At 45.2% G+C, this 144,179-nt stretch overlaps 2 protein-coding genes across 3 annotated transcripts; both read left to right on the top strand.

The window, feature by feature from the left end:
• Positions 1–45,115: 45,115 nt before the first annotated feature.
• On the top strand, positions 45,116–66,866 carry LOC140725813 (eukaryotic translation initiation factor 5A-1-like). 2 transcript variants are annotated; one of them, XM_073041790.1, is made up of 5 exons: positions 45,116–45,266; positions 50,820–51,008; positions 55,066–55,170; positions 63,869–64,000; positions 66,558–66,866. In XM_073041790.1, the coding sequence occupies exons 2-5, from the start codon at positions 50,844–50,846 to the stop codon at positions 66,621–66,623; spliced, it is 468 nt and encodes a 155-aa protein (XP_072897891.1). In that variant the 5' UTR covers positions 45,116–45,266; positions 50,820–50,843; the 3' UTR covers positions 66,624–66,866. The 2 variants fall into 2 exon arrangements, with proteins under 2 accessions (XP_072897891.1, XP_072897892.1); XM_073041791.1 differs by lacking the exon at positions 45,116–45,266 and adding an exon at positions 45,386–45,408.
• A 6,765-nt stretch (positions 66,867–73,631) lies between these two features.
• On the top strand, positions 73,632–82,287 carry LOC140725812 (ribosomal protein eL22-like). Its single transcript, XM_073041789.1, has 4 exons — positions 73,632–73,744; positions 75,151–75,252; positions 79,616–79,737; positions 82,056–82,287. The coding sequence occupies exons 1-4, from the start codon at positions 73,736–73,738 to the stop codon at positions 82,198–82,200; spliced, it is 378 nt and encodes a 125-aa protein (XP_072897890.1). The 5' UTR covers positions 73,632–73,735; the 3' UTR covers positions 82,201–82,287.
• Positions 82,288–144,179: the final 61,892 nt, after the last annotated feature.

The following is a 144,179-nucleotide window of genomic DNA, read 5'->3' as shown; positions in this document are numbered from 1 at the left end:
TGCATCTCCTTTGAACTTTCCCTCCCTCTCCAATCTATCCCCCTTCAGGAAGGCCCTCTACAATTCTTTAGGGATAACATAACTAACCAAATCCCCTCCAGCACCACCCTCCTCCCTCTGACAGAACTGGCTCTCACACGCAACAATCTCTCCATAGGCTCCTCCAATCCTGAAGAAGGGTCTCAGCCCGAAACAGTCTCCATCAACTGTTTATTCCCCTCCATAGACACTTCTTTGACCTGCTGAGCTCCTCCAGCATTTTGTGCACGTTGCTCAAGATTTCCACCATCTGCAGAGTCTCTGTGTCTGCCAGTTTTTGAAGATTGCCAACACCCAAAATGCTGGAAGAATTCAACAGGTCAGGCAGCATCTATGGAGGGAAATGGACAGTCACTGTTTTGGACTGAGACCCTTCCTTTGGACGGGAAACAAAGAAGAGAGGTGGCCAGAATGAAGAGGAGGGGTGGAATGGACCAAGAACTGGCAGATGATTGGTGGAGCCAAATGTTGAAAGGCCAGGATTGAGTGGATGTGGAGAGGATGTTTCCTGTAGTGCAGAATTCTAGGTCCAGAGGGCCAAGCCTAATAACAGAGGGACGTCCATTTAGAACAGAGATAAGGAGGACTTTCTGTAGCCGGAGGGTGGTGAATCTGCGGAATTCATTGCCACAGACGGCTCTGGAGGCCGAGTCAATGGGTCTATTTAAAGTGGAGGGTGATAGTTTCTTGATTAGTCAAGGTGTCAAGGGTTACAGGGAGAAGACAGAGGAATGGAGTTGAGAGGGATAATGGACCAGTAGAGCAGACCCGATGGGCTGAATAGCCTGATTCTGCTCCTATGTCTCATGGTGTTGTGGAAATTGAACAAGGCTGTCATTTTTGTTACCTGTGTGCTATAGCAGATCTCTCGTCACTCACCCCGATCACTCTTCCACTGAAAATGACAACACATTCTGGGTGAATCTCTCTGCTCAGATGCCGATTCCGATTTATTAATCGTGTGTACATTGAAACGTAGAGAGAAACGCGTTGGTTTTGGTAATAACCAACACAACCTAAGCATGTGCTGGGGCAGCTCACAAGTGTCACCACACATTCCGATGCCTACAGTGCTCAGCAGAACAACACAATCAACAACAGCAGCAAGACAAGTCCCGTTCCTCAGACCATTACTCAATCAACATGTAGGGACCAACGACATGGGTAGGATGAGTGAGGGGGTCCTGCGTAGTGAGTTCAAGGAGTTAGGTGTGAAGCTGAAGGGCAGGACCTCCAGGGTAACAATCTCAGGATTGCTACCTGTGCCACGTGCGAGTGAGGCAAGGAACAGAAGGATTATACAGATTAATAAGTGGCTGAGAGGATGGTGCAGGAGGGACGGCTTCAGGTTTTTAGATAATTGGGCTTTGTTCCAGGGAAGGTGGGATCTGTTCCGACGGGACGGTTTACACCTGAACTGGAGCGATACTAACATTCTTGCAGGAAAGTTTGCTAGTGCTTCTTGGGGGGGGGGGGGTTTAAACTAAATTTGCAGGGGGCAGGGATCCAGAATGTGAGAGAGGATAGCGAGATGAAGAATAAAGGACAGGTGGGGACTACACGGTTCCGGAATATTAAGTGTGTAGTAGAGAAAGGTGAGGCGGAACAAGTGATAAGGAGGACACATGTACAGAGGGATGGTCTGACAGAACATGGAGTTAAATGTGCAGAAAGAATAAGTAAATTTAGGAAGGACAACAAAATTCAAGGGGCGTATAGCCCGATGGGAGTTCGGGGAGCTGGGTTAAGCACAATATGCAGTGATTTAAACAGAGAGAGGAGAAATGGGCTAAAAATTCTATATCTGAATGCACGAAGTGTCAGAAATAAGGCGGATGAGCTTGAAGCTCAGGTGCGAATGGGTAATTATGATGTTGTTGGGATAATGGAGACATGGCTGCGGGAGATCAGACCTGGGGAAATGAATGTACAAGGGTATACGTGCTATCGTAGGGACAGAAATGTGGGCAGAGGGGGTGGGGTGGCCCTGTTGGTGAGGAATGAGATTCAGTCCTTTGCAAGGGGGGGACATAGGATCAGGAGAAGTAGAGTCTGTGTGGATAGAACTGAGGAACAGTAAGGGCAAAAAGACCCTAATGGGTGTTGTCTACAGGCCACCAAACAGTAGCATGGATATTGGGTGCAAGTTGAATAGGGAGTTAACATTGGCATGTGGCAAAGGTAATGTCGCAGTAGTTATGGGGGATTTCAACATGCAGGTGAACTGGGAGAATCAAGTTGGTGCTGGACCCCAGGATAGGGAGTTTGTAGAGTGCCTACGGGATGCATTCTTGGAACAGCTTGTACGAGAGCTGACCAGGGACAAGGCTATTCTGGATTTAGTGTTATGTAATGAACAGGATTTGATAAGCAATCTTGAAGTAAAGGAGCCATTAGGAGGTAGTGATCATAATATGATAAGTTTTTATCTGCAATTTGAGAAGGATAAGGGCAGATCGGAGGTGTCAGTGTTGCAGTTGAACAGGGGAAACTATGGAGCCATGAGGGAGGAGCTGGCCAAAGTTGACTGGACGGATAGCCTAGCAGAAAAGACAGTGGAACAGCAATGGCAGGTATTCTTGGGAATAATGCACAAGGTGCAAAATCAGTTCATCCCCCGGAGAAGGAAGGATTCAAAGGGGGGAAAGGGGCCACAGTGGCTGACAAAGGAAGTCAGAGATTGCATAGCATTTCAAAAAAGGAAATATGACAGAGCTAAGGTGAGTGGGAGGACAGATGATTGGGAAATTTTTAAGGAACAACAGAACTTAACTAAAAAGGCAATACGGGGAGAAAAAATGAGGTACGAATGCAAGCTAGCCAGGAATATAAAAGAGGATAGCAAAAGCTTTTTTAGGTATGTGAAGAGAAAGAAGATAGTTAAGAACAATGTTGGGCCCTTGAAGAATGAATTGGGCGAAATTGTTATGGGAAACAGAGAAATGGCAGAAGAATTTAATAAGTACTTTAGATCTGTCTTCACTAGGGAAGACACAAGCAATCTCCCAGATGTATGGATGGGCCAAGGACATAGGGTAACAGAGGAAATGAAATAGATTGACATTAGGAAGGAAACGGTGATGAGTAGACTGATGGGACTGAAGGCTGAGAAATCCCCAGGTCCAGATGGTCTGCATCCTAGGGTACTAAAGGAGGTGGCCCTGGAAATTGTGGATGCATTGGTAATCATTTTCCAATGTTCCTTAGATTCAGGATCAGTTCCTGAGGATTGGAGAATGGCTAATGTTATCCCACTTTTTAAGAAAGGAGGGAGGGAGAAAACAGAGAACTATCGTCCTGTCAGCCTAACATCAGTAGTGGGGAAGATGCTAGAGTCCATTATTAAAGATGAAATAGTGGCATATCTAGATAGCAGTGATAGGATTGGGCCGAGCCAGCATGGATTTACCAAGGGCAAATCATGCTTGACTAATCTATTGGAGTTTTTCGAGGATGTAACCAGGAAGTTAGACAAGGGAGATCCAGTGGATGTAGTGTACCTCGATTTTCAGAAGGTATTTGATAAGGTCCCACATAGGAGATTGGTGGGTAAAATCAGAGCTCATGGCATTGGGGGGAAGATATTGACATGGATAGAAAACTGGTTGGCAGATAGAAAGCAAAGGGTAATGGTGAATGGGTGTTTCTTGGAATGGCAGGTGGTGTCTAGTGGGGTGCCACAGGGCTCGGTATTGGGACCACAGCTGTTTACGATTTACATCAACGATTTAGATGAAGGCATTGAGAATAACATCAGCAAGTTTGCTGATGATGCTAAGCTGGGTGGCAGTGTGACATGTGATGAGGATGTTAGGAGAATTCAGGGTGACTTGGATAGGCTGAGTGAGTGGGCAGATACTTGGCAGATGACGTTTAATGTGAATAAGTGTGAGGTTATCCCCTTTGGGAGTAAGAACAGGAAGGCAGATTATTATCTGAACGGTGTAGTGTTAGGTAAGGGAGAAATACAAAGAGATCTAGGAGTCCTTGTTCATCAGTCACTGAAGGTGAATGAGCAAGTGCAGCAGGCAGTGAAGAAGGCTAATGGAATGTTGGCCTTTATTACAAAGGGAATTGAGTACAAGAGCAAGGAAATCCTTCTGCATTTGTACAGGGCCCTGGTGAGACCACACCTGGAGTATTGTGTACAGTTTTGGTCTCCAGGGTTAAGGAAGGACATCCTGGCTGTAGAGGAAGTGCAGCGTAGATTCACAAGGTTAATTCCTGGGATGTCAGGACTGTCTTACGCAGAGAGGATAGAGAGACTGGGCTTGTACTCGCTGGAATTAAGGAGATTGAGAGGGGATCTGATTGCAACATATAAGATTATTAAGGGATTGGACAAGATAGAGGCAGAAAATATGTTCCAGATGCTGGGAGAGTCCAGTACCAGAGGGCATGTTTTGAGAATAAGGGGTAGGTCATTTAGGGCAGAGTTAAGGAAAAACTTCTTCTCCCAGAGAGTTGTGGGGGTCTGGAATGCACTGCCTCAGAAGGCAGTGGAGGCCAATTCTCTGGATGCTTTCAAGAAGGAGCTAGATAGGTATCTTATGGATAGGGGAATCAAGGGATATGGGGACAAGGCAGGAACCGGGTATTGATAGTAGATGATCAGCCTTGATCTCAGAATGGCGGTGCAGGCTCAAAGGGCTGAATGGTCTACTTCTGCACCTATTGTCTATTAGTTATTTGGTCCTCAAGGTTGTTACAGCTGGGGATGGTAATGAGGACAGACTCCCACTATCCATTAAATGCTCCCAATGGAGTGCACCTCAAATAGCCTCTGACAACCAAGTCCAGCTCCTGGCTTCACGTACCGCTCAGCTACTAAGCCTAGTGGAACCGTTTCTACTGACAGAAGGGGCAAAGGTGGGTTACTGATACCTTCAAACTGGTCACTTTGGGCAAATGGGGTCTGTCAGCCGTTTCAAACCTCCGCTCATCATCTCATCATTTCAAACCTCCGCTGCCTTGCAGCTATACCCACTCATGGGGAAGGCTTTGGGAGTAAATCCTGAGGGAAAATCCAGAGCTGGAGACCCTCAGGCAATTCGACATTGAGTTAAACTCTGTCTAGCAACTCCTGCGACACCGCTGTATCGGCTTTGCCGCGCACCCTCCGCCAGAAAAAGCGGGATCCAGTGGCCACCCACTTCCTATTCCCTTTCTGGAATGTCAGTCCACGGCCTCTTCTACTACTACGATGAGGCTACTCTCGGGTTGTAGGAACAACGCCTCATATTCTGTCTGGGTAGCCTCCAACTTGATGGCATGAATATCGATTTCTCAAAATGCTGGAGGAACGCAGCAGGTCAGGCTGCATCCTGCCAAGACTCTTCGGCAGGATTGGAAAGATGAGGACTCGGAGTATGGAAGTGTGGAGAGGGGAGGAAGAGACAAGGTGGAAACAAATCAGGAGGGGTGAAGAAAAGAGCTGGGGAGTTGATTCCGTCCAAAATGTCGACTGTAACTTTTTCATAGATGCCGCCTAGCTTACTGAGTTTTGTGCGTGTTGCTTGGATTTCCCACATCTGCAGACTTTCTCTTGTTTATGATCGGCCACTGCCGTTCCTTGGGATTCATTTGCTACGTGGAGAGGGGGTGCCTGCTACACGGGCAACAACTTGTACTGTCCGGACCAACAGCAGGCCTCATTTATTTATTTGGGTAATTGATACATGTTAATGCCTGTCCGCTGCATTGTTGCCAATTTGACAACAGTCAATGATTTAAAAAACCTGATCCTGGTGCCAGGCTGCCCTCTGCTGCTTGGTCAGGGTACTGCACACCGCAGAGCGCCGGAGCCGGATGCACACTTATTTATCACAACGGTATAGCGCCAAGTGGCCCCGTCCAGCCCTTCAACCCCTGACAAACCCATTTAACCCTAACCTAACCACCGGGCAGTTGACAATGACCAACTAACCTACCCAGCAGGTCTTTGGACTGTGGGAGGAAACCGGAGCAACCAGAGAATACGCACACATTCCACGGGGAGGACATACGGAGACTCCTTACGGAACTCTGGAGCGCCTCAAGCTGTAATAGCGCCGTGCTAACTTCTACTCAACACACGGTGACAGCATGGGCAATGTGCGGAAACCTGGAGGCAGATAACACAATTCCGATGACCATCCGATCTGTGCCTCTTATTATTCAAAAAGGGAAGCAGGGATAATCCTGAAAACTGGACTGGAGTCTTTCGCCAGTGGTAGGGAAGTTACTGGAGAGAATTCTTAGCGATAGGATCTATGAGCCTTTGGAAAGGCATAGCTTGATTAGAGAGAGCTACCACGCTTCGTGTCGGGCAAGTCATGTCTTTAAGATTCAAGACTGTTTAACTATTTTCTGGACACGAGTGTAAGGAGAACAAAATAATTGGAGAAAGTAACTACTTTGAGTCCTGGCATGGATGCTACGTAGCCTCCTCCTTGAAGGGAGTGGGACAAACAGTCCACGAGCAGGGTGGGTGGGATCCTTCATGATGTTACTGGCCCTTTTCCGTCACCTCTCTGTATGTATGTCCTTGATGGTGGGTCGGCTGGTGCTGATGATGTGTGGGGCTGGGCACTGCAGTGCAGTTTCCGTACCCTCAGTGAATCAGCTTGTTTTGATGCTCTCTACTGTGCATCTGTGGTCCGAAGTGAGGACATAGACCAGCTCCGTTCAGCCCGCTCAGAAAGTTGGTGAGCTTTCCTGACTGTGCAGGTGCTGGCCCGGGAGGCTCGTGTGAGATGTGTGACATAGACCAGCTCGGTTCAGCCTCCTTAGAAAGCTGAGATGTTGGTGAGCATTCCTGACTGTGCAGGCGCTGTCCCGGACCGAGAGAGACTGAGTGTGATGCGCTGTCCCGGGACCGAGAGAGACTGAGTGTGATGCGCTGTCCCGGGACCGAGAGAGACTGAGTGTGATGCGCTGTCCCGGGACCGAGAGAGACTGAGTGTGATGCGCTGTCCCGGGACCGAGAGAGACTGAGTGTGATGCGCTGTCCCGGGAGGCTCGTGTGAGATGTGCGCTCCCAGGAGTTTGAAACTGCTGGCAGTTTCTACAACGGTGCCACTGAGGGGTGCAGGAGCTCTGAGTTCGCCTGAAGTCTCCTTTGTCTTGTTGACATTAAGGAAGGGATTGCATGAAACGTGATAGAGTATTCTGACGAGGTGACGAGGGTGAGCTGTGGATATTATCTACGCGGATTTTAGTCAAGCGCTGGACATGGGCGGCTCATCTAGGAGAGGAAGATGCGTGGGGTACATGGTGACTTGGAACAGGCTGCCACAGAAGGCAGGCAGAGCTGGTCAAAAGTACTCGTGGTATTTAGTGGTGTTCCACAGGGTTTGTGATGTATATAAATGATCTGGATGAAAATGTAGATGGGTGGGTTAGTAAGTTTGCAGATGATGTGATGGTTGGTGCATAGCGAAGGTAAAGATGGCAGTGGGATATAGATCCCTTACAAATCTGGGTGGAGAAGTGGCAGATGGAGATTAACCCGGTCAGATGTGAAGGGCTGCACCTCGGTAGGTCAATTGCAAAGAGACAGTGCACTATTAAGAGCGAGATCCTTAACAGTGTTGATAAGGAGAGGACTCTTGGAGTCAAAGTTCATAGCACCCTGAAAGTGGTTACACAGGCTGATCGGGTGGTTAAGAAGGCTTATGGAATGCTTGCTTGTATTAGTCAAGGAATTGAGTTCAAAAGTCAGAAAGTTATGTTACAACTGTATAAAACCCTGGTTAGGCCTCATTGGGAGTATTGGATACAGTTCTGGTCGCCCCGTTACAGGAGGATGTTGAGAGTGTACAGAACAGGTTTGCCAGGATGCTGCCTGGATTAGAGACCTTGAGCTATAATGAGAGGTTGGACAAACTTGGGTTGTTTTCTCTGGAGTGGCAGAGGCTGAGACGAGATCTGATCGAGGTTTATAACATTATTAGAAGTATAGATAGAGTGAGACAATATCTTTTTTCCCAGCATTGAAATGTCTAAATCTAGAGGGCATGTATTTCAGGTGGGGGGGTAATTTCAAAGGAGATATGAGGGGCATTTTTCACACAGAGAGGGGTGGGTGCCTGGAATGTGCTGTCTAGGGTGGTGCTGGAGGCAGATACATTAGAGACTTTTAAGAGATGTTTAGATAGACTCATGATTGTGAAGGAAATGGAAGGATATGGACATTGTGTAGGGAGAAGAGATTAGTTTAGTTGGCCATTTGATGATGATTGAATTACAACAGGATCCTGCCACCAAACACATCTTTCCAATGACATAGGTAGGGAAAGGGAAGAGGTCCTGAAAAAAGACTACAGGGAGTTAGGAAGGAAGTTGAGAAGCAGGACCTCAAAGGTAGTAATTTTGGGATTACTGCCTGTGCCACGCAACATTGAGAATAGGACTAGGATGAGGTGGAGGATAAATGTGTGGCTGAGGGATTGGAGCAAGATGTAGGGATTCAGATTTCTGGATCATTGGGACCTCTTTTGGGGCTGGTGTGACCTGTACAAAAAGGACGGATTGCACTTGGATCCCGGGGGACCAATATCCTGGCGGGAAGGTTTGCTAAGGCTACTGGGGAGAGTTTAAACTACAGTTGTTGAGGGGGGGGGGGTGGGAACCAAGAGACTGAAGAGGAGATTCAGATGAAGAGACTGGGGAAGAGGAGATTGGCTCACAAATAGAGAAAGCTTGTAGACAGTGCGAGAGGGAGGATAGGCAGGTGATAGAGAGGGGATGCGATCAGACCGAAGGTTTGGGATGTGTGTATTTTAACGTAAGGAATGTTGTGAACAAAGCGGATGAGCTTAGAGTGTGGATCAATACTTGGTGATATGATGTGGTGGCCATTACAGAGGCTTGGATGGGTAAGGGACAGGAATGGTTACTTCAAGTGCCAGGTTTTAGATGTTTCAGAAAGGACAGGGAGGGAGGCAAAATAGGTGGGGGCGTGGCACTGAATTGAATTGAATTGAATTTTGATTTATTGTCATTTGGAAACCACAACTGCAATGCAGTTAAAAAATGAGACAACGTTCCTCCAGAATGATATCACAAAAGCACACGACAAAACAGACTACACCAGAAAATCCGCATAACGTTTGGTAATCCCCAAATCCAGAGTCCGGAGAGGCTGCTGCTTATTAATATCGCGCTACTATATAACCATATAACGATTACAGCACAGAAACAGGCCATCTTGGCCCTTCTAGTCTGTGCCAAACGCTTACTCTCACCTAGTCCCACTGACCCGCACTCAACCCATAACCCTCCATTCCTTTCCTGTCCAAATACCTATCCAATTTTACTTTAAATGACAATACCAAACCTGTCTCTACCACTTCTACTGGAAGCTCGTTCTACACAGCTACCACTCTCTGAGTAAAGAAATTCCCCCTCGTGTTACCCTTAAACTTTTGCCCCCTAACTCTCAAATCATGTCTTGTTTGGATCTCCCCTACTCTCAATGGAAAAAGCCTATCCACGTCAACTCTATCTATCCCCCTCATAATTTTAAATACCTCTATCAAGTCCCCCCTCAACCTTCTATGCTCCAAAGAATAAAGACCTAACTTGTTCAACATTTCCATGTAACTTACATGCTGAAACCCAGGTAACATTCTAGTAAATCTTCTCTGTACTCTCTCTACTTTGTTGACATCTTTCCTGTAATTCGGTGACTAGAACTGTACACAATACTCCAAATTCGGCCTTACCAATGCCTTGTACAATTGTAACATTACATCCCAACTCCTATACTCAATGCTCTGATTTATAAAGGCCAGCATACCAAAAGCTTTCTTCGCCACCCTATCCACATGAGATTCCACCTTCAGGGAATCCATTATTCCTAGATCATCTTAGCGCGTTCCCTGGAAAGGAGCTCCAAACCCATCAGGCAAGACTACCTAGACACACCAAGTTAGGAGACCAACTCTACCACCCAGCAAACCAAAAACTAAAGCTACAAGACCTACACAAAATCACATAGTTACAACAGTGCAAACAATACCATAATTGATTTAAAAAAAACAGACAATGGGCAGAGTAAAAATAGTCCAAAGATGTTAAAAGACTATGTTCGAAAGAAACCACCACACAGTTTCCACAAGTCCCCAGGGTCCCGACAGACTCGCCATCCCACGCAGGCGGCAGAAGGGAATACCCCCGCTATGGACTTCCACGGTGCCACCGGACTCAGCCTCGCAGACACAGCACACAATGAAAGCTCCGTTGAACCCAGTCTCGCAGACGCAGCACACAGTGAAAGCTCCGTTGAACCCAGTCTCGCAGACGCAGCACACACCAAAAGTGACCTGACCGCAGCAGGCTCCGAGTCTGTTGAACCTCCGAGCCTCCGACCATCCCCTCTGGCACAGCCTCTTGGAGCACCATCCTCTGCCGAGCGCACTATGACGTCCCCGCCAACGGCCACCGGTAACACGACCCCGAGGACTGGGGGCCTGTTCTTCTCAGCAGAGACCCGGACCTCACAGCAGCAGCAGCAACAAAGAAGGCCTTCCTGGAGATTTCCAGATGTTCCTCCGTGCACCCACGTCCGTTTTTCATCAGATTAGGATTGTGCATGGCACCCCGCTTAACAAATAGCAGATATCAACTCTGGAGAGGTCACTGCAGACTGCATCACGCTGCCATCTTGATGCTTCCCCTCTGTTGATCAGAGATCGTGTCACGGCTGCAGAAGAGGTGGACACCATGGAGGGATTGTCTACAGAGTCTCTGTGGGTGGAGGTTAGCAACTGGAAGGGGTCAATAACTTTACTGGGTGTTTTTTATAGGCTGCCCAATAGTAACAGGGATATCGTGGAGCAGATAGGGAACCAGATCCTGGAAAGGTTTAATAAAAATAGAGTTGTCATGGTGGGAGATTTAAATTTCCCATATATGGATTGGCATTTCCCTGGAGCAAGGGGTTTGGATGGTGTAGAGTTTGTTAGGTGTATTCAGGAAGGTTTCTTGACACGATATGTAGATTAGTCTACAAGAGGAGAAGCTGTACTTGATCTGGAATTGGGAAATGAACCTGGTCAGGTGTCAGATCTCTCGGTGGGAGAGCATGTTGGAGACAGTGATCATAATTCTGTCTCCTTTACAATAGCATTGGAGAGCTATAGCAAGCGGTTAATTGGAGTAAGGGGAATTATGAGGCTATCAGGCAGGAAATTGAAGGCTTAAATTGGAAACAGATGTTCTCAGGAAAAAGTACGGAAGAATTGTGGCAAATATTTTTGTGGCGTTCTGTATAAGTACGTTCCAATGAGACAGGGAAGTTATGGTAGGGTTCAGGAACTGTGGTGTACAAAGGCTGTAATAAATCTAGTCAAGAAGAGAAGAAAAGCTTACAAAAGGTTCAGAGAGCTAGGTAATGTTAGAGATCTAGAAGATTATAAGGCTAATAGGAAGGAGCTTAAGAAGGAAATTAGGAGAGCCAGAAGGGGCCATGAGAAGGCCTTGGCGGACAGGATTAAGGAAAACCCCAAGGCATTCTACAAGTATGTGAAGAGCAAGAGGATAAGATGTGAAAGAATAGGACCTATCAAGTGTGACAGTGGGAAAGTGTGTATGGAACCGGAGGAAATAGCAGAGGTACCTAATGAATACTTTACTTCAGGAATCATTATGGAAAAGGATCTTGGTGATTGTAGTGATGACTTTTAGCAGGCTGAAAATCTTGAGCATGTAGATATTAAGTAAGAGGACGTGCTGGAACTTTTGGAAAGCATCAAGTTGGATAAGTTGCCGGGACCAGATGAGATGTACCCCAGGCTACTGTGGGAGGCGAGGGAGGAGATTGCTGAGCCTCAGACGATGATCTTTGCATCATCAATGGGGACGGGAGAGGTTCCAGAGGATTGGAGGGTTGCGAATGTTGTTCTTTTATTCAAGAAAGGGAAAAGAGATAGCCCAGGAAATTATAGACTAGAGAGTCTTACCTCAGTGGTTGGTAAGTTGATGGAGAAGATCCTGAGAGGCAGGATTTCTGAACATTTGGAGAGGTATACTATGATTAGGAGTAGTCAGCATGGCTTTGTCAGGGGCAGATTGTGCCTTACAAGCCTGATTGAATTTTTTGAGGATGTGACTAAACACATTGATGAAGGAAGAGCAGTAGATGTAGTGTATATGGATTTCAGCAAGGCATTTGATAAGGTACCCCATGCAAGGCTTATTGAGAAAGTAAAGAGGCATGGGATCCAAGGGGACATTGCTTTGTGGATTCAGAACTGGATTGCCCACAGAAGGCAAAGAGTGGTTGTAGATGGGTCATTTTCTGCATGGAGGTTGGTGACCAGTGGTGTGTCTCAGGGATCTGTTCTGGGACCCCTACTCCTTGTGATTTTTATAAATGAGCTGGATGAGGAAGTGGAGGGATGGGTTAGTAAGTTTGCTGATGACACAAAGATTGGAGGTGTTGTGGATAGTGTGGAGGGCTGTCAGAGGTTACAACGGGACAAGGATAGGATGCAGAATTGGGCTGAGAAGTGGCAGATGGAGTTCAACCCAGATAAGTGTGGTGGGTCATTTTAGTTGGTCAAATATGATGGCAGAATATAGTCAGACCCCACTTGGAGAACTGTGCTCAGTTCTGGTCGCCTCACTACAGGAAGGATGTGGAAGCCATAGAAAGGGTGCAGAGGAGATTTACAAGGATGTTGCCTGGATTGGGGAGCATGCCTTATGAGGATAGGTTGAGTGAACTTGGCCTTTTCTCCTTGGAGCAAAGGAGGATGAGAGGTGACCTGATAGAGGTGTACAAGATGATGAGAGGTATTGATCACTGCAAGGGGGGCTCTGTGGGGGCGTTGAGGAGGTCACTGAATGCACAACGGACTATATTAATTTTTGTGTGGATGCCGTTGTTCCTGTTAGAACTGTTCGCTGCTATCCCAATAATAAGCCCTGGATCACTAGTCACATCAAAGGCCTCCTAAACCAGAAGAAGAGGGCCTTTAAAGATGGTGATCGGTTGGAGCTTAAAAGAGTTCAGAAGGAACTCAGAGTACAGATAAGGGGGGCAAAGGAGCAGTATAGGAGGAAGCTAGAACAAAAGCTGCAGAAAAAAAGCATGAAGGAGGTGTGGGATGGGATGAAGATCATCACCGGATGTGGTGCAAAGCAGGGGGCAAACATAAGTGGAGATGTGGAGAAAGCGAACCAGCTGAACAACTTCTTCAATAGGTTCGACAGCACAATCTCATCCTCACCGCAGAACTCCACACCAGGCTTACTTCCCTCACAGGAAAATAGCCACTCACAGGAGACCTGGCCCACGCCCAGGTTTACGGCTGCACAGGTGGAAGGTCAACTGAGGAAGATCTGTACCAGCAAGGCGGCTGGACCGGATGGAGTTTCCCCACGATTACTGAGGGTCTGTGCGACTGAACTGGGAGAACCACTACAGCGCATCTTCAACATGAGTTTAGATCAGAGAAGAGTACCCAGACAGTGGAAAACATCTTGTATTGTCCCGGTACCGAAGAAACCACAACCAAAGGAGTTGAATGACTTCAGACCTGTTGCCTTGACGTCGCACGTGATGAAGACCATGGAGCGGCTGATAATACAGAATCTGAGGCCACAAACCAGGCACGCCCGGGATCCGCTTCAGTTTGCGTATAAGGAGAAGGTGGGAGTGGAGGATGCTATCACGTATTTGCTGCACAAATCACTCTCTCACCTAGATGTGCTGTGAGGATTACATTCCTTGACTTCTCTAGTGCCTTTAACACCATCCAGCCCAAGATCTTAAAGCACAAACTAACGGAGATGGGAGTAGACTCTCACATGGTGGATTGGATAGTGGACTACTTGACAGATAGACCTCAGTATGTGCGGTTGGGAGACTGTAGGTCTGACACAGTGGTCAGCAGCACAGGAGCGCCACAGGGAACCGTACTCTCTCTGGTCCTGTTCACCCTGTACACATCTGACTTCCAATATAACTCGGAGTCCTGCCATGTGCAGAAGTTCGCTGATGACACGGCCATAGTGGGGTGTGTCAGGAATGGACAGGAGGAGGAGTATAGGAAACTGATACAGGACTTTGTGATATGGTGCAACTCAAACTACCTGCGTCTCAATGTCACCAAGACCAAGGAGATGGTGGTGGACTTTAGGAGATCTAGGCCTCATATGGAGCCAGTGATCATTAATGGAGAATGTGTGGAGCAGGTTAAGACCTACAAGTATCTGGGAGTACAGTTGGACGAGAAGCTAGACTGGACTGCTAACACAGATGCCTTGTGCAGGAAGGCACAGAGTCGACTGTACTTCCTTAGAAGGTTGGCGTCATTCAATGTCTGCAGTGAGATGCTGAAGATGTTCTATAGGTCAGTTGTTGAGAGCGCCCTCTTCTTTGTGGTGGCGTGTTGGGGAGGAAGCATTAAGAAGAAGGACGCCTCACGTCTTAATAAGCTGATAAGGAAGGCGGGCTCTGTCGTGGGCAAAGTACTGGAGAGTTTAACATCGGTAGCTGAGCGAAGGGCGCTGAGTAGGCTACGGTCAATTATGGAAAACCCTGAACATCCTCTACATAGCACCATCCAGAGACAGAGAAGCAGTTTCAGCGACAGGTTACTGTCGATGCAATGCTCCTCAGACAGGATGAAGAGGTCAATACTCCCCAATGCCATTAGGCTTTACAATTCAACTGCCAGGACTTAAGAACTTTTTTAAAGCTATTATTAATGCTTTTTGAGTTAGTGATTTAGATGCATATCATATTATTACTGAGTTAAGTATTGTATGTAATGAGTTTTTGTTACAACAAGTGTATGGGACATTGGAAAAAATGTTGAATTTCCCCATGGGGATGAATAAAGTATCTATCTATCTATCTATCTATCTATCTTGATTGTGTGGCTAGTCAGAGGCCTTTTCCCAGGGCTGAAATGGTTACCACAAGAGGACACAGGTTTAAGTTGCTGGGGAGTAGGTACAGAGGAGATATCAGGGGTAAGTTTTTTACTCAGAGAGTGGTGAGTGCGTGGAATGGGCTGCCGGCAACGGTGGTGGGGGTAGATACGATAGGGTCTTTTTAGAGGCTTTTAGATCGGTACATGGAGCTTAGAAAAATAGAGGGCTATAGGTAAGCCTAGTAATTTCTGAGGTAGGGACATGTTCAGCACAGCTTTGTGGGACGAAGGGCCTGTACTGTGCTGTAGGTTTTCTATGTTTCCTCCCACCGCCCCACTCCGCACTCCACAGGGTTCACTCCATCTGTGATTCCCTCATCACTCCCCTCTAATCTTCCTCCTGCGAGCGAGAGAAATACTACACCTGCCCATTCACCTACTCCCTCACCTCCATTCAGAGCCCCAACCAGTCCTTTCAGGTGCGGCAACACTTCACCTGTGAATTTGCTGGGGTCATCTACTGTGTTCTGTGCTTCAAGGCGGCCTCCTCTACCTTGGTGAGACTCGAACACATCTGGTGGCTCGGAACCACCTCATGTCCCATCTAGGTAGCCTGCACCTGGTGGTGTGAGCATCGATTTCTCCTTTGGATAATTCTTTCCCCCTCCCCCTTCCCTCTTATTCTATTCCTCACTCTGGCCTCTTACATCTTCTCCACACCTGACTATCACCTCTCCCTATCCCTATCTCATATGGTCCACAGTCCTGTCTTGTCTGATTCCTTCTTCTCCAGCCCTTTAACTTTTCCAGGCACCTGGCTTCACCTATCACCTTCTAGCCAGTCCTCCTTCCCCTTTTCCCACCTTTTTATTCTGACATCTTCCCCCTTTTCATTTGAGTCCTGATGAAGGGTCTTGGCCTGAAATGTTGGCAGTTAATTCATTTCCATTGATGCTACCTGGCCTGCAGAGTTCCTTCAACATTTTGTGTGTATTGCTCTGGATTTCCAGCAACTGCAGAATCTGTTCTGTTTGTAATCTACAGAATCTCTTGTGTTTATGGTATTGCACTGAGCCAGGATCAATGTGGTGGACCAAATACCCTCCACCTACAATGAAATTCTCTCCCTGACTTACCATGGGGGTGGGGGTGTGCGGGGTGCATACTCAAAGTCTTGGACATCCCAGCCAGGCCTTCCAACACAAGAGTATCAGACATAGAGCAGTATTAGGCTGGTCTATTCTGAGGCTTTGCCATCTGGTCCTAGACTCTCCCATCCTCTCCATGTCCACTCTGTCTAGGCCTTTCAACATTCGGTAGGAAGTTCTAATGTTCATTCGGGTCTGCTGATCGAGCAAGTGAAACAGAAAGCACTCTCTGCAAGTAGGTATGCTAATCATTTATTTACAAACAGTGAAAATTAATCTAAGCATTCAGGTCCCCCAAGTTACAGACTCTACTCCACAAACCTACGAACATTCAACAAACACACGTGGTTAAACGTGTGTACAGAGCTTGCCTCCCCAATGGCCATATGAGGAGAGTGGAATGGAGGGGAGACAGAACCTCCCACATGTGCTCCCTATATACCCGGGATATTTGAAACTGGACACCAGACAACCATCCAGTGTGAAAAGCAGCTGTAGTTTCTAAATTAACCAATCACAACAAAGCAACTTTCAACAGTTAGCAGGTCATGCAGCTTCTGTAGAGGGAAATGGACAGCTGACCAATTGAGGGTCTCGATCCAAAGCTTTGACTGTTCACTTCCTCCTTGGCTGTACATCATCATTATGTGCCGTGTTGTATGAAGTGAGTGATCATGGTCTAGGACCACAATTGTTCTTGGCAACTTTTTTGTTCGGAAGTGGTTTGCCATTGCCTTCATCTGGACAGTGTCTTTATAAGATGAGTGACCTCAGCCATGATCAATACTCTTCAGAGATTGTCTGCCTGGTGTCAGTGGTCACATCACCAGGACTTGTGATATACACCAGCTGCTCCCATGGCTTCACGTGACCCCGATCAGGTGCTACACCTTGCCCAAGGCAGAGGGAAGATATCTCCACGCCGCTACCCAAGTTTGTAAACCAATTTACCAGTTTCACTGATGAGAAGTACAGGTGTGGAGCTCCCTCTGCTGGAACTGTGGTCCTTGACAAGACACAGAACGCACAAGGGCCTTTAAACTGCTCAGTGTCAGAGCGTAACACACACAAAATGCTGGTGGAATGCAGCAGGCCAGGCAGCATCTATAGGGAGAAGCACTGTTGACGTTTCAGGCTGAGACCCTTCATCAGTCCTGAAACTTCGACAGTGCTTCTCCCTATAGGTGCTGCCTGGCCTGCTGCGTTCCACCAGCATTTTGTGTGTGTTGCTTGAATTTCCAGCGTCTGCAGATTTCCTCGTGTTTGCGGTGTGAGTGTGTGATTGCTGTCCAATGGAACGCAGGTCCTGAGAAGGTGCTGACGGTGTGGGCAAGGGTCTCTCTTCACAAGACACAGACACAGGAAGGTTCTGGCTTCTTCACTCCCACGGTAATCCAAAGGGTTCCTTTCCCTGCTGTAAGTCCAAGTGGGAAATAGGCATGGAAATGGTGTGGAAGTGGAGAGAAAACTGGGAAGAGAGACTGAAAGAGAAGGACGGGAGAGAAGGCAGTGTAGTGGTTAGCGCAATGCTGTCACAGGTCAGAATTTCAGTTCAATGCTGACACTGTCTCTAAGGGGGCTGTGTGTTCTCCTCAAAATAAAATAAAATCAAGTACATGTTCAAGTTTAATTGTCATTCAACCATACCCATGAATACAGCCAAATAAATAGCAATACTCCTTAGACTCAGAGTCATAGAACACTACAGCACAGCAACAGGCCCTTTGGCCCATCTAGTCCATGCTGAACCATTACTCCGCCTAGTCCCATCAAGCTGCACAGCCCTCCATACCCCTCCCATCCATGTACCTATCCAAACTTCTGCTAAATGTTGAAATCGAACTCCACCACTTGTGCTGGCTCCTCGTTCCACACTCTCACCACCCTCTGAGTGAAGAAATTCCCTTACAGGTTCACCTGAAACTTTTCACTTTTCACCCTTAACCCATGACCTCTAGTTCTAGTCTCACCCAACCTCAGTGGAAAAAGCCTGCCTGCATTTACACTATCTATAAGATATTAAGGGGCCAGGGCACTGCAAATCCAGGCCAACACACACAAAATGCTGGAGGAACTCAACAGGTCAGGCAGCATCTACGGAGGTGAAAAAACAGTTCGTCTCTCGGGCAGCAGGATACTGATTTCACAATATGTGTCAGCCATTCTGATTCTGAAAGTCGCAGAGCAAGAAAACAATAAAGTGCAAGATCAGAACGAGGTAGATTGAGAGGTGAAAATCATACTAGGGAACTATTCAGCAGTCTGATAACATCAGGGTGGGAGCTGTCCTTGAGCATGGTGGTATGTGCTTCAGGCTTTTGTTTCTTCTACCCAATGGGAAAGGGGCGAAGAGAGAATGTCTGGAGTGGGTGGGGACTTTGATAACGTTCAGAAGTTCAAAGTAAATTTATTATCAAAATACTTACAGAGTTAGTTACACCCAAGGTGCAGGACACAGGAGACTGGGTGGCAATCAGAAAGGGGAAAGAGCCAGTGCAGAGTACCCCTGTGGCCACCCCCCTCAACAACAGGTATATCACTTTGGATACTGTCGGGGGGATGACCTGGCAGAGGTCAGGTCTCTGACACTGAGTCTGGCTCTGTGGCTCAGAAGGGGAGGGGGGAGAAGAGGTGAGCTGTGTTGATAGGGGAGTCATTAGTTAGGTGAGCTAAAAGAAGATTCTGTGGACGAGAACGAGATACCCAGATAGTATGTTGGCTCCCAGGTGCCAGGGTCTGTGACATCTCCATTGTTGCTAAGGATTTGGCGTAGGAGGGAGGGCATAAGACTTCTGGATCATTGGGCCCTCTTCCAGGGAAGGTGGGACCTGTACAGAAGGGACGGTTTGCATCTGAACTGGAGGGGGAATAATATCCTAGCAGGAAGGTTTGCTAGTGCTGCACAGTGGGGTTGAAACTCAGGTTTCAGGGGGATGGGAACCAGAGTGCCAGAGCAGTTAGTGGAGAGGTTGTGGAGGCAGATGTTGGGAAGACCTCAGACAAAGCCAGGAGCATGGTGGGAATGAAGTTCTGAGCTGCGTATATTTTGATGCAAGAGGCATCGTAGGAAAGGCAGATGAGCTCAGGGCATGGATCATCACACGGAATTATGATATTGTAGCCATTAGTGAGACGTGGTTGCAAGAGGGGCAGGACTGGCAGCTCAGTATTCTGGGGTTCCTTTGTTTTAGGCATGATAGAGCGGGAGGGATTAGAGGGAGAGGGGTGGAGTTACTAGTCAGGGAAAATGTCATGGCAGAGCTCCATTGGGACACACTGGACAACTCATCTAGTGAGGTGTTATGGGTGAAAGTGAGGAATAAGAAAGGTATTACCACATTAATGGTCCTCTGGTAATCCGTGTGTAGAGCCAAATGAGATGGGGAAGATCTAGAGAGGATTCTTTGCATCTCTGTTTACTCGGATGATGGCACGGAATCTATAGAAGTGAAGCAAAACAGCAGTGAGGTCATGGCCTTTTACAGATTACAGAGGAGAGGGGTGCTTGCTGTTTTACGTGGACATATCCCCAGGGCCTGACAAGCTGTTCCCTCAGACCCTGTGGGAAGGAGGTGCAGAAATTGCAGGGGCCCTAGCAGAGATACTTAAATTATCCTGAGCCACACGTGAGGTAACTACTGGAAGTTTGTAGAATAGCTAATGTTGTTCTGCTGTTTAAGAAAGGCTCTAAAATAAACCAGGAGATTATAGGCCGGCGAGCCTGACATCAGTAGTGGGAAAGTTACTGGAAGGTATTCTAAGGGATCAGATATTTGAGTATTTGGGTAGATATGGACTGATTGAGGATAGTCAGCATGGCTTTGTGCATGGGAGGTCACGTCTAGCCAATCTTCTTTCTTTTTCCAATCTTTTTATTATTATTATTATTAATATCAACATAATAAGATTAATACATAGATAATGGGATTACAAACATACACATTTAAACTGAACATGAAAGGATCCATAAGCAATAGTTACAATATAAATGAGTCTTCCCAAATCATGGACGATACAAGTAACATATAAACAAAGCAAACCTAGGTATATCATATGTCTAGCCAATCTTATAGAGATTTTAGAGGAAATTACCAGGAAAGTGGATGAAGGAAAGGCAGTGAATGTTGTCTACATGGACTTTAACAAGGCATTTGACAAGGTCCCTCATGGGAAGTTGGTCGAGAAGGTTCAGTCGCTCAGCATTCAGGATGAGGTCGTAAATTGGATTAGACATCGGCTTTGCAGGAATAGGCAGAGAGTGATATTAGATAGCTGCCTCGGTATGGATGACTATTAGAGAGGCCCAAGGATTAGTGCTGAGTCCTTTATTGTTTGTCATCTATATCAATGACCCGGGTGATAATGTGGTTAACTGGATCAGCAAATTTGCAAATGACACCAAGATTGGACAGCGAGGAAGGCAGCTTGCAGTGGGATCTGGACCAGCTGGAATGTAATGCAGACACATGCAAGGTGTTGCATTCAGTAGGACCAACCAGGATAGGTCTTACACAGTGAAAGGTAGGGCACTGCGGAATGTGGTAGGACAAAGGGATCTGGAATACAGGTCCATAATTCATTGAAAGTGGTGTCACTGGTAGATTGGGTAGTAAAGAAAGCTTTTGGCAGATTGGTCTTCATAGATCAAAGGATTAAGTACAGGAGTTGGGATGTTGAAGTTGGTAAGATGTTGCTGAGGCATAATTTGGAGTACTGTGTGTAGTTTTGGTCACCTACCTGCAGGTAAGATGGAAATAAGATTGAAAGAGTACAGAGAACGTTTATAAGGATGCTGCTGGGATTGGAGGACCTGGGTTATAAAGAAAGATTGTATAGGTTAGAACTTTATTCCCTAGAATGTAGAAAATTGAGGGGAGATTTGAAGGAAGCATACAAAATTGTGAAGGGTATAGATAGGGTAAGTGCAAGCAGGCTTTTTTCATTGAAGCTGGATGAGACTACAACCAGAGGTCATAGGTTAAAGGTGAAAGGTGAAACGCTTAAGGGGAACATGATGGAAAACTTCTTCACTCAGAGGGCGGTGAGAGTGTGGAACGAGAGGCCAGTGGAAGTGGTGGATGCGATTTCAATGTTTAAGAGAAATTGAGATGGGTACATGGATGGGAGAGGTGTGGAGGACTATGGTCCGGGTGTTGGTCAATGGGAGTAGGCAGTTTAAATAGTTCAGCGTGGACTAGATAGGCTGAAGGATCTTTTTCTGTGACTCTATGATGCAACATGTCACCATATACAGCCCTGAGATTCCTTTCCTTGCATAAAATAAGAGTAAATACAAGAAACACAATAGAACCAATGAAACACCACAGCCAACAGGACGGACAATAACCAATGTGTGAAAAATAGTAATAAAAAATATCAAAATCATGAGATGAGGAGTCCTTGATAGTGAGTCTAATTCAGTTCAATGAGGAGGTGAGTGAAATTGAGTGAAGTTATCCCCTCTGGTTCAAGAGCCTGATGGTTGAGGTATAACAATTTTCCTGAACCTAGTGGTGTGAGTCCTGAAGCTCCTGTGCCTTCTTCCTGATGGCGGCAATGAGAAAAGAGCATGGCCTGGGCGGTGAGGGTCCCTGATGATGGAAGCTGCTTTCCTGTGACATTGCTCCTTGTGGATGTACTCAGTGGTGGGGAGGGCTTCACCCGTGATGGGCTGGGCTGCATCCACTAGTGTTTGTGGGCTTTTCCATACACGGGCAAGAGTGTTTCTCAGGTAAATTGTACTTACATGGACATTAGAATACTTCATCTGAAGATCTCTATCAATGACTATTAGTAACAAAATCTCACTCATGTTGGCTACTTTACTGAGGCAGCAAGAAGTGTAGACAGCGTCCATGGAAAGGAAGTTAGCTCCCGTGATGAGCTGAGCTGTGCCCACAGCTCTCTGCAGTTTGTTGAGATCATGTGTATGAGATAGTCAGTATGGCTCTGTACTTGGGAAATATTACCTCACAAATTTGATCAAGTTTTTTGAAGAGGTGACCAAGAGGACTAATGAGAGCAGGGAAGTAGATATTATTTACATGGACTTTAGCAATACCTCATCAGAAGATCTCTATCAGTGATGATTAGTAACAAAATCTTACTCATGTTAACTACTGAGGCAGTGAGAGGTATAGACTGCGAATGCTGCAAATTAAAACTCTCACTGATAATTGATTTTCCTTCAACAATGTTTAAACAAAGTGATGATATTATTGTAAATGAAGAGTTGAATGAAAGACCTGGAGTCATCAGTTTCAGGTCCTGTAACCAGACTTGGGAAATTTAAATTCTGTTAATTAAATTAAGTGGAATTAAAAACGATGGAAGCCTTTGAGGGGAAGATGTGTGGTTGGTCTTCATTAGTCAGGAGATTGAGTTCAGGAGCCGTGGGGTAACTTTGCAGCTCTCTAGAACTCAGGTTAGACCACACTTGGAGAATTGTGCTCAGTCTGGCTGCATTAAGGTGAGTGAAGAGAAATGTTCTATATTCTAAGACAAAGTTATGATGAATTTTGACAGGGCAACATCACAAGATGCTGTGTACACATCCTGCTCTCTGTAACCGAGGGAAAACATACTTGTGATAAAGGGAATGCAGAGCAGGTTCACCAGACTGATTCCCGCGATGGACATGCGGGTGAGCATCCTGAATAGAATGGGTATAGAACAGAGGCGCCGTCCCCTCTAAGTCATGTGGGTACACGGCCGCACGGTAACTGAAATGTTCCCGCGCACATACCCTTTGTTGCTGCAGCTGGAATTTCTTTTTACATAATGCTTTATTATAGTGCCGTGCAGTTTTCTGGCCATGAAAAATTGCCTGTTCAGGGCAATGATTGATTCTGCAGCTGTAAAGAAAGATTAGAGGGAACGTTGAGCATAGAACATGAAGATTTACAACAGAGTACGGGCCCTTCAGCCCATGATGTTGTACTGACCTTTTAACCTACCCTAAGGTCGATGTGACCCTTCCCTCCCACATACCTCTCCATTTTTCTATCAACCATGCGCCCAAGAGTCTCTTGAATTTCCCTAACGTACCTGCCTTGACCATTACCCCTCACAGGGGATTCCATTCGCCCACCCCTCACAGGGGATTCCATTCGCCCACCCCTCACAGGGGATTCCATTCGCCCTCCCCTCACAGGGGATTCCATTCGCCCACCCCTCACAGGGGATTCCATTCACCCTCCCCTCACAAGGGATTCCATTCACCCACCCCTCACAGGGGATTCCATTCGCCCTCCCCTCACAGGGGATTCCATTCACCCACCCCTCACAGGGGATTCCATTCGCCCTCCCCTCACAAGGGATTCCATTCACCCACCCCTCACAGGGGATTCCATTCGCCCTCCCCTCACAAGGGATTCCATTCGCCCACCCCTCACAGGGGATTCCATTCGCCCACCCCTCACAGGGGATTCCATTCGCCCTCCCCTCACAGGGGATTCCATTCGCCCACCCCTCACAGGGGATTCCATTCGCCCTCCCCTCACAGGGGATTCCATTCGCCCACCCCTCACAGGGGATTCCATTCGCCCTCCCCTCACAGGGGATTCCATTCGCCCTCCCCTCACAGGGGATTCCATTCGCCCACCCCTCACAGGGGATTCCATTCGCCCACCCCTCACAGGGGATTCCATTCGCCCTCCCCTCACAGGGGATTCCATTCGCCCACCCCTCACAGGGGATTCCATTCACCCTCCCCTCACAAGGGATTCCATTCACCCACCCCTCACAGGGGATTCCATTCGCCCTCCCCTCACAGGGGATTCCATTCACCCACCCCTCACAGGGGATTCCATTCGCCCTCCCCTCACAAGGGATTCCATTCACCCACCCCTCACAGGGGATTCCATTCGCCCTCCCCTCACAAGGGATTCCATTCACCCACCCCTCACAGGGGATTCCATTCGCCCTCCCCTCACAGGGGATTCCATTCGCCCACCCCTCACAGGGGATTCCATTCGCCCTCCCCTCACAGGGGATTCCATTCGCCCTCCCCTCACAAGGGATTCCATTCACCCACCCCTCACAGGGGATTCCATTCGCCCACCCCTCACAGGGGATTCCATTCACCCTCCCCTCACAAGGGATTCCATTCACCCACCCCTCACAGGGGATTCCATTCGCCCTCCCCTCACAAGGGATTCCATTCACCCACCCCTCACAGGGGATTCCATTCACCCTCCCCTCACAGGGGATTCCATTCGCCCACCCCTCACAGGGGATTCCATTCGCCCTCCCTTCACAGGGGATTCCATTCGCCCACCCCTCACAGGGGATTCCATTCACCCTCCCCTCACAGGGGATTCCATTCGTCCACCCCTCACAGGGGATTCCATTCACCCACCCCTCACAGGGGATTCCATTCACCCACCACTCTCTGAATAATAAAACCTACCGCTCTATACCCTCTATACGTTCCTCCAATCACCTTAAAATTATAACCTCTTGTATTAGGCATTTCCGCCTTGGGAAAAAGTTTCTGGCTGTCCACTCGATTTATGTGCCTTCTCATCCTGTACACCTTCATCACCTTCCATCCTCCTTTGCCCCAAAGAGAAAAGCCCTATCTCACTTAACCTTTCTTCACAGTTAATGCACTCTAATCCAGGAAGCATCTTGGTAGTTCTCCTCTGCACTCTCTCTAAAGCTTCAAGTTCAAAGTAAATTTATTTTCAAAATAAAAACAGAAACATAGAAAAACTACAGCACAATACAGGCCCTTCGGCCCACAATGCTGTGCCGAACACATACTTACTTTAGAAATTACCTAGGATTACCCATAGCCATCTATTTTCCTAAGCTCCATGCACCTATCCAGGAGTCTCTTAAAAGACCCTATTGTTTCTGCCTCCACCACCGTTGCCAGCAGCCCATTCCACACACTCACCACTCTCTGCGTAAAGAACTTACCCCTGACATCACCTCTGTACCTACTTCCAAGCACCTTAAAACTGTGCCCTCTCCTGCTAGCCATTTCAGCTGGGAAAAAAGGCTCTGCCTATCCACACGATCAATGCCTCTATCAGGTCACCTCTCATCCTCTGTCGCTCCAAGGAGAGAAGGCCGAGTTCGCTCAACCTATTCTCATAAGGCATGCTCTCCAGGCCAAGCAACATCCTTGTAAATCTCCTCTGCACCTCTTCTCTAGTTTCCACATCTCTCCTGTAGTGAGGTGACCAGAACTGAGCACAGTACTCCAAGTGGGGTCTGACCAGGGTCCTATATAGCTGTAACATTACCTCTCAGCTCTTAAACTCAGTACCACAGTTAATGAAGGCCAATGCACCGTAAGCCTACCTAACCACAAAGTCAACCTGCGCAACTGCTTTGAACATCCTATGGACTTGGACCCCAAGATCCCTCTGATCCTCCACACTGCCAAGAGTTTTACCTTTAATACTATACTCTGCATCATATTTGACCTACCAAAATGAACCACTTCACACTTATCTGGGTTGAACATCTGCCACTTCTCAGCCCAGTTATGCATCCTATCAATGTCCCGTTGTAAACTCTGACAGCCCTCCACACTATCCACAACACCCCCAACCTTTGTGTCATCAGCAAATTTACTAACCCATCCCTCCACCTCCTCATCCAGGTCATTTATAGAAATCACGAAGAGAAGGGGTCCCAAAACAAATCCCTGAGGCACACCACTGGTCACCAACCTCCAAAAGTACATATATGTACTTTTTCATATGATTCATTTTTTTGCAGGCATATTCAATAAATCCATAATAGAATAATAACCAACTGTGCAAATAAAAAGGCAATAAACATCTAGGACATGAGATGAAGAGTTCTTGAAAGTGAGTCCATAGGTTGTGGGAGCAGTTCAGTGATGGGGCGAGTGAAGGTGACTGAAGTTATCCTCTTTGGTGGATAATGGATGCTGCTTTCCTGCAGCATGGCTTTGAGTAGAAGAGCTCAGTGGTGGGGAGGGCTTTACCCAGGATGGACTGGGCCATTTCCACTACTTTTTGTAGAATTTTCCATTCAATGGCATTGGTGTTTCCATACCATGCATGCAGTCAATATATCTTCTGCCACACATCTACAGAAGTTTGTCAAAGTCTTAGGTGTCATGCTGAATCCTTGCAAACTTCTATTTTACCTTTGATATGTTTGAGTTTTGAATGACATTCTTGAACACTATTGGGCATTGTCAAGTGTCTTTCTTAAATCACTTTCAATTGGCGGATGGATCTCCAATCGACTTGCAGCTGTCTCAGCCTGTGACAGCCGCACCATATACGTGCCCAATGTGGATTGTTGATTGTTGTATTTCACTGCTACAAATGTCATTCCCAAAGGAGTTATCTTTTCTCCAGTATAAATTCTATGTTGGATATCTGCAAGCTTCAGTTCAGTATCTTTGAAATGCCATTCAAGCTCATTTTCTGCAAGTTTCGCTTTTAACCCTGTATTGTGAGCCTGTCACAATGGTAACACAATTTGTTTGGTCAGGTAGGTTTCTGTTTGGACGTTGCAATTTTGTTCACCCCTACTTTCATTCCTGACTGCAACTCATCTTGGCCTGCTATTTCTATCGATACAGTGATTTTAACTGCTCTATTAAATGTGAGATGTGCTTCAGTTAGGAGCTGTTTTTGAATGCTTTCTTGTAAAATTCCACAATCTAAATGATCTCTCAGTGCATCATGAAGCCCATTACTGAACTGACAATGCTCAGGCAATTTCTTCAATTCAGCCATGTGCGCTGAAATGGACTTACCTTCCTGTTGATTTCACTTATGAAATCTAAAACATTCTGCAATCAACAATGGCTTTAGTTCTACATGTTTCTGCAAAATCATCAAAGTTCATTTTGGCTGGTTTGGTTGAAGCGGTTAAACTTTGAAGCAAACTGTATGCTCTGAGTTATGCACTCAGCATAACTGGCACTCATTTTTCATTGGCTATTCCATTAATTTTAAAAACTGCTCAATTTGTTTTGTATATCTTTCGTGTAATTGAACACGTCTATCTTTCCGATGTAGCCTGTTTGTTCCTAGTCATTTTTATGATCACCAGATATTCACTGTTTATGAACCTGTGAATTTCATCTGATTTCGGCCTTTTTTAACTCGACCATATCTCTCTGTCTTGCGAAGGAAGTATGCTGCATTTTTTAAAAACCTAAATACCTCGCTGTGCTTCAACATGTAGGTAGTTGTCTCAGGTTTGTTTTAAAACTTACTCGTCACCACCTTTATGTCTTGTAACTCCAAAGCATAAAAGTAGTTGAAAGGAAAATTGGAGCCCCAGGGAAAAGTTGTGTATGTTTTTCATTTTACTTTCAGTGAGATGTGCACATATAATGTATACCGTGCACATACTTCCTACCTATGAATTATGAAAACAACAAAGAACAAGACAGCACTGTGCAAAAGTCTTAGGCAGCCTAGATTTTGATATAGTTTCAGATAGTGTGGCCTCCACAGAGCCCTGATCGCAACATCACTGTAGGTGTCTGGGAGGACCTGGAGAGACAGAAGCAAGTGAGACAGCCAAAGTCTACAGAAGAACTGTGACAAGTTCTCCAATGTGCTTGGAACAACCGACCAGTTGATTTTCTTATTAAACTGCATGACAGAGATCCGATGCAGTTTTAAAGGCAAAGGGTGGTCACACCAAATATGGATTTAATTTAGTTTTTTTTTACTGTTTACTGCTCTTTGTATTGATTTTGTCAGATGTTTAGAAACTTTACATTTCATTATCTTACATAAGAACATAAGAAATAGGAGCAGGAGTGGGCCATCTGGCCCGTCGAGCCTGCCCCACCATTCAATAAGATCACAGCAAATCTGACCATGGACTCATCTTCATCCACCTGCCTTTTCCCCATAACCCTAATTTCCCTACTATGCAAAAATTTATCCAAACTTGTTGCAAATATATCTACTGAGGTAGCCTTCACTGCTTCATTGGACAGAGAATTCCACAGATTCACCACTCTCTGGGAAAAGCAGTTCCTTCTCATCTCCATCCTAAATCTACTTCCCCAAATCTTAAGGCTATATCTCCTAGTTCTAGTCTCACCTCCCAGTAGAAACATCTTTGCTGCCTCTATCTTATCTGTCCCTTTCATAATTTTATATGTTTCTATAAGATCTTCTCTCATCCTTCTGAGTTCCAGCGAGTACAGTCCCAGGCGACTCAATCTCTCCTCACAGTCAAACCCTCTCATCTCTGGAATCAACCTGGTGAACCTCCTCTGCACCGCCTCCAAAGCCAGTATATCCTTCCTCAAGTATGGAGATCAGAACTGCACGCATTTCTCCAGGTGCGGCCTCACCAGTGCCCAGTACATTTGCAACATAACCTCCCTGCTCCTAAATTCAATCCCTCCAGCAATGAAGGCCAACATCCCATTTGCCTCCTTGATAGCCTGCTGCACCTGCAAACCAACCTTTTGCAATTCATGCACGAGCACTCCCAAGTCCCTCTGCACAGCAGCATGCTGCAATCTTTTACCATTTAAATAATAACCTGATCTTCCATTTTTCCTTCCAAAGTGGATGACCTCACATTTACCAACAAAGTATTCCATCTGTCAGACCCTACCCACTCACTTAACCTATCTATATCTCTCTGCAGGCTCTCCGTATCCTCTGCATAATTTGCTTTTCCATTCAATTGAGTATCATCAGCAAACTTCGATGCATTACACTCGGTCCCTTCTTCCAGATTGTTAATGTATATCGTGTACAGTCGCAGGCCCAGCATGCAACAGTGCTCACCACTGATTGCCAACCAGAGTAACACCTGTGTATCCCAACTCTCTGCTTTCTATTGATTAACCAATCCTCTATCCATGCTAATACGTCACCCCCAACTCTATGCATCCTTATATTATGAATAAGTCTTTCATGTGGCACCTTATCGAACGTCTTCGGGAATTCCAAGTAAATAACATTCATCTGTTCCCTTCTATCCACTGCTTTCATTATACTCTCAAAGAACTCCAGTAAGTTTGTCAAACAGGACCTGCCTTTGCTGAATCCATGCTGCGTCAGCCTGATGGATCCGTTTCTTTCCAGATGCCTCACTATTTCTTTTTTAATGATGGCTTTAAGCATTTTCCCCAATACAGCTGTTAAACTAACTGGCCTGTAGTTACCTGCCTTTTGCCTACATCCTTTTTTGAACGGTGATGTGACATTCGCCATCTTCCAATCCGCCAGGACTTGCCCAGAGTCCAGAGAATCTTGTTAAATTATCACCAAAGTCTCAACTATTACTTCTGCCATCTCTTTCAGTACCCTGGGATGCATTCCATCAGGACCAGGGGACTTGTCTATCTTCAGACCCACAAGTTTGCTCTTTAGTGATAGCTATTGTATCGAGGTCCTCACCTCCCATCGCATCCATAACATCTCTCTTTGGCATGTTAGATGTGTCCTCCACTGTGAAGACCAACACAAAATAGTCATTCAAATTCTTGGCCATTTCCTCGTTACACAATATCAATTCCTCCTTCTCGTCCTCCAAGGGCCCAACATTCACTTTAGCCACACTTTTCTACTTTATATAATTATGAAAACTTGTATCAAATGTTTTTATATTTTATGCTACTTTTTTTCATAACCTATCTTCCCTTTCCTTATTGATCGCTCAGTGGTTCTTTGTTGCTTTTTAAAGTTTTCCCAGTTTTCCAGTTTCCCACTACTCTTGGCGACTTTGTATGCACAAGCTTTTAGTTTGATGCCTTCCTTTATTTCCTTAGTTATCCTTGGCTGGTTCTGCCCAACCTTATTGTCCTTGCTTTTAACTGGAATATACTTTCCTTGAGCACCATCTCACCATTGAGCCTGTGTTTCCAGTCTACCCTATCCAACTCCTCACTCATCCCTTTGTAGTCTTCCTCATTTAGGCATAATACACTGGTTTTAGATCGAACTATTGCACCCTGCATTTGTATGAGAAACTCGATTATACTGTGATCAGTCTTTCCAAAAGGATCCCTAACTCCAAGATCACTAATTTTACCTGTCTCATTGCACAGGACCCAACATAAGATAGCACACTCCTTTGTAGGTTCAGTAACATGCTGTTCAAGAAAGCCATCACAGATGCATTCTATGAAGTCCTCCTCAAGACTGCCTCAACCAAGTTGATTCCACCCAATCTATGTGCAAGTTAAAGTCCCCATTGATAACTACTGTTCCATTCTTACCTGCCTCAGATATTTCTCTGCTTATTGCCTGTGCCACTGTAATGTTATTATTCGGTGGCCAATAGATAACTCCCACCAGTGACTTTATCCCTTTACTGTCCCTAATCTCTACCCAGATGGATTCACCATTCTGCTCCTTAGATCTTATATCATCTCTCACTATCACTCTGATCTTTAATTAAGAGCGCTATCCCACCTCCCTTAACTTCCTTCCTATCCTTCAGTATTCCCTGATATCCTTGGATATTTAATTCCCAATCCTCTCCTCCCTGCAACTACGTTTCTGTAACGGCCACCAAATCATACCCCTTAATACTGATTTGTACCACGGGTTCTCTGACCTTGTTATGTGCATTCAGATAAAATGTCCTACCACTCATTGTGCCTTTAAACTCTAGTAATCTTTGCCTCTTATGAACTTGACCTTTCTGCACTCCACTCTTACTTCTCTCTTCTTCAACTTTTGTTTTTACTTTATCCGCACTTTTCTCTTTTGCTTTATCCACCCTCCTGCTATTTAGTTTAAAGTCCTATCCACAGCCCTAGTTACACCACTCACTAGGATCCATTGTTAAAGGCATCTTCGCTTTACAGAATTCTTTACGTGCCACTTTACAAGACTTTTGCACAGCACTGTATATTTACACTGTTACTCAGAGATTACTGAAATATTAAACACACTACAGTAAGTAGCAAGATTTGGGTAACTGCCAACTGTGCTTGGCTTTTACTAGCAAGGTTTAATGATACATTTGGAGAAATTCCAAAAATGCAGCATTGGAGGAGGAGTGAGTCATCAGGATAATAGGGAAAGTATATGGCCTTTTAAGGGCTGGTTCTCCAACTTCGCTGTTCTGAATCATCCTGCGTCGGCTGAAAATTATTCTTCTGAATCATACCTGGGCCTGGGTGCCTCAGTAGCGTAGTGGTTAGCACGACGTTATTAAAACATGGGCGGCGGTGTTCAGGGTTCAATTCCGACATCATCTGCAAGGCGTCTCTACATCCTCCTCATGGGATACGTGGGTCCTCCCACAGTCCAAAGACGTACCAGTTAGTAGGTTAATTGGTCATTGTAGCTTGTCATGTGATGAAGTTAGGGTTAAATTGGCGGGTTGCTGGCAACACAGCTCAAAGTGCCAGAAGGGCCTGTTCCACACTTTATCTCTGAAAAATAGCCTCTACGTCACTCAGTTACAGGGCCACATGAACTCCCCACCCCCTCTTCTCCAGACTATGGTTCATTCCCTCTGCTTTAAAGACAAGTGCAGTGAAAAAAGTAGATAACTAATTTCTGGTTCCTAAATCCTGTTTGGGATCTTGTCTGTGTGGTGAACTGCATATACCTGTCTGGATACGCCCCCTGATGACTGCTCCTGTGGTTCCTCCCACAGACCCCTGTATAAAGGTGATAGAGGTCTGAGTACCGCTCTCTGTCTCCAGGATGTAGTATAGTGGTCACTCACTGCTTGTTCCTTCTTCCAGTCAATAAAATTGATGCACCATCAATAACTCACTCTGAGCCGATATCTCGCCTTTACATCTCAGAGTGAGTTATTGATGGTGCATCAGTCTGAACATGTCAAACTGAATTTGTTGTTGCCTTGATTTCGTCAGGTTCAGATTCGTTTATTTATCACCTAAATATCTAAACACACAATGAAAAACCAGCACAACCTGACAATGTGCTGGGGGCAGCCTGAAGGTGTCACCACACACTCGGGCGCCAACATAGCATGTCCACAATGTTCAGCAGAACAACACAAACAACAACAACAGCAGCAAAGCAAGCCCCTTTCCCCCCTCCCATCCACCCACTCACAGACAGGCCTCCGACCCCTGGACAGGCTGAATTTGGGCCTACAGCCTCCAGTGAACTTACAGACATCAGTCCTCCAGCTTCTCCAGTGGACTCGCAGACTCATAGACCCTGAGTGTTCACTATCAGGCCTCAACCTGTGGGCCTTCAGGCTTCAGTTGTCAGTATCAGCTCTAGAACTCGCCAATGACAGGACCCCATACTCCAGGCCTCAAGCTTAACTTGCATGCCTTGGCGGTCAGTGGCCCTCGTGTATCCTGCCCACATGGATCTCTGATCCCAGGACGCACTTGCCAGCCTGACATCTGTCCACGGATGTCCTTTGTCGCACAGGTACATACACTCTGTGGTTCACCTGTACACCAGATCATTAATGCAAATATCTATTCAGCCAAATCATGTGGCAGCAACTCAATGTACATGTTATAGCCTGGGGAAAAGCACACACTCAGAACAACAACTGTTTTTTCCGGTTTTAATTCCGTTATCTGTTTTAAATGTTTAAGTGCCAGAAGAGGTTCTCAAAACAAAACGAACGACTTTACAATCAGGTCCTGCCATTACAATCTCCGTTTAACCTTCGATCCACACACTTGTGTATCGACCAATTGCGTATGCTGTATAAAAATACAAAGAAAACCGCACAAAACTAATACAGTACTAATGCAGTAGCGGCAATTCTGAAGGAACACAATACAAATAACATTAGAATCCCCCCAACCCTGTATCTTATACACAGCAGCAAAAAATGTAAGCAAATACATCTCGTCTAAGATGTCTACTATTCTTTAGTAAACACGTGCTGAACCCCCAAATGGAGACTAAACATTCATGTTACGCTGTTACGTGCACAATCAGTCGTGATACAATAATGTTAGACAAAAGGTACACTTTGGCACAACTTTTACAAGATATTGCCTGCTAGTTAAATTACAGGAAGACTGACCTACTTGGCCGGTGAGGAACTTTGCAAGCCACGCTATCCAGCGTCGAGTTCTTTACTCGTGAAAATCTAAAGCATCCACATGTAAAATATGTCCAATTACCGATATTCTCGATTCGCCAACAAGCATAGACGAATTCACATGGATATTGTAAATTAATGCTCACCTTTCTTCACCAAACTCAGTACCTCTGGGGGAACTTGATTCCAATGCCCCACCCGCTTCTGCAGCAGAAAACAAAATGGTCTCCTCACTATCCCCTGCATGCGTAATGATGTCACCATCTCCACTTAAAGGCACAGACAACTATTCTAGCATTACCCGGATGAATGCCTGAGTACACTTTTTAACAATAATGAACAGCATTCGATGGTCACCCAGTTACACATAAAAGCATGCAGACACAGTCAAGAGGTTCAGTTGTTGTTCAGACCAAACATGAGAATGGGGATAAAATGTGATCTAAGTGACTTTGACCGTGGAATGATTGCTGGTGCCAGATGGGGTGGTTTGAGTATCTGCTGACCTCCTGGGATCTTCACACACCATCAGTCTCTAGAGATGACAGGGAATGGTGCAAAAACATCCAGTGATTAGCAGCTCTGTGGGTGAAAACACCTTGTCAATGAGAGAGGTCAGAGGAGAATGGCCAGACTGGTTCCAGCTGACAGTAACTCAAATAACCACACATTACAACAGTGGAGTGCAGAAGAGCATCTCTGAATGCACGACACATTAAACCTTGAAGTGGATGGGCTACAGCCACAAAAGGCCATGAACAGGCACCCAGTTGTCACTTTATTTGCTGCGGGAGGTTCCTGCTGAAGTGCCTGAGAGTACCTGGTTTTGACCCAAATCCATCTGAACGTTTGCTACCCGAGAAACTGGTCTGAATGTCAGATGCTCAGCGGTCACTTTATTAGGTACAGGAGGAGCCTGACGAAGTGGCCACTGAGTGTATGAGTGTACACAGGTGCCACGAAAAGCTTCCAGCAGCATCCCAGGCATGCTCACCAGAAAAACACAAATAACACATTTCTTTTAAAGAAAAGTCACAATGCTAGCAAAAGGAATGCAAGGACCATGTTATTGCAAAGCGATCAAAGTGGTCGGCATGCTAGCATGGTGGTTTGTGCAATGATATTACAGCAGGAGTGTCCCGGGTTCAATTCCCGCCTCTGTCTGTAAGGAGCTTGTACATTCTCCCTGTGACCACGTGGGTGTTCTCCAGCTTCCTCCGCATTCTAAAGGTGTGCTGCTTGGTCGGTCAATCTAAATTATCCTGTGATTAGACTAGGGTTAAATAGGTGTTTTGTTTTTAAATTTTATTGAGATAGAGTACAGAACGGCCTCTTCTGACCCTTCAAGCCACACCGCCTACCGTGATTAAGCTGTGATTAATCCCAGCTCAATCACGGGACAATTTTCAATGACCAGTTAATCTACCTTCCGGTACCTCTTTGGATTGTGGGAGGAAGCTGGAGCACCCAGAGAACACCCACGTGGACACAGGCAGAGTGTACAGACTCCTCACGAGCAGCAGCAGGAAATGGACCTGGGTCACTGGCACTGAAAAGCGTTGCGCTAACTGCTTGCTCTACAGTGCCACTAGGCGGTGCTGTTCACTGGATCGGAAAGGCCTGTTCTATCCTGTTATTTCTAAAATAAATAAGTAAGTAATGTCAGTGTCGGAAGGGCAGTGCCTCCAGTACATCCTCGGACTGTGTTGGTCATTGATGCAAAGAATGCTTTTTGCTGTATGTCTTATAAATATTGTGATTGTATCCACCCTAACAATTCCTCTGGGAGCTCATTCCATATGGAACACCAATGCCCTTGAATGGAATATCCTGCGAAAAATGTGGCCCAGTGCATCATGGGTAAAGCCCTCCCCACCATTGAGCAAATCAACATGGAGTGCTGTTGCAGGAAAGCAGAATCCATCATCAAGGCCATGTTCTGTTCTCACTCTGCCATCAGGAAGAAGGTACAGGAACCTCAGGACCTACACCAACAGGTGCAGGAACAGTAATTATCCCTCAACCATCAGGGTGTTGAACCAGAGGGGATAACTTCACTCACCCCAGCACTGAACTGTTCCCACAACCAATGGACTCACTTTCAAGGACTCTTCATCTCAAGGTCTCAATATTCTTTGCTTCTGCATTTATAAGGCCATAAGACATAGGAGCAGAATTAGGACATTTGGTACATTGAGTCTTCTCTGCCATTCAGGTTCATGGCTGAACCTTTTCTCCACCCCCCCCCCCCCCATCCCTCTCCCCGGCCTTCTCCCCAAAACATTTAATGCCGTGACCAATCAAGAACCTATCAAACTCCAGCATAAATATACCCAATGACCTGGTCTCCACAGCTGCTTGTGGTAATAAATTTGACAAATTCACAACCAGCTGGCTAAAGAAATTTCTCTGCATCTTTGTTTTATATGGATGCCCCTCTATCCTGAGGCTGTGCCCTCTTGTCCTAGATTCCCCCACCATGGGAAATATCCTTTCCATTTCTACTCTGTTTAAGCCTTTCAACATTCAAATGGTCCAATCAGATCCCCCCCCCCATCCTTCTAAATTCCAGTGAGCATAGGCCCAGAACCATCAAACGTTCCTCATATGATAACCCTTTCATTCCTGGAATTATTGTCGTGAACTTCCTCAAAAGCGTCTACAACGTCAGCACATCTTTTCTTAGATGAGGAGCCCAAAACTTCACGATACTGAAGGTGAGGCGTAACCAGTGCCTTATAAAGCCTCAGCATCACATCCCCATTCTTGCACTCTAGGCCTCTTGAAATGAATGCTAATATTGCATTTGCCTTCCTCACCACCAACTCATCCTGCAAGTTAACCTTCAGGGTGTTCTGCACAAGGACTCCTAAGACCCTCTGCATCTCAGATTTTTGGATTTTCTCTCTATTTGGAAAATAGTCTGCACATTTATTTCTACTACCAAAGTGCATGACATGCATTTTCCAACATTTAATTTGCCACTTTCTTTCCCATTCTCCTAATCGGTCTAAATCAAGTTATTTATTATTATTTTATTAGTTTTTTGTATTTACAGAGTTTGTTATCTTTTACACATGTTTCTTGTCCATTCTGTTGGGTGTGATCTTTTATTGATTCTATTGTGTTTCTTGCAATTACTGTGAATGCTCTCAGGAAAATGAAACTTAAGGTTGTATATGATGACATATACATACTTTGATAATAAATTTGAGCTTTGAACAACCCCCTCAGTGAGTTGTTCCTCAGATTCCTATTAACCTACATATACATCTATCTCTTTAAGACTCGCTGTGGTAGATGTGTGAAATCACTGAGTGACACCTTTGAATATATTTCCATTGTAACATAGTCAAGGAACCTTGTATACCATCTGTGTAGCCTGCACGAACGTCAATTTCCCCAATGTCCAATAATTTTCTCTCCTCCCACCTTCTCTCCTTATCCTTCCCCATTCCGGTTCCCCTCTCATACCTTCTCTTCTCCTCGCCTGTCTATCATCTCCCTATGGTTCCCCTCCTCCTTCCATGTCTTCCATGGTCCACTGTCTTGTTCAATCAAATTCCTTCTTCTTCAGCTCTTTATCTTTCCAGATTCACGTTCAGACTTATTCATCATAGCTACATTGAAACATACAATGAAATGTGTCATTTGTGTTAACAACCAACATGACCCACAAGTGTCACCACACATTCTGGTGCCAACACAGCATACCCACAGTGCTCAGCAGAACAACACAGACCACAACATGCAACAAAACAACAACAGCAAAACAAGCCCCTTTCCTCTGTCTGTCACACACACACACACACACACACACACACACACACACACACACACACACACACACACACACACACACACACACACACACACACACACACACACACACACACACACACACACACACACACACTTCTCCAACTGGCCTCTCCCAGGTTCTTACTTCATCTCCCTTCCTCCACCCGCCATCTTCCCTCTCTCCAGGTCTCACCTATCACCTACCAGCTTGTACTCCTCCCTCCTCCCCCCTCCCCCAAGCCTTCTTACTCTGGCATTTTCCCCCTTCCTTTCCAATCCCAATGAAGTATCTCGGCCCACAACTTCAACTGTTCATGCAATTCCATAGATGCTGCCTGACCTGCTGAGTTCCTCCAAAATTTTGTGTGTGGTACTCTGGATTTCCAGCATCTGAAGACTGGCTATCCACTCAATCAACACCTCTTATCTTGTACAGCCTATCAAGTCATCTCTCATCCTCCTACCTAGCTCAACATAACCTCATAAGACATGCTCTCCAATCCAGGGAGCATCCTGCTAAGTCTTGTCTGCACCCTTTCTAAAGCTTTGATATCCTTCCTATAATGAGGCAACCAGAATGGAACACAATATTGCAAGTGTGGTCTAACCAGATTTTTAATGGAGTGCAACATCACCTCCTGGCTCTTGAACTCAATACACCTTATGCCTGGGTGAAACAGATGTTATGGACCAGATGGGCCAAATGGCCTCTTTCTCTACTGTGTGGCTCAATGACTCTACAATATCCCAAGGATTTAAGAGGCTTCCAGAAAAGCAAATCTAGTTTGTTACAAAATTTAAATTGCAAAGTATTTATTTATTGAGAGATAGTGCAGTTTGGGCTTTTTCGGCCCTTTGAGCCATGCCACTCAGCAAATCCCTGATACAGCCCTAGCCAATTTACAAAGATGAAATAACATATGAACCGGTACATCTTCATTGGAGGAAAGCCATGGCGTTCCACAGGGAGGACGTATAGAGACTCCTTACAGTTGACATTGGAATGGAACTCCGACACCCAGAGCTGCAATTGCACTGTGCTAACCGCAACACCACCCTGACACCCCAGATCTAGGCACAGGGAGGCTCAGTAAGGTTCCCAGACATGGAGCAGAGATTGGCAAAATCCAGAGGGCAAAGCAAAAGATTGAAGACCAAAGTCATCATGTCTGGAGTTAGCAGCCCAAAGATTGAGTCAACGAGTTGACCCTCATTCCCTTGTGTTTCAAGGAATAAAGTCCTAACCTATTCAACCTTTCCCTCAAGTACCTGCAACTTCCTTGTTGCACTCTTTCAAACTTCTTGACACCTTTCCAGTAGGTAGGTGACCAAAACTGCACACAATACTCTGAATTAGGCCCCACTAGCATCTTATACATCTTCAACTTAACATTCTAACTCCTGTACTCAATACTTTGATTTTAAGGCCAATGTGCCAAAACCTTTCTTTATGGCCGTATGTACCTGTGGCACTACCAGCCTAACGGCGTGTGGACTAATTGGCTGTTGTGAAATGCCCCCGGTGTGTTGGCGAAAGGTAGACTCTCTAAGGGCCGGTGACCTAGAACCAGTGTTCATCCTGTCTACAGCAGTTCCTCTGAAAGTGGTGGCGCAGGCAATACGTTTCCTTGTATCAAATGTGATAAAGTAGCCAGTGAGCTAGATTGCGTGGAGGCTGAAGGAACTCATTCCAAGTTTGAGTAGAGCCCATGGGCAATGTCTGTGTTCCCAGAAGCCATGAAGAATGTTTTTTTTTCAGGATCTGTGGTAATTTTAAGATCACCATCAAACAAGTACTGAAAGTAGATCAATACCCTCTGGCCAGGAAAGAGGGTATTTGCAATGATACCGTGTCTTTACAAACCTTTCTGGAGGGAAATATTTCAGCAAAGTAGACTTAGCTGAGGCTTGCCTAAAAAGCAAAGAAAATGGTGACGCCAGACACAGTACTCACACATCATCCAGCGAAGCTTCCGTGCGATGCCTTGCCTTATGGTAGAGGAGCAGTCATGTCACATGTGATGGAAGTGGATGCCATATCCCTTACTGCTGCAGAGGGGCCTTGAGTCCGGAATGCTGAATAAGAAGTTTCAACGTGTGGGAGAGAATTTGCTCTCATTACTGATCCTCAACCACTATTGTCCATTTTCAATCCACAGAAGGGAGTTCCACCAACAGCATCAGCAAGAACACAGAGATGGGCTCTGTTTCTTGAAGGACACAATTACAATGTCAAGTTCAAGAGGACAACTAATCATGGAAGTGCTGATGGATTGTCGTATTCTCCATAAAGGAAACCGAAAGTCTCCCTGTTACAGCAGAGACGATCCAGAAGGAAACCAGAATAGACCACATTTCCCTAGTCAACGTGGCCACCCAAAATAACTGCAGTGTGAAACAAAAATTCCAGTTCCCCCATCTTTACCAAGTCAGGATGAACTTGTCCTTGACAGGGTTGCCTTATGTAGGGATTGAAAGTTGTTGTACCATCTGAGCTGAGAGTTAAAGTGTTGGAGGAGCTGCATGCCAGCCCTCTAGGCATTGGCTTGAAGCTTTATCTGGTGGCCTGGGATAGATCAGCAGATCAGGCAGCTTGCAGTGCACTGTTCAGGATGCCAACAAGTCCAGAAAATGCCAAAGCAACACCTCACTAAACAAAGATGTTGGATACACTACTTGCTGCGCGTGCTGTTGGTAGAATGGGTTGAAACAGGGCCGCGACGTGAACGCTTCTACCTTGGTCCCAAGGAAGTGCCAAGGACTGGTGTAGGTCATTCAAAGGTGTCACTAAGCAAATGGGGATATACAACCAGCCCGACAACTTGTGAATGTGGAACTGAGCCACAAACTGTGTAACATCTCCTGCAGTGCCCATTGCTCGAGGAACCCTGTACTGTTGCAGATCTTACCGAATTCAACAACAGGGCGCAAAAATGTGTCCAGTTCTGGCTGGGCCATGTATAAAGTGTCCGTGGACATGAGACTTCACTAAACTAAAATACAACATACACATTCCCATGCTCCTGTGCGTTCCTTTGATTAGTTTCTGGAATTGCAAAACATTACAAACATCATGAAACAATGCACCCAGCCTTCCCTATAATTGCAGGGGATTTTAAACAGGCCAGCTTGCAGAAGTCTCTGAACAACTACCACCAACATATCACCTGTGGAACTATAGAAGCCAACACTACTGACCACCATCAAGACCACCATCTGACCACTGTGCCTTCCCACACTCAAACTTTGTAAAGTCTTATCATCTGGCTGTATAGGCAGAGACTGAAGAATGCAGAACCAGTGGTGAGTGCCAAGAAGGTAATGTCAAGGGGAGCAGTGGATTGTTTTGAGTTGGTGGATGGACAATATTCAGGTATTCTTCTTGGAATCTGAATGAATACACCACAGTTGTCAGTTGTCTCTAACTTCATCAAGACCAATGTGAATGAGCGTGCACCTTTGAGAACATACTGTGCATACCCAAGCCAAAAACTGTGGATGAACCAGGAGATTCATATTCTGCTGAGGGCTAGATCTGTGGCATGCAAGAATAATGATCCAAAACTCTACAAGACGTCCAGGTACAACCTTCGGAGGCTATTTTAAGGGCAATAAAGGAACTCTGATTGAAGTTAGAGATGAAACTGGATGCACGTTGGCTCTGACAGGCTTTGCAGGCCATTACTTCTTCATGAATGGCTGTGATTCTTCATTCCCAGATGAGCTCAATAGCTGGCTGCCGGTGACGAGTGATGATCCACTGGGGTCTGTGTTGGGACCCTTTCTTTTTACATTATATGCCAATAATTTGGATGATGGAATTGATGGCTTTGTCACAAAGTTTGCAGACGATATGAAGCTAGAAGGAGGGGTGGATAGTTTTGTGGAAGGAGAGAGGCTACAGAAGGACAGATTTGGAGAATGGGCAAAGAAATGTCAGATGGAATACAGTGTGAGGAAGTGTATAAGCATGCACTTTGGTAGAAGAATTGATTTTGACATCCACTTGGATTTTCAAAAAGCATTTGATAAGATGCCACATGAGGCTGCTTAACTGGATAAAATCCTATGGCGTTACAGGTACTGGCATGGATAGAGGAATAACTGACAGGCAGGAGGCAGTGAGTGGGAATAAAGGGGCCTTTTCTGGTTGTCTGCCAGTGACTACTCGTGTTCCTGCCAGTATTGGTACCCCTACTTTTCACATTGTTTGTCACTGATTTGGATAGTAGAATTGATGGTTTTGTGGCAAAGTTTGGGGATGATACGAAGATAGGTGGAGGGGTAGATAATGCTGAGGAAGCAATGCAATTGCAGCAGGACTTAGACAAATTGGAAGAATGGGCAAAAAAGTGGCAGATGGAATACAGTGTTGGTAAATGTATTGTTAAGTACCCTGTGACGGGTTAAAGAACCAGCAGAAATGGAAAACGCGTTGGAGTCTGGTATTGTCATTAACTAATAGTGTTTATTAGTAACTACGCAATACAGTACTATAAATGCAAATATATCAAACAGGTTAGCAATGATATATATGTACATAAGTGTGGAAATAGGAACAAAACTAGGATCTTTCAAACCTAGGGGTGGATGGATGTAGTCTTTCGATGATGAAGAGAGTTGGAGGTAGTTAGTTGAGTAACGTTGGAGAGAGAGAGAGGTGAGCTGATGCCGTCAATCTTCCTGTTGTCTTCTGAAATCCCCGTTGTCCTCCAGAATCCTGTTGAAGTCACCGACTGTGACCATAACACGAACGACTGTTCTTCAGTGATGGAATCATCACCCAGGTGAGGGTGGACACACAAATAATTCCCCACCGGTTGCACCTTTTCACACTGCGAGAGCCACTGATCGATTTCCCCGAATCGCTCCTCCAAAAACCCCACCTTCCTGTGGGCACAACAAAGCTCTTCCAGTGTCCGCAACTGTGTGTCTGTCTGTGTATCAGCAGATCTGGTTTTTATCCCCACATGTTGGACATCAGCTGTCCATCAACCTGCTCTGCCCTCCTCTCTCTGTAAGAGTTTTACAAGCAGGCTAGTGTCCTTGTGGAAAGGTTGTAGAGAAACCGTAACGTCAATCTTTCGAGCAGTCTCTGTCTCTCTCTCTCATTACGCTGGACGCCTCCCTCGCTCTCTTAATAGCAGCACAGTTCATAAAGTGATTTCTGGACCCTGTCACAAACTAGGGTCATTTCTGGACCCCGTCACAGTATGATAATGCATTTTGGTAAAGGGAACAATAGGGCAGATTATTACCTAAATGGGAAGAAGGCTCAAACATCAGCGGTGCAGAGGGACTTAGGAGTCCTCGTGTGGACTCACAGGTTGAGTCTGTGGTAAAGAAGGCAAATGCAATGTTGGCATTTATTTCAAGGGGGATAGAATATAAAAGCAAGGAGATAATGCTGAGGCTTTATAAGACACTGGTCAGGCTGCGCTTGGAGTATTGTCAACAGTTCTGGGCTCCATATCTCAGAAAGGATGTATTGTCATTGGAGAGAGTCCAGAGCAGATTCATGAGGATGATTCCAGGAATGAAGGGGTTAACATATGAGGAGTGTTTGGCAGCTTTGGGCCTGTACTCACTGGAATTTAGAGAGTGGTGGATCTGTGGCACAGACAGCGGTGAGGCCAAGTCTGTGGGTGCATTTAAAGCAGAAGATAATTCCTGATTGGTCAGGGCATCAAAGGATATAACAAGAAGGTAGGTGTATGGGGTTGAGTGGGATCTGGGATCAGCCATGATGGAATGGCGGAGCAGACTCGATGGGCAGAATGAAATAATTCTGTTCCTATGTCTTATGCTCTTATGGTCTAAGAAATGAAATGTTGACTGTTTTATAACTGGAGAGAAAATACAAAACACTGAGGTGTAGAGAGACTTGGGAGACCTTGTGCAGGATTCCCTAAAGGTTAATTTGCAGATTGAGCCTATAGTGAGGAAGGCAATTGCAATGTTAGCATTCATTTCAAGATGACTAGAATATAAAATCAAGGATGTAATGTTGAGACTTTATAAAGCACTGGTGAGGCCTCACTTGGAGTATTGTGAGCAGTTTTGGGCCCCTTATCTTAGGAAGGATGTGCAAAGGTTCAAAGGGTATTCATGAAAATGAATGGCTATTCATTTGAAGAGTGTATGATAGCTCTGGGCCTGTATTGATTAGAATTCAGAAGAACAAGAGGTGACCTCATTGAAACCTATCGAATGGTGAAAGGCCTTGTTAGAGTGGATGTGGAGAGGATGTTGCCTATGGTGGGAGAGCAGCCTCAGAATAGAGGGACATCCTTTTAGAATGGAGATGCAGAGGAATTTCTTTAGGCAGCAGATGGCGTATCCACGGAATTCTTTCCCATAGGCAGCTGTGGAGACCAAGTCTTTATGTATATTTAAGGGAGAGGTTGATAGATTCTTGATTGGTCAGGGCATGAAGGGATACGGGGAGAAAGAAGGAGATTGGGGCTGAGAGGAAAATTGAAGCAGCCATGATGAAATGGCAGAGCAGACTCGATGGGCCAAATGGCCTAATTCTGCTCCTGTATCTTCTGATCTTTGATGCACACTTTAAAAGGGAGAATAAATCTAGACCTGTGCAAATCCCTGTCGTATCCAGTGACCCTGTGATGTCTGTCTTGGAGGCCAACATCAGAATGTTTTTCAAGAAGGCAAACCCTCGCAAGGCCTCAGGCCCTGATAGGGCTCTGTAAACCTCATCAACCAACCGGCGGGAGCATTCAAGGACATCTTCAATCTCCCACCAGCTTGAAAAGAGTAACAATTATACCGGTTGCCAAGAAGGGCAGGGTGAGCTGTATCAATGACTATCACCCTGTGCCACTCATAGCTACAGTGATGCAGTGCCTTGAGAGCTGGTCACGTCCAGGATCAACTCCTGCTTAAGCAAAGACCCGAATCTGCTGCAATTTACCTATTGCCACAATAGGTCTCCAGTGGATGCAATCTCTCTGGCTCTGGATCATCTGGACAGTATCAATATTTATGTTGGCTGCTGTTTATTGACTACAGCTCAGCGTTCAATACAATCATACACTTACTTCTAATCAACAAGCTCCGAAACCTGGGCCTCTGTACTTCTCTCTGCAGCTGGATCCTTGACTTCCTCATGAGGTGACCACAGTCAGTGCAGCTTGGACACGTCTATTCCTTACTGACAATCAGCACGGGCTTATCTCAGGGATGTGAGCTTAGCCCACTGTTCTACCCGGACTAAAACCATGACTGTGTGGCCAGGCACAGTTCAAATGCCAACTATAAATTTGCAGATAACACAACTATTGTTGGCAGAATTTCGGATGGAGATGAGGATACAAACAGGATCAAGGAAGCTCATGTGGCTGAGTGGTGCCATGGCAACAAGCTCGCACTCAACGTCAGTAAGGCCAAAGAATTGCTTGTGAACTTCAGGAAGGGAAAGTCGAGGGACCACATGCCAGTCCTCATCCAGGGATCAGCAGTGGAAACAGTGAGCAGCTCCAAGTTCCTCTGTGTGAACATCCCTGGAGTTCTATCCTGGGCCCAGCATGTTGATGCATTTACAAAGAAAGCACAACCGTGGCTATATTTCATTTGGAGTTTGAGGAGACTTAGCATAGCACCAGAGACTCTCGCAAATTTCTGCAGATGTACCATGGAGAGCATCCCAACTGGCTGCATCACTTTCCGGTACGGAGGGGCAGTATTGGTAAAGCTGCAGAAAGTTGTAAACTCAGCCAGCTCCATCATCGAGGACATCTTCAAGAGGCGATGCCTCAAGAAGGCAGCATTCACCATTAAGGACCCCATCACTCAGAACTGTCCTCGTCACATTACTACCATCAGGGAGGAGGCAGAGTCTGAAAACACACACTCAACTTTGTGAGAACAGCTTCTTCCCCGCCATTGTCAGTTTTCTGAATGGACAATGAACACCGCCTCAGTTTTTTTTCCCTTTCTTTTTTAATGAACTTAATTTAGCTTCCGGTTATTGAATATAATTTATATATATAATTACTTATGGTAGCATTTTGATTATCGTATTGTATGCACAGCTTCAGCAAAGCGAGATATTTCACAACATGTCAGTGATATTAAACCAGATTCTGGTCTATGATTGTGTTAAGTTATAACTCCGGACTGAGACACGCCAACTCAACCCTTTCATACAGCGCATCACGTGCTAGAGCGGGCAACTATCTTACGCGGTACGCATCCTCCGACGCCCTGCGGCTGCGCGGCCCTCACGACGTGCTGACGTCACGCTGCGTCCATGTGTGCGCGTGGTAAGGGGACGGGTTGGACTGTGGGGTAGCAGCCGACGATTGCTGATTGGTGCAGATTCCTCCCCACTCGCACAAGGGCTGCTGGTTGGCGCAGTCGTGGGGTCCGCGCATGCGCAGCGGCTGCCTTCTCTGCCGACCGTTAGCTGGTGAGGCGGCGGCGTTGCGGCGATCCGGGCCGGGGTGGAGGGAGGAAACGGGGCACGGGCGGGCGGCCTTTCGCGCACTTCGTCGTTTGCGGCCGAGCGAGTGGCCCAATCGTTCGATTGATAGAGGGAGGGAGAGAAGCGGGTGGGTGCGGCCTCCCAGGCCTCGGCGGATAGCGGCCCTGCCCGGGGCAGGCGTGTGGTCCGGGCCTGCGGGCCTCATCTTGCGTTTCCCAGTGTTGCGGGTAGTCGGTGGAGATGCCTGGGGGTTTGAGTTTGTTGGAGCGGGGTCAATCCGGGTTGGGGAAGAGTCTTTTAGGGAGGATTTTGCGTTTGGGCTGTCGGTGAGAGGGAATTGAGTGGGAGGTTCTTGTTGGGGTGGAGGTTAATCCGGCGGGCATGGGATCAATCCGGGGTGGGGAAAGGCTGTTCGGGAAGTTTTTGCGTTTCGATCTGTCGGCGGGGTGGGGGTGGAATTGAGAGGGACGTTCTTGGTGTGGAGGTTAATCCAGCGGTATGGGATCGATCCGCGTGGGGAAAATCTGTTCGGGAGGTTGTTGCGGGTGGGGGTTAATTCGACGGTCGATCTGTTTGGGGATGCATAGGGGTCATTCTGAGTGAATGGGGAAAATGTTCGGGGGCTTTATTCGTTGAGGCTGTCGAGAAGGGGAAGATTGGGGATGGGGTTCAATACGGTGGGTATTGGATTGATCGGGGGGGGGGTGTCGGTGAGGGGCTTCTGTCCGGAGGAGTGGCGAGGAGGACCTATCTGGGTTAGGTGTGGGGTTGACGGGAGAGGTGCGGGTGGGCGGATATGGACCCGGTGTTACAGTTTATGACTTTTATTTGGGTTTGGTTGGGGGTTACAGATTGTTCGCCATGGGATGGATGGTTGATCCAGAGGATTTGGGATTGGCTGCGTGGGAGGGAGATCCAAGGGGACAGGTTGTTGGAGAATGGGTTAATTCTGGCGGTGGGGTAGAAAGCTGTGGTTGTCTTTCCTGCGGAAGTGGGCGAGAGTTAAATGGAGGAGTGAAGGTGTTAGGAAAGAATTATTCAGGAAAGATTGAAATGGGGCAGTGTGTAAAGTAAAATATGGTAGAAGTGTGTGTGAGAGGGCTGAGTATAACTGAAAGGGAGGAGATGCTGTGCCAATGAATTATATTGGCTAAATCCAGGCAGTTTGCCTGTCCTGTGCCTTTTTCCTCCCATTTCATGTGCTAAGGCCTACATATTTTATGCTTAATTGGTAGCGTTAATAAATGCTGGTAAAATGATCTTTGATTTTGAAGGTGGGAAATGTAAATTTAAAAGTTCTCGTGTGCTCTTAGAACTGTTAGAAGCCCCTTTTGCTTTTAAACGAGCTTTACTTTTCCAATCGTGGTTTCCAAGGGCAAGAGGGTGCAAATAAAGACAATCAGATTTTTTTTTACATTCTGATCAGGCCTGGGAGGGTAGTTCATTGTTTTCATTGGCCCAGAAAAATGAATGCTTTAGGGCTGTTTGGGTTTGAACAAGGGTAATCTATCTAAATGAGCCAGCAGTTGGGTTCTCTAATTGAAAAAAGATAGTCTGAATGTATTTGTTGTAACTTTTAGAAAACATTAGATTTTTACTTCACATGCTGGTGGAATAGATCCCAAATAATTGGGAGTCCAACTAAATCACGGGTATTTCTGACATCTATTGTGAAATTTAGTCACCTACCTACAGTAAAGACAAAGATTGAAATTTTATAAGGGTGTTGCTGGGACTTGAGTTGTAAGGAAAGGTTGAATAGGTTAGGACTTTTCCCCCCTGGAGTGTAGGAAAATGGGTATATAAAAGTTCTCCAATGAGGTTGAGTGAAAGTCATTTAAGGGTGGGAGGTGAAATGTTTAAAGGGAACATGAAGGGGCACTTCACTCAGTGTAGACAAGCTGCCAACTCAAATGGTGGATGCAGTTTTGATTTCAGCATTTAAGGGAATTTAGTTAGATATGTGGATGGGAGAGCTCGGGTCTGGGTGCAGATTGGTGGGATCATGCACAGACTAGATGGGCCAAAGGGCCTAGTTCAATGACTGAATTTGTTGCTTTGTACAGGAGACAAGTACACAAGTTAAAAATTATTAGCGACAAAAAATAATGGGGAAAAAAGAATAGTGAGGTAGTGTTCATAGGTTTCTGTAAAATTCACAATTCTGGTGGCAGAAGGGACAAGGCTGTTCATAAAATGTTGCATATGGGTCTTCAGGTTCCTGTACCATCTCCATAATGGTGATAGTGGGGAAGAGGAGTGTCCTGGATGGTATGGAACCTTAGTGATGGATGCCCCTTCTTGAGGTCTTCTAACTGGCTGAGTCTACACCCTTTGCAGCCTCTCACAATCATGTGCATTGGAACCTCTATCAGAAAGTCATTGGCAACCTATACCAGTTAGAATGTCCTTTACTGTGCATCTATAGAAATCTGGTAATATAGCAAATCTCCTCAAACTCCTGGAGTCGCTGTCACGTCTTTGACGCTTTGTAATGATGACTGAATGCATCATTGTGCAGTGCAGGCTGGTAAGGGCCTAGTTAACCTTAGATCCTTGGATGGAAGGCAAATTGGACAGCGTTTGGAGCACAGTACGGGCCCTTTGGTCCACAATGTGCCAACCCTTTTTCTGCCACTGCCACCACCCTAGCAGGACTCCCATGGACTTGCCTGTAAAAGTCCTACTTCTCACAATCTTTCTCCAATCACCTGAAAATGTTGTATTAGCTATTGCCATCCTGGGAATAGGTCTCTGGCTGCCCACTCTAAGCTTCCTATCATCTTGTACATCTCTATCAAGTCACCTCATCCTCTTGTTACTCCAAAGGGAAAAGTCCTGGCTTGCTCAACCTATGCTTATAAGACATGCTCTCTAATCCAGGCAGTATTCTGGTAAATCTCCTTTGCAGCCTCCCTCTCTAGAGCTTCCACATCCCTCCTGCATTGTGGGCTGCTTTGATTATGTTCCTGCTACACTGCCCTGTTAACTCGGTGTTCATTGTGTTGATGTTTGTCTTTCATATCCTCTGGTTATGGCTAACTGCCCAGCTCCTCCCAAATGGTGGCCCTGTTGGGTGTAACCCCCCCCCCCCCCCCCCCGAGGGTATTTCCCTGTTTTAATGCATTCATGAGGTAGTAGATATTCTGTTTCCAGACACAGGTAGGTAATTACATCTTGCATTGTTCCTGACCCATTCTGTTGCTTGGATTGTGGGACTCCTGCTCTGATGTTGTGCAGAATGTACAGTTCTCATCTGTACCTTGGATCCCAGTTTCCAAAATTAGTTCATTTGTTACTGTCGCCATATCTTGAACAGTTGTTGGCAATGGAATCTTGGGATTAGGTTCATGGGTGGGTGCGTTGGGGAGGGGTGGTGGTGGAGGGAGTGGTTATTCTAGGGTTTGGTTGTCTTTCCTGGAGATTGAGGGTCTTGTTCGTGGGAATGATCCCTGGGTGAGTATCTTAAACTTAAGATTTGGGAGCCAAATCCTATCATGGCTAATTTATTATGCTTCTTTTCCTCATTCTCCTTCCTTCCCCGTAACTGCTGACACCCTGCCTAATCAAGAACCTATCAATCTCTGCTTTAAACAAACCAATGACTTGAGAGGTGTATAAGATGATGAGAGGCATTGATTGTATGGATAGTCAGAGGCTTTTTCCCAGAGCCGAAATGGCTAGCACGAGAGGGCACAGTTTTAAGGTGCTTGGAAATAGGTACAGAGGAGATGTCAGGGGTAAATTTTTTTTTACACAGAGTGGTGAGTGCATGGAATGGGCTGCCGGTGTCGGTGGTGGAGGCGGATACAATGTGGTCTTTTAATTGGCTCCTGGACAGGTACATGGAGCTGAGAAAAATAGAGGGCTATGGGTAACCCTAGGTAATTTTTAAGGTAAAGACATGTTTGGCACAGCTTTGTGGGCCAAAGGGCCTGTATTGTGCTGTAGGTTTTCTCTGTTTCTATGACTTGGCATCTACAGCTTTCTGTAGTGATGAATTGCACATAGTCACCACACTCAAGCTAAAGAAATACATCCATCTCTTATGTTTGATCTCAGATGAGTTTTAGTCTGCAATCCCTGACTTTTTCCTCCCTATCTTCTGTTACATGACGCTACCCTGCCTTCATCCTTGTTTTTAATACCTTGACTCTTGATGAATCCACTGGCTTAGCTTGTCTCATTCCAAAGTCTAAACTCGAACATCCAAATTTGTTGCTATATTGAGGACATCTTCATAAGGTGCAATCCATCATTATAAAGACCCCATTATGCAGGACATGCCCTCTCCTCATTGCCATCAAGGAGAAGGAACATGAGCCTGAACAGAGAGACTCAAATGTTTTAGGAACAAGCTGCTTCCCCTCTGCCATCAAATTTCTTAGTGGACAATGAACCCATGTACATGGCTTCACTATGTATTGCGATATACGGCTGCAGCAAAGTAGCAAATTTCATGATGTATAAACTTGATTCTGACCCTACCAGCATCAGTTCTAGAAAAACAAACTGGCCTTTTGTTCCATGGTATCCCATTTACTAACACCAGGCCTTAGTGATTCAAATTGTCTAGGTGCGAAAATGCAAGATGTATTAAAATGGCTTTCTGTGTTGCAAGTACTCCCTACTTAAAAAAAACTCCACCTCCCTATCACTGAGCATAACTACACAGAGTGCTGTTGGAGGAAAGCAGCGCAGTGAGGAGCCTCGGGTCCCACATTGCCAGGTTCAGGAGCAGTTATTCCACATCCTGTGAACTAGCTTTCAATGACTCTACAACTCGTGCTCTCAATGTTTATTATTTATTCTTCTTTTTGTATTTCCACAACTGTACTTGCACATTGTTTGTCTCTGTGCGTGCAGTTTTTCATTTGTTCTATTGTGTTTTAGACTGTTATTGTCTAAAACAAAATGAATCTCAGGGTTGTTTATGGTGTCTTATGTACTTCGATTTACTTCTAACTTTATATTCTATGGTTGTCAGATATCGCAGAAACAGTTTTATACTGTTTACCCTGTCCTTTCATTTGATTTCCTACAATAGTTCTTAAGTTGTGAACTTCCCTCTCACTGGCCCAGGGATCTGTTCCCATTCTCTGTAAAAGGTACTCTTCGAATCTAACTTAACTACACTAATAGCTCCTGATTAGAATCAAGTTTAATATCACTGGAGTGAATCATGAAATTTGTTTTACTGCAGCAATACCTTAAGCTAAATTACAAGAAGTATATGTATAAATAAAGGTAGAGCAAAAAAAGACTGAGATAATGTTCATGCATTGTTTTATTGTCCAATGGGTCAGTGTCACCATTTTTGGTATATTGGTACTGGCATAGAACCTTGGGACATTTTATAATAAAAATAATGAAAGATGTCCCTTTGATTTTTTTATTTTCACTGAAGCGATTTTACTCATCAAGTATGAACTCTGAAATGCCCCCAGCTGTTTTGATGAGGTTTTGCAGTTTAGTTTGGAGTTGTTAGGTCTGGGGTTTTTGCCGATATTTGTCTAATGTGTGAATCCCTCTCCTTAGTGTCTCCACTAAAACACAGGAACTATGGATGACAACCTGGATTTCACAACTGGAGATGCTGGGGCATCTACCACCTATCCTATGCAGTGCTCTTCTTTGCGCAAGAATGGGTATGTGCTTCTGAAAGGGCGCCCTTGCAAGATTGTTGAAATGTCAACATCGAAGACTGGCAAGCATGGGCATGCTAAGGTTTGTGGTCATCTTTTTTATCCTCTCCTTTTGCCTCAGAAACTCAACAGTAACTTTGGACTAGAATGAATTTGTTTTATGAGGAGTAAAATGTACTAACTGTGGTCCATCATTTTGCCAGTAAATCTTCCTTTTTATATGGATTTTAAGTGAAGTTTCAGCTGAGTTTTTAAGTGCATCTGACTGGGGTCAGCTGAAGTATTCACAAGTATTGTAGCGGTTAGTGCAATGCTATTACAGCTCGGGCCATCGGAGTTCGGATTTCAATTCTAGCATTCTCTGTATGCAAAGCTTGTGTGTTTCTTGTATGCATGAGTTTCCTTCAGGTGCTCTGGTTTCCTCCAATACCAGTTGGGTTAATTGTAACTTGTCCCATGATTGGCCAGCTCGTTGGTTGTATTTAAGGTAGAGCTTCATAGGTTCTTGACTGGACACAGCAAAGGTTATGGGGAGAAGGCTGGGAGTTGGGCTGAGGAGGTGGGCAAAGGATCAGCCATGTTTGAATGACGGTGGCCTAATTCACTTCTTACATCTTGGTGACCTTATGATTAGGCTAGGGTTAATAGGTGGGTTACTGGGTGGTGCTGCATGTAGGGTCCAAAGAGCCTGTTCTGTGAGTTTAAATCAATCAATTTCATGTCAATAAGGTGTGATTTTTGCATTTTGGCGATCAGCGTGGGTTTAATGGGTAAGCTTGTTACAATAGGATTTCCTATTTGAATTATAGGTATTTAAATGATCAAATTTCATTTTGAAATTAATGTTCTTTGAATGAGTTGGTTGTTATGCAAACAATGCATTTCACTGTTTCAATTTGCATATGATTGAAAATCTGACCTGGACTTCAGTTTAGCTTAATGGCCTGAAGTGCTGGATCTGAAAGACAGGATAATTCAGTGAGTAAACTGGTTTCTAATTTGGTTTCCTTGGGCTTTTTACGCTGTAGTTTTTGCAGGTAACTTGGTGTTGGGAAAGGCTTTAACCACAGCAGCATTTATGTTGAGAACTTGAAAAAAGGCAGTGGCTTAGAACCCAACAATCCCATTTTTAATTATTTAAATTTTTTTACTGTACCTTATTAAACCAGATTAGAACTGCTGTGCTAGCGAGAGGAGATACTGAATGTTCAGATTTAGGATGGAGTTATTTGTTGGTCTGAGTTACTGCCAGATGAGGCCATGCGGAAGGATTTTGACTTGGAGGAACACTTGGTCAGATTGGATAGTTTGAGATTGAGGGGAGATTGGCCTGAGCCACATATTATAAAATGGTGGAAAAGTGGACAGAAAGATCCCATTTCAGTTAGAGGAGCCACATTTTAAAGTAACCGGTAGGAGTACAGGGGGATTGAGAAATTGTTTTTTTCCCACTCCCTTAGTGGCACACATCTGGAATTGAAAGTTGATAGTAAATTTATTACATGCCACAATATACAACCCTTACTCATTTTCTTGTGGGCATTCTTGGTAAAGAGAAAGAAAACAAGATTCAGTGGGGGGAAATACAAGACAGGTGGAGAAGCAACCAATGCAATTATAATTAAACAATAAGTATCAAGAACGTGAATTGTAGAGTCCTTAAAAGTGAGTCCATAAGTTGGTGAGTGAAGCTATCCCCTCTGGTTCAAGAGCCTGATGGCTGAGGAGTGTTAATGCTGTTGATAAAATTGTTGATAAGAATATTGTATAAAAGGATGGTTAAAATTATAGCCAGCTGCATGAACGTTTGGTGCAGGAGGTGCAGAGTGAGACACATGTCCCTGTTGCTGCATTGTGTGCTGGAGCATAATAACTACAAAGATGGCTGCTAACACGTCACACATCCTTCAGCTCTGACTCAATGCAGGAACTGCTTTATAATTTAAATAGCCTTTTCCATTACTTTAACATTTCCTAACATCCAGAGTGTGGCTTAATTTGTCAATGTATATAGCATTAAGAACTTGTTGGGTATTGAAATAGCATGCAGTACTGCACATCTGAGATATTAATATGCAGATCCAGCCCACAGAATGGCACAGTAGAGTAAGCATTTATTGTAATGCTTTACAGAGTCAGGGCTTCTTTACCACCCTGTAAGGAGTTTGTACGTTCTCCCTGTGACTGCGTGGGTTTCCTCCCACAGTCCGAAGACATGGTTAGGGTTAGTAAGTTATGGGTGTGCTATGTTGGCACCGGCAGCACGCAGACACTTGCAGGCTGCCCCCAGCATGCCCTTGGACCGTGTTGGTCACTGATGAACATGACACATTTCACTATCTTGTGATGTACATGTGACAATGAAGTTTTGATCTTTAAACCTGTTGGTCATGTTCATTGTTATATTGCATACATGGTGAGGTGTTGTATCATCCGATCGTTCCCCATGACCCATGTCTGGAGCTGTCTTTCCCCAGCTGCACATCCCATCCAAAGAGACTCTGGATGTGCCTATTGCACAAGATTACTAGCAAGTTATTATACAACAGACACTTCATCAAGGAGAGAGATATGATAACTGGGTGGTTGAAGTTGTGACAAGTAGAAAGCAATATGGAGAGAAAGCGCCATTTTTTTTACTTTAGAAGGGAAAGTATTCAAGCAGTGTGTTTTGAACATTTGCATCGGTTTTCAGGTTTAATTGTTATTCCACTGTACACATCCTCTGAGGCCAAGGTGAAAATCAGAGTACCAATTATTACACAGCCCATATATAGCAGAAGCCAATCTAACCCAAGTCCCTGAGTGTCATTGTTGCATGACGTTTAGAAAGTATGCACATAACTGACAAGCAGGTACAGAATGAAGTTTGGGAAGTAAATTTTATTGCAAGAAGTTTGAGTATAGGAATGAACAGGTCTTAAAGAGATTGTATGGGTTATAGGGGCCACGCCTACAGTGTTGTGTACGAGTTTGACTAAAAGGGATCTTCATGGATTAATTTCTGGAACATAGAACAGTAGAGCACAGGAACAGGCCCTTTGGCCCACAATGTTGTGCCAAACCAATTAAATCAGTAATCAAGTGGCTGGCTAAACTAAGCCCTTCTGCCTACTCAGTCCATATTCATCCAATTTCCACACATTCATGTGCCTATCCACACACTTAGGCAGGCAAGCTAAGTTGAAGGTGACACCACACATTAGAACAGTGGTGTGCAGAAGAGCGCAACAGATTGAACCCTGCAGTGAATTTGCTACAGCATCAGACCATGAACGTGCACTTCGTGGCCACTTTAGATACAGGAGGTTACTGTCGTTTGATGATTTCTTCGATATAGAGGTGGAACAATTGTAAGCGATACTGGAAGAGGAACACCATTTTCAACCATTTTGCTACTTTTCTGTGTCTTATTTAACCAGTATTTGTCTCTGTGGTCTGTAAAATAGAAACAGCTGGTGGTATTGAGAGGAAATGCTGAACATTCAGATTTAGGATGGAGTTATTTATTGGTCTTAATATAGTTACTGCTACATGATACAATGCAGGAGGATTTTGACTTGCAAGAACACTTGTTCAGTTTGGATGGTTTGAAGTTGACCTGAGGCACTATGCCACGTAGCAGCATAATACAGCTCGGATCTTCGGTGTACAATCCCTGCATCCTCTGTAAGCATGTTCATTGTAAATTATCCAGTGGTTAGGCTAGGGTTAAATTGGTGGGTTGCTGGACAGTGCGGTTTGAAGGGCTGTTTTACACTGCATCTTAAATAAAAATGGCCTATTCCTGTATTCGTTTCTGTGCAAGAAGGTGAAATTTGGGTAAAATCCAGGTGTATAAACAGGTTTGCTATAGTGTTTGTTGAAGACTACCTCTGACATTTGTATTTCAGCAGGATTTAAAACCTTGCCATATAATTTTGTGAAACATATTAAATGCAAAAGTACAGTTGTAGATTTTGTCCTTCAAATTTGGTGTACATCCACAGAGAACTCCATGTAATCAAATGCCAGGGAATTATTTTGTTTACTTGTGGAATAGGGTTAGTAAGAACGTGTTCTAGATTTCAAATCTTATAGCATTTTGGCCGTAATGCCTGTAACAAGTGACAGTAATGATGGGTATACATATTTTCCAGGTTCATATGGTTGGCCTTGATATATTCACTTCAAAGAAGTATGAAGATATCTGCCCTTCTACCCATAATATGGATGTCCCTAATGTCAAGAGAAATGATTATCAGGTGAGCAGCTATGATCGATTAAAAGTCCTTTGTTTATCGGATAGCATTTGTTTGCCTGCTGTTCTGTAGTTTGCCAGGTTACTTCACAGGACAATGCAGCAGTTTCGTAGGACATGGAACAGTATGTGCCTATCCTTTTAACATACTGCAGTATCAGTCCAGCCCTTCCTACATGGATCTCCATTTTTCTTCTACATGCTGGCCTTGGATACAGCCCAGCGGATGTTCATGAGAATTATAGGGGAGAAGGCAGGACATAATGTTGACAGGGAAAACAAATATTCTTTAGTAGAATAGTGCTGCAGATTCGAAGGGCCAAAAGGCCAAATTCTGCTCCTATGTCCTATTGCCTTAAAAGAAATTCCCAGCTGAATCACTGTATCCTGACTTATGAGTTTTAGTCAATGGGGGACTAGGACTTGATAAAGCCCCTTGTCCTTCACTTCAGATAAAAGCTGTAACACACTCAACCTATCCTTGTGTTTGGCAGCCGCCATATCCAATTAGAATAAGACATAGGGGCAGAATTAGGCCATTTGGCCCGTTGAGTTTGCTCCACAACTCCATGACTAATTTTAATATCCTGCTCCAACCCATTCTCCTGCCTTCTCCCTATAATCTTTGATGCCCTGACCAATCGAGAAACTATAAATCCTGCTTTAAATGTACCCATTGACTTGGCCTGCATTGCAGTCTGACAATGAATTCCACAGATTAGCCTTCCTCTGATTAAAGAATTTCCTCCTCATCTGTTCTAAAGGAACGTTCAGCTATTCTGAGGGTGTGTCCTGGTCCTAGAGTCCCCCGCAATTTGAAGTACAACACAAAAATGTTGGGCGAATCCAAAGTCAGTTTCTCCTGCTTTCTATGTATATTGCTCAAGATACCTACCTGCAGAATCAAACACAAGAAATCCAGAGCGACACACAAAATGGTGGAGGAACTCAGCATCTATGGAAATGAATAAACGCACAGCATTTCTGGCTGAGACCCTGTATCAGAACTGGAAAAGGGAGGGGTGAGATTTTGTTTATACTTTGGAGTGAATTTCTCTTTCCACCATTTGCTGCTTGGCTTTAAGCGGGAGAGCCGAGTCAGCTGCTCTGTAAGCACCATTGAGCAGCAAGTGCTGCTGTGTGGTGTGAACTCCAGTTGTCTTAATTGCCGTAGATGGAGGGTTGGGCAGATTTTCAGTTTAGGACAGTCTGAAATTGTGTCTCATTTGACATGCTCGTTTCATGGCAGTTAGCCATGTGGGTAATTAGCTGCTGCTCTTGCCTGGCCAGTTCTCTGGGGGTGAACCCAAATTGCAGATTTTCAGATGTGGTTTTATAAGAAAATTCCTTAACTGTGGAATTTAATACCTAAAGATAAGGCCTGCAGACTCTGTTGACACTTCTAAATGCCAGCTCGAAACTTATTTATAGAACACAAGATTCTGCAAATGCTGGAAGTCCAAAGCAACACACAAAATGCTGGAAGAACATGGTTAGGTCCGGCAGCTTCTATGGGAATGAATAAACAGTAAATGTTTCAGTCCAGTCTCAGCCCAAAACGCCGACTATTCATTCCCCTCCTTAGATGCTTCCGACCTGAGTTCTTCTAGCATTTTGTGTGTTGGTGTTTATTTAACCTTGGTTTTAACCAGCATATTATTTATTTTCATGTTTGCACTTTTATCTCATTGTAAAACACTTTGAACTGTATCGTCATCTGAAAAGTGCTTTAAGTTACGTTATTATGAAAGGAGCAGAACAAACTGGTTTTCATTGCAAAACCTATTTGACAAATAGATCGTAGGGATGGCTTGCTAGGCCCCGAGTGAAATCACTGTGCGCGCTCTCTCTTGGCAGTTTGTATTTCCCTTGTTGTGAAGTTCATAGTTAACAAAAAAAAGGTTGGGGGAAAATTCCTGACAAATGCAGTAAAGCAGAAGCTTCCTGTTCTGAGCTCCTGTAAAGACAGGCTAGACTTATTTTAGCTGTGCTCATTTGGTGTTTTGGAGATTGGTTAATGGACCAATGGTCTGCACGATCTGGCACTCATTTTAGTCTCAGTGAGCTCAAACGGCAATTTGGACGTCTTGGTTATACAGATTTACAGGCTCTTTAGCCCAATTATTCCACTGTGTCCACCCACAATAATATGCATTTCTGACACTGGTTTAAAAGGTAAAGAGTATAATGCTATTGGCCCTTCATATGTGCTGAGACCTAGCTGGTGGCAGGAAGTTCAGTAGTCTTTACGGCCTGATGGGAGGGATCCTTCACAATGTTAAGGGCACTGCAAACACAGCGCTCCTGATAAATAACTTGGGTGGGTTGAAGAGGGACCCTGATGATGCACTCTGCATCACACACACCCCATGCCACACCCTGCCCCGCCAGAATTTACAGACTCTGTAATGCTGTGAACAGTAGTAGTAGTGTTCTGATGGCCATTACTGATGCCCTCTATTCCTATTTCCCTGTGTTCCATCACACTCCTGATCATTCATGGTAAATGTCCTACGCTGGTGTGATTTTCCCAGGTGTATGATGTCATGCTTGGCTGTATCCAAATCCATTTCCTGTCTGATTAATGTACCACAAAATACTGGAGGAACTCTGGTCAGACAGCATCCAGGGGAATGAATAAACAGTTGATGTTTCAGGCAGAGACCCTTCAGGACTGGAAAGAATAAGGGGAAGATGCCAAAATAAAAAGGAAGAGGAAGGAAGATAGCTAGAATGTGAAGGTGAACCCAGCTGGGTGGGAAAGGTAAAGGACTGGAGAGGAGCTAATCTGATAGAACAAGAGTTGACCATAGGAGGTGAGGCACTGTGATAGGCAGTTGAGAAGAGATAAGAGGCCAGAGTTGGGTGGGGGGGATAATTTATTTACCTGAAGGAGAGATCAATATTCATATAAGCAGGTAGGCTACTCAGACAGAATACTGGGTGTAGCTCCTCCACCTTGAGGGTGGCCTCATCATGGCACAACCTGTCCGAACAGAACTGAGAATAGGAAGTAAAGTGTTTGGCCACTGGGAAGTTCCACTTTTGGCAGATGGAGAGGAAGTGGACACCCTGTGCTGTTTCTCAGCATGTCCTGGATCTTTTCATCTAGTTGCTGCCACGCCAAGACATCGGCTGGCTCAACTTCAGTATCTGTTCCTCCTTGAACCTTAGCCCCTCTGAATGCACTGACCCCTGCTCTGTCTCTGCCGATTGCAACCTCGTTATCAAATCTGCAGACAAAGGGCGTGCTGTTATAGTACAGCAGAGTTGCTGAGGCCAGCTGGCAACTCTTAACTGCTCCACCTACCTACTTCCCGAAAAGTATCCCACTCCACTCAATAACTTCATCAACTCTGGAGAACTCCATCCACTGCTACCAAACTTGGAGTTCTCTTACCCTGCACTGCTTGCTTCTACCACCTGCCCAAGATCCACAGACTAGACTTCTCTGGTCGGCCCATTGTTTCTGCCTCTTGTTTTCATAGCTTAACTTCATTCCTTTCCACGTGTGCTCTTGTCTAGGCCTTTCAGGTTTGGAAAGGTTGCAGTGAAATCTCCCTCATCTCTTCTAAATTAGTCGGTCCAGACCCCGAGCCATCAAACGTTCCTCGTTTAACAACTCTTTCATTCCTGGAATCATCCTTATGAACCTCCTCTGGACCTTCTCCCATGCCTGCACATCTTTTCTTAGATGAGGAACCGAAAACCTTTCACAATACTCTAGGCAAGGCTTCAGCAGTCCCTTAGAGCTTCAGCATCACATCTCTGCTCTTGTATTCTAGACCTCTTGAAATGAATGCTAGCATTGCATTTGCTGCCTTCACCACCGACTCAATCTGCAAGTTAATGTTCCGCACAAGGGCTCCTAGGTCCCTTTGCATCTCAGATTTTTGAACTTTCTCCTTGATTAGAAAATAGTCTGCACATTTGTACACAAGTGCATGACATGCATTTTCCAAGATTATTTCATTTGCCATTTTTTTGCCCATTCTGCTTATTTCTTCTGCAGCCTACCTGTTTCCTCAACAGTACCTGATCCTCCACCAATCTTAGTATTATCTGCAAACTTGGCAACAAAACCATCTATTCCATCATCTAAATAGTTGATATATAGCATAAAAAGAAGCGGTCCCAACTCTGATCTCTGTGGAACACCACTGGTCACTGGCAGCCAACCAGAAAAGGATTGTTCTAGTCCCACTACTACGTCCTGTAATCAGTCAGTGCTCTAACCATACCTGTATAATACTGCGGGCTCTTAACTTGATAAACAGCCTTGTGTGGCACATTATCAAAGGCTTTCTGGAAGTCCATATATACAGCATCCCCTTTATCTATCCTACTTGCAGTCTCCTGAAAGAATTCCAACAGGTTTGTCAGGCAAGATTTTTCCTTAAGGAAACCATGCTGATTTTGTCCTATTGTGTCCTGTGTCACCAAATACTCCATAACCTCATCCTTAACAATTGAGTCCAACATCTTCCTAAACACTGAGGTCAGGCTAACTGGTCTATAATTCCTTTCTGCAGCCTTCCTTCATTAAAGAGTGGAGTGATGTTTGCAATTTTCCAGTGTTCTGGCACCATGCCAGTGGCTTTTGAAAGATCATTTCTAATCCCTCCACAATCTCTACTGCTGCCTTTTTCAGAACCCTAGGGTGCAGTTCCTCTGGATGTTTTCCCTTTTTTGAGCATCTTCTCCCGTAACTGCCCACAAGAATGTTGGTCTCCCTTGGGTTTGGGTGCAACCCATCACTTTTGTACAGATTAGTGGTCACCAACCTTTTTAAGCCCAAGATCCCCTACCTCGGAAAGGCAAGATCGACCTCAGATCAATTAGTTACACGTGTGTGCGCCGGGGCAGAAAAGGCCGGAAGTAAAACCCCACAACGTGGAAGTAGAAATAATGTATAAACACCAGGGGTACCCACCCTTTTATTGCACCGCGGACTGGTTTAATATTGACAATATTCTTGCGGACCGGCTGACGGGGGGGGGAGGCGGGGGGGGATGTGTTAAACAGGACGGGAATACAGCGATACTTGAAACAGGTTCCTTATGTCCAGTCTATTTCACAGTTTAGTTTTCACAGCTCTCGGCACTTGGCTTCTGTCCCGCTTGCTCATGTTTTTTCCACTCACAAAACTGAACGGGTTTGTCTTGTAAGTGCAGGGTGCTTGGACTTAGGGTACCGAAGCAATTTTGAGGGCTTCATTGCCTCATTAGACAGCCTCTAGGGCCGGAGGTCCCCTTACCGGGGCCACGGTGATGGCAGTCCAGAGTGAGAGAGCGAGGAGTGCGACAGGGCGCCTCTCCCCCGGTGTAGGATCTATCAGCCAAAAAATGTTTGCTTCAGTAGATCGCAGCGAGGTAGCTGCTCTGCTACTTACAAACCCCTGAGCCCGAATTAGGTCGTCTGCTAAACAGGTTTTTGAGGCGGCCTGGCGCCCATCAGTCCACGCTCCAGGCCGCGTGAGGCCAACCAGTGATCCCTGGCACGAGGGTATCACTGCGTTTAGGCGACCGATGACCTCACGTGCGTTCAAGTTCAACAGTGGGCATGACGGAATGAGAAAAGGTGCAGCTGACTCGTATTGTTTCCTTGTGACCCGGTGGTTGGGGACCACTGAAGTACATTGTGTAGTGCGGGGGAGCTACATGCATGCACACTGGGTAGAAAGAACGGAACTAAAACCCCGCAACCCGGAAACAATCTCAACAGTATTTGTGTATTTTTCATTTTTCCCGGGATCTACTGGGAAAGTCTCAAAGATCGACCAGTCGATCGCGATCATCGGGTTGACGACCACTAGTACAGATCATACCTCCCCCAGATGAGAGCCCAATGATCCAAGAACCTGAAGCCCTGCTACCTGCACAGCTTCTCAACTGTAAATTAATCTGTCAATCACTGTGCATGGCATGCCAGCATCCAGAAATTACTACCCTGGATTTTCTGCTTATCAGTTTTCTGCCTAGCTCTCTCAATTCTCTTTTCAGGACCTCTTTGCTATTCCTTCATGTGTCATTGGTACAAATATGTACCAAGACATCTAGCTGCTCTCCCTCCCCTTTAAATGCTGTGAACGTGATGCGAGATGTCCCTGACCCTGGCACTTGGGTGGTAACATACTATTCCAGTGTCTGGTGTCCCATTCACAGCCACAGACTCACTCAGTGCCAGTAACCTGGTCTCCATAACAGTATCCAAAATCAGTGAGGCCCCCCTTCTAAATTCCAGCAAGTGCAGGCCCAGAGCCCACAGATACTCCTCATATGATTAGCCTTTCAGTTTCAGAATCATTTTTGTTAACTTCCTCTGTTCCTGCTCCAGTGCTCGCACGTCCTTTCTCAGATAAGGAGCCTGAAACTGCTCACAATACTCCAGCTGAGGCCTCAGCATACATACTTACTTTACTCTCCTGATTAACCTGTACGTCCCTTGATTCTTCATGTATGTAAAATGGTGCCTGCATTTTAATTATCCAATCAAACAACCTCCTTTGTGGGGTTTTTTAAAAAGGTTTTAGCTCGAAGTCCCCAAGTTCAGAGTATTCAGTGGTGGCTTCTACACTTCTGTCTGTGTTGGGACACGTGTGGTTGTTCAATGCCTATGATCCCAAGCAATTCTTTGACTTTGAAGCAGCACTGTGTGATTATCCTGCACAATAGGAGCTGCTGGTCATTGAGAGACTTGATACCTTTACCCCTACCCTTGCCAAATACTACTTGTTGCATTTCATGAGCCAGGCGCACAGGGATGTATCTGTGCACCAGCTCTTCTGTCATCAAATAATAATTGCGGTCAAGAATCCTCCTGTCAGCTTGCTTAAGTTGACTGTTATCCATCTGCAAACAGCGGCCCTTGTAGTGATCGTTTTTGGAGCACTTCACCACCTTTGGATTTCTGAGTGGACAATACACTGCCTCACTTTTTTAACTTTGTGTTATGCACTAATTTTAATTTTTAAAAATGTATTTCTCATTGTAATGTACTGTACTGCTGCTGCAAAGTGAAATATCACAACATATGCCAGTGTTATTAAACCTGATTTTGAATGTCTTCGTGCACTAACTTACTAGTTAAGTGCTCCTTCCCTGAACTCTACTTAGTTTCCATATTGAGATGCTCTTCTTTGAAGATGCCCTTAATAACCATCCTTTATACATGTCTGTATTTTGGTTCAATTACTTATTTCCAAAGGAAAATATCCAATGGTGCATTCTGTGCATGTACTCCCAAAATACTGCCAAATTTTTGCATAGTCCATCTATGAAGGTAAAGATTTAAAGTCTTCCCAAGATCATCTTTCATGACACAAGTGCAAAAGTGTTTCTACCTAGCATGTAGTTGATCTCTGTCAGCTCTCTGGTGTTAAGGATTGAATAATGGAGCAGGCAAGAGAGGGTGAATGGTTTACCTTTATACTTTAAATATTTTCAAACAATTTTGAAATGAACTTTTGAAATCAGAATGAGGTGTATTATTGCAAGAGTTTATTCTCCCGGTGACTGGTTTCCTCCAGGTGCTCCAATTTCCCCCCAGTGGTGTACAGGTCAGTAGGTTAATTGGTCAATGCTGGCTTGTTGAACTGGAAGGGCTAATTCTGCATCTCTAAATAAAATTATTTATCTCAATGAATCTTGTTCTTTTGTGACAGCAGTACAATTCAAAGAAATGTATTTTTATAAAATTAGTACTGCAAAAGGGGAGCAAAATAGTGACCTTTCAAAAGTCCGCTGTTTGGGGGGGGGGGGGGGGGTTGCTGTCTGTTGTGTGGGATGTCTTCAGGTTCCTGTGCCATCTCCCTGATAATAGTGATGAGAAGAGGGCATGTCCTGAGTAATGTAGGTCTTTAATGATGCCTTTTGCAGATGCTGGGGAGGCTAGTGCTTATGATGGAGCTGAGTTTGCAACCCTCTGCAGCTTTTTATGATCCTGTGCAGTGGCAGTCCAGTCAGAATTGGGTATTCTATCATATGTAGAATAGCCCTTGATTTGGACTTCTTTCTTTGACAGTTCACATTACCAGTGGTTGAGCTCTACTGTCAGATCCTTCATTCTTGCTGGCCTATGCATGTCCATACTCGCATCATTCTACAGATGCACAGTCGAGATTATCCTAATAAGTTGTATCATTGCAGGGTTTTGAAACTGCACTTTGGACAGGAAAGCTGTACAACGGGTAGTCAAAACTGGCTAACGTATCAGCAGCACCAGATGTATAATGTACAAGTATACAGAAAGGTGCTAGAAAAGGACTGGTAACATGAATGATCCCACCTACAGCTGTACTGCTTGTCCCACACCTATTCAGGAGGAGGTTGTGTAGCATCCACACCAGAACCACCAAACTCAAAACACTCGTTTTTACCAAGTAAAGCTGATCGACACTTCCCCCTGCTAAGCCACTCCACCATACCCCAACCACCACCACATCATTTCCTGACAGTCACCTTGTGTACAGACACTACATAGTGTCAGTTTATGAACGTATGATCAATCTATGAATAAGCTATCTTATGTATTTGTATTTATTGGTTCTTCAGCTTTTTTTTTGTGCTGCATTGGATCCAGCATAACAATCTTGAATGTTATCCCTGTGGGTCTCTACTGAAAATTACCATAAATTTGTCTACAACTTGTCTATACTAATTTGTTTCGATAAAAGATTGAAGTTAATTTTTTTCTGTCTGCAGTTGATTGGAATTACTGATGGCTATCTTTCACTGATGACGGATAGTGGTGAAATTCGTGAGGATCTTAAACTGGCAGAAGGCGATCTGGGCAAAGAAATCTTACAGAGATTTGAGGCTGGAGAAGATCTAATGGTAAAGTGATCTGAACATGTGTTAAAAGGATTTGTATGTGTACACAGGTTAATGCTGGTGACTAAACATGTTGGGTCATTCACAAAATAAGTGGTGTGCTCTTGAGCCTGAAAAGGACCTTTTATAACTATATAACAATTACAGCACGGAAACAGACCATCTCAGCCCTTCTAGTCCGTGCCGAATGCTTACTCTCACCTAGTCCCACTGACCTGCACACAGCCTATAACCCTCCATTCCTTTCCTGTCCATATACCTATCCAATTTTACTTTAAGTGACAATACCGAACCTGCATCTACCACTTCTACTGGAAGCTCTCACTCTCTGAGAGCTACCACTCTCTGAGTAAAGAAATTCCCCCTCGTGTTACCCCTAAACTTTTGCCCCCTAACTCTCAACTCATGTCCTCTTGTTTGAATCTCCCCTACTCTCAATGGAAAAAGCCTATCCACGTCAACTCTATCTATCCCCCTTGTAATTTTAAATACCTCTATCAAGTCCCCCCTCAACCTTCTACGCTCCAAAGAATTAAGACCTAACTTGTTCAATCTTTCCCTGTAACTTAGGTGCTGAAACCCAGGTAACATTCTAGTAAATCTTCTCTGTACTCTATTTTGTTGACATCTTTCCTATAATTCAGTGACCAGAACTGTACACAATACTCCAAATTCGGCCTTACCAGTGCCTTGTACAATTTTAACATTACATCCCAACTCCTATATTCAATGCTCTGATTTATAAAGGCCAGCATACCAAAAGCTTTTTTCACCACCCTATCCACATGAGATTCCACCTTCAGGGAACTATGCACCATTATTCCTAGATCACTCTGTTCCACTGCATTCTTCAATGCCCTACCATTTACCATGTACGTCCTATTTTGATCATTCCTACCAAAATGTAGCACCTCACACTTCTCAGCATTAAATTCCATCTGCCATCTTCCAGCCCACTCTTCTAACTGGCCTAAATCTCTCTGCAAGCTTTGAAAACCTACTTAATTATCCACAATGCCACCTATCTTAGTATCGTCTGCATACTTAACTAATCCAATTTACCACCCCATCATTTAGATTGTTATATAACAAACAACATTGGACCCAGTGCAGATCCCTGAGGCACACCACTAGTCGCTATAGGAACTTTTGTTCGATTCCATAACCAGCCACTGCTAATTGCTTTCTACGATGTTTTTCTATGAGTGGACATGGCTTGATTTGTGGACCAGTAGCAATGAATGCCGAGTGTGGAGGTGACAAGTGGTAATTGTGGGACAACATTCAGAAAGGTGTTGGTGCTTTTCCTGTAGGTCTAGAGTAGGTGGCGACAATGATCTGTTTTCAGTATCTGCAGGTAAAGTGACAATCTTAGTGATTCATGAGGCTCTTAAAGGACCATTTTAGAGGGATGCAAATACAATATCTTAGAGCGTCTAAATTTAGATTGCAGCTGAGGCTTCATTAAAAACTTGGAATATTGTGAGCAGTTTGGGGCCCCTTATCTAGGAAAGTATATGCTGGCTTTGGAGAGGGCCCAGGGGAGGTTTACAGAAATTATCGAGAAAGAAAGAGTTAACTTGTGAGGAGCGTTTGGCTCTGGGCCTGTACTCACTGAAGTTAAAAAGAATGAGTGGGGGATCTCATTGAAATCTACTGAATACTGAAAGGACTCCATACAATGGATATGCAGAGGATGTTCCCAATGGTGGGAGAGTCTAGGACCAGGCGACACACCAGGACCATAAGATAGAGGAGCAGAATTAGGCCGTTTGGCCCATCGAGTCTGCTTTGCCATTTTATTGGTTTTACCTCTCGGCCCCAATTTCCTGCCTTCTCTTGGTATTCCTTCATACCCTGACCAATGAAGAATCTATCAACCTCTGCCTTAAGTACACCCAAATGACATGGTCTCTACAGCCACCTTTGGTGTGGTAGTGAATTCCACAGGTTCACCACACTCTCTAAAGAAATTCATCCTCGTCTCCTTCATTCTGAGTTTGTTTTCCTCACTATAGGAAACATCTTCCCCATATTCAGTCAATCAAGGCCTTTCAACGTTCGATAGGTGTCAAGGAGGTCACTCCTTAATTGCCCAAAAGACTTATACTGCTTCTATCTGTCATGGTGTTCTGAAGTGCCATTAGCCATTCAGAACTGAATGGAGAAAGTTCAAAACAAGTTTGCTATTGCAGTATGTATTCACCTTGAGATTCATTTTCTGGTGGCTATTCACAGTAGAACCGTAAAACCAGAAAAAGACATAATAAAGTAAATGAACATTACTGAGAACTAGTTGTAGAATCCTTGAAAGTGAGTCCATAGCTTGTGTTCAGTGCTGAGTTGAGTGATGTTAACCACATTGGTTCAATAGCCTGATGGTGGCAGAGTAATAGCTTTCCTAAAGTGAGTGGTGTGTGTCCTGATCCTGTATCAGCACCGTGATGGGAGTAGTGAGAATAGGGCATGGGCTGGATGGAAGTAGTTTTGGGTGGTGAGTGAATTAAGCTGGTCCCTGTCTCATTCACCTTGCTGATGTACTTTTTTTCCTCCTTACTAGGTCACAGTTCAACAAGCCATGAGAGAGGAGGCTGCCGTTGCCATCAAGCCAATGGCCAAACAGTAAATGGGAAATCAGCAGCCAGTACTGACCACTCAGGCCAAACTCTTGGGATCTAAATTGGATTAATTATCGCCAAAGTAATGGCCTTCACAACACGACCTCATCTCCTTCAAATTATTTTCCCAATGATGCCGGACGGACGTGACCTTATTGCCCAGCCAGCTTCCCAGTGTTCACTGCGGGCCGATCGGCACTGTACTAAATCACGGCTCTTGGTGCTCCCAAATAAAAGCTTGATGTAACGTTTACTGGAGTTGGTCCTCTTTGTTAGTAGAGCTGACCTGTAGAATGAATTCAGACAGCCACTTGCCCTGTGATTCTCTGCCAATCTGCCTTGCTTTGAGGGTTTCTGTACCACAGGTTGAGCAGCTATCAGCAACCAAGATGTATTACCTCGGTTATAATCCCAGCGCTTCTCTTGAATTTTTTATTTAGGCTGCTCATCCTGTAAATTTCCATTATTACAATGCTGGCGCTTGTCCTGCCTCGGTGTTCCGATTGTTTTATATACAGGCGTTTTAAGAATGCTGATATGATTCTGGAGAGCAGGGGGTTGGGTGGGGATGTCATGCTGTGAAATCTCACTCGAGGCCTTTGTCACCCAGACTGCAATCACAAATATAATTAAAAAATAACTATTTGGTTGCTTATTTTATTGTATTTATCATGCGATGATATTAAAATGAGTGAAGCATTTTGCTGGAATTTGTCTCTGTGCCATGCATTTGATGTTGGATTTTATCCGCTTTTTACTTGATTTGTATATTTACAGATGTGGCACGGAATAGGCCCTTCCAGCCCTCTGAGCTGTGCTGCCCAGCCACCCACCCATTTAACCCTAGCTGATCAACTAACATACTAACTGTTACATCTTTGGACTGTGGGAGGAATGCAAAGCATCTGGAGGAAACTACGCATTTCTTAGAGGACACCGGAATTGACCTCCAAATTGCAACGTCCTGAGTTGTAATAGCATTGCGCAATATTGTGGTGCCCACGCATTGAATCATTAGGTTTGAACCTCTGATTTTATCAGACCTTTGTTTCCAGTATTGATGAGGTGGGGTTCATCAGAGGTGCATCAAAATTCAAATTTGACATGGAATTCCTTTTCATGCAGGCACTCTTAATAGATACAAAAAAAATGATAGAATCAATGAAAAAATACACACAAAGATGGACAAACAACCAATGTGCAAAAGAAGGCAAAGAAAAAAATTGAGAACATATGAGTTGTAGTCATTGAAAGATAGTCCATAGGTTGTGGAATTTCATTGTTGAGGTGAATGAAGTTAACCACACTTTCAAGAGCCTGATGGTTTTCGGGTAATAACTTCCTGAACCTGGTCTTGTGGGACATAAGACTCTTGTAGCTCCTTCACAATGGCATGGCCTGGATGGATGCTGCTTTCCTGCAACATCACTTGTGGATGACCTTATGGTGGGGTCAGTCCACTAAAAACAATCTATTCTTCAGTAAATGCAGATCTGAGCACTTAGCATTCTTTTGTTGTGTGCATAGGTCAGCAGGGTGTATTAAAAATGTGCCTCAGACAAGACTGCAACAATATAGGGAGATTTCCATCCATACTGACAGAATTAAATGATCACCAGTGCCTTGTACTCCAAGTTCATGCAACATTGAAAGTAAATTTATCAACATGCATGCACGTCACCATATACAACCCTGAGGTTCTTTGGCTTATAGACATTCACAGTACAGTGGATTTCTGGTTAATTTGGACACATCAGGACATTTTAACCCAATTAAATGGCTCACTCAGCTGAAGTTTCATGGAAAAGATGTTTTTAAAACAAATTGAGTAACTAAATGAAATACAGAACAAATTAGAACACTACCAATACTGCAATTTAGTAAAATTAATCGATGGAAGAATTCATCGGACTTGTTCCTTTCAAGTGAAGTGCAAATGCCTAGTACAGTACAGTTAATGGACTGCCTTCATACAATGCTTTTGTTGATTAATACCTTCATAATCTTTGTAGTTCCTAACCTGTTTAAGTAGCAAAATTGTTTCACTTTCTGCCATTTCTGGCATATCCATGCTTGAAAATGCAGTGGGCAAAACAGTTTTGAATTGTCTTACTGCTTATTGCCAACTGTCAGTGACAAACATTGCTCCTTTTTGATCACAAGCAAGTACAACTAATGCTATTTAAAAATAATTTGCTTGAAGCAGTGTAGTGCCTAGCATCCATTTTACTGATGCTGTTTGCATGTCTCCTGTCTCAATTAAGCAGCATAATGTCTCAAATAAGTGAAGGGAATCCAGGCTAACGAGAAAATCTGCAGATGCTGGAAATCTGAGCCACACACAAAATGCTGACCTCAGCTGTACTTTTTTTCCATAGATGCTGCCTGGCCTGTTGAGTTCCTCCAGTATTCTGTTTTGTGTGCTCGGAATCCGGGCTATTTTACTTGATTAAGTTTTATTCTTGAAACAAACAGCTACCCCGATTAACTGATGGCCCAATTAACAGGAATTCATGCAAAGAAAGAATAGAATTTGTAAAAAAAAGACGGAGAAACAGCTAGTGTACAAGACAGCAAACAAAATAAACAAATGAGAGTGTTGAATGTGGGTTTGATTGTAGGTATGTGGGAGGGGTATTGAGCACTGTGGTCTTGGTGCAGGTCAATGAGACTAGGCAGAATAATTTGGCACAGACTAGAAAGGTCAAAGGGCCTGTTTATGTGCTCCAGTCTTCTATAACTCCATGAACTTTGTTCTCCACCTCTATCTGACTTGTGCTCTGTCCAAGAGTTTTGGGCTGGTAGGGTATGCCACAAACTGCTGGAGATTGTGCTACAAGAGATTTGTGCTGGTTAGGTACTCTACAAACCTCACTGGAGATTGCGCTGCATGAGGTTTGCGTTAATTGTGTATCCGCAAACATTGCTGGAGATTGCGCTATGATATGTTTGTGTTTGGGTGTCTGCAAACCATGCTGGAGATTGTACTGCGAGCTTTGCCAAGCAAATGAAAAAATATACACAAAGACTGACAAATAGCCAATGTGCAAAAGTAGTCAAAGTGTAAGAATACAAAAAAACCACTGATAATAAATAAATAATACTGAGAACACGAGTTGTAGAGTCCTTAAAAGTGAGTGAGTAAATGTGGACACGAAATCTGCAGATGCTGGAAATTCAAGCAACACATACAAAATGCTGGTGGAATGCAGCAGGCCAGGCAGCATCTATAGGAAGAAGCACTGTTGATGTTAAGGGCCAAGACCCTTCGTCAGGACTAACTGAAAGAACAACACCTTATATTCTGCCTGGGTAGCCTCCAACCTGATGGCATGAACATTGATTTCTCTACTTCCATTAATGCCCCTCTTACCCCATCCCTTATTTATGCATTTATTATCTTCCCCCCCCCCCGCCTTTTCCCCTCTTTGTCCCTCTCACAATCACGCCTTGCCTGCTCTCTAACTCCCTCTGGTGATCCCCTCCCCCTTTCTTTCTCCCTTGGCCTCCTGTCTCATCCTTTCCCTTCTCCAGCTCTGTATCCCTTTTGCCAATCAACTTACACGCTCTTGGCTTCATCCCTCTCCCTCCGGTCTTCTATCATTTCGGATCTCCCCCTCCCACATTCAAATCTCTTACTATCTTTTCTTACTATATGTTTCTTATTGTAATTTATAGCTTTTTATTATTGTGTCTTGCAATGTACTGCTGTCGCAAATTAACAAATTTCATGACAGATATCAGTGATGTTAAACCTGATTCTGGTACGTCCTTGGACTGTGGAAGGAAGCCAGAGCATTTGGGGGAAATGTACTCGGCCATGGGGAGAATGTAAAAACGCTTTACTATGGTGCCAGAATTGAACTACGAACTCTAAAGCCCAAGCTGTAATAGTGTCACACTAACTGCATCCTATCCATGTCTATCCCGTCTAGGCCTAAGGACCTTAAATACTTAAATCACTTTGCCTCTCCTTTAAGCGGCTGCTGATACAGGAATTCAAATGACCAAATCTTCCTCAAGACAGTTTGCCCTTCCAGGTTTTAATCATGTGAACATTTTATGAACTACCTCCAGTACTGTATATTTAAACAAAAATACTGTTTCTGTGTGGATGATTTAACATTGTTCAAGATTAAGTTCTTTTCCAGAATCCAGGGTACTGTTCATGGATTTGTTCAAAAATCTAATGATGGACGGGAAGAAGCTGTTCCTTAAACATTGATTGTCTCCAGGCTCCTGTCTCTCTTCCTCGATGGTAGGGCATGTCCTGCGTAATTAGGGTCCTTAATGATGGATGCCACCATTTTGAAGATGTCCTGGATACCGGGGAGCTGGTTGAGTTTGTAACCCTCTGCAGCTGTTTCTGATGCTGTCCAGTGGCCCCTCCATACCAGTGATGCAACCAATCAGAATGCTGTCCATGGTATAGCAGTAGAAATTTGCTAGTCTTTGGTGACATGCCAAATCTCCTCAAAGTCCCAACGAAATATAGCTGCTGATGTGACTTTTTGTAATTGCATCAATATGTTGGTTCCAGAATAGATCCTCAGAGATTTTGACACCCAGGAACTTGAAACTGCTCACCCTTTCCACTTCTGCTCCTTCGATGAGGACTGGTGTGTGTTCCTTTGTCTTCTCCTTCCTGAAGTCCATAATCATTTCCTTGTTGTCATTGTAACAACGCCCAACAAGCTGATTTATCTCACTTCCATAAGTTCTCATTCACTGAGGACTCTATTGGTTGGGTCAACCATGGATGTTGTGTCCCAGCTGTCTAGATACACAAACCAGGGCAGTACGATTTGGAGAGCAAGCTGTGCGTGGGCCACAGGCTCTCCCTCTCCACAAACTGATGAACCCAAAGGAACGGCGTAGACCGATGCAGTTTGGCAGCAGTTTCGTCGATGGTGCTGCCAGTCAATGTTGAACTCAACATAGGACTGCCTCAGGGACTCCAGCCCTGGACTTTTCCTCAGGTCTACTCCGAAACCTTCCCTGTGAGTGGGTATAGTCACAAGGCAGCACAGGTTTGAGATCAGAGTTTTCCTTCTTCTAGATGAGCTGCCAACTCATGACCCCCATCTGCCAGTAACCCACCTTCGCCCTTTTCTCCGTCAGCAGAAACGTTTCTGCCGGGCTTAGTAGTAAGCCACATGTGAGGGCCTGGAGATAGACTTGGTTGTCAGAGGCTATTTGAGGTGCACGCCATTGCCTAGTCTCTTTCACAAGACTTGCTGACATCCCCATGAAGCCTCCTAAGTCACTTTTCCATCTGGTTCTGTATCAGTGAAGCTGTGACCTGTTCACGCAGAATGTTTGCAATCCTGCGATATCCCATTAGTCATAGCCTGCCATCTGTTTATTTTCCCTTGATGTTCTATCCAACAAGCAATTCTCACTCCATGTCACGACCTCAATCCCAATTCCACGTGCCCTAATCTTGTTGACCAACCTCTCATACAGCATTACAGTATAAAAACAGACCAGCTGGCCCATCCAGTACAAGTCAAGCTATTATTCTGCTTAGTCCCACTGATCTGCAGCCATGCCACAGCCCTCAATACCCTTCCTGTCCGTGTACTCATCCAAATTTCTCTGAAATGTTGGAGTTGAACCACTTGCGCTGGCAGCTTGTTTCACACTTCTCACCAGAGTGAAGGAGTTCCTCCTCCTGTTCCCCTGAAACATTTCAGCATGCAGACAAAATTCACAAGCATATTGTCAGGATTTGAAGACCTGAGTTATAGGGAACGAACATAGAGCAGTACGGCACAGGAACAAGCCCTTGACTCAATGTTCTGGTGAGCCAACTAAAGTAATCCCTTCTGCCTACACAATGTCCATATCCTTCCATTTCCCTCACATTTATGTGCTTATCTAAACATCTCTTAAAAGTTTCTAACATATCTGCCTCTACCACCTCCCCAACCTGCACATTCCACACACCCACCACTCTCTGTGTAAAAAACCTGTCCCTCACATCTCCTTTGAAATTACCCCCTCTCACCTTAATGCCCTCCTTGGTTGAAAAGTTGAATAGGCTGTGGTTTATTCCCTGGAGTATAGGAGAATGAGGGGAAATTTGATACAAAATTAAGATGGCCGTAAATGCAAGTGGGCTTTCTCCACTGAGGCTGAGTGAAAATACAACCAATGGTTATGGGTTAAGGGTGAAAGCTGAAAAGTTTAAGAGAGAACTTCTTCACTCAGAGTGGTGAGAGTGTGGAACGAGCTGCCAGGGAGTGAGGATTTCATTTCAACATTTAAGATAAATTTGGATCAGTACATGGATAGGAGGGGTGTGGAGGACTTTGGTCATGTGTGGGTTGCTGGAACAAGGTAAGGATTAGATGGACCAAATGAGCTTTTTTTTTCTGGCTGTAGTGCTCTTATGGCTAAATATAATTGTAGAGTGAAACACGTCTTTCACCTGAAACATGAGAAAATCTTCAGATCCTGAGAATCCCAAGCAACACACATAATGCTGGAGGAACTAAGAAGGTCAGGCTGCATCTCCGGAAATGAAGAAACTCTGGATATTTTAGACAGAGACCCTTCATCAGGACTGGATAGGAGGGAACTAAGTATGTGATGGGTGAAACCAGGAGAGGGGGAAGTAAAGATCTGGGAAGTTGAATGGTGAAAGAGATACAGGGATAAAGGAGTGGAGACCATTGAATGGAAGGGAGAAGAGCACCAGACAGAGGTGACAGGCAGGTAAGGAGATGAGTGAGAAATAGGTATGGGGTATGGTGAAGTGGGGGGGGGGGGGGGCAATTACCGGAAGTTAGAGAAATTGAACGGAATATACTTCTAACTCCTCTTCTGCACCTTCTTATTCCGACTTCCCTCCTTTCCAGTCCTGCCAAAGTGTTTCGGCCCGAAAAGTCGACTGTTTATTCTTTGCATAGACACTCCCCCAACACTTCCCGTGTTGCTTTGTATCTGAAACACGTGGCAGCGGCTGGCCTTACGCACGTGACGCGGTCCAGCTTCCCGGGCCGGCACGAACTTGGAGGGGCGTGGCCGGCGCGCTGACGTCATCACGCTGGCCATGGCCTATAAAAAGGAGAGGCGCGGGCTCCCGTTCCTTTTAGTAGCCGGGGTTCGGTGAGCGATGGCGCCGGTAGGTGAAGAAGGCCGAGCCCGAGGGCCAGGACTCTGGAGCATGGGGATGCCTGTGGAGATAGGAATGTGCGATTTAGCACCAAGTTCCCATGAATAAGCCGGGCGGAAAGCCGTTCGGCCCCTCCGCCATGTGCTGTCCGGCATTACACCATTTACCTGGCAAAATTGGCAGGGCCATCGATCTTTCGTCCCGTGCTGGTCTACCTACCCGTCCCCATCTCGTAGTCCCATGTGTGTGTATACCTGAGGGATCTCCCACCTCGGCTGCCTGTGTGGTGTGAGGGATCTCCAAACTAGGTTTGTGGGGAATCCTGCTCCCAGCCAGTGTGTGTAGTGAGGGATCTCCCACTGGGGTGTGTATGATGTAGGGATCACTGGTCTTGGTGTGTGTGTATGGTGTGAGGGATCTCCCACATGGTCAGAGTGTTGTGTGAAGGATCTCCCACCTGGGTTATGTGGATAACCCACTGGGGCTGAGTGAGTAATGTGAGGGACCTGCCTGTACTATGTATCATGTGAGGAATCTCCAGACTCTGCTGTGTGTGTGGTGTGAGGAATCTCCCATCTGGACATTGTGATGTGAGGGATCTTCCACCCGGGCAGTGTGTGGGTGGTATGAGGAATCTCCTGCCTGGGCATTGTGTGGTGTTAGCAATGTCCTGACTGGGCTGTCTAAGTTGGGTAGTATGTGTTAACATGTATGTACCTTGCTAATAAAATTGCTTGAACTTTGAACTATTCCTGCCTGCCCCTATTACGGTCTGCCAATAACCAACTTACTACTTGGAGAGTTTTTAGCTGTTTTGCCCCATACTAAGAAAGTATGTGCTGGCATTGGAGAGGGTCTAGAGGAGGCTCACAAGAATGATTCCCGGAATGAAAGGGCTAACATATTAGGAGTGTTTGACACTAGGCATGCGCTCACTGGGCTTTAGAAGAATGAGGGGAAAATCTCATTGAAACTTAACAGATATTGAAAGGCCTAGGTAGAGTTTCTTGTAGTAGGGAAGTCTAGGACCAGAGGGCACAACTCCGGTATCCATTCAGAACAGATGAGAAATTTCTTAAGCCAGAGGGTGCTTAATCTGGAATTCATTGCCACAGACGAAGTTGAGGCCTGGTCACTGGGTATACTTAAGTGGAGGTTGATTAGTTGGCATCAAAAGCGGGAGAATGGGGTAATAAATCAGCCATGATTGAATGGCAGAGCACACTTGACGGGCAGAATAGAAAATTATCCTCTTGTGTCTTATGGCACTGCGCCTCAAGCACAGAAATGTATCCCCTGAGGAAGGACCATGCTGTCTGGGAGGGCGCGGAACACATATCGGCTGCCTGTGCTGTGGGGGTTGTTGAGATTGATGTCCATCAGGGCCTGATTGTTCGAATTTCATCTCCCGGCAGAAAACAAGACTTGCGTTTGAGGGGAAGAGGAGGCCGGTCTGGCAATTCACCCTGAACATCTCCAATCCAGTGGAAGATGGTATCCTTGACTCGGCCAACTTTGTATGTACTTCAAATATCACCAGCGTGTGTTGTGGAATCTGTTAACTTAGCAGTAGTTCAATGCAATACATGATAATATAGATAATATAAGTAGATCAATTAATATATATATTTTTAAAATAGTGCAGAAATAGAAGTAATATATATTTCTTAAAAAGTGAGGTTGTGTTCATGGGTTCAATGTCCATTTAGGAATTGTATGGCAGAGGGCAACAAGCTGTTCCTGAATCGTTGAGAATGTGCCCTCAGGTTTCTGTACCTCCATCCTGATGGTAACAATGAGAAGAAGGTATCCTTAATAATGGATGTCGCCTTTCTGAGGCACCGCTCATTGAAGATGTCTTGGAATCTATGAGACTAGTATCCAAGATGGAGCTGACTGATATTACAACTTTATAGCTCTTTTCGCCAGTTGGTTAGCATGTTTTCAGAGTCCTACCAGGTATTCCATCAGGGCCTGTCACCTTGTGAGGGCTCATCACCATCGTCGTCCGGTCACATCTGGAATTTCCAGTTGGCGGACGATTTCCCTCCACGCTGCTCCGTCCCAACGCATACACATCCGGCCACATTGTTCTTTGCCTTCCTCCACCTTTCCATAAGACCCTAATGGGTGTTGTCTACAGGCCACCAAACAGTAGCATGGATATTGGGTGCAAGTTGAATAGGGAATTAACATTGGCATGTGGCAAAGGTAATGTCGCAGTAGTTACGGGGGATTTCAACATACAGGTGAACTGGGAGAATCAGGTTGGTGCTGGACCCCAGGATAGGGAGTTTGTAGAGTGCCTACGGGATGCATTCTTGGAACAGATTGTACGAGAGCTGACCAGGGACAAGGCTATTCTGGATTTAGTGTTATGTAATGAACAGGATTTGATAAGCGAACTTGAAGTAAAGGAGCCATTAGGAGGTAGTAACCATAATATGATGTTTTTATCTGCAATTTGAGAAGGATAAGGGCAGATCGGAGGTGTCAGTGTTGCAGTTGAACAAAGGAGACTATGGAGCCATGAGGGAGGAGCTGGCCAAAGTTAAATGATAGATAGATAGATAGATAGATACTTTATTCATCCCCATGGGGAAATTCAACTTTTTTTCCAATGTCCCATACACTTGTTGTAGCAAAACTACTTACATACAATACTTAACTCAGTAAAAAAAATATATGCATCTAAATCACTATCTCAAAAAGCATTAATAATAGCTTTTAAAAAGTTCTTAAGTCCTGGCGGTAGAATTGTAAAGCCTAATGGCATTGGGGAGTATTGACCTCTTCATCCTGTCTGAGGAGCATTGCATCGATAGTAACCTGTCGCTGAAACTGCTTCTCTGTCTCTGGATGGTGCTATGTAGAGGATGTTCAGAGTTATCCATAATTGACCGTAGCCTACTCAGCGCCCTTCGCTCAGCTACCGATGTTAAACTCTCCAGTACTTTGCCCACGACAGAGCCCGCCTTCCTTACCAGCTTATTAAGACGTGAGGCGTCCCTCTTCTTAATGCTTCCTCCCCAACACGCCACCACAAAGAAGAGGGCGCTCTTCACAACTGACCTATAGAACATCTTCAGCATCTCACTACAGACATTGAATGACGCCAACCTTCTTAGGAAGTACAGTCGACTCTGTGCCTTCCTGCACAAGGCATCTGTGTTGGCAGTCCAGATATATATCCTAGCAGAAAAGACAGTGGAACAGCAATGGCAGGTATTCTTGGGAATAATTCACAAGGTGCAAAATCAGTTCATCCCCCGGAGAAGGAAGGATTCAAAGGGGGGAAAGGGGCCACAGTGGTTGACAAAGGAAGTCAGAGATTGCATAGCATTAAAAAAAAAGGAAGTATGACAGAGCTAAGGTGAGTGGGAGGACAGATGATTGGGAATTTTTTAAGGAACAACAGAACTTAACTAAAAAGGCAATACGGGGAGAAAAAATGAGGTACGAATGCAAGCTAGCCAGGAATATAAAAGAGGATAGCAAAAGCTTTTTTAGGTATGTGAAGAGAAAGAAGATAGTTAAGAACAATGTTGGGCCCTTGAAGAATGAATTGGGTGAAATTGTTATGGGAAACAGAGAAATGGCAGAAGAATTTAATAAGTACTTTAGATCTGTCTTCACTAGGGAAGACACAAGCAATCTCCCAGATGTATGGATGGGCCAAGGACATAGGGTAACAGAAGAAATGAAACAGATTGACATCAGGAAGGAAACGGTGATGAGAAGACTGATGGGACTGAAGGCTGACAAATCCCCAGGTCCAGATGGTTTGCATCCTAGGGTACTAAAGGAGGTGGCTCTGGAAATTGCGGATGCATTGGTAATCATTTTCCAATGTTCCTTAGATTCAGGATCAGTTCCTGAGGATTGGAGAATGGCTAATGTTATCCCACTTTTTAAGAAAGGAGGGAGGGAGAAAACAGAACTATCGTCCTGTCAGCCTAACATCAGTAGTGGGGAAGATGCTAGAGTCCATTATTAAAGATGAAATAGTGGCATATCTAGATAGCAGTGATAGGATTGGGCCGAGCCAGCATGGATTTTCCAAGGGCAAATCATGCTTGACTAATCTATTGGGAGTTTTTCGAGGATGTAACCAGGAAGTTAGACAAGGGAGATCCAGTGGATGTAGTGTACCTCGATTTTCAGAAGGCATTTGATAAGGTCCCACATAGGAGATTGAGATTGGTGGGTAAAATCAGAGCTCATGGCATTGGGGGGAAGATATTGACATGGATAGAAAACTGGTTGGCAGATAGAAAGCAAAGGGTAACGGTGAATGGGTGTTTCTCGGAATGGCAGGTGGTGACTAGTGGGGTGCCACGGCTCGGTATTGGGACCACAGCTGTTTACGATTTACATCAACGATTTAGATGAAGGCATTGAGAATAACATCAGCAAGTTTGCTGATGATACTAAGCTGGATGGCAGTGTGACATGTGATGAGGATGTTAGGAGAATTCAGGATGACTTGGATAGGCTGGGTGAGTGGGCAGATACTTGGCAGATGACGTTTAATGTGAATAAGTGAGGTTATCCACTTTGGGAGTAAGAACAGGAAGGCAGATTATTATCTGAACGGTGTAGAGTTAGGTAAGGGAGAAATACAAAGAGATCTTGGAGTCCTTGTTCATCAGTCACTGAAGGTGAATGAGCAAGTGAAGAAGGTTAATGCAATGTTGTCTTTTATTACAAAGGGAATTGAGTACAAGAGCAAGGAAATCCTTCTGCATTTGTACAGGGCCCTGGTGAGACCACACCTGGAGTATTGTGTACAGTTTGGTCTCCAGGGTTAAAGAAGGACATCCTGGCTGTAGAAGTGCAGCATAGATTCACAAGGTTAATTCCTGGGATGTCCAGACTGTCTTACGCAGAGAGGTTAGAGAGACTGGGCTTGTACACGCTGGAATTAAGGAGATTGAGAGGGGATCTGATTGCAACATATAAGATTATTAAGGGATTGGACAAGATAGAGGCAGAAAGTATGTTCCAGATGCTGGGAGAGTCCAGTACCAGAGGGCATGGTTTGAGAATAAGAGGTAGGTCATTTAGGACAGAGTTAGGGAAAAACTTCTCCCAGAGAGTTGTGGGGGTCTGGAATGCACTGCCTCGGAAGGCAGTGGAGGCCAATTCTCTGTATGCTTTCAAGAAGGAGCTAGATAGGTATCTTATGGATAGGGGAATCAAGGGATATGGGGACAAGGCAGGAACCGGGTATTGATAGTAGATGATCAGCCTTGATCTCAGAATGGTGCTGCAGGCTCGAAGGGCCGAATGGTCTACTTCTGCACCTATTGTCTATTGTATTAACATAGATTTGAAAGTTATATTAAAGTTGGTAATGTCTCGTGTCATGAAGCTCCCATGGCTTCATGTTGTTCTGATCGGGGTGACGTATGGCAACATAATTTCAAAATTATATTTACATGATATAGACGATAATTCCACCTGTGCGACAGCAAAGGCTGTGCTCAGTGCATGGGGAGGATGTACAAGTTCCTTACAGAGGATGAACTCTGAACTCTGATGCCCCAAGCTGAAATAGCATCATGCTATATGCTACGCTACCGTGCTGTTTCTTGTATTTTCTGTAAATGCCCACAAGAAAATGACTCTCAGGGTGGCATCTGGTGAATTACGTACTTGGATAATTTATTTTGAACTGTTGAGTGGGTGCTGGAATTTGCTTATCCCTTCCCCAGGAAATGGGTATGTAAGAAATGTGTAATGGGTTGCGGAATTTAATCTGGCTTTCAGTTCGATCTTCCAGTGGCTTTCCTAACTGCCTGTTCTGACTAGGGTTACTGTCCCTAGTTGTGCCTAGGGTTCCTTCCCTAGTGTCCCACACATTTGTTTTACTGACAGGAGCAGTTCCTGAGGGAGAAGGTGAAGGTCGGAGGGAAGGCTGGGAATCTGGGCAACATCGTGCAGATTGAACGCTTCCGGAACAAGATTACCGTCACCTCGGCCAAACAGTTCTCCAAGAGGTGAGCATATGTCACAGTCTGCCCTCCAGGATTTGTGTTGGATTAGCCACTAGTCCTTAACCCTAATCTCTCTTCACCCTGTTAACCTTTGACTAATCAAGAACCTATCAACATCTGCTTTAAAATATTCAAAGACTTGGCCTCCACAGCTGCCTGTTGCAATGAATTCCACAGATCCCCCACCTCTGGCTAAAGAAATTCCATCGCATCTCTGTTCATCCCTCTATTCTGTGCCCTCTGGTCTTACTCCAGCATCATTGGAAACATCCTCTCCACAAGATCCCTTACACCTTTTCTACCTATCACCCCCTTTGTACCTCTTCCCCCACCCACCGTCCACTTCACCTGCTCTGCTGTATCTCTAAATAAGGTACACTGAGGTGGTACTAAAGGAAAACCACGAGAGGTTGTGCAGATGAGTAACACGCGCTGGAGGAATTCAGCAGTTAGGCATTTGTGGAAATGAATTGTCGAGCCCCTTCAGGACTGGAAAGGAAGGTGGAAGAAGTCAGAATAAAAAGGTGGGGGGGGGTAAGTTAGAAGGTGGTAGATAAGTAGGGGAGGGGGATGAAGTGAGAAGTTGGGAGGTGACAGGTGGAAAAGGCAAATGGCTGGAGAAGAAGGAATCTTAACAGGAGTGGAAAAAGGGAGGGAGGAGGGGCACCTGGGTAGGTGAGGAGATGAGGTAAGTGAGGAGTAAAAGAAGGGGGGGGAAGCTGTCGGAGAGAGAGAGGATTCTAATTAAAGTGGTTGGCCCCCAGGAAATTCTGTTTGTTGTGAATGTAGCAGAGGTGCTGGACAAAGTGACCCCCAGTCTACGTTGAGTCTTACCGATGTAGAGGAGGCCGCATTGGGAGCACTGGATTCGGGAGGTGACCCAAACAGATTTGCAGGTGAAGTGTTGGAGAATCTAGTTACAGTGCATGCAGACAAAGTGCAAGGGTGGAAGTGAGGCTAGGTTATCGCCACACGTACTGAATACAGTGAGGCATTGTGTTGTATACTGATCATCTGATCACGTCAGTGCAGGAAGGAGTACGTGGCAAAGAACATAACTCAGAGTAGCACGTGACAGAATAGGTTGGCAGTGATAATAATTCTCCCACTAACTTTGCCCCTTGCCCGGCTAGTCACTCCTCATTCTGTCCCTGGTCTAGTTTCCCCAGTAGTTCACGCACTTTACCCTCCTGTTCTGCAGTTCTTGGGGAATATACCATTTACACCCCAACAGTAATACAGTCGCTAGCTTGGCTAATCAGAACAACCCCTTCAATTAATGTGCTATATTGGTTTATAACCCATGAAAATAAGGATTCTAGGCCTGGGCATTCCAGTTTCATTTATTTTAACTCAGGCTGTTACATTGGTTTATAGACAGCACAATGGCCCCAAAAGGCCTAGGGACAGTTTGGGGCATCCTAAGATAATGCCCAGTTAGTGGGAGCAGGCACCCTACACCCTATACAGGCAGATTTAAACCCTCATTTTGGCTTTGCTGGGAGGTGTGGGGGTTGGATTTGACGGTTGGTGAATGGTTAACGACAAAGGGAATTATGCAGAAAGCCTCTGTATTTCTGTAGATGTTCATTTTCATTTGTCTATTTGTAAATACTTTTTTAACTTTGGGCCACTTTTGCTTTTTGCCCAACCGGCACTGATCTGCTGTTGTGTTTTCCAGCTGGTGACTCATGCTTACCCCCACCTGATAGCAACATTATTATCCATATGATAATTCCATCACTTCAGTGCATTAAGCTAGTACAGGGGAAAATAACAATTCAGAATAAAGTGTAGCAGAGAAAATGCAGTGTAGGCAGAAAATAAGGCGTGAGATCATAATCAGGTAGATTCATCTTCCCGTACTAGAGGACTGTTCCTCGTTCAGAGCTCGAGCTTATTGGATAGGAAGTCCCTTCAAGAACTGTCAGAATCTGTTCCTGAGTCTGGTGTACCTGTTCTCAAATCACTATCTTCTGCCTCAAAGAATGTCCTTGATTATGTATTTATTTAGAAATACAGCACGGTAACAGCCCGCACCTCCCAATTACACCCATGTGACCAGTTAACCTACTACTAACCAGTATGTCTTCGTACTGTGGGAGGAAACTGGAGCACTCGGAGGAAAGTCATGCTGTCACAGGGAGAACGTACAAACTTCTTACAGACTGCAGCGGGAATTGCTGGCGCTGTAGGAACTTCAGACTAACCACGATGGTTATGTCAGCTGTTTTTCTGAGGCAGCAGGAAGTGTAGATGGAGTCATTGGAGGTGAGGGTGGTTTCCATGATTGACTGGGCTGTGTCTCTCTCATGCTTCAGGTACCTGAAATACCTGACGAAAAAGTACCTGAAAAAGAACAATCTACGCGACTGGCTGCGGGTGGTTGCCTCTGACAAGGAGAGCTACGAGCTGCGCTATTTCCAGATCAGCCAGGAGGAAGAGGAGTCTGACGCAGAGGACTGAAGAGCTGGGAACAGCAGACACAGAAGTGTGTCCTTTTCAATGAACTCTCTTTAACTTATTAATAAAACATCACAGACTGAAAGACCACTTTGCAGAAAACGTGTTCTTTCATTTTCCAGATTAGAAACCATTGAGAACTTGAGTGATGGTTGCTTGCCAGTGGTGAAGTGACAGATCATGCAGCACAAGAGGATGTAGTCAGCACATTCTATCTCAGCTGTCCTGATTAAACGCTTTCCTACTCTTTAGCCAAAGGTTTGTAATTTTTCTCCTTCCAGTGTCTTCTCCCGTTTTGTAGAATTTAGAACAGTACAACACAGGAACAGGGACTTCAGCCCACAGTGATGTTCCAAGCTAGTTGAATTTGCCGTCAAATGGCCAACTAAACTAACCTCTTTCTCCTGCCTACAGAATGACCATATCCTTTCATTTTCCTCACATTCATCTGCCTTTACCACCACCCCAGGCAGCGCATTCGGCACACTGCCCACACTAAACAACTTGCCCCTCATCTCCTTTGAAATTACTCCTTTTAACCTTCAATGCATGCCCTCTGGTATTCCATCCTGGGAAAAAGATGCTGTTTGCCTACTCGTGCCCCTCATGGTCTATCAGACCTCCCCTCAGCCTCCACCACTCCAGAGAGGACGGCCCAAGTTTGTCCAATTTCATACATCCCCTCTAATCGAGGCAGAATCCTGGTGATCATCTGTACTCTTAATGCCAGCTCAAAACCTATCCAATAAAAAAAAAACTATCTTTTCCACTTTCTCCTTAATGTGGCCTGTCATGTTCGTTATACTGTATTCTCAGACTCCAGGGATATATAAGGACAGCATTCCTGTCATGTGATGGCACACGCTCAGCTAAGAAAATCTAGGCCATGCGATTCTGCAAAGCCTTAGTTGTGGTAGCTACTATTTCAGCTGTTAATTCTTTTATCTGCAATTGCACACCCTCCAGAGCTAAGGCAGTGTCATTCGCCAGCTTCAAGTGCTGAAGCCATCGGCATCAATTCTTGAGCTGCTCCATACATAGGAAACATGATCATCCAGAGCCTGTCTGTACCTCTAATCGCCCTCTTCCTTCGCTGGTGGGCAAGGGGATATGCTTTTAATTAATGTCTTTTTGTCCTTTTATCTTCCTGTTTGCACTTTGTCCCATTGTAAAGCAGTTTGAACTACATCATTGGTATGAAAAGTACTCAAACCTGAAATTCAACATTGTTTTGAGGGCTGACGGGTCACAAATAGAAAATTGCGCAGGGTGTAAGGAAGGTCTTTGCATTGCAGGCATTTGGAGCAGTGACTTCACATGTAACGCAAGTTAATGAAAATAGAAATACAGTGAAAAATGCAATCTCATGTATTGAGTGGATTTGTCAGCATTGAAGTGAACATATGCCACTTACAGTATACTAATCATGAAACAGGCAAAGATCTATCACAGTGAACTGAAAATCAATGGTTATTGTGAATATTCAGCAGACTGGTTGCAGAAAATTTAAGAAGGCCCAGTATTACATTTTAAAAGTGTCTGCTGATCATGAAGCAGCAGAGAAATTCCTTGATGACTTTGCAAAGATCGTTGCTGATGAAACTTAACATCAGGTCTACAATGCTGATTGTTTTTATACTGTACAGAAAACAAAAAGTGAAACACTAGTGTACTATAACTTGTTAATCAAAACACGGCATTGTAGATGGAGATCTAAAGCTTGCAGTTGTTCAACAGCTGGTTCAGGTATTCTCCCGATACTGTTGTACTGCTTTTGTTATCCTGCACACACATTATATTAATGGTATGTGAAGTACAAATGGAACAAGTGTAAGTAAAGTCTGCTTACTGGTAGCACATATATTCGGGTATGGAAACTAACATATATTCTGAAATCTGAAACACTTCCATCCCCAAGCATTTCAGATAGGGGGTACTCGACTTGTATCATTAAAGAAAACAAAAGCAAATCAAGCCCTCCTACCCATCCTCTCACAGCCAGGCCTCAAAACCTCATGACAGGATGTCTCCTACCTGGCCTAGACTCAGACACTGCGTGCTCACAATGTTTAGTAGATACAGATACATTTATTTATTGCATGTACATTGAAACATACAATGAATTGTGCCTGCTGCATAGGCAAGAGCTTGCTCTCCATATCATACTGCCCTAGTTTGTGTACCAGCTTACATACTGACGTAGACAGCTGTGACACAGCATCCATGGTTGATGCTGGAGGGCCTGTGGGTATAACTGTCCATGTAAATGAATCAGGTTTAATATCATCAGCATATGTCGTGAAATTTGTTTTGTGGCAGCACTACATAAAAATATGTACATTGCAGAACATAATGAAACTAAAGTGCAATTAGAAATATGTTCAAAAATTAACATGGTGCAAGAAGAGCAAAAGAAAGAAAATGTTAGTTCATGGGTTCATTGTCCATTCAGAGATCGGGTGGCAGAGGGGAAGAAGCTGTTCCTGAAACTTTTGAGTGTGTCTCTTCAGGCTCCTGTACCTCCTCCCTGATGGTAGCAATGAGAAGAGGGCATGTCCTGGGTGATGGGGTCCTTAATGATTGATGCTGTGGTTTTGAGGCATTGCCTTTTCAAAGTGTCCTTGATGTTGGGGAGGCTGTTGCCAATCCTGTGCAGGTGGGACCCTGGCTCTGATTTGTGTGGTGGTTGCCTGTGCATGTTAAATAAAGTCACGCACAGGCGTTCTCCATTAGGGAATAACTCCTTGGGAGAACATCGTACTCGAGTAATCTGTGACTTTTAAGCTTGTTATTTCTTTCTTTGATTCGCTCACAAAGGAAACAATTTACCCATTTTCTTGACCTGTTTAGCAACCTTTAATGTTCTATTGAATAATTCAAGTTTGTTTAATGTCATTTCCTGTACACAGGTGTAAAGGAGAATGAAATAATTGCTACTCCAGATCCTATCCAACATAAAACAAACGAGTTAATACAATGATAAAAATATGATAAATATAAATACATAGATAGCTTACATACATCAATTGATTGTATGTCCATAAAGTGATGTTAGACACAAGATAATTCAAGCAGGCTTTTTCCACTGTGGTTGGGTGGGACCTTAACCAGAGATGAGTTCGGGGCAGAAAGGGAGAAGTTTAAAGGGAACACAAGGGTAAATTTATTCACTCAGGGTTGTGAGTGTGGAATGATGCATGTAAGTTTGATTTTAACATTTAAAAGAGAAGTTTGGATAGGTACATTCAATCATAGCTGACCCTTTTCACATCCTCAGCCTTCTCCCCGTAACCTTTGATGCAGTGTCCAATTAAGAACCTCTTAAGCTCTACCTTAAAATACATCCGATGACCTGGCCTCTACAGCTGCCTGTATTAAAAAAAGACCCATAAACTCACCACCCTTTGGCTAAAGAAATTTCTCCACATCTCTGTTTTAAATAGGCGACCCTCTAACCTGAGGTTGTGCCCTCTTGTCCTAGACTCCCTCACCATGGGAAACATCCTTGCCACATCTAGTTTGTCTGGGCCTTTCAACATTCAAAAGGTTTCAATGCGATCTCCCCTCATTCTTCTAAATTCCACTGAGTACAGACCCAGAGCTATCAAATGTTCCTTGTATGATAATCCTTTAGTTCCTGGAATCATCCTCGTGAACCTTCTCTGAACCATCTCTAAAGCAAGCATATCTTTTCGTAGATGAGGAGCCCAAAACTGTTCACAATACTCAAGGTGAGGCCTCACCAGTGCCTTATAAAGCCTCAGCATCACATCCCTGTTCTTGTATTCTAGACCTCTTGAAATGAATGCTAACATGGCATTTACCTTCCTCACCACCAACTCAGTCTGCAAGCTAACCTTTAGGGTGTTCTGCACAAGGACTCCCAGGTTCCTTTGCATTTCAGATTTTTGGATTTTATCACTGTTTAGAAAATAGTCTGCAGATTTATTTCTACAACCAAAGTGCATGACCATGCATTTTCCAACATTATATTTCACTTGCCACTTTCTTGCTCATTCTGCTAATCTAAGTCCTTCTGCAGCCTACCTGTTTCCTCGATACTACCTGCCCCTCCACCAATCTTTATATCATCTGCAAACTTGGCAACAAAGCCATCTATTCTATCTTCTAGATCATTGATATAGAACATAAAAGAAGTGGTCCCAACACTGACCCTTGCACAACACCACTAGTCACTGGCAGCCAACCAGACAAGGATCCTTTTATTCCCACTCACTGCCTCCTTCCAATCACCCAGTTCTCTACCCATGTTGGTAAGTTTCCTGTAATACCATGAGCTCTTAACTTGGGAAGCAGCCTCATGTGTGGCATCTTGTCAAAGGCCTTCGGAATGTCCAAATACACAACGTCCACTGCATCCCCTTTATCCATCCTACTTGTAATCTCCTCAAAGAATTCCAACAGGTTTGCCAGGCAAAAATTTCCTATTTTTGTCCGATCTTATCATGTGTCACCAAGTACTCCATAACCTCATCCTTAACAATTGACTCCAACATCCTCCCAACCACTGAGGTTAGGTTAACTGGTCTAGAATTTCCTTTCTGCTGCCTTCTTTCCTAAGGAGTGGAGTGACATTTGCAATTTTCCAGTCTTCTGGCACCATGCCACAGTTCAATGATTTTTGAAAGATCATTTCTAATGCCTCCACAATCTCTGCCGTTACCTCTTTCAGAACACGAGGGTGCAGTTCATCTGGCCCCAGGTGATTTATGTACCTTTAAGTCTTCCAGCTTTTTGAGCACCTTCTCCCTTGTAACAGTAACTGCGCCCACTTCTCTTCCCTCACACCTTTCAACATCTGGCATGCCACTAGTGTCTTTCTAGTAATGAAAAATACTTATTTAATTCGTCTGCCATCTCCTTGGCCCCTGTTGCTATTTCTCCGGCCTCATTTCTAGCTGTCCTATATCCACTCTCATCTCATATTTGAAAAAGCTTTTACTATCTACTTTGATATTGTTTGCTAGCTTGTTTTAACATTTCATCTCTTCCCTCCTAATGATTCTTTTAGTTGATCTCTGTAGGTTTTTAAAAGCTTCCCAATCCTCTTCTCACTAACTTTTGCTTTGTTGTATGCCCTCTGTTTTGCTTTTACATTAGCTTTGATTTCCCTTGTCAGCCAAGTTGTATTATTTTGCCATTTGAGTATTTCTTCATTTTTGGAATACATTTTTCTCAGAAAGTTGCACCATTGCAGCTCTGCTGACATCCCTGCCAGTAGCTCCTTCCAATTTACTTTGGCCACCTCCACTCTCGTACCACTGATTTCCCTTACTCCACTGAAATACTGTTATATCAGACTTTACTTTCTCCGTATCAAGTTTCAATCCTATTGTGATCACTGCTTCCTCTGGGTTCCTTTACCTTAAGCTCCCTATTCACCTCTGGTTCATTACGTTACAACCAATCCAGTATAGCTGATCCCCTAGTTGCTCATTGACAAATTGCTCTAAAAAGCCATCTCCTAGGCATAAAACAAACTCACTCCCTTGAGATCCTTTACCAATTTTATTTTGCCAGTTGGATCTGTATGTTGAAATCTCCCATGACTATCATAACATTGCCCTTTTGATGCCCATTTTATACTTCCTGTTGTAATCTGTGGTCCACATCCCAGCTACTGTTGGGGGACCTGTATATAACTGGCATCAGGGTCCTTCTACCCTTGCAGTTTCTTAACTAAACCCACAAGGATTCAACATCTTCCAGCCTTATATAACATCTTTCTGATTTGATGCCATTCTTTACCAGCAGAGCCATGCCACCTCCTCTGCCTACCTTCCTATCCCTCCAATATAACGCATAACCTTGCACATTCAGCTCCCAGCTACAACCATCCTTCAGACATGAATCACTGATGGCCACAACATCATACTTGACGGTCTGTAATAGCACAACAAGATCATCCACCTTATTTCATATATTCCGTGCATTGAGATATAACATCTTCCAGAGACATCCAGCCCCATGACTCATCAACACACATGCATTTTCCAGAGGCGACCTCTTTTTTATGTTGGACTGACTTCCAAAGGTTGTTCTGTGGCCAGGGTTGGATGGGTGATTTCAGCCAGTTCCAGGGGTCAGCCTGATTGGGATCACCACGTACTCTGGAGTCTCTTGGCACCTTTATGCTGCCGTAAGTATCAATCTTACGTGCTCAGCAAAAACCACTCCTCCATGTTCGCCAGGAATTGGCCCGTTAGGAACATTATCACCTTTCCGCTGGATACTGTTTGGGGCCACGGTGCTGGCTGGTGACTTCATGGCGCCGGCCGACAATAAAGCGAGCACGTTGACTGGGTCACCTTGTTCTGTAGGTTAACCGGTGCCGTGGGATCAGTGGAAATGTGCCGCAGTGAGGCAGGGCTCGAGCATCCCGTTAGACAAGTATTTGTAACTGGAAGGGTTTACTGAATGTTTAGTGTCTGCCTTGTCTGAATACATGGGCATTGGTCAGACTGCACTTGGAGTATTATCAGTAGTTTTGGGCCTCTTATCTAACAAAAGATGTGCTGGCATTAGTGAGGGTCCAAAGGAAGTTCACAAAAGTGACCTCAGGAATGAAAGGGTCACTGCATGAGGAGCGTTTGATGGCTCTGGGCCTGTACTCGCTGGAGCTGAGCAAAATGAGGGAAACCCATCGAATATTAAAAGGTCTAGGTAGAGTGGATTTGGGAGTTTAGTACCAGAGGGTACACCCTCAGGATTGAGGGATGTCCGTTTGGAATAGAGAAGAGGAGGAATTTCTTTTCCCATTCGACATGTCAGTTCATGGTGAATCTGGAATTCACTGCCACAGATGGCTGTGGAGGACAAGTCATTGGTATATTTAAAGCAGAGGCTGATGGGTTCATGATCAGTCAGGGTGTCAAAGGTTATGGGGAGAAGGCAGGAGAATGGGGTTGAGAGGGATAATAAATCAGCCATGGTTAAATGGTGGAGTATTTGGTGATTCAAAGGGCTGAATGGATTAATTCCACTCCTCCATGGTTTTTTTAACCAATGATATGTGACCCTGATTTTGCCTGTCAGGGAAGGCAGGAGAATAGGGTTGAGGGGAATATGGTCTTATGGTAATTTACTTACCGGTAGTGTGTGTCTTCGGTCCAACTCACTGAAGCTGTGAATCTGATATCACACAGCCGAGCTCCACTCAAATATGGTTCTGACAGGAGGTGCCCATGTCGAGACTCTGAGTTCAGACGCCTTGCTACACATATCTTCCCCTTCTCTCCCTTTCTGCATTCAGCAGGGATCACTTCCTCCACTATTACCTTGTCTATTCGTCCCTCCTCATTAATCTATCTCCTGGTATTTATCCCTGCAACAAGACAAGTGCTACATCTCCTCCCTCACCTCCAAACAGGGTCCCAAACGGTCCTCCCAGATGAGCCGACACCATCTGTGAATCTTCTGGGGTTGTCTGGTGCTCACGGTGTGGCCCCTTCTACATTGGTGTGACGAAGATTGGGGGACAGTCGTGTATAGTGGCGTCAGAGTTTGGAATTCAGTTCCAGCACACTCTATAAGAAGTTTGTGTTTACCCCTGTGACTGTGTGGGTTTCCTCTGGGTGATCTGGTTTCCTCCCACAGTCCACAGTCGTACCGGTTAGTAGGTCAATTGGTCACTGTGATTAGGCTTTGTGGGTGGGCTGCTAGGCGGTGCAGCTCTGAGCTGGAGGGCCTGTTCCATGCTGTATCTCCGATAAGTAAATAAAATAACCTTTGTTCTTTCCACCGTGACAGAGTGGATTTCCTGATGGAAGATCAACACCCCACGTCTGGGCAGGCTTGAGCCTGATGGCATGAATACCAATTTCTCCAACTTCCGGTAATTTACCCCCTCTCCTCCCTTCTCCCTTTTTCCAAATCCCCATCTTGGTTCCTCTCTTAACTCTTCTCTTCTCCTCACTTGCCTATCTCCTCCCTCTGGTTCCCCTGCTCTTTCTCTGTGTTCCATGGTTCACTATCCTGTCATATAAAATTTCTTCTTCTTTAACCCTTTACTGCTCCCACCTATCACCTCCCAGCTTCTTACATCTTTGCTTATCATACCCCTCCCTCACCCATCTACCTTCACCTTCCAGCTTATGTGCCTCCCTCTACCCTCACACTTTAATTGTCCTCTGTAGTCCTCCTTTCCAGTTCTGAAGGGTTTCCACCCAAACATCCACTATCATTCCTCTCACCCTAACTCAACTCCTAAATCCAAAACCAACTCCTGCCTAAGCAAGGACCAGGACCCACTGCATTTTGCCTAGGTTATATAGGTCGACAGCAGATGCCATCTCGTTGCCTCTCCACTTGGCCTTGGGTCACCTGGACAACAGCAGTACAGGTACCTTTCTCAGCCTGCTGTCAGAACTCTGATCAACACCATGGTGCTGTAATCAATAATCAACAAGCCCCCAAACCTCATCGGGAGACTACGGTCAGTGAAGATTAGAAATAACATCTCCTCCTTGCTGACAACCAGTACTAGCATACCTCAAGGATGAGTGTTTAGCCCACTGCTCCGGCACTTTGTGTATGTTGTTCTGTTCAAAGGCAGTTCTCTCAGTCTGTTTTGTAAACTATTTTTAGCTTTCTCCAATTGCATCTGCGTGGCAACAAAGGCTATGTGTGTGGAAACACTTCTGTTGCTTAGAGGGAAGAGTGGTGCAAGTGGTTCACAGACGTACAGGTTAGCGTTAGTAAGTTGTGGGCATGCTGTGTTGCCGCTGGAAGCTTGCGGGCTGCCCCAGCCTGTCTTCGGACTGTGTTGGTTGTTGACACAAATGGCACATTTCCCTGTATGCTTCGATGTTCTGATGCACATGTGACAAATGGGTAGCACAGTACCGTCGCGGGTAGTGGAAGCTCAGGGCGCCAGAGTTCGGATTTTGATCCCAGCACCCTCTGAAAGGAGTCTCTGTGGAATACGTGGGTTGTCTCTGGGGGTTCCAGTTCCTGTCCAAAGATATACCTGTTAGTTGGTAAATTGGTCATTGTAAATTGTCCCATGATTAGCCTGGGGTGGAATGCATCTCTAAATAAAAATAAATAATAATCTTTCATCTTTATTTCTCTCCATCTGCTGTTAGTGTGACTGCCACCAGAGGGCAGTCATTGTCCAACGCATTGGGAGTGAGAAACCCAAAGCAGGTCAGGCAGCATCCATAGAGAATGAACAGTCGACATTCATCTGGAATGAAAGAGTCCAGCAGAGAGAGAGTCAGTAAAGATGATCAACACCTCCACCCACTAACCCACCCCTCCACACCCCCAACCTCCACTGCTTCATCATTTCCTGTCAGTCACCCTATGTACAGACACTCCTGTGCCTAGGATCACTTTATGGACATACAATCAATCTGTGTGCCTACAAAATTTTCATTAGATTAGTTTTATTTGTCACATGTTCATCAAAATGTACAGTGAAATGTTTGCATTGGAGTTTATTGCCACAGATGGCTTTGGAGGCCAAGTATTTTAAAGCGGAGGCTGATGGGTTCATGATCAGTCAGGGTGTGAAAGGTTACGGGGAGAAGGCAGGAGAATGGGGTTGAGAGGGATAATAAATCAGCCATGGTCAAATGGTGAAGCAGACTCAATGGGCTGAATGGCTAATTCAGCTCCTCTGTCCTATGAGTTGTACAGTCCTTGAAAGTGTCAACAGGTTGTGGAGTCACATCAGTGTTGAGGTGAGTGAAGTTATCCACACTGGTTCAGGAGCTGGGTGGTTGACTGTTCCTGAACCTGGTAGCGTGGTACCTGAGGCTCCTGTACCTCTGGCCTGATGGCAGCAGCGAAAAGAGAGCATTGCCTGGATGTTGGGGGTGCTGGATGATAGATGTTGCTTTCTTATGGCAGAGCCCCATGTAAACATTCCCAGTGGTGGGGAGCCCTATCCCCTCCCCGATCCTCTCAAGCACTACCACAGCTCCCCCATCGTAAGGTAAACATTCCCGGTGGTGGGGAGCCCTCTCCCCTCTCCGATTTCCTCAAGCACCACCTCAGATCCCCCATCGTAAGGTAAACATTCCCAATGGTGGGGAGCCCTCTCCCCTCTCCGATTTCCTCAAGCACCACCTCAGGACCCCATCGTAAGGTAAACATTCCCAGTGGTGGGGAGCCCTCTCCCCTCTCCGATCCCCTCAAGCACCACCTCAGGACCCCATCGTAAGGTAAACATTCCCAGTGGTGGGGAGCCCTCTCCCCTCTCCGATTTCCTCAAGCACCACCTCAGGACCCCATCGTAAGGTAAACATTCCCAGTGGTGGGGAGCCCTCTCCCCTCTCCGATCCCCTCAAGCACCACCTCAGGACCCCATCGTAAGGTAAACATTCCCAGTGGTGGGGAGCCCTCTCCCCTCTCCGATCCCCTCAAGCACCACCTCAGGACCCCATCGTAAGGTAAACATTCCCAGTGGTGGGGAGCCCTATCCCCTCCCCGATCCCCTCAAGCACCACCTCAGGACCCCATCGTAAGGTAAACATTCCCAATGGTGGGGAGCCCTCTCCCCTCTCCGATTTCCTCAAGCACCACCTCAGGACCCCATCGTAAGGTAAACATTCCCAGTGGTGGGGAGCCCTCTCCCCTCTCCGATCCCCTCAAGCACCACCTCAGGACCCCATCGTAAGGTAAACATTCCCAGTGGTGGGGAGCCCTATCCCCTCCCCGATCCCCTCAAGCACTATCACAAGTCCCCCATCGTGAGCAGCTCCAGATCCTGGTCACTTACCGTGGATAGAGATCTGACCTGCATCCTCTTTTCACTGGCCTTGGGGACACTGCGAGTTTGCCAGAGACATGGAGCTCGGTACAGAGGGTGGGAGGTATGCCTTACTGCAGAAACACTCCTCTCTCTGCTGCACCCTGCATTGTAAGTTTAGAAGATGAGCCAACAGGCTGTGTCTGAGGTCTGCGACTATTCAAATTACTGGAACAAAAACAAACACCAGAACGTCACTCAGTAAAAACTTGGTGTTTGAGGAGACTTGAGAAATTTCTACAGATGTACCGTGGAGAGCATTCTAACTGATTTCATCACCATCTGCTATGGAGAGGCCATTGCACAGGACGGGGAAAAGCTACAGAAAGCTGTAAAGTCAGTCAGCTCCATCATAGGCACCCACCTCCCCAGCATCGAGGCCTCAAAAAGGCAGCATCAGTCATAAAGGACCAGGACATGCCCTCTTCTCATTGAACTGCTACCCACAGGAAGGAGGTACAGGAGCTTGAAGCCACACTCTCAATGATTCTTCCCATCTGCCATCGAATTTCTGAATGGACAGCAAACCTGTGAATGCATCCTCACTCTTTTTTCTTTTTTTTTGCACTACTTATTTAATTTAATTTTTAAATATATTCTCTATTTATTATTGTAATTTACAGTTTTTATTATGTATTGCATTGTACTGCTGCTGCAAAACCACAGATTTCATAACATACACTAGTGATATTAACCCTGATTCTGATATTCTGATTTGAAATATAAAAATAGTCCAGATCTGTTTACAGTCGGATTCAAGGCTGGCACAATTATACATCTTCCTGCAAGGTCACAGCTGCAGAAACAGCCCCTTCTGAACTCTGACACATCAATCAGTCAGCGTAGGAGACCTCGTAAGTGTAAACAACTCTATACTGGATTCGCAGAATAGTGGATCCAAAAGTCAGGGGAGTGTTACAAACTACGAGAACGCCAAGTAGACTGGAGTTTAGAAGAACGAGGGGGCAGCTCATTGAAACTTGAATATTGAACAGCCTAGATAGAATTTATGTGGAGAGAATATTTCCTATAGTGGGGGAGGCTAGAACAAGAGGGCACAGCCTCAGAATAGAGTGACATCCATTGAGAATAGAGATGAGGAGGAATTTCTTTAGCCGGAGGGTGGTAAATCTGGGGAATTTATTGCCACAGATGGCTGTGGAGGCCAAGTTATTATATTTAAAGCAGCAGTTGATAGGTTCTTGATCAGTAAGGGAGAAGGCAGGGGAATGGGGTTGAGAGGGATAATAAATCAGCCCTGATGATCACTGCCTCCATCCTGGGACTGCCTGCCGTTCTGGTGCTCATGGTGTTACTGTGCATGCGTCTTGGAGATGAAAACCGTTCTGAGCACAAGCGATCCCTGCTGGGTGCTTTCCTCCTCACTGTGCTGGGTAAGCAAGCTACTGTCTGACCCGTGTGACAGGGAACTCCAATCCCATGGACTCTGAATGAGCTAGATCCTATCGTACTCCCTATTCAGCTGAACTTGAAGGCAGAATACAGGGTTAAGGGCAGGAATCTTAGCAGTGTGGAGGAGCAGAGGGATCTGGGGGTCCATGTCCATAGTTCCCACAAAGTAGCTGCCGGAGTCGATAGGATGGTTAAGAAGGCAGTGAGCATTAGGGCACTGAGGGGTGCAGTAGGACAGAGTGATCTGGGAATACAATTCCTTGAAAGTGGTGACTTGGGTAGGCAGGTTCACTGAGAAAGTTTAGAGTCGTGGAGAAGTACAGCACAGGAACAGGCTGTTCAGCCCATCTAGTCCATGCCAAACCATTTAAACTGCCTACTCCCGTCGACCTGCACAGGGACCATATCCCTACCATCCATATACCTATCCAAACTTCTCTTAAATGTTGAAATTGAGCTCGCATAGACCACTTGTGCTGGCAACTCATTCCACACTACAGCCCTATGAGTGAAGAAGTTCCCCTCATGTTCTGCTTAAACCTCTCACCTGTTATACTTAACCCATGATCTCTAGTTGTAGTCCCACCCAACCTCAGTGGAAAAAGCCTGCTTACATTTACCCTATCTATACCCCTCATAATTTTGTATACCTGTATCAAATTTCCCCTCATTCTCCTACGTTCTAAGGAACTCATTCTTAAGCTATTCAATCTTTCCTTATAACTCGGGTCCTCCAGACCCAGCAACATCCTTGTAAGTTTTCTCTGTACTCTTTCAATATTATTGACATCTTTTCTGTAGGTAGGTGACCAAAACTGCACACAATACTCTAAATTAGGCCTCACCAACTTCTTATGCAACTCCAACATCCCATCTTCTGTACTCAATACATTGATTTATGAAGGCCAATGTGCCAAAGTCTTTCTTTATGACCCCATTTACCTGTGACACCACTTTCAATGAATTATGGACCTGTATTCCCAGATCCCTCTGTTCTACCACACTCCTCAATGCCCGACAGTTCACTATGTAAGTCCTACTCTGGTTGGTCTTACTGAATTGCAACTCCTCAGGTTTGTCTGCAATTGGCACGTGGAGAAAATTTACACGGAGGTTGCCGGGACTTGAGGACCTGAGTTATAGGGCAAGGTGGAATAGGTTAGAACTTTATTCCCGGAGCATGGGTGAATGAGGGTAGATTTGATAGAGGTATACAAAATTATGAGGAGTATAGATAGGGTAAATGCAAGCAGGCTTTTTCCATTGAAGTTGGGTGAGACTAGAACTAGATGTCATGGGTTAACAGGGAAAGGTGAAATGTTTAAGAGAACAGAAGGGGTAGCTTCTTCACTCAGAGGGTGGTGAGAGTGTGGAATGAGCTGCCAATGGAAGGAATGGATGCAGGTTTGATTTCAACATTTAAGAGAAATTTGGACAGATACATGGATGAGAGGGCTGTGGATGGCTATGGCCCGGGTGCAGATTGATGGGGCTAGACAGGTTAATAGTTCAGCATGGATTAAAGGGTCTGTTTCTGTGCTGTAGTATTCTATGACTCTATAAGGTGTACGGTGTATTGTCTTCGTTAGTCAAGGGATTGCTTTCAAGAACCTCAAGGTAATGTTGAAGCTCCATAAAGCTCTGTTTAGACCACACTTGGGAAATAGTGTTCAGTCCTGGTTGCCTCACTATAGGAAAGACAAAGTTCCACATGGAAGGTTAGTTAAGAAGGTTCAGTCGTTAGGTATTAATGCTGGAGTAATAAAATGGATTCAACAGTGGCTAAATGGGAGATGCCAGAGAGTAGTGGTGGATAATTGTTTATCGGGATGGAGGCCGGTGACTAGCGGGGTGCCTCAGGGATCTGTTTTGGGCCCAATGTTGTTTGTAATATACATAAATGATCTGGATGATGGGGTGGTAAATTGTATTAGTAAGTATGCCGATGATACTAAGGTAGGAGGTGTTGTGGATAATGAGGTGGGTTTTCAAAGCTTGCAGGGAGATTTATGCCGGTTAGAAGAATGGGCTGAATGTTGGCAGATGGAGTTTAATGCTGAGAAGTGTGAGGTTCTACATTTTGGCAGGAATAATCCAAATAGAACATACAGGGTAAATGGTAGGGCATTGAGGAATGCAGTGGAACAGAGAGATCTAGGAATAACAGTGCATAGTTCCCTGAAGGTGGAGTCTCATGTAGATAGGGTGGTGAAGAAGGCTTTTGGAACGCTGGCCTTTATAAATCAGAGCATTGAGTACAGAAGTTGGGATGTAATGTTAAAATTGTACAAGGCATTGGTAAGGCCAAATTTGGAATATTGTGTACAGTTCTGGTCACCGAATTATAGGAAAGATATCAATAAATTAGAGAGAGTGCAGAGACGATTTACTAGGATGTTACCTGGGTTTCAGCACTTAAGTTACAGAGAAAGGTTGAACAAGTTAGGTCTCTATTCAATGGAGCGTAGAAGGTTGAGGGGGGATTTGATCGAGGTATTTAAAATTTTGAGAGGGATAGATAGAGTTGACGTGAATCGGCTGTTTCCATTGAGAATAGGGGAGATTCAAACGAGAGGACATGATTTGAGAGTTAGGGGGCAAAAGTTTAAGGGAAACACGAGGGGGTATTTCTTTACTCAGAGAGTGATAGCTGTGTGGAATGAGCTTCCTGTAGAAGTAGTAGAGGCCAGTTCAGTTGTGTCATTTAAGGTAAAATTGGATAGGTATATGGACAGGAAAGGAGTGGAGGGCTATGGGCTGAGTGCGGGTAGGTGGGACTAGGTGAGATTAAGAGTTCGGCACGGACTAGGAGGGCCGAGATGGCCTGTTTCCATGCTGTGATTGTTATATGGTTATATGAGAGGGAGATTTACCAGGATGCTGTCTAGAGTAGGGAGCATGTCTTAAATTGAGCGAGTGAGGGCTTTTCAGTTTTGGAGCGAAAGAGGATGAGAGTTGACTTGATAGAGATGTACAGAATAAGACAATGATGAATTGAAAAAGCCAGAGCCTTTCCAGGGTGGAACTGGCTAATGTAAGAGTGGTGCCCTGGTTCACATCTTTACTGTTAGAGCTGTTTGTTCAGCTTTCAGCCTGTTTGGGTTATCGTTGAAGATAAGGGATGGTGTGGAATGTGCGCCATCCAGTTAGTGGGAGGTGTTTCTTGGTGAAGGATGGTAAGGTTGGTTTTGGGTTTTTGTTTGAGAGGAGATGAAGAGAGAAGATGCTGGGGAGAACCGGTCGTAGCGTACAATCTGGTGGGAGACCCGTTTGTTCGAGATGGATTGCGGGCAACGTTCGGAAGGTGGTGTGAGCTTTCACATTGACCAAGGGCCCAGCGCGTGAGCGACAGGGAAGCTCAAGATGAGCTCCAACGTGTGCACATTTGACTGTTTAATTAGAATGGGGCCTTTTCTTTTTGTGATTCTTTACTAAATCCTTCAGTTAAGATTCATAAATATAATTCCTTTAATCGCATGCAGTGTGCTGTGTGTTATTTCATGGCATTAATTTGTAACAAATGGCCCAGCATCCACACAGACCGGGGCCTCAATCTCACACGTTTGCCAGGGCTGGGGAGTGTCTTTGCTAGACTCACGCAGCTGAGGAAGCCCCAGTGTTTCATATGAAAGTGATTGGAGGAAACCATAAAGGGGATGTCAGAGGCAGGGTTCTTTTAACAGAGAGTGGTGAGTGTGTGGAACACGCTGCCAGGATGATTCAGGAGTCTGATAAAGAGCCTCCTAGATAAACATTACTCATGGTTCTTGAACTCAACATCTCCCACCCGGACCAACACACTGTACGCCTTAACAACTTGTGCGGCAACTTTGAGTAATATCTCGATGTGCAACCCTCTGTTCCTCCACATTGCTAAGGATTCAAGATTAATGATTCAACATTGGTTAATGTAATTTCCAGTACACAAGTGTAAAGGAGAACAAAATAATTGTTACTCTGGATTTGATGCTGCATTTTAAAAAAGCAATAATAATAAAAACCACAATAAATATGATGACATAAGATAGCTTATATACACAGACTGATTGTATGTCCATAAAGTGACTCTAGGCACAGGAGAGTCTGTACATAAGGTGACTGACATGAAATGATAAAGTAGTGGATGGGTGGGTTAGTCGGTGGGGGTGTTGATCAGCCTTACTGCTTGGGGAAAGTAACTGTTTTTGAGTCTGGTGGTCCTGGTGTGGATGCTACGTAGCCTCCTCCCTGATGGGAGTGGGGCAAACAGTCCGTGAGCAGGGTGGGTGGGATACCTCATGATGTTTCTGGCCCTTTCTGTATCCATGTCCTCGATGGTGGGTAGGCTGCTGATGAATATGTCAGGCAGTTTTGACTATCTGTAGTATTCTGCCATTAACCCTGTCTTCCACCTTCAAGTTCGACATTCCACAGTGAATTCCCATTTCCCCAGCCGTCCTCACGCGGTGATGTCATCTGAGGGGTGGATATTGCGAGACCGGACCTTTGCAGATGTTTTCCCATCCACTACGTCAGTGCGGGGAAACCTGCAGAGGAGCCGGGGAGATTGCCTCTGTGACACGGTGCTCGCTCACTGACAGGAAAAAACTGTGTAAACACAAGCTCTCAGATTGAAAAACTTTTCCTGTCTCTCCCCCCCCACCCCACCCCACTCCAGCAAAGGCAGCGATTCATGAAGGCTCCAGATGGCAGCTGCGACCGGCCGAAGTCATTTCCCCCCATTAAATCATCGCCTTTTGAGTCAATTTCCTCACCCTCAGCCCTGAAGCATTCATAGAACATCACAACACAATACAGTCCCATAACGTTATCCTGACTTTTTAATCTCTAAGATAATTCTGACCCTTCCACCCTACATAGCCCCCATTTTTCTATCCTCGGTGCAGTCTCCTGAATGTCCCTAATATACCTGTCTGCACCACCACCCCCAGCAGGGCGTTCCACACACCCACCACTCTCTGTGTAAAGAAACCTACCTCTGACAATTCCTCTGCCCTGGTAAAGGTCTCTGGCTGTTCACTCTTATCATCTAGAACACCTCGACCAGGAATGAGCTGCCAGATGAAGTGGTAAATGCGGGCTCACTTTTAACATTTAAGAAAAACTTGGACAGGTACCTGGATGAGAGGGGTATGGAGGGATATGGCCCAGGTGCAGGTCAGTGGGACTAGGCAGAAAAATGGTTCGGCACAGCCAAGAAGGGCCAAAAGGCCTGTTTCTGTGCTGTAATGTTCTATGGTTTTAAGACACCATTTACCCTCCTTCAGTCCGAAGAGAAAAGCCCTAGCTCACTCCAGCTTTCCTCAGACGCTTCACTGCATCCGAAGAGTGTGCGTGGGGAGATCTCACAAACAAATCAGCATCACAGGAAAGCAGCCATCATTTAATTATTTATTTAGTGATACAGCAACGAACAGGCCCTTCCGGCCCAATGAGCCACATCGTCATGGCAACCCAACGATTTAACACTAACCTAATCACAGGACAGTTTATAATGTCCTATTAACCTAATAACCGGTACGTCTTTGGACTCTGGGAGGAAACTGGAGCACCCGGGGAAAGCTGAAAACCCATGCATTCACGGGGGGGTGGAACAGAGACGTACAGAGTGGCGCCAGAATTGAACTCTTAACTCCAGAACTACCGCCCTCCCTATGAGCTGTTAGAGCATTGTGCTAACCACTACGCTACCGTGGCTATGCTTAAGGTTCGCCACCATCCTCTTCTCTCTGCTGCCATCAAGAAGGAAGAGCCTCAGGTTCAGGAACAGTTATTACCCCTCAACTATCAGGTCCCACACCACCAGGTTCAGGAACAGTTATTACCCCTCAACCATCAGGTCCCACACCACCAGGTTCAGGAACAGTCATTACCCCTCAGCCATCAGGACCCACACCACCAGGTTCAGGAACAGTTGTTACCCCTCAACCATCAGGTCTCACACCACCAGGTTCAGGAACAGTTAATACCCCTCAGCCATCAGGTCTCGCACCACCAGGTTCAGGAACAGTTATTACCCTACAACCATCAGGTCCCACACCACCAGGTTCAGGAACAGTTTTTACCCCTCAACCATCAGGTCCTACACCACCAGGTTCAGGAACAGTTATTACCCTACAACCATCAGGTCCCACACCACCAGGTTCAGGAACAGTTTATACCCGTCAACCATCAGGTCCCACACCACCAGGTTCAGGAACAATTTTTACCCCTCAACCATCAGGTCCCACACCACCAGCTTCAGGAACAGTTATTACCCCTCAACCATCAGGTCCCACACCACTAGGTTCAGGAACAGTTGTTACCCCTCAACCATCAAGTCCCACACCACCAGGTTCAGGAACAGTTATTATCCCTCAACTATCAGGTCCCACACCACCAGGTTCAGGAACAGTCATGACCTCTCAATCATCAGGTCCCACACCACCAGGTTCAGGAACAGTTATTACCCCTCAACCATCAGGTCCCACACCACCAGGTTCAGGAACAGTCATTACCCCTCAGCCATCAGGACCCACACCACCAGGTTCAGGAACAGTTGTTACCCCTCAACCATCAGGTCTCACACCACCAGGTTCAGGAACAGTTAATACCCCTCAGCCATCAGGTCTCGCACCACCAGGTTCAGGAACAGTTATTACCCTACAACCATCAGGTCCCACACCACCAGGTTCAGGAACAGTTTTTACCCCTCAACCATCAGGTCCTACACCACCAGGTTCAGGAACAGTTATTACCCTACAACCATCAGGTCCCACACCACCAGGTTCAGGAACAGTTTATACCCGTCAACCATCAGGTCCCACACCACCAGGTTCAGGAACAATTTTTACCCCTCAACCATCAGGTCCCACACCACCAGCTTCAGGAACAGTTATTACCCCTCAACCATCAGGTCCCACACCACTAGGTTCAGGAACAGTTGTTACCCCTCAACCATCAAGTCCCACACCACCAGGTTCAGGAACAGTTATTATCCCTCAACTATCAGGTCCCACACCACCAGGTTCAGGAACAGTCATGACCTCTCAATCATCAGGTCCCACACCACCAGGTTCAGGAACAGTTTTTACCCCTCAACCATCAGGTCCTACACCACCAGGTTCAAGAGCAGTTATTACCCCTCAACCATCAGGTCCCACACCACCAGGTTCAGGAACAGTTAATACCCCTCAGCCATCAGGTCCCACACCACCAGGTTCAGGAACAGTTATTACCCCTCAACCATCAGACACTTCAACCAATCGGGATAACTTCACTGAACTTCACTCACCCCAACACTGAATTGTTCCCACAACCAATGGACTCACTTTCAAGGACTCTTCATCTCATGTTCTTGATATTAATTGCTTATTTATTTATTACTATTATTTTTTGTGTTGGCAGTGTTTTATTTTTTGCACATTGGCTGTTTGTTCATCTTGTTGTGTGGTGTTTTTCTCTGATTCCATTGCGTTTCTTCGTACCTACTGTAAATGCCCAGAAGTAAATGAATCTCATGGCATGGTTGTATATGGTGACATATCTATACTTTGATGATAAATTCACTTTGAATTTTGTACTTCTGTACTACAAACAATACTTCTTAAGTATTCTATATCTCTGGAGAGCCATTTGAGTAAAACCTAATCACAGTTGCAGGATCAGGCCATGGTTAATGCTGAGTTTATAGCCCTGGGAACAAGTAATTCTATGCACAGGGGTAATGAAACTTCTCTTTGAACAGGCTCATTGCAAAGGATACACAAAATTCACAATAAAAAACATAAATTAAACAAAAATCATACAAGAAAGACACCAATTAAAACAAGAAAATCCATTGTCATGTAAGGTTAATTAAATAGATCTTTAACTGGTGTTTAAATTGAGTTAATCCCTTTTAGTTTGAGGTATTGAATTCCACAGTTTAGGAGTGGAGTGCAAAAAATATTACCTGCCAAATATCTTTTTGAGGGAGTTGTTTTAATTTAAGAGGCCGGTGGGAGAAAATCTGCGAGCTCGAGCATGATTAGAAATCAAAACCGATTTGGTAATGTACTCTGGTGCCAGCCCACTGAGAGCATTAGAAACAAGAAAGAGAACGGTCCAATCAATTCTAAACAATAGAAGAATCCAATACAGAGTAAATAGGATGAGAGTGATTTGTTCCCTCATTAGTCTAGCAGCAGTGTTCTGAATGAGTTGAAGTTTGTCAATAGATTACTCTGGAAGGCCAGTAAAATTGTATTACAGTAATCTAGTCTATTCAATTTAAAGGCATGAATTAGTTTTTCATCATATGTGACAGAAACAGACGTACATTTGCAGTATTTATCAAGAATAGAAATACTGATCTGGTCGCTTTCTGTACGTGGGATTTAAAATTCAAATCTGAGTCAAGGTCACATCTCTTCATTATCCTCTTTTCCACTATCTATTTAATTCATTAATTTATCGTAATTTTGCATACTGCTGCTGCAAAATAACAAATTTCACGAGTTACAACTGCACAATGAATCTGATTCTGATTCTAATCCTCTTCAGAGGAACTCAGTAGACTGAGCAGCACCTGTATGTGTGGGGGTGGGGCAAGGAAGACGTCAACATTTCAGGTCTTTATACGGGGTTTACAGCCGAACTTCTCCCGATACACAGTGGCGAGTATCCTAACTGGTTGTATCACATCACGGCCTGGCTTGGAAACACCAATGCCCAGGAATTTTAAAAAAGGCTGAAGACAAAAGTGGTTATCACCCATTCTATCACAGGCAAAAACCGACAAAGAGCACTGGCACAAGAAAGCAGCATCCATCATCAAGGACCCCAGCCACCCAGGACATGCTCTTTTCTCGCTACTACCATTGGGCAGGAGATACAGGATTCTCAGGTCCCACATCACCAGATTCAGGAACAGTTCTTAACCCTCAACCATCAGGCTCCTGAACCAGTGTGGAGAATAGCACTCACCACAACTCTGAACTGATTCCATAATCTCTGATTCCATAAAGAGATGGCAGAGGAACTATATGAGTATTTTGCATCAGTCTTCACAGTGGAAGACATTAGCAACATACCTGATAGCCAGGGGTCTCAGGGAATAGAATTAGGTACAGTCAAGATTACTAGAAAGAAAGTGCTTGAGAAGCTAAATAGACTAAGGATAGATAAGTCTCCCGGACCGGATGAAGTGCATCCACGGGTTCTGAAGGAGGTGGCTTTGGAGATTGTGGAGGCATTGGAAATAATCTTCCAGGAATCAGTAACAATAAACAATAATTCTTATCAGAATCAGGAGCCTACTTCTGCTCCTTTGTCTTGTGATCTACACCCCCACTTTCAAGGACTACAACTCATATTCTTAGTATTATTTATTTACTTGTTTATTTAATTTAAAATTATTTGCACAGTTTGTCTTCTTTTGCACATGGGTTGTCAGTTTGTGTGTGGTTTTTCAATGATTCTATTGCAATTGTCTATGCTGCTGTGAATGCCCAGAAGAAAATGTGTCTCAGGGTAGTTTATGGTGACATCTATGAACATTGATAATACATTTATTTTGAACTTTGAAGTTTTGGCTTAGGTTCAATAACCACCTTCAAGGAAGCTTTGAACCATTTCCTGTGCACCTGATAGTCTACTTGACAGATCTTTGACTAGTGAGACAGTCCATCACCAGCAAAGCCCTCCACACCATTGAGTTTACTTGCATCACAACCCACACAAAATGCTGGAGGATCTCAGCATCTATGAAAATTAATGAACAATTGACGTCTTGAGTGGAAACCGTTAATCAGGATTGGAAGGAAAATGGGAAGATGCCGGAATAAGAAGATACGGTGAGGGGGAGGAGGACATGCTGGTAGGTGATAGGTGAGACCAGGTGAGGGGGGATGAAGTTGTAGGCATCACTGAATCACGGCTGAAAGATTATAGCTGGGAGCTTAATGTTCAAGGATACAGATTGTATCGAAAGGAGAAGCAGGAAGGCAGAGGGAGCGGCATTGCTCTGTTGGTAAAAATTGAAAAGTGTGACATAGTGTTGGAAGGTGTTGAATCATTGTGGATGGAGCTAAGGAACTGCGAAATAAAACGATTCCGATGGAAGTTGTATACAGACCCCAAACAGTAGTAAGGATGTGGCCTAAACGTTACGACAGGAGATAGAAAATGCATGCCAAAATGGGGGATTTCAATATGATGGTAGATTGGGAAATTCAGGTTGGTGCTGGATTGCAGGTGGGGGAATTTCTAGAGTGCCAATGAAATGGCTTTTTAGAGCAGCTTGTCGCTGAGCACACTAGGGGACAGGCTATTCTGGATTGGGTGTTGCACAAAGAACCAGAATTGATTAAAGAGCTTAAGGTAAAAGAAGCTTTAGGGGAAAGTGATCATAATGTGATTGGATCCACCCTGGTATTTGAGAAGGAGAAGCTAAAGTCAGATGTATCAATATTACACTGGAGTGATGGGAATTAGAGAGGCATGAGAGCGGAGTTGGCCAGAAATGATTGGAAAAGGACACTGGCAGGGATGATGGCAGAGTAGCAATGGCTGGAATTTCTGGAGCAAGTTCGAAGATACAGGATATATACATCCCCAAGAGGAAGAAGTACTCTAAAGGCAAGATGTCACAATTGTGGCTAAAAAGAGAAGTCAGCCAACATAAAACCAAAGAGAGGACAGACAATAGAGTAAAAACTAATGGGAAGTTAGAGGATTGGAAAGTTTTAAAAAACCAACAGATGATGACTAAAAAAAGTAATTAAGAAGATGAAGATGGAATACAAAAGTAAACCAGACAATAATGTTAAAGAGGATACCAAAGTTTCTTCAGATACACAAAGTGTATAAGAGAGACGAAAGTGGATATAGAACTGCTGCTAAACAATTCTGGAGAAGTAGTGATGGGGGACAAGGAAATGGTGGATGAACTGAATAAGTATTTTGCATCGGTTTTCACTGTGGAAGACACTAGCAGTGTTATGGAAGTTCCAGATGTCAGGGGGAACAAAGTGTATGAAGTTACCATTTACTAGAGAGAAGGTTCTTGGGAAACAGAAGGGTCTAAAGTTGGAAAAGTCATCTGGACCAGATGGTGTACACCCCAGGATTCTGAATAGGGTGACTGAAGAGATTGTGGAGGCATTAGTAATGATCTTTCAAGATTCACTACGTTCTGGAATGGTTCCTGAAGAATGGAAAATTGAAAATGTCACTCCACTCTTCAAGAAAGGAGAGATGCAAAGGAAAGGAAACTATAGGCCAGTTAGCCTGACCTCAGTGGTTGGGAAATGTTTGAGTTGATTAGTAAGGATGATGTCTCATAGTACATAACCATATAACAATTACAGCACAGAAACAGGCCATCGTGACCCTTCTAGTCCGTGCCAAACGCTTACTCTCTCCTAGTCCCACCTACCTGCACTCAGCCCATAACCCTCCATTCCTTTCCTGTCCACATACCTATCCAATTTTTTTTTAAATGTCAAAATCGACCCTGCCTCTACCACTTCTACTGAAAGCTCGTTCCACACAGCTACCACTCTCTGAGTAAAGAAGTTCCTCCTCATGTTACCCTAAACTTTTGCCCCTTAACTCTCAACTCATGTCCTCTTGTTTGAATCTCCCCTACTCTCAATGGAAAAAGCCTATCCACGTCAACTCTATCTATCCACCTCATAATTTTAAATACCTCTATTAAGTACCCCCCTCAACCTTCTATGCTCCAAAGAATAAAGATCTAACATGTTCAACCTTTCTCTGTAACATAGGTGCTGAAACCCAGGTAACATTCTAGTAAATCTCTTCTGTACTCTCTCTATTTTGTTGACATCTTTCCTATAATTCGGTGACCAGAACTGTACACAATACTCCAAATTCGGCCTCACCAATGCCTTGTACAATTTTAACATTATATCCCAACTCCTATACTCAATGCTCTGATTTATAAAGGCCAGCATACCAAAAGCTTTCTTCACCACCCTATCCACATGAGATTCCACCTTCAGGGAACTATGCACCATTATTCCTAGATCACTCTGTTCCACTGCATTCTTCAATGCCCTACCATTTACCATGTATGTCTTATTTGGATTATTCCTACCAAAATGTAGCAACTCACACTTCTCAGCATTAAACTCCATCTGCCATCTTTCAACCCACTCTTCTAACTGGCCTAAATCTCTCTGCAAGCTTTGAAAACCTACTTCATTATCCACAATGCTACCTATCTTAGTATCATCTGCATACTTACTAATCCAATTTACCACCCATCATCCAGATCATTAAAGAATATGACAAACACCATTGGACCCAGTACAGATCCCTGAGGCACACCACTAGTCACCGGCCTCCAACCTGCCAAACAGTTATCCACCACTACTCTCTGGCATCTCCCATCCAGCCACTGTTGAATCCATTTTACTACTTCAATATTAATACCTAATGATTGAACCTTCCTAACTAACTTTCCGTGTGGAACCTTGTCAAAGGCCTTATTGAAGTCCATAAGGCAACATCAACTATCCTCGTAACCTCTTCAAAAAATTCAATAAGTTTTGTCAAACATTACCTTCCACGCACAAATCCATGTTGACTGTTCCTAATCAGACCCTGTCTATCCAGATAATTATATATACCATTTCGAAGAATACTTTCCATTAATTTACCCACCACTGACGTCAAACTGACAGGCCTATAATTGCTAGGTTTACTCTTAGAACCCTTTTTAAACAATGGAACCACATGAGCAATACAGCAATCCTCCGGCACCATCCCCGTTTCTAATGACATTTGAAATATTTCTGTCAGAGCCCCTGCTATTTCTACACTAACTTCCCTCAAGGTCCTAAGGAATATCCTGTCAGGACCCAGAGATTTATCCACTTTTATATTCCTTAAAAGCTCCAGTACTTCCTCCTCTTTAATCGTCATAGTTTCCATAACTTCCCTACTTGTTTCCCTCACCTTAAACAATTCAATATCCTTCTCCTTAGTGAATACCGAAGAAAAGAAATTGTTCAAAATCTCCCCCATCTCTTTCGGCTCCACACTTAGCTGTCCACTCTGATTCTCTAAGGGATCAATTTTATCCCTCACTATCCTTTTGCTATTAATATAACTGTAGAAACCCTTCGGATTTATTTTCACCTTACTTGCCAAAACAACCTCGTATCTTCTTTTAGCTTTTCTAATTTCTTTCTTAAGAATCTTCTTACATTCTTAATATTCCTCGAGCACCTCATTTACTCCATGCTGCCTATATTTATTGTAGGTATCTCTCTTTTTCCTAACCAAGTTTCCAATATCCCTTGAAAACCATGGCTCTCTCAAACTTTTAACCTTTCTTTTCAACCTAACAGGAACATAAAGATTCTGTACCCTCAAAATTTCACCTTTTAATGACCTCCATTTCTCTATTACATCCTTCCCATAAAACAAATTGTCCCAATCCTCTCTTTCTAAATCCTTTTGCATCTCCTCAAAGTTAGTCTTTCTCCAATCAAAAATCTCAACCCTGGGTCCAGTCCTATACTTCTCCATAATTATATTGAAACTAATGGCATTGTGATCACTGGACCCGAAGTGCTCCCCAACATATACCTCCATCACCTGACCTATTTCATTCCCTAACAGGAGATCCAACACTGCCCCTTCTCTAGTTGGTATCTCTATGTATTGCTGCAAAAAACTATCCTGCACACATTTTACAAACTCCAAATCATCCATCCCTTTTACAGTATGAGCTTCCCAGTCTATGTGTGGAAAATTAAAATCTCCCACAATCACAACCCTGTGCTTACTACAAATATCTGCTATCTCCTTGCAAATTTGCTCCTCCAATTCTTGCTCTCCATTAGGTGGTCTATAATACACCCTCATAAGTGTTACTACACCTTTCCCATTCCTCAATTCCTCCCAAATAGTCTCCCTAGACGAGCCCTCTAATCTATCCTGCCAAAGCACCACTGTAATATTTTCTCTGACAAGCAATGCAACACCTCCCCCTCTTGTCCCTCCGATTCTATCACACCTGAAACAACAAAATCCAGGAATATTTAGTTGCCAATCACACCCCTTCTGCAACCGTGTTTCACTAATAGCTACAACATCATATTACCAGGTTTCAATCCATGCTCTAAGCTCATTCACCTTTCTTACAATGCTCCTAGCATTAAAATAGATGCATTTAAGAAACTCTCCACCTCTTACTCTCTGTTTATCCCTAACGGTGCAAACAACTTTATTATCTTTTTCTTCCTTCTCCCCTATATCTTCGGTCTGAGCGCTCCCCTTCTCTATCACCTGCCTATCCTCCCTCACACACTGTTTACTAGCTTTCTCTATTTGTGAACTATCCTCCTCTCTCCTAGTCTCTTCAATCTGATTACCACCCCCCAACTATTCTAGTTTAAAGTCTCCCCAGTATCCTTAGCAAATCTCCCCGCCAGGATATTGGTCCCCCTAGGATTCAAGTGAAACCCGTCCTTTTTGTACAGGTCACACCTGCCTCAAAAGAGGCCCCAATGATCCAGAAACTTGAATCCCTGCCCCCTGCTCCAATCCCTCAGCCATGTATTTATCCTCCACCTCATTCCATTCCTACTCTCACTGTCACGTGGCACAGGCAGCAATCCCGAGATTACTACCTTTACGGTCCTTCTTCTCAGCTGCCTTCCTAACTCCCTATATTCTCCTTTCAGGACCTCTTCCTTTTTCCTACCTATGTCATTGGTACCCATATGTACCACGACCTCTGGCTCCTCACCCTCCCACTTCAGGATATCTTGGATGCGATCAGAAACATCCCGGACCCTGGCACCAGGGAGGCAAACTACCATCCGGGTTTCCTGATCGCGTCCACAAAATCGCCTATCTGACCCCCTAACTATCGAGTCCCCTATTACTACTGCCTTCCTCTTCCTTTCCCTACCCTTCTGAGCTACAGGGCCGGAATCTGTGCCGGAGGCACGGCCACTGTTGCTTCCCCCAGGTAGTCTGTCCCCCCCAACAGTACTCAAACAGGAGTACTTATTGTCAAGGGGTACAGCCACTGGGGTACTCTCTAGTACCTGACTCTTCCCCTTCCCTTTCCTAACCGTGAGCCACCTGTCTGCCTCTCATGGCCCCGGTGTGACCACCTGCCTGTAACTCCTGTACATGGAGGCACATGATAAAATAGTCTGAAGTCAGCGTGGTTTCCTGAATCTTGTCTGACAAATCTGTTGGAATTCTTTGAAGAAGTAACAAGCAGGATAGACAAAGGAAAATTGGTTGATGTTGTGTACTCAGAATGCCTTTGACAAGTTGCCATACATGAGGCTGTTAACAAGCGACAAGCCCATGGTATTACAGGAAAGGTTCTAGCATGGATAAAGCAGTGGCTGATTGGCAGAAGGAAAGTAGGAATAAAGGGAACCTTTTCTGACCGGCTGCTGGTGAAGAGTGGTTTTCCACAGGGAGGTGTGTTGGGGCCAATTCTTTTTACATTATATGTTATTAATTTGGAAAATGAAATTGATGATATTGTTGCAAAGTTTGCAGATGATATGAAGATAGGTAGAGGGGGCAGGTAGTTTTGAGGAAGTAGCAAGTCCAGAAAAGGACAGACAAATTAGGAGAATGAGCAAAGAAATAGCACTTTGACAGAAGAAGTGAAAGAGTTGACTGTTTTCTAAATAGAGAGAAAATACAAAAAATAATTGAGGTGCAGGATTCCCTAAAAGTTAATTTGCAGGTGGAATCTGTGGTGAAGAAGGCAAATGCAAGGTTAGCGTTCATTTCAAAAGGACTAGAATATAAAAGCAAGGATGTAATGTTGAGTCTTTATAAAGCCCTGGTGAGGTCTCACTTGCAGTATTGTCAGTAGATTTGAGCCCCTTAGCTCAGAAAGGATGTGCTGAAACTGGAGAGGGTACAAAGGAAATTCACAAAAATGATTCCAGGATTGAATGGCGTGTCATATGAAGAGTGTCTGATGGCTCTGGGCCTGAATTCAGAAAAATGATGGGTGACGTCGTTGAAACCTATCAAATGGTGAAAGGCCTTGATAGAGTGAATGTGGAAAGGATGTTTCCGATCGTGGGAAACACACCTTCCACAGCCTCAGAATAGAGGGGCGTCCTTCTAGAACAGAGATGAGGAGGAATTTCTCGGCCGGAGAGTGGTGAATATATGGAATTCTTTGCAAGTGCTTATGTATATTTAAGGCAGAGATTGATAGTTTCTTGATTGGTCAGGGTATGAAGGGATAAGGGGAGAAGGCAGGAGATTGGGGCTGAGAGGAAAATTGGTTCAGCCATGATGAAATGGTGGAGTAGACTCAATGGGCCAAATGGCCTGTAACAAATTGTCTTATGTCTTATGCCGAGTTGGGGACCTGTGCTTGATAACCGCTGCTGTCTGTGAGGAGTTTGTACCCTCCACCTGTGACTGCCTGGGCTTCCTCCAGGCTCTCCAGTTTCCCCTGCAGTCCAAAGATGTGCTGCTTAGGGTTAATGAACTGTGGGCATGTTACGTTCAGAATCAGAAACTGCCTTATGACCTATGGTGCCATTAGGTTCTTGATCAGTCAGGGTGTCAACAGTTAGGGGGTGAAGGGAGGAGAATGGGGCTGGGAGGGTTAATTAATCAGCCATGATGGAATGGCAAGCAGAGACTTGATAGGCCGAATGGCCTAAATTCTGCTCCTAGTGCTTCTAGTCTTATGATCTTATTAGGTTGGAGACTACCCTGATGAAATAGGAAAGTCTCTCATGTTAGAACCATGCAGATCCGTGAACAAAGTGATATTGTCACTGGAGGCAGTCCTGTTGAGTCGAACAATAATGCGTGTTCCCAGCAGACTGAGCTCATTCTGTTCAAACAATAACTATGACTTCCCTTCACAATACAGAGAGAGAGAGAGAGCGACAGACCGACAGACACACGCATACACACTCACACACAGACACTCAGGCTCAATGGTTCCCAGCTCGCTCGATTCTCCCCCAAATGATTGAATATTTACCATTCACAGGAGGAGAAGCTCGGGTCGGAAAGTTCACAAATTACCTGCTGCCGAGAGCAACTGCGCTCTCAGAATCAGAGGGAATCAGAATCTGTTGTTTTGTGGCAGCAGTACACTGCCATACATAACAATGAAAAAACCCTATGAATTACAGTAAGAAATATATATATATAGATGTTATAGATATAGATATGTATTAAACTTAAGGAACTAGTGCAAAAGCAGAGCAAGTGTTCATGGGTTCAATGGCTATTCCAAAATCTGATGGAAGAAGGGAAGAAGCTGTTCCTAAAATGTTGAGTGTGTGTCTTCAAGCTGCTGCAAGTCCTCCTTATAGAGAAGAGGGCATGTCCTGGGTGATGGGGGTCCTTAATGATAGATACCGCCTCTTTGAGGCATCAGCTTTTGAAGATGCCCTCGATGCTGGGCAGATTAGTGCCTACGATGGAGCTGACAGAGTTTACAACTTTCTGCAGCTTTTTCCGATCCTGTTCCTTGATTCGTCCGACTGTCAAAGGTTATGGGGGAAGGCAGGAGAATGGGGTTGAGAAGAAAGGCAGAGCAGAGTCTGGACAGAATAGGCTAATTCTGCTCCTGTTTTACGGTACGATGATCCGTGGCTGAATCTGTCGGACAGAAGAGGCAGATTGTTAGTGAAGTCTGCAGGTAACCAATTGAAGCCATGTGTGCACCATATGTGTACAGACACGCAGCAAGGTACAAAGGAGTTTTTATTCCCTTTGAACTCATTCTTCAAAGGTCGCGCTCGCTGCTCGCTCCCTTGGCAGGGCACCTGTGGATTGTTTGCTGCATTTTTCCCCAGTGAGCTGGAAGCGTTTACGATAATTCTGAATTGAGAAAACGTGTATTTTAAAAGCCATTGTTCTTGTTTTGGCCAAATCCCACAGCATTATTGGAAACCTTTCACCATTAGATAAAGTTCAAATTTCAAAGTAAATTTATCATCAAAATACATACATGTCACCATATACAACTCAGATTTATTTTCCTGTGATCATACTCAGTAAATCTATGGAAAAGTAACATAACAGGATCAATGAAAGATCAACCAGAGAGCACAAGACAACAAATTGTGCAGATGCGAATATAAATAAACAGCAATATTCTTGCGATTTATTTCAGGCATACACAATAAATACCAAGAAACACTATAGAATCAATTTAAAAAAAACACACAACAGGTCAGAAAAACAACCAATGTGTAAGGACAACAGACAAAAGAGAAAAAAAATGCAATAAATATTGAGAACATGAAACGAAGAGTCCTTGAAAGTGAGTCCATTGGTTGTGGGAACGGTTCAGTGTTGGGATGAGTGAAGTTGAGTGAAGTTATCCTGATTGGCTGAAGCATTTGACGATTGAGGGGTAATAACTGTTCCTGAACCTGGTGGTCTTGGCCATGAGGCTCTTCCTTGATGGCAACAGAGAGAAGAGAACTTGGCCTGGATGGTGGAGATCCTTAATCATAGCCACGGTAGCGTAGTGGTTAGCACAATGCTCTAACAGCTCATAGGGAGGGCGGTGGTTCTGGAGTTAAGAGTTCAATTCTGGCGCCACTCTGTACGTCTCTGTTACCCCCCCCCCCCGTGAATGCATGGGTTTTCAGCTTTCCCCGGGTGCTCCAGTTTCCTCCCAGAGTCCAAAGACGTACCGGTTATTAGGTTAATAGGACATTATAAATTGTCCTGTGATTAGGTTAGTGTTAAATCGTTGGGTTGCCATGACGATGTGGCTCGTTGGGCCGGAAGGGCCTGTTCGTTGCTGTATCACTAAATAAATAATTAAATGATGGCTGCTTTCCTGTGATGCTGATTTGTTTGTGTGATCTCCCCACGCACACTCTTCGGATGCAGTGAAGCGTCTGAGGAAAGCTGGAGTGAGCTAGGGCTTTTCTCTTTGTATGGAGTGAAAAAAAGAAAACTGTGCCTTCTTTCTGACAGCAACAGTGAGGAGAGAGTGTAACCTGGGTGCTGCTTTCCTGCAATAGCACTCTCTGACGGTGTTTGTGTACATCCCAGCCACAGCAGCGTAGAACACGGAACACAATACGGTAAAGCACAGGAACAGGCCCTTCAGCCACAATGATCTGCCGAACCAATTGAATTAGTAATGGCCAAATAAACTAATCCCCCTGTGTCCACATCCTTCCATTTTCCTCACATTCATATGCCTATCTAAATGTCTTAAAAGTCTCTAATGTATCTGCCTCTACCCCAGGCAATGCATTCCGCGCACCCACCCCACTCTGTGTAAACTCCTTCGAAGTTACCTCTCTGACATTAAATGCATATCCTCTGGCATTCCCCCCTCTAGTTCAACACGTGGATGAACAACACAGGCTACATCCCCTCCTCGCCCTGCACCTACCATGGACTCACCTTCACTACTGAGCAGGTGAAGGGCTCTGGGGAAACTCAGGCCTGGCAAAGCATTGTGACCGGACGGTGTGAGCCCCGAGGTCCTGAAGGAGAGTGCTGAGCAGCCGTGTGGAGTTCTCCGGCGCATTCTCAATCTGAGTCTCAGCCTGGAAAGGGTCCGACTGTATGGAAAACATCACATGTGGCCCCAGTACCCAGGAAGGGCCAACTGAAAGTCTTGAATGACTACAATCCAGTGGCCCTGAGCTCACGCATCATGAAGACCCTAGAGAGGCTGGTCCTGGCTCACCTCCGACCCCCGGTCAGATCAGCCCGCAATCCCCTGCAGTTTGCCTACAGGAGCACACTGGAGTCAATGATGTTGCCATCTTCCTGCTGAACAGAGCCTACTCCCGTTTAGATAAGCAGGGCAGCATGGTTTTTGATTTCTCAAGTACCTGCAACACCACACGGTCCTCATTGCCGGTGAAAAACTCCATTCGATGCAGGTTGGCACCTGGATAATGGACTATCTGACTGGAGTGAGCATCACCAATGTCCTGTCCTGGTCCAGCCAAACAGATGCCATTTTTACTTTATTTTAATTTTACAGTGCGAAACAGGCTCTTCCAGTACAGCCACCCACTGATTTAACCCCTAGCCTAATCATAGGACAATTTACAGTGACCAGTTAAAGCAATCAGTATGTCTTTGGACTGAGAAACTGGAGCACTCAGGCAACAGATGTGCACACGGGGAGAACGTACAAACTCCTTACGGAGAACTCAGGGATTGAACGCGGAACTCCAATACCCCGAGCTGTAATACCACTGCTACACCACCGTGGCACCCACAGTGGCCGTTGGACCTTTGAAACTGGAATTGGTGTTTTGTTATTATTGTCGCGCGTATAGTGAGAAGATTTTTTTGCCGCCTTTGCTGCGGTCGGGATGGTTGAGAGCCTCAAGTGAGAGACTAGCCGCGAACTTTACCAATAGCCTGACCTGGTCCAACCACGTAGATGACATTGTAAGAAAGCCCACGGACACCACTGCTTTCTCAGCAAATTGGGCTTGCCTCCATCGACTCTTGCCAAATTTTTTAGATGCACCAAAAACATTCTATTTGGATGCATCACAGTAGCGTAGTGGTTGAGGCCCTCCATTAATTGAGGTCAACCATGGAAGTTGTGTCCTTACTGTCTACCCAATACCAAGCCAGGGCAGTATGATATGGAGAGCACGCTGTTACCCATGTAGCAGGCTCCGCTTTCCACGCAGCTGATGAATCCAAACGAACAGCAGAGAACGATACAGTTTGGCACAGGAGTTGTCAGTCAGTGTTGAACTGAACACAAGACTGCCTTAGGGATCTTGATTTTTCCACTGGGGTTTACTCCCCGTGAGTGGGTACAGCCGCAAGGCAGTGGAGGTTTGAGATCAGAGTTTTCCTTCTATCAGATGAGGTGCCAACCACAGCTGGTGAGCCCCATCTGCCCAAGGCACCAGCAATCTGCCTTTGCCCCTTTTGGTTCGTAGAAATGGTCCCGCCAGGCTTAGTAGCTAAGCCTCACGTGAAAGCCAGGAGCTGGACTTGGTTGTCAGAGGCTATTTGAGGTGGACACCATTGGGAGCATTTAATAGGTAGTGGGAGCTTATCTCCACAAACCCACCCCAGTAGATAGATAGATAGATAGATAGATAGATAGATAGATACTTTATTCATCCCCATGGGGAAATTCAACTTTTTTTTCCAATGTCCCATACACTTGTTGTAGCAAAACTAATTACATACAATACTTAACTCAGTAAAAAATATGATATGCATCTAAATCACTATCTCAAAAAGCATTAATAATAGCTTTTAAAAAGTTCTTAAGTCCTGGCGGTTGAATTGTAAAGCCTAATGGCATTGGGGAGTATTGACCTCTTCATCCTGTCTGAGGAGCATTGCATCGATAGTAACCTGTCGCTGAAACTGCTTCTCTGTCTCTGGATGGTGCTATGTAGAGGATGTTCAGAGTTTTCCATAATTGACCGTAGCCTACTCAGCGCCCTTCGCTCAGCTACCGATGTTAAACTCTCCAGCACTTTGCCCACGACAGAGCCCGCCTTCCTTACCAGCTTATTAAGACGTGAGGCGTCCCTCTTCTTAATGCTTCCTCCCCAACACGCCACCACAAAGAAGAGGGCGCTCTCCACAACTGACCTATAGAACATCTTCAGCATCTCACTACAGACATTGAATGACACCAACCTTCTAAGGAAGTACAGTCGACTCTGTGCCTTCCTGCACAAGGCATCTGTGTTGGTAGTCCAGTCTAGCTTCTCATCTAACTGTACTCCCAGATACTTGTAGGTCTTAACCTGCTCCACACATTCTCCATTAATGATCACTGGCTCCATATGAGGCCTAGATCTCCTAAAGTCCACCACCATCTCCTTAGCGCGGCAGTATTACTGCAGGGGCGTCAGAGTTTGGAGTTCAGTTCTGAAAACATCTGTAAGGAATTTGTGTGTTCTCCATGTGGAATGTGTTGGTTCCCTCTGGGTGCTCTGGTTTCCTCCCGTCGTCCAAAGACTTACCAGTTAGTGGAGAAGGTTAACTGGTCATTGTAAATTGATCTGCGATTAGGCTCGATGGCTAGAAGAGCCTGTTCTGTGCTGTATTTCTAAATAATTAAATACATACAGTAAATAGATAGAGAAATCCTGGCTCGCCCAGTAGACATGACTGCATCTTTCTCGTTGGGAATGGCAGTGGGAGTGCTGGAATCGGAATTGGTTTGTTATTGTCACGTGTGCTGAGTGAGATACAGTGAACAGCTTGCCTTGCATACTGTTTATATCGATCAGATCATTACACAGTGCACTGAGGCAGAACAAAATACAATAACAATGTAAAGTATAACAGCTACAGAGAAAGTGCAGGTAAACAATAAGGTGGAAGATCGTATCGAGATAGATTGTGAGGTCAAGAGTCCATCTTATCAAACATTAAATAGTCTTATAACAGAAGCTGTCCTTGAGCCTGGTGAGACATGCTTTGTATCTTTTGCCAAGAGGAGAGGGGAGAAGAGAGAATGTCTGGGATGGGTGGGGTCTTTGATTATGTTGGCTGCTTTACTGAGGCAGTGAGAAGTGCGGACAGAGTTCATGGAGGGGAGGCTGGTTTCTGTGATGAGGCGAGCTGTGTCCACAACTCTCTGCAGTGGGCAGCGAGGTTGCCATGCCATAAGACATCGGACACTGGAGCAGAATTAGACCATTTGGCCCATTGAGTATCAGGCTGTATACATCCGGAAAGGATGCTTTCTATGATGCATTAACAAAAATTGGCGAGGGTTGAGTTTCTTTTATCGTGCTGAGGAAGCAGAGGCATTGGTGAGCTTTGGCCATGGCATCGACACAGTTGGACCAGGACAGACTATTGGTGATGTTCACACCTGGGAAGATAAAACTCTCAACCCTCTCGACCTCAACACCCCCTCAATGTGGAGAATGAACCTTGGTTTCAGTGGTTATTTCACCAGCAATCACTGATCGGGGTTCGATTCCTGCCACTGTCCTTAAGGAGTTATATTGTTGCAATGAGCGAATGAAGTGAACCCAAGTGCAGGACACAGGCGTGGAGATTGAGTTAGGAGGCTTACGCAGACGCGAACGTTGAACAGCAAACGGGAGGCATCTTGAAATGGAGCCTTGACTTACAGAGACGGAGTTTCGTGGTAAACCTTGTAACTGGAGCAAAACTTAGAACACACGGTCCTAAGTGGCCGGGAAATGTTAATCACCACACAGGCAAAACCAAGGATCTGGCAAGTGGGGTTTGTAACACCGGGGTTCCTATGCTGCAGGTCCTGATGGAAACCAGGTGTGCCGTCATCAAAGAGAATTAGAAGCAATTGGGAAATTAACGGTCGGAACCATGGCACAATCAAAGGAAATTAGAGGAAACTAGGGAATAAATGATCAGGACCGTGACGTATATCTTCTTCCCATGACCACATGGAGTTCCTCCAGTCACTCTGGTTTCCTCCCACATTATAAAGACATGTGGCTTAGGGTTAGTAAGTTGTGGGCTTGCTATGTTGGCGTTGGAATTGTGGTGACACTTGCGATCTGCCCCTGCACATCCTTGGACTGTTAGATTTCACTGTATGTTTCCATGGACAGTACATGTGACAAATAAAGACAATCTAATCTTATCTTATAACACACCTGAGGACTGCAGCAAGCACTCGGTTTTGAAATTGAGTCGATGGGGTGACTGTGAAGACAAATCAAATGTTCTCCTTTCTAGCTTGGCTTCCTTCCCCTCTACTCACCTTGTTATTCTGGCATCTTCCTCCTTGCTTTTCAGTCCTGATGAAGGCTCTTGGCCCAAAATGTCAACTGTTTATTCATTTCCTCCAGCTTTTTGCGTGTGCTGCTCTGGATTTTCAGCATCTGCAGAAGCTTGTGTTTATGAAATGAAAACTCGTACAGTGTATCCCAGACAGCTTTTGCACCCTTTCCCATATTGAACTCAGTCAGGATAGAGGCACTGACAACACGATGCCTGCTTGTTTATAGATCCAAACATCGGTTCCCTCTTCCCTGAACAAATGCTGAGAAAAACGACTTCTGGAATGTTCCCAAATCATCGCTGACCCAGCCACCCAAGCCGACCCCAACCTCATCAGTGCATCATCAGAAACAGCCTTCCGTTCTTGTCCCTGTTCCAGACCTTCACTAGCTAAATCCTTCTGTCCTGGGACCGAACGAGCTACGCACATCTTTAGCAGTTCACAGTGAACTAATTTGTTAACTCCATCGCGGATGGTTCTAAGCCTGGATACAAAAGGAGGAGGGTTTGGCATGGGACTAGTAACTCTGACCTGTAAAACCCAGAGCTACAGAAACTCCAAAGAACTCATCCCTGGGAGATGAAGGATCTTTGAAGAGCTACACCTTGAAAGACTAAAATACTGGCTCGGGACAGAGGACTCTGGTGATCTGCTGTCGGTGGCCAAGGCCCCAGTGGGGGTGATGGTCTTAAGAAACAGAAGAAGAAGAAGATGTTTTGGTTAATCTGCATCTGATTTAATTACATCCTAAACCCACCATCTTTACATAGAACACAGAACATAGAACCGACCTCCTGTCCCGCCTCCCGGGAGATGTTTGTGCTAAGGTGTCCTTGGAGAGAGAGCTGTGGTCACCATGGGCACAGGAGGGTTTCTGGGAACGGTGGGCCTCCCAGGCAATTGAGAATTTTGTATATAGTAGTAACTGTATTTTAATTTAATATTGTTTTCTAAATCCCTGATGTTTGTATTTTGTGTACTTTCAAGGTTAAGTTCAGTTTATTGTCATTCAAAGTTCAAAGTAAATTTTATTATCAGAGTACATTTGTATCACCCCATACAACCCTGGGATCCATTTTCCTGTGGGCAGACTCAGCAAATCTATAGAATAGTAACCATAACAGGATCAATGTAAGGCCAACCAGAGTGTGGAAAGCAGCAAAATGTGCAAATGCAAATACCAAAAAAAGCAAAAAATAATGAGAACATGAAATAACGAGATCAAAAGTCCTTAAGATAATTGGTTGTGAGAACATCTCAATGGATGAGCAAGTGAGTGTAGTTTTATCCCCTTTTGTTCAAGAGCCTGATGGTTGAGGGATGGTAACTGTTCTTGAACCTGGTGGTGTGAGTCGTGAGGCTCCTGTACTGATGGCAGCAGTGAGAAGACAGCATGGCCTGGGCGGTGAGGATATTTGATGACGATGCTACTTTCCTACAACAGCATTTCATGTACCATATATGTGCTCAGTGGCTGGGAGACCTTTACCTGTGTTGTACTGGGCTGAATCAGTTTCTCGGTTTTGCTGAAATGGAGCGAGAGATTTGCAACCTCCCTCCTGTACGCTGATTCATCACCCCCTTTGATACAGCCCACAACAGTGGTGTCATCAGCAAACTTGTATCTGGTCTTGAGCTGTACTTAGCCACACAGTCATCGGTGTAAAGCGAGAGGAGCAGGGGGCTGAGCACACATCCCTGTGGTGCATCTGTGCTGATGGAGATCATGGAGATGTTTCATTTGATGGTACACAAGTACACCACCAAACGAAATAACATTCCTTCGGACCAAGGTGCAAAGCATACTATATGTACCACACACACAACACAGAGTAATATTACCACAAGTAAGCTAATGAATAATAGGGTGCATTTATTACACATTTTAAAAAATAACCAGTATAATGCTACTTGCACTTCATACGTGATAAGACCTGGGTGGTGGCCGGGAGCTCAGTAATCTCACGGTCTGGAAGAAGAAGCCGTTTCCCACCCGAACAGTCCTTGTCCTAACGCTACGGTATCTCCTGCCCGATGGTAAAGGATCAAAGAAATTGCTGGACGGACGGGAGGGATCATTGACAATGCTGAGGACCCTGTGTACACAGTGCTCTGGATAAATATCTGAATTTTGTGAGTGAATAAACTGTTGTAGTTTTGTGAAAAAAAAGGGAAGTTGGGACATATGACTATAAGACATTAGAACAGAATTGGGTCTGTTCACCAGTCTCTCATGGCTGATTTATTATCCCTCTCAACCACATTCTCCTGCCTTCTCCGAAAACCATAGACAACCTGACTAACCTATCATCCACTGCTTTAAATATACTCAACAACTTGGCCTCCACAGCCACCTTTGGCTATGAATTCCATAGATTCACCACCCACTGGCTAAACAAATTCATTCTCATCTCATTCTAAATGAACATCCCTCTATCTGAGGATGTTCCCTCTTATCCTAGACTCTCCCACTATAGGATACATCCTCTACATATCCACTCTATCTAGGCCTTTCAATATTCAATATGTTTCAAAGATATATTCACTCATTCTTCTAAACTCCAGTGAGTACGGGCACAGAGCCATCAAATGCTCCTCAAATGTTAACGCTTTTATTCCTGATTCCTGGAATTATTCTTGTGAATCTCCTCTGGACCCTCTCCAATGCCAGCACATATTTTCTTAGATAAGGGGCTCAAAACTGATCCAAGTGTAGTCTGACCAATGCCTTATAAGGTCTCAGAACTACATCCTTGTTTTTATATTCTAATCCTCTCAAAATGAACGCTAACATTGCATTCCCCTTCCTCACCACCGACTCAACCTGCCAAGTTTGGTAGACAGGCACAGAACAAGCAATCCCAGGACTAGAGGCAGCCTCAGGGGAACAGGAATAAACAGAGGGAAAGTTGTTTTAAATCTGGCCAGATTTCACACATCCCCATGATGTAATGTACTAAAACAGACATTGAGCCTTTGGAGAGGGTATAAGGGAAAAAGAGACTTCCCAGAAGGAGAAAAAGAATTCCCAGAACCATGTCAATTCCTATCCCCATTCCCATTCTGACATGTTGCTCCACGGTCTCCTGTTCTGCCACGATGAGGCCATTCTTGTGTTGGAGGAGCAACACCTCATATTCCATCTTGGTAGCTTCCAACCTGATGGCATGAACATTTCTCTAACTCCTGGCAATTTCCTTCCGCTCCCCACTTCCTTCTTGTTCTTTTCCCCACTTTGGCCTCTTACCTCTTCTCCTCACCTACGTATTACATCCCCCTGGTGCCCCTCCTCTTTCCCTTTCTCTCATGGTCCACTCTCTTCTCCTATTAGATGCCTTCTTCTTCAACTCGTTCCCTTTTCCACCTATCACCTCCCAGCTACATACTTCATTCCCTCTCTCCCTCCCATCTGGCTCACCTATCACCTGCCAGCTTGTCCCTCTACCCTGCCTCCCACCACTTTCTTATTCTGGCATCTTCCACCTTCCTTTCCAGTCCTGATGAAGGGTCATAGCCCAAAGCATCGCCCCTTTATTAATTTCCATAGATGCTGCCTGACCTGCTGAGTTCCTCCAGCTTCATGTGAGTGTTGCTCCGGATTTCCAGCATCTGCAGGATCTCTTGCATTCCCAGAACTGGAAATTATTTCACTCTCAGGAAGGGCAGAGCTACGAGGGGTGGTGGGATCAGAGCTCTGGGAAGTGGGTATCTCAGAGAAAGGAAAGGGTGAGGGCAATGCAAACACGCAGTAATGTAAGAGTTAATGGATGAGGTGTGTTTGATGGCTCTGGGCCTGTACTCAGTGACACTTTCAAGAATGAATGGGGATCTCAATGAAACCTATGAAATGTTGAAAGGCCTAGAGAAACTGGGTCTAGAAATGACGTTTCCTGTAGTGGGAGAGTCTTGGACCAAAGGGCACTGTTATGTGGCTGGCAACAATGAATATAGAATTGAGTCAGGTTTTGTAAACAAACATAAACATTTCTTAAACTCTGCTCAACAAAAGTGAAAAGTAAACAAATGACTAACTTAACCGGAAGTCAACTGCTATACGGCAACTTAACAAACAGCCAAACTCTGGAATAGTTCTTCAAGTGGTAAATTCGAACACAGTCTTAAAGTGGTAAATTCAAAAGTCCAAGTGATTTATACAGTCAGTAAGGAGAGACTTTACTGCAACAACAATTCCTCCGAAGAAAATGACGAATCTGCTGATCACAGTCGAGAGATGCGTTGTCCAAAGAATTCACGATGAAGGAAATAGGAACTGACCTTTTGCTTGGCGAATGAACACTGCACAAACCTCCTTGATCTTGCAGGAGTTATCTCAGATACAGGTCACTATTTCTGAACAAAGATTCAATAAGGTCGATCCTGTATTAAACCACCGAACGACACCAACTTTATTCGATCCTTCGGGTTCCCGTATTTCGGTGAAGTCTTCCCTCCCCAACTCGACTGTAAAGATAAATTAAAGATGCAACAAACCAGAACCGGGAGCGACTGGTGAAACTGCCAGCACAACGGATTTTGCTCCTTACAATAGAAAGTAGAAACTCCACTTTAAAAACGAAACTGCGTCATGAGACGAATACGCAGCAAAACTAACGAACTACCCCGAACTAACTGCGTCACAGCAGGGGTTCCCTGTATATACCTGTTGGAACATAATACCAAGTGACCACACACCGGCGGGAAAATTACATCACCCCACCATCACAAGACAATTACATCATGGTCATAAGACAGTCACAAGATACCCACGGGGTATGTAACAGCACAGACTAAGAAAAGAGTGACGTCCATTTAAAACAGAGACGAGGAGGAATTTCTTTAGCCAGAGGGTGGTGAATCTGTGGAATTCATTACCACAGGTGGCTGTGGAGACCAAGTCATTGACTATACTTATTGGGGAGGTATTTAAATTCTTGATTAGTCAGGGAGTCAAAGGTTATGGAGAGAAGGAGGGAGGTTGGTGTTGATAGGGATGATAAATCAGGATGTTGGGAAGGGTGAGAGTGGAGCACTGCAGGAGGGGTGTGGGGCAGGTGGCAGAAAAGTAGTGACACACCCAGCCCTGAGACACCAGGCAAGGTTACTTGATTCCAAACAATTGGTTTATTGATCACTATAGAATGTCCCTCTGATGCTTCCTGCTCCCTCCCCTCTCCGTTCCCCTTTTCCCAACAATGATTCCCCTCTCCCTGCTCCCAAGAGTCAAGGGCAACAGACACACGAAGATCCCATTTCCTGCAGTTCCCCTCCAAGTCACACAAGAGACTGACTTGGAACGATAATGACATTCCTTCACCACTGCTGGGTCTAAATCCTGGAATGGCCTCCCCAACAGTAGCGTGGGGAAAACCTTCCCCAAAAGGACTGCAGCAGTTCCAGGCAGCTCATCCCCATCTTCTGAAGGGGCACTTAGGGATGGGTGGTATGCGTTGCACAGGATGTTCAAAGAAGGTACCGCAGCCGTATTTCATTAGGAGTTTGAGGAGATGTCAAATGCCACCAAAGAAATGCACAAATCTCTACAGATGTGCCATAGATCTTGACTGGTCAGGGCATGAAGGGATATGAGGAGAAGGCAGGAGATTGGGGCAGAGAGAAAAAACGGATCAGCCATGATGAAATGGCAGAGCAGACTTGATGGACCAAACGGACCAATTTTGCCCCTAAAGTGCCTATAAAAAGTATTCACCCCCTTGGAAGTTTTCATGTTTTATTGTTTTACAACATTGAATCACAGTGGATTTAAATCGGCTTTTTTGACACTGATCAACAGAAAAGACTCTTTCATGTCAAAGTGAAAACAAATTTCTACAAATTGGTCAAAATTTATTAAAAATATTAAATACAAAATAGTTGATTGCATAATTACTCACCCCCTTCAATTCAGTATTTAGTAGATGCACCATGATGTAATTAGCAGCAATTACAACCTTAAGTTTGTGGATAGGTCTCTATCAGGTTTGCACATCTGGGCACTGCAAATTTTCCCCATTCCTCTTTACTAAACTGCTCAAGCTCTGTCAGATTGCATGGGGATCATGAGTGAGCAGATCTTTTTAAGTCCAGCCAAAAATTCACAGTTGGATTGAGGCGTGGACTCTGACTTGGCCACGCCAGGACATTGTTGATTTTTAAGCCATTCCTATGTAGCTTTGGCTTTATGCTTGGGCTCACTGTCTTGCTGGAAAACAACTTTACTCCCAAGTCACAGTTCTCTTGCAGACTGCATCACGTTTTCCTCCAGGATTTCCCTGTATTTTGCTGCATTCGTTTTACCCGCTACTTTCACAAGCCTTCCAGAGTCTGTTGCGGTGAAGCATCCCCACAGCATGATGCACCACCACCATACTTCAAAGCATATTTACAGCTGTGCCATATTCTTTCCATTTCTTGATGATTGACTTAACTGTACTCCAAGGGATATTCAGTGATTTTTAAATTATCTAATATCCATCTCCTGACTTGTCCTTTTCTTAGAGTTGCCTAAAAACGTTCGTTTGTCTTCCTAACAATTACTGCATGGAAACAGGCCATCTTGGCCCTTCTAGTCCGTGCCGAATGCTTACTCTCACCTAGTCCCACTGACCTGCACTCAGCCCATAACCCTCCATTCCTTTCCTGTCCATATACCTATCCAATTTTACTTTAAATGATGATACCGAACCTGCCTCCACCACTTCTACTGGAAGTTTGTTCCACACAGCTACCACTCTCTGAGTATAGAAATTCCCCCTCGTGTTACCCTTAAACTTTTGCCCCTTAACTCTCAGCTCATGCCCTCTTGTTTGAATCTCCCCTACTCTCAATGGAAAAAGCCTATCCACGTCAACTCTATCTATTCCCCTCACAATTTTAAATTCCTCTATCAAGTGCCCCCTCAACCTTCTACGCTCCAAAGAATAAAGACCTAACTTGCTCAACCTTTCTCTTTAGCTTAGGTGCTGAAACCCAGGTAACATTCTAGTAAATCTTCTCTGTACTCTCTCTATTTTGTTGACATCTTTCCTATAATTCGGTGACCAGAACTGTACACAATACTCCAAATTCGGCCTCACCAATGCCTTGTACAATTTTAACATTATATCCCAACTCCTATTCTCAATGCTCTGATTTATAAAGACCAGCATACCAAAAGCTTTCTTCACCACCCTATCCACATAAGATTCCACCTTCAGGGAACTATGCACCATTATTCCTAGATCACTCTGTTCTACTGCATTCTTCAATGCCCTACCATTTACCATGTATGTCCTATTTGGATTATTCCTACCAAAATGTAGCACCTCACACTTATCAGCATTAAACTCCATCTGCCATCGTTCAGCCCACACTTCGAACTGGCCTAAATCTCTGCAAACTTTGAAAACCTACTTCATTATCCACAACCTTAGTATCATCTGCATCCTTACTAATCCAATTTACCACCCATCATCCAGATCATTAAAGAATATGACAAACACCATTGGACCCAGTACAGATCACTGAGGCACACCACTAGTCACCGGCCTCCAACCTGACAAACAGTTATCCACCACCACTCTCTGGCATCTCCCATCCAGCCACTGTTGAATCCATTTTACTACTTCAATATTAATACTTAACGATTGAACCTTCCTAACTAACCTTCCGTGTGGAACCTTGTCAAAGGCCTTACTGAAGTCCGTATAGGCAACTTCCACTGCTTTACCCTCGTCAACTTTCCTAGTAACCTCTTCAAAAAATTCAATAAGATTTGTCAAACATGACCTTCCACGCACAAATCCATGTTGACTGTTCCTAATCAGACCCTGTCTATCCAGATAATTATATACACCATCTCTAAGAATACTTTCCATTAATTTATCCACCACTGACATCAAACTGACAGGATACTGACTCACCAGCATTTGGACCTTCCAGATACAGGTGTGTTTTTACTACAATCAATTGAAACAACTTGACTGCACACCTAGATCTCAATTAAACTCAATTTGACTTCTAAAACCAATTGGCTGCACCAGTGATGACTTGGAGTGTCATATTAAAAGGGGCAAATACTTAAGAAATCAATTAATATGTGTTTTATATTTGTAATTGATTGCACAGATCTGTTTTCACTTTGACATGGAAGAGTATTTTTCTGTTGATCAGTGTCAAAAAGAGCCAAATTAAATCCACTGTGATTCAATGTTATAGAACAATAAGGTATGAAAACTCTCAGGGAGGAGCGGGGTGAATGCTTTTTATAGGCCCTGTATATCTTATGGTCTTATAGAGAGCATTCTAACTGGTTGTATCACCATCTGATCTGGAGGGGCCACAGCACGGGATCGGAAAAAGCTGCAGAAAGTTGCAAACTCATTCAGCTCCATCAGCCTCCCCAGCGTCGACAACATTTTCAAAATGCGATGGCTCAACAAATCAGCACCTGTCATTAAAGACCCGGTCACCCAGCCCTCTTCTCATTGTTACCATCAGGGACGAGGTACGGGAGCCTGAAAACACGCTGTCAATGATTCAGGAACAGCCTCTTTCCCTCTGCCATCAGATTTCTGAATGGACAATGTACCCATGAACACCACCTCACTGTTTTCTTTTGTACTTTCTTTGCACTGCTTATTTAATTTATATCTCTGACTGTAATTTATAGGTTTTATTATTATTTCATTGCATTGTACTGCTGCCACACATTTCACAACATTTGCCAGTGATTTTAGACCTGATTCTCATTCAGATTTAACCTCTTCAATTCCAGCATCAGTGTCAGAAGCCGGTCTGGCACCTTGTGTTAATGTTCTTTGTGTAGAGTCAGCGGGCAGTCCGTCTGCTGTCAGGCCAGGATATCATCCCCCCACAGCTGGTGCTCAGCGAGGCTGGGTAATATTTCACCAGTGCTCTGCACAATGGCTTCTTGCTGGATTTGCGTTCCACTGGCCAGCATTGCAGTTTATACACAAGCAAACAAATACGTGCTGTCTCACTCTAAAACACACACACACAGACACAGACACACACACACACACACTCACACACACACACACACACAGACACAGACACAGACACTCACACACACACACTCACACACACACATGCACAGACACACACACACGTACACACACACACTCACACACACAGAGACACACACACACACACACACACACAGACACACACACACAAACAGGCATGTTCACACCACACACATACACACACAGACATGTTCACACACACAAACAGACATGTTCACACATACATGTTCTCACACACACACACAAACACACACACATGCACAAACACAGACATATTTTCACACACAAACAGACATGTTCACACACATGTTCTCACACACACAAACACACCACACACACATACACACACATGTTCACACACATGCAGACATGTTCACACACATGCGCACACACACACGCACACACACACACACACACGCACACACACACACACACACACACACACACACACACACACACACACACACACTACAGCTCAGAAACAGACTTTTTGGCCCATCTCACCCATGCTGAACTGTTATTCTGCCTCATCCCATCGACCCACACCTTGACCATTGCCGTCCATAACCCCCCATCCATATATTTATCCATATTTCCCATAAACATTGAAATCGAACCCACATCCACCAGCTCATTCCATACTCTCACCACCCCTTCAGCGAAGAAGTTTCCCCTCAGTTAAACATTTCACCTTTCACCTTTAACCCATGACCTCTAGTTCTCGTCTCACCCAATCTCAGTGGAACAGTCTAGCTTGTATTTACCCTATCTATACTCCTCATAATTTTGTATACATCTATCAACAGACAGACAGACAGACATACTTTATTAGTCCCGAGGGAAATTGGGTTTCGTTACAGCCGCACCAAGAATAGTGAAGAAATATAGCAAAATAAAACCATAAATAATTAGATAATAATAAGTTAATCATGCCAAGTGGAAATAAGTCCAGGACCAGTCTATTGGCTCAGGGTGTCTGACACTCCGAGGGAGGAGTTGTAAAGTTTGATGGCCACAGGTAGGAATGACTTCCTATGACACTCAGTGTCACATCTCGGTGGAATGAGTCTCTGGTTGAATGTACTCCTGTGCCTAACCAGTACATTATGGAGTGGATGGGAGACATTGTCCAAGATGGCATGCAACTTGGACAGCATCCTCTTTTCAGGCACCACCGTCAGAGAGTCCAGTTCCACCCCCACAACATCACTGGCCTTATGAATTCTCCCACACTCCAGGGAATAAAGTCCTAACCTATTCAAACTTTCCCTACAACCCAGGTCCTCAACTCCTGGCAACATCTTGTAAATCTTCTCTGTACTGTTTGCCATTTAGCAAATATAACAGGGTAATACGCGAGAGGTCTGAGAGGTGGACTCCCGGGTTCTAGCGCAGAAAATACAGGGGCCCAGGCAGAGATATTATAATGCCCTCCGCCACCCGAGTTGTGGGTAAGGTAGTAGGAGTGTAGGAGGAGTAGCTGGCTATGAAGGTATGGAGGGGTCAAGCCCAGAGCTATTGAGGGGAGCTGAGGCAAGGCTGGGGTGTGAGATGCTCTGCTTGTGTGGGGGATGAGGTCTTTGTGATGGGAAGATCTGGGGTCAGATACACATCTGGGGGTCAAATTGGTCAATCCCATGCACATTCCAGTACTGTTCATCTGTAAATAAAGGGACAGATTCTCCAAGGAGAACGGTCAGATAACGAGTGGTATCTGTTAACGACCCCCTTATAAGGTCAAATCTCCAGAGTTCTGTCTAAATAAGGCAACAGGAGCATGCGTGGAGAAGAAGGGATGCACAGATTTGACCTAGGGGTCGGGCTTTGACCAACACACATGTACCGGGAGCAGGGCCAGCCAGAGACAGTGCCACGCACCTCCAGCAGCCTCTTCCGAGAAGTGCTGGCTCACTTGAGAGGAGAGGAGGAGGAGAGTGCAGTGGGGGAGGGGGGAGGTTGGTGGAGGGAGGGTTTAATTGTGGGAGGCTTGCAAAGTGAAGAGGCTCAAATCCCAATCTGAATCATATTTAATATCATTGACATATGTCCTAAAATATGTTGTTTTGTGACAACAGTACATAATAAAAAAACTATAAATTATAGTAAGAAATGCATGTGTATAAAAATTGAATTAAGTAACTAGTACAAAAAAAGAGCAAGCAAAGGAAAAAAAAAGTGAGCTGGTGTTCATGGGCTCATTGTCCATTTCAGAAATCTGATGGTGGATGGGAAGAAGCTGTTCCTGAAACGTTGAGTGTGTGTCTTCAGGCTCCTGTACCTCCTCCCTGATGGTAGGAATGAGAAGAGGGCATGTCTTGGGAAATGGGGGTCCTTAATGACAGATGCTGCCTTTTTGACGCATCACCTGTTGATGATAAGACCACAAGATATAGGAGCAGAATTAGGCCATTCAGCCCATCGAGTCTGCTCCACCATTCCATCATGGCTGATCCCGGATCCCACTCAATCCCATATTCCTGCCTACTCAACATATCCTTTGATGCTCTGACTGATCAGGAAATGACCAACTTCTGCTTTAAACATACCCATGGATTTGACCTCCACCACAGTCAGTGGCAGAGCATTCCACAGATTCACCACTCTTTGGCTAAAAGTGTTCCTCTGTTCTGAAAGGTCGCTCAGCTGAGCCCTCAAGTTCTGGATGTCCTCGACGGAGGGGAAGCTGGTGTCTGTAATGGAACGGTTGAGTTGGTGACTTTAGGCAGCTTTTCCTGATCCTGTGCAGTGTCCCCCCCCCCACCCCCACCATACCAGACGGAGATGCGGCCAGTTAGAATGCTCTCAGCAGTGACTGTGTGCTGTCCGTCTCTGTCGCTCAAAACGGAATATTTCCCCATTGCATAGAGCCAGGGTGTTCAGGTTTAAACTCTCCTCTTAAAGGTTGCGAACTGTGCCAGAACCAGAGATAGTCCCAATGAAGAAGGTGGCCCTTTGCCTTCATAAATCAAAGTACTGAGAGCAGGAGCTAGGGTGCCATGTTGAAGTTAGTGAAGCCCAACTTGGAGTATTGAGAGTATTTCTGCTCAGCTACCTTCAGGAATGATGTCAACAAGACTGAAAGAGTGCAGAGAAAATTAACCAGGACGCTGCCAGGACCTGAGGACCTGAGTTATAGGGAAATGTTGAATAGGCTGGGATTTTATTCCCTGGAGAGAGAAAATTGAAGGGAGATTTGACAGAGGTAAACAAAATGATGAGGGGTATAGACAGGGTAAATGGTAACCCTGTTTGGGGGAGACTAGAACTAGAGGTCATGGATTACAGGTGGAAGATGAGATGTTTAAGGGGTACATGAAAGGGATCTTCTCAGACCAGAACTTGGTGAGAGTGTGGAATGAGCTGTCAGCAGAAGTGGGGGCTGTGGGTTCTATTTCAACATTTAAGAGAAATTTGGATAGGTACATGGCTGGGAGGGGTATGGAGGACTATGGTGTGGGTGCAGGTCGATGGAACGAGGCAGATTAATAGCTTGTCATGGCCTAGATGGGTCCATAAGACCATAAGACATAGAAGCAGAATTAGGCCATCTGGCCCATCGAGTCTGCTTCGCCATTCAGTCATGGCTGATCCTTTTTTTAATCTCCTCCTCAACCCCAGTTTCTGGCCTTCTCCCCGTAACCTTTGATGCCACGTCCAATCAAGAACCTATCAATCTCTGCCTTAAATACACCCAACGACCCGGCCTCCACAGCTGCACATGGCAACAGCAGAGGTCAAGGGGCCTCTTCCTATGATTTAGTGCTCTATGACCCATTGTGCCTCTGCCCACAGCTGAGGGGATGCTTGGACCAATTAAACCCAATGACTTGGCAATGAATTCCATAGAGCCAGCATGCTCTGGCTAAAGCAATTCCTCCTCTTCTCTGTTGTGAATGGACATCCTTCTATTCTGAGGCTGCATCCTCTGTTCCGGGACTCTCCCACTATAGGGACCATCCTCTCCATGTCCACTCTATCTCGGCCTTTCAATGAGATCCCCTACCACCCCTCCCACCCCCCCCATTCTTCTAAACTCCAGCGAGTACAGGTCCAAAGCCATCAATCGCTCCTCATACATTAACCCTTTCCTTCCTGGAATCATTCTCATAGATCTCCTCTGGACCGTCTCCACTGCCCACACATCCTTTCTTAGATAAGAAGCCCAAATGTGCTCACGGCGGTAGTTGACCACTGTATCTGACAATGACAGGAAATCCTTGGGGAGTTTTTAAATGGAAAAGCCATTGCACCAGGGCAGTTCCTCTCTCTTGACCTCAGAAGTCCAGGTCCAGTGATACAATCAAACTGTGGTCTTCCTTGGTTACAGTGGATGACCATGCTGTCTCTGTGCCTCGTCATGCCCTTCGATCTCCAAAACCACCTTCCTGGCCGTTGGATCTCACTGTGATTGATCTTATCCACGCAGTTAGCTGGAGCTGACTTTGCATGCTAGGGCAGGCTTCAAGTTCAATAGACAATGTTCAGGAAGATGCCAATATCTGGAGTAGTCCCACGGTGATCACTCGAGTTGAGTCTGTTGTTCTCCTCAGGGATTGTCTATTCTTGGGTCCTCAGGTGGATGTACAGGCTCTGGGCACTGTGGGGCGTAATCTGGAATTTGAGCGTGGATTTCCTTAATGGCGAATGCCTGTGCGTGACTGTGCTGATATCCAGGCATCCGCCACACAGTCCTTGACAGATCGGGGTCAGGGTCCAGTGGCATGGAGTGTAGGATGAGTGGGACCCTTCACTGCTGCAGCCTTCTTCCACCTTCACTGCCGTTGTGAAGTGTCATCATCTCCCGCCAACTCCACCGTCGAGGTCTTGTTTGGATCGCTCTTTGTCTGAAACCTCCCCCTTCGAGCTGACCGCCGTGGGGGACCCACCAGGAGCTAATCTCCAGACGGCATAGCTCTCGGGATCTCAGGAACACATGAAGTTCCTCACACCAGCAAGATGGTGATCCTCAGAGAAGCGGCTAATCTCCCTGCAGCTCGTTTTATTTAGCGATACAATGAAGAGCAAGACCTTCTGACCCCTTGAACTGCAGCGCGTAGCAACCGCTGCCAAACCCCATTAACCCGAACCTAATCACGCCACAATTTACAAAGGGCAGTTCACCTACCAGGTACATCTTTGGACTGTGGGAGGAAACTGGAGCACTGAAAAAAGAAACCATACATCCCGTAGGGAAAACATGGAGAGACTCCTTACAGAAGGCACTGGGACTGAACTCTGACGCCTCCAGTTGTAATAGTGTCCCATTAACCACTATGGGCCTAATTATGCTCCTATGTCCTATGGCCTTATGAAAACTTTGTTAATGATATTTATTGGTTCGGCAGTTTTCGTCCCAGCTCTTAAAATCTTTCTGAAACCTCTCTGTCTCTTCAATCTCATTTCTTATTACTCCAGTTACTTTTACTTTTAGCTGAGAAGTTTTTAATAAATCAAACTTATGTTACCAACTGTGCGATCTTCCTTTCTGTTTCAAAGATACGACACAAACATTTATTTGGAGTTTGAGCAATTCTGGATAGCATAACTATGGATTAACTAAAATGAAAACTGTCTTCAGAAAACGGATCCACATTCATGAAAATGATCCCAGGACAGGAGGGTTAGCACGTAGTATGAGGAGAGTTTGATAACTCTGGGCTTGTACTCACGGGAGTTTAGAAGAATGAGGGGGAATCTCATTGAAAACTATCAAATATCAAAAGGCCCAGAAAGAGTGGATGTGGAGAGGATGTTTCTTATAGTGAGGGAGCCAAGGATGAGAGGGGACAGCCTCAGAATAGAGGGATTTCCATTTAGAACAGAAATGAGGAATTTCTTTAGCCAGAAGGTGGTGGATCTGTGGAATTCATTGCCACAGATGGCTGTGGAGGCCAAGTCATTGGAGATATCTAAAATGAAGGGGGATAGTTACTTGATTAGTCAGGGCATTGAAGGTTACTGGGAGAAGGCAGGAGAATGGGGTTGAGAGGGATAATATATCAGCCATGAAGAAATGGCAGAGCAGACTTGATGGGCTGAATGGCCTAATTCTGCTCCTATGTTGTGTGGTCTTTAGGCTCCTACACGATCTTTCTGACCAACGATATGCGACCCTGATGTTACCTATGGCCACAATATACTGGTGCCTTTATTGATGGATTTGGGAATGTTCATGGAGTTAACTTCATGAATGTAAGATGGAATCCAACCAGAGCAGCTGGAGAGTTGGAATTCAGTTTAAAGACACTGGAATTACACATAGACGTCCTTGACTCAGGTGGGAAAAGGCTTGTGTGTTGGGACTGGAATTGGTTTATTATTGTCACATGTGCGGAGATACAATGAAAAGCTTGTCTTGCCTACTGTTCATACAGATCAGATCATCAGACAGTGCAGTGAAGTAGCACAATAACAGAATCAAAGTGCAAAGTTCAAAGTAAATTTATTATGGGTACGTATATCTCAGGGGTAAATGGGGTGTCCAGGGAGGTGTAGTACCTCTGGTGGTGGCTGGTCATGCTTCCCCCAGGGGCTGCTCATTGACCTTTGGTCCCCACCTCCATCCAATTCTCACCCGTAGCTCCAGGTAACTGTTTGCCTGCGACAGTAGCCGCACCCCAGTACACCACTTGGACAAGTGGGCTAAACCAGAGCCGGGAACCTCCAAGCCCGGTGTGATAGGGATGTGCCTACCCCAGCATGCGAAACCAGTTCCGGCAGACCGGGCGGATGAGATCAACTACCAGACCCAATGGCCAGGAAGGCGGTGCTGCAAAGCTTTGTGGAGAGCGAAGAACACGACAGGGCACAGAAGACGTCATGGCTAAGGAAGTGATGAGTTTTCGTGCCATCGCAGAAAGATTTCTGAGGCTGATAGTGGAACTGCCCCGTGCAGAGGCTTTTTCACTATAACACTCCTCCCACACAGGTTTTTCTCCCTCAGCTCTTCAGCTGCACAGACAAACGTCATCGTCAGAAATCACTGACACAACCACCATTTCCACGTGGGCATTCAGAGCAAATCTAAGAACCAATGAAAGAAACAAGCAACATGCAAAAGAACAAACTGTGCAAGTACAAAGGGGAAAATCAGCAAAATAATAATTAATAAATAGCAATTAATATCGAGACCATGAGATGAAGAGTGCTGGAAAGCGGGCCTGTAGGTTGTGGAAAAGTTTAGTGATGGAGTGAGTGAAGTTGAGTGAAATTCTCCGCTCTGCTTCAGGAGACTGATGGTAATAACAGTGCAGAATGAAGTTACTGAAAAAGTGCAGTACAGCTAAACAATAAAGTACAAAATCATAATGATGTATATTGTGAGGCCAAGAACTCATCTTTTCGTACTATAAGCCCATTCAAGAGCTTGATAACAGTGGCATTGAAGCTGTCCTTGAGCCTGGGGGCCATGTATAAACCCTTCAGGTTTAGTATCTTCTGCCCGACGGGAGAGGGAGAAGAGAAAGTGTCTGGGGTGAGTGGGGACTTTGTTCCGGCTGCTGTACCGAGCCAGTGAGAAGTGCAGAGGGAGTGCATGGAGGGAGTGCATGGAGGGTGTGCATGGAGGGAGTGCATGGAGGGAGTGCATGGAGGGACTGCATGGAGGGAGTGCATGGAGGGTGTGCATGGAGGGAGTGCATGGAGGGACTGCATGGAGGGAGTGCATGGAGGGTGTGCATGGAGGGACTGCATGGAGGGACTGCATGGAGGGAGTGCATGGAGGGACTGCATGGAGGGAGTGCATGGAGGGTGTGCATGGAGGGAGTGCATGGAGGGAGTGCATGGAGGGTGTGCATGGAGGGAGTGCATGGAGGGAGGCTGCTTCTAGTCATGTACTGAGCTGAGTCCACAACTCTGCAGTTTTTGCGGTCGCTGGCGGGAGGAAACTTGTTGATAAGTTCGAACCTTTCTGTGACTCTAGTTACGACTGTCCTCTGACCTATTCCAGCTGGACTCTCGGTTCAAGAAAACCTGGCCGAGCTTTCCCCAGCACCGTCCTCTGCAGTGGGGGCACCGTACAAAATGGCAGCTTTGCTTAGTGATAAATATTCACCCTGTTCCTGATCAGTATTTATTATTCGTGTGGTACAGTGGTGCAGTGTTTAAAATTCAGTCTTTCCCATCCGGTCCTGATTACAGAAAGAGGAGGATGCAGCCCAGCCCGTCACAGGGGAAGCCCTCCCCACCGCTGAGCAGATCGACGAGGACCAATGTCATAGGAAAGCAGCCTCCACCATCAGGGACACCCGCCACCCAGGCCGTGCTCTCTTCTCAGTGCCGCCGCCATCAGGAAAGAGGTGCAAGAGCCCGAGGATCACAGCACCAGCTTCAGGAATGATTACCCCTCAGCCGGAGGGGATAACGTCACTCACCCTATCAATCTTGGAAGGTAAAAAAGAGGAGATTTGATCAATGTATACAAAATTATAGGAGGTATAGATAGGGTACGTTCAAGAAGGTTTTTTTCCGCTGATGTTGGGTGGGACTACGACCAGAGGTCATGGGTTAATGGTCATTCATTTTTATAGCGTGTCGCTCCAGACAGTCAGCCATTCTTGTCTGGCGCGCGGTGTCAGGATTGGTCTCCTTTCGGATTAACCGGGTCACGGTATGAACGTTCCTGACTCGACCCTTGTTTTTTACGAGGCCGAGTGGCTAGCTCGACGCTCAACCCAGCACGGATGGAAAGTGCCCCCGGGGGTGGGGGGGGGGGGGACTGACTGAGTTCGAACTCGGGAGTCTTCGCTTCCGAAGTCCGGCTCGGATTCCACTGCGCCACCAGTGGGATAATGGTGAAAGGTGAAATGTTTAAGGGGAACATGAGGGGGAACTTCTTCACACAGTGCTTCATGAGAGTGTAGACTGAGCTGCCAGTGCAAGCAAGCTCGATTTCAACGTTTAAGCCAGTACTTGGGTGGAGTATGGAGGGCTACGGTCCCAAAGCAGGTTGATGGGTGTAGGAGATTAATTGGTTCAGTACGGACTAAATGGGTCGAAGGGCCTGTTCTGTGCTGTACTGTTCCACGACTCTATGATTCTATTTACAATGACCAGTTGACCTACTACCTGGTACGTCTTTGGACTGTGGGAGGGAACTGGATCACCAGGAGAAACCCACATTCCACGAGGAGAACCTCCAACCTCCTTAAAGAGGGGACATAATTGAACTTTGAATACTCTGAGTTGTGATAGTGCCGTGCTACCCTCTACATTACCTGTGTCTCACTACAACTGACAGCAATAAACCAATTAGCAATGACGTCTTTGTGGAATTCCCAAGGGCTCAGTTCTGCATTTCCTACTCATGCCTGGCACGAGGAAGATTTCTGGCCTGGACCCAGACAGTGACGTCATTGCCAGAGCCTGATTGCTGTCTCTGATGCCAGCAGAGGGAAGCAGGCTGCCCGGCTTGTTCAGCATTTGAGCTACAGCACTGTGGACTCTGCACGGTGAGGACACTGCACGGTGAGGACTCTGCATGGTGAGGACACTGCACGGTGAGGACACTGCACGGTGAGGACACTGCCCCATGGACACTGCACGGTGTGGACACTGCACGGTGAGGACACTGCACGGTGAGGACACTGCCCCGTGGACACTGCACGGTGAGGACTCTGCACGGTGAGGACACTGCACGGTGAGGACAGTGCCCTGTGGACACTGCACGGTGAGGACACTGCTCTGTAGACACTGCACGGTGAGGACACTGCTCTGTAGACACTGCACGGTGAGGACACTGCACGGTGAGGACACTGCACGGTGAGGACACTGCTCTGTAGACACTGCACGGTGAGGACACTGCACGGTGAGGACACTGCCCTATGGACACTGCATGGTGAGGACACTGTACGGTGAGGACACTGCACGGTGAGGACACTGCACGGTGAGGACACTGCAGTGCGTGGATGCTGCACTGTGAGGACGCTTTTTTTTACAAAATTCCTTTATTACAAATATCAATGCTATACAATATATACAAAACAGTGACTAACACAGTTACTTCACTACATATAGACAATACACATTAAACCAAAATATTCCCATGTCTATCAGTGATGGCATTTACACCCCGCAGAGCCCAACGGTCCCGGAATGCCTCCAAGGTCACTGTGTTCTGCGCATGTTCCTTTTGAATATTTACCTGAGCTTGAATATATCCCCTAAACATTGCCAGGCAGTCTGCCCGGGCAGATCCTCCCGCCACCCGGTGCCAACGCTGCACTGTGAGGACAGGAAGGCTCTGCAGAGGTCAAAACTACCCAGCTTATCCCCAGCACCAGCCTACCCTCCATCAAGGACGTATATATAGAAAGGTGCTGGTAAAGCACCAGTACATCCCACCCACCCTGCTCATGGACTGTTTGTCCTACTCCCATTAGGGAGGAGGCTACATAGCATCCAAGCCAGAACCATCAGCCTCAAAAAAGCAATTACTTTCCCCAAACTGATCAACACCTCCATCCACTAACCCAACTACTGATCTCCCTGACACCACCCAGGTATGTCCCTTATGAAATGCCAGTAGCATTGTACTGGTTACTTTTAACTTCGGTCGTAAATGCATCTTGCTATTTTTTAATTTATTGTCACCGAGTTTGGATGTGGCCCAAGTGCGGAGCGAGGGACACTGAAGCGGGTCGGAAGTTCACAGACTTTAATGTGAACAGAGTTGGAGAGAAAAGAAAACAATTAACGCCTGGCCAAATAGGGCCGTAACTAAACTTTCAAACAGAAAATGAAGCCAACACCGAGGCTGAAATGAACAACTAAACATAAAATGAATCTCACCAGTCTTCAGTCAGTTTCTCACGCAAGGCCGAATGAAGCAAGCAGCCAAACGTTGTTGTGCTTTGCTCGTCTCGACAAGCACTACGACGACAAGTATGGAGTTAAATACTGTCACAGGGAAATAATAATTAGGTGACATTTGCAGATTCACGAGTGCAATTGCCATATCTACTGTGCTGCTGAATCCATGGTTGCGACATTTATTTATGGTAATAGTATCTTATGTGTAGTGCATGAGTTACATGCACTGTGTTGTGCAGAGGAATGTTGTTTTGTTTGGTGGTACTGCATACAATAAACACAAATAATCCACATCTTTCCAAGGACAAGCCATCCCTTGAATGGAAGGGGTTCCCACTGCCTCTTGGCTGAAATCTTTGAGGGGTTTAAATCACAAAATGAAACAGGCTGCAGTTTCTCTGATCTGTTTTGCTGGAAACAATTAGTTGGTATCCCACTGACACACCCTGCATAGTTCTAAAGACGTGTCTGGAAGTTGGAGGTCTGGTGTCTGCGAGCCTACTAGGCTGGGCCAGGGACAACCCTCCAGGACTGCAGTTCAGAGTTTGAGGCCTGGAGTTCAAAGTCCCATCATCAATGAATCCTGCGATCAATACCAAAGGTCCAAGGCCAAAGATCGAAGACTGAAGTCGGGAAGTTTCTAAGTCAAGGCCCGATGCTCAAAACCTCTATTCGATAGGTTTCAATGAGATGCTTTCCTCATTCTTCTAAACTCCAGTGAGTACAGGACTAGAGCCATCAAACACTCCTCATACACTAACCCTTTCATTGCTGGGATCATTCTTGTGGCCCTCTTCTAAATCATCACAATGTCAGCACATCCTTTCTTAGATAAGAAGCTCAAAACTGCTTACAATACTCCGTTTGGTCTGACCAGCGCTTTACAAAACCTCAGCATTACATCCTTGCTTTTATATTCTAGTCCTCTCAAAATGAATGCTAATGTTGAATTTGTCTCCTCACCACCAGCTCAATCTGTCAGCTAACCTTCAGGGAATCCTGCACGAGGACTCCCGAGTCCCCTTGTACCTCAGATTTCTGAATCTGCTCTCTGTTTAGAAAACTGTCAATGCCTTCGTTCGTTCTACCAAAGCGCATGAGCATACACTTTCCTATGCTGGGTTCCATCTGCCACTTCTTTGCCCATTCTCCTAATCCGAGTTAGAGATTAATGCTTTTTGTCACATGTGCACCGAAACACACAGTGCAGTGTGTTATTGTGTCAAAGACCAGCACAGTCTGCGGTTGTGCTGGGGGCAGTCTGCCAATGGTGCCATGTTGCCAGTGCCAATAATTTCTCTGTATGTTTGATTTACGTATCATAAATAGATAACAAACACGCAAAAGTCTGCAGATGCTGCAAATGCAAAGCAACGCACACAAACTGCAGGAGGAACTCCGCAGGACAGGCAGCATCTGTGGAATAGAGTAAGCAGTCGACATTTCAGGCTGAGACCCTTCATCCGGGCTGAGAAGGAAGGGGGAAGATGCCAGAATAAAAAGGTCAAGTCAAGTCCAATCAAGTGACTTTTTTATTGTCATTTCAACCGTAACTGCTGGTACAGTACACAGTGAAAACAAGACAACATTTTTCAGGACCATGGTGCTACATGAACAATACAAAAACTACACTAGACTACAGACCTACCCAGGACTGCATAAAGTACACAGAACAGTGCAGGCATGACAATAAATAATAAATAAGACAATAGGCACAACAGAGGGCAGTAGGTTGGTAGTCTGATGGCTTGGGGGAAAATCTGTTACATAAATAAACAGCTGAATGGCGGCGTCCGGGATTCCATCCGTTTCTGTACTCGTGCCGAGTATTTCGTTGCCACAGATGTAGTCCAATTTATTGTCCATTAGAGAGCAGAATGGACGGGAGGGCCAGCTGGCTAGGGCTTGCTTTTTTCCTGGCACAGACTCCTGTCCGCTCGCCTCGCTTCCGCTTACAACGTCCCCACCTCCGGCCACCGGCATCAGGCAACTCCGAGGACTGCAGGCCCAATTCCCTCAGCAAGCCGACATTGGAGAGCAGAATGGGCGGGAGAGCCGGCCGGCTAGGGCTTACTTTCTTCCTGTTTCAGACTCCTGTCTGCTCGCCTCGCTTCCGCTTACAACGTCTCCACCTCCTGCCACCGGCATCAGGCAACTCCGAGGACTGCAGGCCCAATTCCCTCAGCAAGCAGACATTGGAGAGCAGAACGGGCGGGAGGGCCGGCTGGCTAGGGCTTACTTTCTTCCTGTTTCAGACTCCTGCCCGCTCGCCTCGCTTCCGCTTCCTCGTACTGGTGGGGGGAGGGGAAGGAGAATAACTAGAAGGTGATAGGTGAAGCCAGGTGGGTGGAAAAGGTCGAATGCTGGAGAAGAAAGAGTCTGATCGGAGAGGAGAGTGGGCCACAGGAGAAAGGGAAGTACAGGTAATAGGCAGGTGAGAAGAAGTGAAAGGTCAGAGTGGGCAGTGGGGGGGGGGGTAAAATGTGTTCAGCAGAAGGAGATTGATATTCATGCCGTCGGGTTGGTGGCTACACAGAAGGAAGATAAGGTGTTGCTCCCGCACCCTGAGGGTGGCCTCGTCCTGCCACAGAGGAGGCCGTGGATTGATGTGTCGGAATGGGAATTAAAATGTTTGGCGTCCAGGAAGTTCTGCTTGTGGCAGATGGAGCAGTGATGTTCGAAAAGTGGTCCCCCGATTTACGATGTGTCTCACCATTGTAGAGGAGGCCACATAGGGAGCACCGGACACAAAAGATAACTGCAACTGATTCACAGGTGAAGTGTTGCCCCACCTGGAGAGGACTGTTTGGGGGCCTGAATGGAGGTGTAGCAGTTATACGTGGTTGGAGGGAGATTAGTGGGGAAGGACAAGTAGTCAAGGGAATCGCGGAGGGAGTGATCCTTGCAGAAAGTGGAGAGTAGGGGAGAGGTAAAGATAAGTTTAGCAGTGGGATCCCTTTGGAATGGCAGAAGGATAATGTGTTAGGTGCTGAGGCTGATGGGGCGACAAGAGTGACTCTGTCATTATGAGGGTGGCAGGAAGATGGGGTGATCATGGATGTACGGGAAATGGTGGAGATGCATCTGAGAGTAGCATCAATAGTAGAGGGAGGGAAACCCCATACTTTGAAGAAGGAGGATACCTCTGATGCCCCGGAAAGGAAAGCTACATGCTGGGAACACGTGATGAAGATGAAGAAGCTGAGAAAAGGGAATAACATTTTCACAGGAGGCAGGGTGGGAGGAGGTACGGTCGAGATAGCCGTGGGAATCAGTAGACTTATAAAAGATATCAGCTGACAAAAGAGATGGCGACAGAGAGATCAAGAAAGGGGAGAGAGGTATCACCTCGTCCTGCCTTTTTATTTAGGCATCTACTTCTTCCTACTCAGTTCGGAAGAAAGGTCTTTTCCCCATGCTGCCTGGCCTGCTGAGTTCCTCCAGCGTTTTGTGTGTTGATAATTGAATAAATCTGAACCTGATCCTGAGTTCGGAGACATGGGACTTCAGCCATTCCACGCCCTGTGAGCAGATTGCCCAGGCATTCAAGATAAGGCAGGGAAAGGATGAAGGAATCTGTCCTAAACTATTCCAGCTGCAGACAGGCTCTGACCCACACATGTGGCCAACAGATGTACACAGATCAGCAGACGACCAATAACTCCACTCAGACCTGGCCTGACCAGGGGGCTGATCGATGTGGAATCGGCCTACGTGTTTACCCTGACCAGGGGGCCGATCGATGTGGAATCGGCCTACGTGTTTACCCTGACCAGGGGACCGATCGATTGTGGAATCGGCCTACATGTTTACCCTGACCAGGGGACTGATCGATTGTGGAATCAGCCTACGTGTTTACCCTGACCAGGGGGCCGATCGATTGTGGAATCGGCCTACGTGTTTACCCTGATCAGGGGGCCGATCGATGTGGAATCGGCCTACGTGTTTACCCTGACCAGGGGGATGATTGATGTGGAATCGGCCTACGTGTTTACCCTGACCAGGGGACCGATCGATTGTGGAATCGGCCTACATGTTACCCTGACCAGGGGACTGATCGATTGTGGAATCAGCCTACGTGTTTACCCTGACCAGGGGGCCGATCGATTGTGGAATCGGCCTACGTGTTTACCCTGACCAGGGGGCCGATCGATGTGGAATCGGCCTACGTGTTTACCCTGACCAGGGGGATGATTGATGTGGAATCGGCCTACGTGTTTACCCTGACCAGGGGGCTGATCGATGTGGAATCGGCCTACGTGTTTACCCTGACCAGGGGGCCGATCGATTGTGGAATCGGCCTACGTGTTTACCCTGACCAGGGGGCCGATCGATTGTGGAATCGGCCTACGTGTTTACCCTGACCAGGGGGCCGATCGATTGTGGAATCGGCCTACGTGTTTACCCTGACCAGGGGGCCGATCGATTGTGGAATCGGCCTACGTGTTTACCCTGACCAGGGGGCCGATCGATGTGGAATCGGCCTACGTGATTACCCTGACCAGGGGGCCGATCGATTGTGGAATCGGCCTATGTGTTTACCCTGACCAGGGGGCTGATCGATTGCGAACCTGGCAACAACAACACCAACTTGCCTTTGTATGGAGCTATAAGTTGGTGAAGCTGTTGTTCATACCACCTAACACAGTAGGGACTGTCAGATTCAATGTCATATCTATCGATCACATGTACATAGATAGATAGATAGATAGATAGATACTTTATTCATCCCCATGGGGAAATTCAACTTTTTTTCCAATGTCCCATACACTTGTTGTAGCAGAACTAATTACATACAATACTTAACTCAGTAAAAAAAAAAATATGATATGCATCTAAATCACCATCTCAAAAAGCATTAATAATAGCTTTTAAAAAGTTCTTAAGTCCTGGCAGTAGAATTGTAAAGCCTAATGGCATTGGGGAGTATTGACCTCTTCATCCTGTCTGAGGAGCATTGCATCGATAGTAACCTGTCGCTGAAACTGCTTCTCTGTCTCTGGATGGTGCTATGTAGAGGATGTTCAGAGTTATCCATAATTGACCGTAGCCTACTCAGCGCCCTTCGCTCAGCTACCGATGTTAAACTCTCCAGTACTTTGCCCACGACAGAGCCCGCCTTCCTTACCAGCTTATTAAGACGTGAGGCGTCCCTCTTCTTAATGCTTCCTCCCCAACACGCCACCACAAAGAAGAGGGCGCTCTCCACAACTGACCTATAGAACATCTTCAGCATCTCACTACAGACATTGAATGACGCCAACCTTCTTAGGAAGTACAGTCGACTCTGTGCCTTCCTGCACAAGGCATCTGTGTTGGCAGTCCAGTCTAGCTTCTCGTCTAACTGTACTCCCAGATACTTGTAGGTCTTAACCTGCTCCACACATTCTCCATTAATGATCACTGGCTCCATATGAGGCCTAGATCTCCTAAAGTCCACCACCAACTCCTTGGTCTTGGTGATATTGAGACGCATGGAAACCTACAGTGAAGTCTGGTTTGAGTTAACAGCCCGGGACAGGTGAGACATCTTGGGCTTTATCCAGGGGCAGGCTGAGAGGAGATTAACTGTTCAGATTTTCAAAGTAACTTTATTATCAAAGATAATGTACCTGTATGTTACCATATACAACCCTGAGATTCATTTTCTTGCAGGCATTCACAGGAAATAAAGAAGTATTTGTAAAAAACTATATGTAACCAAAGACTGAAAAACAACCAATGTGTTAAAGAAGATGAATAATGCAAATAAACAATAAATATACTGAGAATCTAAATTGTAAAGAATCCTTGATGGACTGGGCTTTATCCCAGTACAGCTTTCTGTACTCTTTCTGTTCCTGGGCATTGGTGTTTCCACATTGCTACCAGTCAGATTAGATCAGTAATTTAAATTTATTATCAAAGTACCTATATGTCATCATATACAATCCCGAGATTCATTTCCTTGTGGGCATTCACAGTAAATACAAAGAACCACAGTAGAATCAATGAGAAACCTCACAGTACAGGATGGACAAACAAGCGGTGTGTAAAAGTCAGCAAACTGTACACACAAAGAGAGAAAAACAAACAAAATGATAATAATAATTAAGTCAGCAATAAATATCGAGAACATTAGATGAAGAGACCTTGAAAGTGAGCCCAATGGTTGTGGGAACAGTTAGAGTCACAGAAAAGTACAGCACAGAAACAGGCTTTTTGGCCCACTTAGTCCATGAAGAACCATTTCAACTGCCTGGCCCCG

The sequence above is a fragment of the Hemitrygon akajei genome, chromosome 3 (assembly GCF_048418815.1).
Source record: "Hemitrygon akajei chromosome 3, sHemAka1.3, whole genome shotgun sequence".
Taxonomy (NCBI): domain Eukaryota; kingdom Metazoa; phylum Chordata; class Chondrichthyes; order Myliobatiformes; family Dasyatidae; genus Hemitrygon; species Hemitrygon akajei.
Note: the sequence above shows the minus strand (reverse complement) of the source record. Positions and strands in the feature narration are given on the sequence as shown.

Bases quoted from the DNA above. Each gene is read 5' to 3' on its own strand.
- LOC140725813 (XM_073041790.1), top strand. From the start codon at position 50,844: ATGGATGACAACCTGGATTTCACAACTGGAGATGCTGGGGCATCTACC. The intron at 55,171-63,868 runs GTGAGCAGCTAT...TTCTGTCTGCAG, and splicing joins TCAAGAGAAATGATTATCAG to TTGATTGGAATTACTGATGG. The intron at 64,001-66,557 runs GTAAAGTGATCT...CCTCCTTACTAG, and splicing joins AGGCTGGAGAAGATCTAATG to GTCACAGTTCAACAAGCCAT.
- LOC140725812 (XM_073041789.1), top strand. The intron at 75,253-79,615 runs GTATGTACTTCA...TTTTACTGACAG, and splicing joins TCCTTGACTCGGCCAACTTT to GAGCAGTTCCTGAGGGAGAA. The intron at 79,738-82,055 runs GTGAGCATATGT...CTCATGCTTCAG, and splicing joins GCCAAACAGTTCTCCAAGAG to GTACCTGAAATACCTGACGA.